The 139353-nt window shown below is 39.9% G+C and overlaps 14 protein-coding genes across 27 annotated transcripts; 7 read left to right on the forward strand and 7 right to left on the reverse strand.

Annotated features, from left to right (window-relative positions):
• Positions 1–2071: 2071 nt before the first annotated feature.
• tnk2a (tyrosine kinase, non-receptor, 2a) lies at positions 2072–11013 on the forward strand. Its single transcript, XM_053612150.1, has 14 exons — positions 2072–2234; positions 3265–3332; positions 3475–3678; positions 3828–3980; positions 4601–4878; positions 4962–5088; positions 5622–5768; positions 6352–6446; positions 7057–7251; positions 7964–8055; positions 8317–8361; positions 8794–10142; positions 10226–10321; positions 10615–11013. The coding sequence occupies exons 1-14, from the start codon at positions 2072–2074 to the stop codon at positions 10747–10749; spliced, it is 3147 nt and encodes a 1048-aa protein (XP_053468125.1). The 3' UTR covers positions 10750–11013.
• A 9034-nt stretch (positions 11014–20047) lies between these two features.
• On the forward strand, positions 20048–29830 carry tmtopsb (teleost multiple tissue opsin b). Its single transcript, XM_053610936.1, has 4 exons — positions 20048–20421; positions 22759–23087; positions 25217–25450; positions 29573–29830. Exons 1-4 carry the CDS (start codon positions 20058–20060, stop codon positions 29828–29830), a joined length of 1185 nt encoding a protein of 394 aa, XP_053466911.1. The 5' UTR covers positions 20048–20057.
• Positions 29831–34648: 4818 nt separating this feature from the next.
• On the reverse strand, positions 34649–42716 carry and1 (actinodin1). 2 transcript variants are annotated; one of them, XM_053611599.1, is made up of 5 exons: positions 41697–42716; positions 40753–40842; positions 39187–39231; positions 38967–39097; positions 34649–37098 (listed from the first exon to the last, which is right to left on the reverse strand). In XM_053611599.1, exons 2-5 carry the CDS (start codon positions 40823–40825, stop codon positions 35611–35613), a joined length of 1737 nt encoding a protein of 578 aa, XP_053467574.1. In that variant the 5' UTR covers positions 40826–40842; positions 41697–42716; the 3' UTR covers positions 34649–35610. The 2 variants fall into 2 exon arrangements, with proteins under 2 accessions (XP_053467574.1, XP_053467575.1); XM_053611600.1 differs by lacking the exons at positions 40753–40842; positions 41697–42716 and adding an exon at positions 39591–40144.
• A 1277-nt stretch (positions 42717–43993) lies between these two features.
• On the reverse strand, positions 43994–47017 carry cops9 (COP9 signalosome subunit 9). Of its 2 annotated transcripts, none has more exons than XM_053611607.1 (3): positions 46873–47017; positions 45707–45779; positions 43994–44148 (listed from the first exon to the last, which is right to left on the reverse strand). In XM_053611607.1, exons 1-3 carry the CDS (start codon positions 46933–46935, stop codon positions 44111–44113), a joined length of 174 nt encoding a protein of 57 aa, XP_053467582.1. In that variant the 5' UTR covers positions 46936–47017; the 3' UTR covers positions 43994–44110. The 2 variants fall into 2 exon arrangements, with proteins under 2 accessions (XP_053467582.1, XP_053467581.1); XM_053611606.1 differs by lacking the exon at positions 43994–44148 and adding an exon at positions 44161–44380.
• Positions 47018–47504: 487 nt separating this feature from the next.
• On the reverse strand, positions 47505–49016 carry otos (otospiralin). Of its 2 annotated transcripts, XM_053611608.1 has the most exons (4): positions 48832–49016; positions 48636–48702; positions 48290–48313; positions 47505–47733 (listed from the first exon to the last, which is right to left on the reverse strand). In XM_053611608.1, the coding sequence occupies exons 2-4, from the start codon at positions 48694–48696 to the stop codon at positions 47546–47548; spliced, it is 273 nt and encodes a 90-aa protein (XP_053467583.1). In that variant the 5' UTR covers positions 48697–48702; positions 48832–49016; the 3' UTR covers positions 47505–47545. The 2 variants fall into 2 exon arrangements, with proteins under 2 accessions (XP_053467583.1, XP_053467584.1); XM_053611609.1 differs by lacking the exon at positions 48832–49016 and having other exon boundaries at positions 48636–48803.
• A 14-nt stretch (positions 49017–49030) lies between these two features.
• On the reverse strand, positions 49031–54906 carry apodb (apolipoprotein Db). Of its 2 annotated transcripts, none has more exons than XM_053611605.1 (6): positions 54588–54906; positions 52364–52504; positions 51475–51614; positions 51264–51385; positions 51105–51190; positions 49031–50128 (listed from the first exon to the last, which is right to left on the reverse strand). In XM_053611605.1, the coding sequence occupies exons 3-6, from the start codon at positions 51592–51594 to the stop codon at positions 49893–49895; spliced, it is 564 nt and encodes a 187-aa protein (XP_053467580.1). In that variant the 5' UTR covers positions 51595–51614; positions 52364–52504; positions 54588–54906; the 3' UTR covers positions 49031–49892. The 2 variants fall into 2 exon arrangements, with proteins under 2 accessions (XP_053467580.1, XP_053467579.1); XM_053611604.1 differs by having other exon boundaries at positions 52379–52504; positions 54588–54728.
• On the forward strand, positions 53596–58945 carry LOC128599703 (interaptin-like). Of its 3 annotated transcripts, none has more exons than XM_053611603.1 (12): positions 53596–53657; positions 54339–54418; positions 54515–54670; positions 55277–55421; positions 55501–55551; positions 55644–55721; positions 56164–56220; positions 56951–57010; positions 57099–57151; positions 57246–57348; positions 57685–57767; positions 57926–58945. In XM_053611603.1, exons 2-12 carry the CDS (start codon positions 54363–54365, stop codon positions 58041–58043), a joined length of 960 nt encoding a protein of 319 aa, XP_053467578.1. In that variant the 5' UTR covers positions 53596–53657; positions 54339–54362; the 3' UTR covers positions 58044–58945. The 3 variants fall into 3 exon arrangements, with proteins under 3 accessions (XP_053467578.1, XP_053467576.1, XP_053467577.1); XM_053611601.1 differs by having other exon boundaries at positions 57860–58942; XM_053611602.1 differs by having other exon boundaries at positions 55277–55394; positions 57860–58942.
• A 21-nt stretch (positions 58946–58966) lies between these two features.
• mynn (myoneurin) lies at positions 58967–66173 on the forward strand. Its single transcript, XM_053611597.1, has 8 exons — positions 58967–59278; positions 60428–60723; positions 61465–62810; positions 62910–63069; positions 64013–64191; positions 64288–64371; positions 64461–64547; positions 64638–66173. The coding sequence occupies exons 2-8, from the start codon at positions 60452–60454 to the stop codon at positions 65378–65380; spliced, it is 2871 nt and encodes a 956-aa protein (XP_053467572.1). The 5' UTR covers positions 58967–59278; positions 60428–60451; the 3' UTR covers positions 65381–66173.
• A 1348-nt stretch (positions 66174–67521) lies between these two features.
• Positions 67522–72806, forward strand: lrrc34 (leucine rich repeat containing 34). Of its 2 annotated transcripts, XM_053611975.1 has the most exons (10): positions 67536–67899; positions 67994–68106; positions 68966–69030; positions 69110–69193; positions 69637–69765; positions 70094–70189; positions 70676–70830; positions 71464–71619; positions 71706–71832; positions 72538–72806. In XM_053611975.1, the coding sequence occupies exons 1-10, from the start codon at positions 67736–67738 to the stop codon at positions 72745–72747; spliced, it is 1299 nt and encodes a 432-aa protein (XP_053467950.1). In that variant the 5' UTR covers positions 67536–67735; the 3' UTR covers positions 72748–72806. The 2 variants fall into 2 exon arrangements, with proteins under 2 accessions (XP_053467951.1, XP_053467950.1); XM_053611976.1 differs by lacking the exon at positions 70094–70189 and having other exon boundaries at positions 67522–67899.
• On the reverse strand, positions 72792–79597 carry lrrc31 (leucine rich repeat containing 31). 3 transcript variants are annotated; one of them, XM_053611974.1, is made up of 11 exons: positions 79394–79597; positions 79124–79146; positions 78266–78481; positions 77978–78121; positions 77721–77888; positions 76693–76863; positions 76407–76574; positions 75567–75734; positions 75091–75255; positions 74462–74629; positions 72792–73352 (listed from the first exon to the last, which is right to left on the reverse strand). In XM_053611974.1, the coding sequence occupies exons 2-11, from the start codon at positions 79131–79133 to the stop codon at positions 73009–73011; spliced, it is 1722 nt and encodes a 573-aa protein (XP_053467949.1). In that variant the 5' UTR covers positions 79134–79146; positions 79394–79597; the 3' UTR covers positions 72792–73008. The 3 variants fall into 3 exon arrangements, with proteins under 3 accessions (XP_053467949.1, XP_053467946.1, XP_053467948.1); XM_053611971.1 differs by having other exon boundaries at positions 78266–78484; XM_053611973.1 differs by having other exon boundaries at positions 79124–79597.
• Positions 79598–80490: 893 nt separating this feature from the next.
• Positions 80491–93663, reverse strand: skilb (SKI-like proto-oncogene b). Of its 2 annotated transcripts, none has more exons than XM_053611719.1 (8): positions 93497–93663; positions 89316–90570; positions 86167–86244; positions 85973–86061; positions 84423–84583; positions 84125–84330; positions 83564–83749; positions 80491–82031 (listed from the first exon to the last, which is right to left on the reverse strand). In XM_053611719.1, the coding sequence occupies exons 2-8, from the start codon at positions 90435–90437 to the stop codon at positions 81825–81827; spliced, it is 2049 nt and encodes a 682-aa protein (XP_053467694.1). In that variant the 5' UTR covers positions 90438–90570; positions 93497–93663; the 3' UTR covers positions 80491–81824. The 2 variants fall into 2 exon arrangements, with proteins under 2 accessions (XP_053467694.1, XP_053467695.1); XM_053611720.1 differs by having other exon boundaries at positions 84444–84583; positions 93497–93662.
• An 8043-nt stretch (positions 93664–101706) lies between these two features.
• Positions 101707–116293, forward strand: si:ch211-230g15.5 (polyhomeotic-like protein 3). Of its 4 annotated transcripts, none has more exons than XM_053611895.1 (15): positions 102050–102582; positions 102906–103069; positions 103768–104007; positions 104874–104945; positions 106047–106199; positions 108183–108281; positions 108840–109095; positions 110106–110944; positions 111539–111668; positions 111840–112072; positions 112682–112820; positions 113122–113236; positions 113875–113986; positions 114454–114715; positions 115024–116293. In XM_053611895.1, exons 3-15 carry the CDS (start codon positions 103795–103797, stop codon positions 115182–115184), a joined length of 2784 nt encoding a protein of 927 aa, XP_053467870.1. In that variant the 5' UTR covers positions 102050–102582; positions 102906–103069; positions 103768–103794; the 3' UTR covers positions 115185–116293. The 4 variants fall into 4 exon arrangements, with proteins under 4 accessions (XP_053467868.1, XP_053467870.1, XP_053467871.1 ...); XM_053611896.1 differs by having other exon boundaries at positions 102050–102210; XM_053611893.1 differs by lacking the exons at positions 102050–102582; positions 102906–103069 and adding an exon at positions 101707–102030 and having other exon boundaries at positions 115024–116289.
• Positions 116294–116955: 662 nt separating this feature from the next.
• Positions 116956–120511, forward strand: cldn11b (claudin 11b). Its single transcript, XM_053611907.1, has 3 exons — positions 116956–117628; positions 118239–118403; positions 120159–120511. Exons 1-3 carry the CDS (start codon positions 117403–117405, stop codon positions 120419–120421), a joined length of 654 nt encoding a protein of 217 aa, XP_053467882.1. The 5' UTR covers positions 116956–117402; the 3' UTR covers positions 120422–120511.
• Positions 120512–122821: 2310 nt separating this feature from the next.
• Positions 122822–135086, reverse strand: slc7a14b (solute carrier family 7 member 14b). The gene is made up of 8 exons (XM_053611905.1): positions 135018–135086; positions 129164–129630; positions 128359–128595; positions 127793–128010; positions 126908–127054; positions 125516–125724; positions 123766–124628; positions 122822–123199 (listed from the first exon to the last, which is right to left on the reverse strand). The coding sequence occupies exons 2-8, from the start codon at positions 129465–129467 to the stop codon at positions 122922–122924; spliced, it is 2256 nt and encodes a 751-aa protein (XP_053467880.1). The 5' UTR covers positions 129468–129630; positions 135018–135086; the 3' UTR covers positions 122822–122921.
• Positions 135087–139353: the final 4267 nt, after the last annotated feature.

A 139353-nucleotide genomic window follows, 5' to 3' on the forward strand; every position in this document is an offset into this window, starting at 1 on the left:
GACGCAGGAATGAGGGAAGAAACAGAGGAACAGAAGGATTGAGAGGATGGATGATGATTTATGGATGAGGATTTTGAGGGAAGATGCGGCGTTGCCATGGGAACAGCTATGTCTTTAAGTCTCTGTGGCATGTTTTGGAGTGGGCATGTTCTCGCTGGTTTACTGTGAAACCAGGACGTGTCTTATGGGGGATGAATTTGGAGCACACGGTTTATTTTTCGCTGCATTGAATGAAAGAGGGATCGAGTCTCAGATTACCGTCTGCGTGAGAGAGAAGCAGAAGGCTTGAATTTGTCTGCAGGCTGAAATATTATTAAACATCTTTCATCTTTTTATCTGATGTTTAAACGATTAAACTCCACCCAGATGCTGATTCTGATTCTATAGCTGTAAGTGTTTGTGTCAAATTGATTAAATGAATTCATTTAAACCAGGCTTTTTAACTATTTCTAAATATAGCAGTTTGGGGGCGGGGCTACCTATGAACTCAGCTTGTGATGTCATAAAATTAATTCCACATAAACTTTGCATATCCATGTTTATTTCTAAATTATGACATTTGCCATGATCGTAAAGGTGTAGAGATGCTGTTTTTATCTTTATAAATGATTAAGTCTTAAAATAATCCATAAAATAATCAATCTTTTGGTCACCAACATGAAATGTGTGAATCTGTGAATCAAAGAAAGCCAAATAAAAGTTTATATAATTTTATGTTCTTTAATAGACCTTATGTTGATTGTTTCCTATACAATTTAATTTAATGTAATTATTGTTATTCATAAATAATTATTAATAAAATGAATGTCAACTTTATTTTAAAATAAGAGTAACAGAAATTATAAATATTATAAATAATTATTATAAATTATTGGCACCCGATGAATTCATATGAGAAAAATATATTTGTAAGTAAAAAAAATATATATTTGATAAAAAGTATATTCCCATTGATATTTTACATTTTTTTAATACACCTGGGTGACTAGGAACAGGAAGTTGTCAACCATGACTTCCTGTTTCACAGGGACATAAATATGAGGTAACACACAGGCCAAATTCCCTTAGTCATTCATAACAATGGGTAAGAGCGAGGAATATAGCTGTAATGTGTGGCAAAAGGTTGTTGAGCTTCACAAAATGGGAAGTGGCTATAAGAAAATAGCACAAGCACTGAAAAAATAAACTTTAAGAAGAATTAAGAAGTTCCATTCAACTGAAAATGTTATGAATAAACCTGAAATTGGACTTGTGTCTATATCGTCTCAACACACTGTGAAGAGAACGGTTCGAGTGGACAAAAAATCTCCAAGGATCTGGAGAATTGCAGCTGAAAGTTAGTCGTGTCTTGGGGTCAGAAAGTCTCCAAAACTACAATCCGAAGTCACCTACATCACCACAAGCTGTTTGGAAGGATTTCAAGAAAAAAGCCTCTACTCTCATCTAACTCAAGCATCTTCAGTTTGCCAGACACTACTGGAACTTCAAATGGGGTTGGGTTCTATGGTCAGATGAAACCGAAATAGAGCTTTTTGGCAATAAACACCAGAGGTGGTTTTGGTGCACACAGAGAGGTGGCCATATGGAAAAGTACCTCATCCCCACGGTTAAATATGGTGGTGGATATTTAATGTTTTGGGACTGTTTTTCTGCCAGAGGATCTGGACATTTTGTTAGGATACATGGCATCATGGACTCTATGAAATATCAACAGATATTAAATGAAAACCTGACTGCCTGTGCCAGAACGCTTCAAATGGGCCGTGGTTGGATCTTCCAGTAGGACAATGATCCAAAACATACATCAAAATCAACACAAAAATGGTTTACTGACCATAAAATCAAGGTCCTGCCATGACCATCCCAGTCCCCTGACCTGAACCCCAGAGAAAACCTGTGGAGTGAACTGATAAAATATATTATATTATAAACAAAGTTTTATTTAGTGGAGCATCTGTTACTAGTGTACATAACTAGTAATGCATTAAACATGAGGTGTGTCATGGATTGACAGTGTGAGTCGTGAGGACAGTATACCAAGTGTGTGTGTGTGTGTGTGTTTAGAGCAGACATGCAGTCAGACGAGGGGACGGAGTGGCTCATGGAGCTGCTCACAGACGTGCAGCTGCAGCAGTATTTCCTGCGAATCCGAGACGAGCTTAACGTCACTCGGCTCTCTCACTTTGACTACGTGAAGACCGAAGACCTGGAGAAGATCGGCATGGGGCGGCCAGGTGGGCACGTGGGTGGGCGCACGTCACACGCACGTCAAACGCATGTCAAACACACGCCACATGCTTCCTACTCACAGGTGCTCAGCCTTTAACAGCATCAGATGTGAATCAGAGGGAATCAGATTCTGTAATGATTCATTTCAGTGTAACTGTTTACTTGTGAGGGCGCACGGTGGCTTAGTGGTTAGCACGTTCGCCTCACGCCACCAGGGTTGGGGTTCGATTCCCGCGGCTCTGTGTGTGCGGAGTTTGCATGTTCTCCCTGTGCTGCGGAGGTTTCCTCCCCCAGTCCAAAGACATGCATGGTAGGTTGATTGGCGTGTCTAAAGTGTCCGTAGTATATGAATGTGTGTGTGATTGTGTGCCCTGCAATGGACTGGCACCCTGTCCAGGGTGTACCCCTTGTGCCCGATGCTCCCTGGGATAGGCTCCAGGTTCCCCTGCGACCCTGAAAAGGAGTGAGTGGTTGAAGATGGATGGATGGATAGATGTTTACTTGTGTTCAGATTTGTTTTACAAAACGATTCATTTTACATTCTTATATATTCAGTGTATTGACCTGTCCTCATCAGTCAACGTTCGCCTCACACCACCAGGGTTGGGGGTTCGATTCCCGCCGCGGCCCTGTGTGTGTGGGCGGAGTTTGCATTTATATATTTTCAACCTTCTAAGCTGGAAAGCTGGAAAGCTGGCTCTGACCTGACCTTCATATCACAGTTAGAGATGTTTAGAATTTTAGAAATTTCAAATTAACTGTCTTAAAAGATCCTGAAAGATTCCTCGATCCATCAGCATAATTTGTTTGCAAATGAGGTTTTGTGTGATATGAAAACATATAATCACAAAAATAACAAGAAACTCGTTTATGTTGACGTTAAGAAATAAAATAATATGAAGTGATAAATATGAGTAGGATGTAAACATGAAGAGAACAGTGGTGCTGTAAGTGTCTGAAAATAAAAGAAAAGAAGGTTCAAGAGGATTCTCTCTCTCTCTCTCTCTCTCGCTCTCTCTCTGTGGTGTTGTGAAGGTCAGCGGCGTCTGTGGGAAGCTGTGAAGAGACGGAGAGCGATGTGTAAACGCAAGTCGTGGATGAAGGTACGCCGCTCTCACGTCTCACGTCAGAGACGCGTCGTCGTCATCACAGAAAAATACACACAGCTGCGTGCAAAAGTTTATATTTGGATGAGATAAAAAATAAAGGTGGGTGGCGTCTCAGCTGTAGTCTCCGCTCCTGCAGGTGTTTACAGGTAAGAGACCGGAGACGGAGACTCAGATAGATTCGTCGACCTGCAGCATTTCGGCTGAAGCTCACGGTGAATCCCAGTCGGCGGCTCTGACCTGTCTGATCAGTGAGAGAGACCTGACGCTGCTGGAGAAACTCGGAGACGGATCGTTCGGCGTGGTGAAGAGAGGGGAATGGCAGGCTCCGTCTGGACGAGTGGTGAGGGGAGACACACACGCACACACACACACACATAGAAATATTCTTTGTGTGCACACCTTATTGCAGGCACGAGAGCCTTTATCAAGGTCATGAGATTGTAATGTGTGTGTGTGTGTGTGTGTGTGGGCGTGTGTGTGTGATCGCAGCTGAATGTTGCTGTGAAGTGCCTGAAGACGGATTTGCTGGATCAGACAGAAGGTCTGGACAATTTCATACAGGAAGTGAACGCCATGCACTCCCTGGATCATCAGAACCTCATCCGGCTGTACGGCGTCATCCTCACACACCCCATGAAGATGGTGAGGCTCGAAGACCAAACTCTGACCTCTGACGTGTTTATTATAGTGTTAAGTGTTCTAATTGCAACACTATCGAATTAACGCTCTATCTGTTGCAGGACTGTATGCAGTGGGCTGGGTTTAAAGTGCTGTTTAAACGTTATTTACATTTAATTTGAAAGTAAAATCTTAACACTGTCGATCATATTAAATCATATTAACGACTTGAAAGAAAGTAATTCCAAAACGAATCCATAAAATAACACAAATAAGACTAGCTGTATAATGAGAACAAAAGTAATGGCACCTTATAAAAGGAGGAGGAGTTAGTGTGTGTCTATGGCTGAAGCACTGCAGTGGCTGAGCTACATTACTGGAAGATTTAGTGCACACCGCCATTAGGAGGCGCTCTTTCACAGTTAAGTCATCATTTTTCAGCGTTCAGCTCTCCATGAGATTTGAGTTTTGTGGGTGTGGTTAATGTAAATATGCCATGAATGTGCTTAGTAAATTACAGCTGATTGGTGTTTATCAAATATGCATGAATTTTTAGTTTGCTATGGCCACAAAACGTGCATAAAAGTGTGTTTGTTTGTTTTCTGTGTGTGTGTGTGTGTGTGTGTGTGTGTGTTTATGTGTAGGTGACGGAGTTGGCTCCACTTGGTTCTCTGTTGGACAGGTTGAGAAAGCGGCAGGGTCACATCCTGATCTCGGTGCTGTGCCGCTACACCGTGCAGATCGCGTGTGGTATGGCGTACCTCGAGTCACGCCGCTTCATCCACCGAGACTTGGCCGCTCGCAACATCCTGCTGGCCTCCAACGACCTCGTCAAGATCGGAGACTTCGGCCTGATGCGTGCGCTGCCCAAGAACGACGACCATTACGTGATGCAGGAGCACCACAAGGTTCCATTTGCCTGGTGAGAAGTTTTGTAGCGACGAGTTTCTTTTCCACTTTTCTCTCTCTTCTTGCTTGTCTCACACGCATTCTGTGCTTGATCAGGTGTGCACCAGAGAGCCTGAAGACCAGAACCTTCTCACATGCCAGTGATACCTGGATGTTTGGTGTGACGCTGTGGGAGATGTTCAGTCACGGCCAGGAGCCATGGCTCGGCCTCAATGGCAGCCAGGTACACACTTTACACATGCGACAAAATGTAAATAACTAGTAAACACGTGTGTGTTGATTTTATTATAAAATACTAAAGTGGAGTTACTGTTAGCACCCTGAAGTTGATTAGTTTCCTACAACTGCGTGTCCCTAAGTGTTTTGTTCCTCTTATACCACAGCAACTTACCAACAATTACAAATTTTATAGTTTATAGTGACGTTTATTGTTGTGAAACATCCATGTAAAAGTGAATTCCCATTTTCACTTAAAGTTTCAGCTTTACCTCTGACTGGTTAGAAAGCACTGACACTGGAGACTCCTTCCATAAGTGTTAATTAAACATCTCCTTACTTCAAGAAATCTTGAACCATGTGAACGATTTTTTAAAATCCGTTTAGTATTAGTGGAGCTGTTGCTATAGAAACTATAACGTATTAGAACGAGTGAAGTGATATAAACCTGTGATTTGTAGCTGCACTAATGTCAGAGCTGCTGTTATAGAAAATCTACTGAAGCTATTACATCATCATGCTGTTAATTTTGTTCCTCAGATCCTCCATAAGATCGATAAGGAGGGCGAGAGGCTGGTTAAACCCGAGGACTGTCCTCAGGATATCTACAACGTTATGCTGCAGAGCTGGTCTCCAAAACCCGAGGACAGACCGACGTTCGTGTCTCTGAGAGACTTCCTCGTGGAGGTGAGAGTCGATCGATTGCCATTCATGTTCAGATTTAGATTATGATTAATGTTCATTAATGTTCAGAAATGTTTACGATCCGATTTTGGCTCTGATTTCATCGGCTCATCGAGAGCTCCAGTTCCAGTTCCAATAACAAGGATATTTTATTTCAGATAAACCTGCGTTGTGTTTGATATCCATGAGAGCAGAGTATTTTTGTGAATTTTTTGAACAAGATATCACAGCCTTCTTTGCTCATATTTAGCAAGGGTGCCAATATTAGTGGATGGCGCCGGATATTTATTTGAGGTCTAACAAAACGTATTTGAAAGGCAAAATGAATCTGTAAATTTGTTTAGATAGTTTTATATGCAGTTAATATGTTCTGTTTGCACCCATGAGATGTAAACATGTCAGAAAGCTGTCAAATAAACAGTATATTAACAATAATTATAATTATATAATAAAAATAATCATCCCATAAATCCAGAAAATCCAGTTTAGTATGACGATATCATGGTTTACATGAGCACTTGCATGATTTGGATTATTGGTGTGCGTGTAAAGATATTTTATACACACTGATGTTTTGCCTCTGCAGACGATGCCTACAGACATGAGAGCGCTGCAGGACTTTGATGAACCAGATAAGTTGAAGATCCACGCCAACGACGTCATCACTATCATCGAGGGCAGGTCACGTGATCACGTGAAGTTTTACTGTAGTCAAAATCATCGAGTTGACTTTTTTTTTGAAAAACAAAAAAAAAATCTATTCATGATGAGGTTCAGTTATTTTACTGAACACGAAGCGAAAGCAAAGTACACGTTACTGACATTAATTATAACTTATTTAATAAATAAATCATTAAACATTATTATTTATTATTACCTTAGTTGGCTAATACTTGTGATATGATCTGATCTAATATCCATAGTGTATTACAATGCACTTTATTATCCTAAAAAGTCTCATCTTTTATAGCATTAATTAACACAGCTGATTTTATCTGTTTTCAAACCAATTGTTACATTTTTACTTGTTGAATAATTATGCAGATAATTACTTGTATAATATTTATGCAGATGTTAACCTCACTAGGCTGAATTTATTTTCTTGATACAAAAATGTATGCAAAAAAAAGTCAATAACTTTATACTTCAACATTACGTAGAAAATTAAACAAAGTGCACTAACGTGAAAACTTACCATTAGTCAAAAGAGTCCTATTTCTATAATCTGATTAGTGGAATTTCTCTTAAACAAACTTTTCTAGATTTTGAATTTGGTCTAAAATCTGTTTAGAGCGGAGAACTACTGGTGGCGAGGTCAGAACCGACAAACTCTGAAGGTGGGTCAGTTCCCCAGGAACGTGGTGACTTCTGTAGCTGGACTTTCTGCCCATGATATCAGCAGGCCTCTTAAACACAGCTTCATCCACACGGGCCACGGAGACACCGACCCTCACCGCAGCTGGGGCGCTCCTGATAAAATCGATGAGTAAGAAACCCGGGCTTCTGATTATTCTGACGCTGGAGATTCTTCATTCTCAGGTTTGGGGAGTAACGGACTGCATGTAACGGCGTTACGTAATCAGGATACAAAAAAATGGTAGCTGTAAAAAACAAAACAAAACAAAGATTACAGGTACATTTTGTAAAAAAAAAAAATGTGAATACTATCAGGATTACATTTTTAAAAATCTTTTGACATAACACAATATAGACAGTTGCTTGATCATAGTTCTGGTTCTCTCTCACCAGTCATGGCTCACACGAGCAACAAATTTATTTATTTATAATATTTATTTTATTAAAACAAATCCAAACACTGAATATGTTTTTAAGCTCTACAATAAGCTATAGATAAAAGTATTTTCGATCATATTGTTTATCTCTTGACTTTTTTACATATGTGACCTTGAAGTAATCTAAACATAATCAGATTACCTTTACATTACTTTCATATCGTGATACTTGGATTAAGTTACTAATGACATTTTTTATGAAGTAATTTGTAACTATAAGGGAATACATTTTTTAAAGTAACTTTCCAAACCCTGTTTATTCTATATATACTGTATATTTGTACATAATGTTTTGTTTGTCACCACCAGAGGGCAGTGTAGCATTGTATTTCTAGTTCCATATTTACAACTTTGTTAAAAAAATAAACGTTAGTAAATCTCTCTGTTTTTACTTTCTGAATGTAGTATATACCTGGGGAACCCCATGGACCCCCCTGATGTTCTTGGGATGGATCCGAATGCTGACCGGCCAACTAAATTACCAAACCGCGCCAAAAGTGAGACACCAAAACAAAGTTAGAGAGTCTAGCTGCTATACTTTGATTAAAAATGTAATGTTACCCTTGAACATTGTCTTCCTTCTTGATCTGTTCCATCTCTGATAAAGCATTTGTTAACTACTTTCTAATTAATAATTAATTCAAAATGTCTAATCAGTTAGAAATGAATGAAATAGTGAATGAATTGATAGTTAATGAATAGTTTGATGATTAATTTATTTTCTGTATGATCATTTTTTCTCCACCGTGGTTCCTCAGAGCAACCCCCACCTCGTCCTCCTCAGCCGGCCATTCTTCTCAAGAGTAAGAACCATCTCCGTTCTCTTCTTCTTTCACTGTGGATTATATACAACACGGGAGATTAATTTGACATTTTCTAAGCCGCCCTGAGATCCACATGATCATCTGCCATCTCTGTCTTTATGCAGAAGTTTTTCTTTTTATCTCATTCCCTAACACACGACTTCCTGTTCACTTTATATGCGCATTATATAGGGTATAGTGTATACACAAGAGTCGTTTAGCCAAAAGATTTGGACGTATTTTTTGATAGGTTTGAATGGTACATTTTGGTATCTTGCCTCTGGGATTATTATTACTGTAGAACTGGGGATTTTTTTAACATTGTGGATTTCTTTCCTTCGTAGATATATAAACTATGAACACTTGAATTTTTTCAGCTGTAAATTTGTTCCTCCATTGCTGATCAGCTCTGGTTTGCTTTTACACTCTCAGAGCCTTTCTATGACTCTGTGATTGACGATGATGATGATGACAATGATCTGATAGTCACTGGATTGAAGAAGCTCTCTCTGAAAGCACCGTCATACCTTGGGCTACGCCTTCGTCCATGGGAGAACTCGGACCCGGATGATCACCTCAGCGAGGTCTCGCTCATCGACTTTGGAGACGATAGTTTCAGCTCCACCTCGCCTTCCCCCATTACGGAGATTCCCGCCTCCAACTCCGCTCCGTCTGGAGCCTCCATATTGGATTATGGTCCTCCACAGAGCCCATACCGCAGTTTGCCGAACCCTCTGCACCCAACCCCCGTGGTGGACTGGGACACCCGGCCGCTGCCTTCTCTCCCTGCATACGATGAGGTAGCTTTAGAGTCTGAGGAGCAGGAGGACGTGGAGGTCAGCTCCATAAACACTGCGAAGACTGACAATCCAGACCAGCAGAATTATGACAGTGTTGATGGAGATTTAGATCCCAAGTGCAAAGTGGAAGACAATCTGTTCCTTCCATCCAAACTCGCTGTGGAGAACCGATCTACCTCGCAGTCGGCTGACATCTTCAAGGAGTTACAGAGGGAGGTCATGGCGAAGTTGCATGTACCAGCGACGGTGCAATCGATGCCCTCGTCACCTCTCTTACCACACCGCAAAATCATCCTGCCCTCCTGCGAGGACAAGCCCCAGGTCCCACCCAGGATCCCTATCCCGCCAACACGGCCTTCCAGACGGACGTGCGCCAGGCTTTCTGTCTCTTTGTGTGATGACGACGAGAGACCTCAGCCTCCTAAGATCCCTCCCCGAGACCACGCCATGTCCCAGCCCAGCTCGCGATCCCCCAGTCCCATGATCTCCACTCAGCAGAGACCAATTTTGTGCTGTGTCGGTTCTCTGGGGTCCTGCCTCTCCCCTTCATCGTACTCCTATGCTCCATCCACTACCCCTCCAAAGCTCACGCTCAGCCCCAGTAGAATCAACTACAATCCCACGAATGCCACTTCCTGCACCAATATAGACCAGACTCGAGCCAAGAGCCCCTGCAACCTGCCCATCATGAGCGGGAGCACCAAGGCCAGCAGCACTCAGTACTACCTGCTACCTGAGAGGCCGACGTATCTCGAGAGATACGAGAAGTTTGTGAAAGATTCCGAGCAAAACAAAGAGCGACGGACCAACATGGCGACTGTTAGACCCATGGTGCAGCAGCAGTTCATCAAGCCCAGTATCTCCTCCAACCCCAGCAGCAGCAGCTCTCAGAGCTCAGCAGAGTTCAACACTTACAGCAGTGTGAAACAGGTACATTCAGAGCATCCTGGCTTTCCAGAACATATTCCGATATGTGTGTGTGTGTGTGTGTGTGTGTGTGTGTGTGTGTGTGTGTGTGTGTGTGAGGTATAAGGAAGCTGATGCGTTGGTACCTATGTCTGCAGGTAGAGGAGGCGGTCCATGGAGTGACAGTAGAGGAGTGTCAGACAGCGCTCGAGAGTCACGGCTGGAACATTCAGAAGGCTATTGAGTACCTGAAGGTAGCCTGGAGTATGGCTGCTGTTGTTACGGCTTACTACCAATCTGCATTTTGATTAGAATTACTTAGAAAAGGTGCCGTGACTTTGTCGCTAGATTGTCCTGCACTCGATACGCCATTATTCCATCTCACATCACAGCTGCTTGTACACTCGATATACCATTATGATGACCAGATGACCAGTCACTAATCACCATTCTTCCTGACTATCAATCACTAATCACCGTTATTCACAACGATCAATCGCTGATCATCAGTCACATCATTGTGTGTGTGTGTGTGTGTGTTGGACAGGTGGAACAGCTGTTCCGTCTAGGTCTGAAGACTCGGCCCGAGTGTGTGGAAATTCTGCAGAGGTGCAGCTGGAACCTGGAGCAGGCGAGCACCCAGATGATAGACTCATATGGTTCCTCCAGACAAAGGTACTGAGAAACTGTGGCACATCTTCTGGTCTACTAGGAACCCTTTCTACTTTAAAGGTTCTCCCAGGGGACCTCTATTTTAAGAGTGTAGTTGTGATGAAGGGCTTATTCAGGTGTTATGTACTGTAGCTTGCTGTACATTAGCATTAAGCGAAGAGGTTTTTATTTTTGTCTTGTCACAGATACTAAACCCAGCGTTGAGGATGAGCACAGTGTCCCCTTCTGTCCACTGAGAATCGCATAATATTCATCTAAACCCGATCCTGCTCGAGACGTCTGTGCATTACTCCTGCGTTCTTTTTTGACTGTTGCAGGACTCTGAATAGTTCATAACTGCATCTGTCTGGACTAAAGCTAAATGTGCTGATGTTTAAAAATATATAGTTTTTATTTTTTGAGAATGTGGAGAATATTTTGTGGTTGTTGCTGTTGAGCTTTGTTTGGAACTCGCTGTGTTTAAATCAGATACTGTACTAAATCTGTCTATTTAAGACATTCATGTGTTATTATTTAAGTTTTGTTTTATATTTATTGATGTATGAAGCAAAGATGTGTATGCAGATGACTGTTGCTGTATTGTTTATATTTATTTGCTTTGAATATGTGAAATATTTATGATATATTAATTCTGAGGAGTTTATTTATTTATTGGGATTGATGAAACAGGGACCTCGTGAAGAATGTCTAAATATTATTCATTTATGCAGTACTGGAATACTTAGTAGTTTTGCTTTAACATTCCTTCATCAGACTTTCATTTTATTTTATGCGCCACAGATGGTGTAAAAATATAAATACGGTGCCTTCCATTAATATTGGCACCCTCGGTAAATATGAGCAAAGAAGGCTGTGAAAAAATGTCTTCATTGTTTAAACTTTTGATCTTTTGTTCAAAACATTTACAAAAATACTCTTCTCTTATGGATATCAAACAATTTCAGGTTTAACACAGGTTTTTTAAAAAAAATCTTTGTTAAATATAGGTGTGCAACAATTATTGACACCCTTTTAGTCAATACTTTGTGCTACCTCGCTTTGCCGAGATAACAGCTCTGAGTCTTCTCCTATAATGCCTGATGAGGTTGGAGAATACATGGCGAGGGATCTGAGACCGTTCCTCCATAATCTCTCCAGATCCTTCACATTTCGAGGTCCACGCTGGTGGACTCTCCTCTTCAGTTCACTCCACAGGTTTTCTATGGGGTTCAGGTCAGGGGACTGGGATGGTCATGGCAGGACCTTGATTTTGTGGTCAGTAAACCATTTTTGTGTTGATTTTGATGTATGTTTTGGATCATCGTCCTGCTGGAAGATCCAACCACGGCCCATTTGAAGCTTTCTGGCACAGGCCGTCAGGTTTTCATTTAATATCTGTTGATATTTGATAGTCCATGATGCCATGTATCCTAACAAAATGTCCAGGTCCTCTGGCAGATAAACAGCCCCAAAACATTAAATATCCACCACCATATTTAACTGTGGGGATGAGGTACTTTTCCATATGGCCACCTCTGTGTGTGCACCAAAACCACCTCTGGTGTTTATTACCAAAAAGCTCTATTTTGGTTTCATCTGACCATAGAACCCAACCCCATTTGAAGTTCCAGTAGAGTCTGGTGAACTGAAGACGCTCGAATTTGTTTTTGGATGAGAGTAGAGGCTTTTTTCTTGAAACCCTTCCAAACAACTTGTGGTGATGTAGGTGACTTTGGATTGTAGTTTTGGAGACTTTCTAACCCCAAGACACAACGAACTTCTGCAGTTCTCCAGCTGTGATCCTTGGAGATTTTTTGGCTGCTCTAACCGTCCTCTTCACAGTGCGTTGAGACGATATAGACACATGTCCAATTCCAGGTTGATTCATAACATTTCCAGTTGACTGGAACTTCTTAATTATTGCCCTGATGGTGGAAATGGGCATTTTCAATGCTTGTGCTATTTTCTTATAGGCACTTCCCATTTTGCGAAGCTCAACAACCTTTTGCCACACATCACAGCTATATTCCTTGGTCTTACCCATTGTTATGAATGACTAAGAGAATTTGGCCTGTGTGTTACCTCATATTTATACCCCTGTGAAACAGGAAGTCATGGTTGAACAATTTCCTGTTCTTAGTCACCCAGGTGTACTAAAAAAAAAAGTAAAATATCAATGGGCATATATTTTTCTCATATGAATTCCTGGGGGTGACAATAATTGTTGCACAGCTATATTTAACAAATGTTTGTGTTTTTTTTTTTTTGATAAACCTGTGTTTGTGATTGTTTGACATCCATGAGAGCAGAGTATTTTTGTGAATGTTTTGAACGAAAGATCAAAAGGTTAAACAATAAAGACAATTTTTCACAGCCTTCTTTGCTCATATTTACCAAGGGTGCCAAAATTAGTGGAGGGCACTATACCTGTTATTCGTTCCTTAATTTATTCATTCATTTCTTCAGAAAAGGAAGGAAAAGTTCACACACCACAGCTCCAAAAATACAAAATGATTTATTAATTATTTTATCACATGAGAACAAGTAATAAGTGATTTTCTATTTTTGGAGCTGTGGTCTGGAGTTTGGTTTACATTGTGCATTTATATGCTGGTTACTCAAAAAATTTCCACTTCAGCTCTGTTTCTGTGCACACGACCCTGTTTAATATCAACACATTACTGCATTACTCCATCATTCCTTCTTCCCATCACGACTGCTGAAGTTTCACGTTGAAGCAGTTTCCTGTGACGCTGTGAAAAGTGCACACTGGATCAGAATTAAAAGCATTTTCATGTACCTGTATTTTTATATAGAAATAAACACAGAGAAGGAAAATAAAAGTGGGTTTGTTCGACCCAGCCACAAATAAGAAGATATAGAAATCTCTTCTGTCAGAACTGGAGTCACACTTGTTGCTAAAGATAATAAAGTATGTTGTACTTGAAAATAAAGTCTTCTGTGTGGTCAAGGAACCTCTGTGTGTGTGTGTGTGTGTGTGTGTGTGTGTGTGTGTGTGTGTGAGAGAGAGAGAGAGAGAGAGAGAGAGAGAGTGAAAGTGATTACATGGCATTGGAAGAAAAACAGTGCGGTGAAGTGAAAATGGCTGAACATAGAGTCTTGTTCTATAAATATATATAATGATAGAATGTGCAACAGCTCAATATTTTAATATTTTAAAAATGAAGAACTATAGGAAATATAAGAGTATCTCAGAGATTGATGAGTCAGAGGCGTCAGTGATCAGAGACGAGGTCAGAAGTCAACACCAAGTCAGTTCCATTGCCTTCATCAGAGCCGGAGGAGGTTACCACAGCCCTTCATTTGTCCTACAGAAGTAAAGGAGAGTCTTCAGGATGCTATTTGTCTGGATACTGGTCACAACCCCACAGGTCTCAGAGAATAGAAATAGAATTTGTTGGTGTAAGAGCTCAGAGGAATGACACTGAGTGACTCCCAAGACCATGAGGTTTAAATAATTTATTACAAAAATCAATTCCTGTGTTGCTGTATTCAGGTGGAGATATGGCAATGCTGTCTGTATGCTGAGGTTTAGGGGTTTATTTCCACTGATCAACATCTGATAAATCTGAAACTGAATCTGAACAAGACTGAGGAGTTTCAGGCATGATGATCTCTGTGTCTCAGTTCTGAAGGTCTCTAGTTTGTGTCACGATGTACTGAAACTTATTGTTTTGTGTTCTTGGTATGTGTTGTTTTGAGCATTCCTAATTACCCCGCCTTCTGTCCCCCCCCCCCCCTCTCTCTCTCGGTTCTTCTTCTCTTATTATCTGGTAGACTAGACGTCTTGTAGTTCTTATGTCACTCAAACCTGCGTAGTAGATGTTTTGATTTTATCTGTGACTTGTTCCAATTGACATTTATCATTCTTTATCAATAATTCTGTGTGCATACACTATTCTTCCTGTATCATTAAATTAAGAAGCTTTCACTGAATGATGGTATCTGTGTGATTTCTTCCCTGGGCCCAGATGAGAGGAAATCAGCCAGAGTAGGGTCCAAATTCTGGTTCTGTGACTGGTATCGGACAAAGAACTTAACAAAGACCCTCTATCTCCAACATCCAGTCTAGCACTGAGCGTTTTTACACTTAAAACTCCTCAAATTCCAACAAGCCTCATGTTTGTGTCATTAAATTCATTTAAAAAAATGAATGATGGGTTCTGGATTGTGATTGGTCAGAAGGTGTTGATTAGTTTTCTATAACAGCGGCTCTGACAGGAGCGCAGCTGCACATCACAGGTTTATATTAATGCACTGGTTCTAATTCACTATAGTTTCTATAGCAACAGCTCGTTCACAGGGACTCATGCCACAGAAGCTCTACTAATAATAAACAGATTAAATAAATCATTGATACGGTCACGTTTTCTGTAAGGAGAAATGTGTTTATGTAACGTGTATGGAAGGAGTCTCCAGTGTCAGCGCTGTGTAACAGTCAGACGTAAAGCTGTAACTTTAATTTTTCTGAAATCTTCAGGACAGAAGAGTTTACGCTTCTTTACTGTTTCTCACTAACATGACAAGAAACAATATAAAGAGAGGCTAGTTTATAGCTGCTATAACATAAGTGAGAACTTGTCTCATGGATATTCCACAACATTAAATACAACTATAAATGGATACAAAGTATGACGTGTCGTTCTTTAATTAGTTTAAATTGCTGGTAAATTTCTGTGGTTTAAGAGGAATATAACACTTCTGGAGAGTATTTTACTATAACACACACACACACACACACACACACAGAGAGAGAGAGAGAGAGAGAGAGAGAGAGAGAGAGAGAGAGAGAGAGTTTATTAGTTATATAAATCATCCATAAATATCCTTTGTGTTTGTAGCTTCTGTTACAATTTGATTTCTATGTAACTGAATGAATTTACTCTGATTCGTCATAATATCTATAAATTGTAAATAAGGGTGAATAATTGATAAAGGTCATTTATGATTCATGATATAACGTCATTAAACAAATGAGTTAACTAAGTGAAAGCCATGTGACAGGACTGGCACAGAGCAAAAAAACAAACCCCTCTGAGATAAAGATGGAGACGGGAGTGACATTTGACTTTAACCTTCATGTCCCCTTTAATTAACTGGGGAGGCGACAGGTTTTCTGCAACACAGCGGCAGGATGTCAGAACATCCTCCATGCTACAGGTGGCTCTTCTCAAGATAAGAACACAGCTCCTGGTTTGAAGGCATGCTCACCTATCAGTGTTCATTTACACACAGAAACCGATAAGTGAATGTCACCAAGACGCTCTTTCTCTCTGCCGCTCGTTCAGAGGAAGATAAAAAGCATTCGGGACGCCCGTTTACTCTGAAAGCTCTTATTAAAGTAATATCCAATGTCAGATCTGAAATTAATTAAGCAGTAAACTGGACCCTAATAGGAAACGTTCATCCATTCACACCGTCACTGTTTCTGTTATTCCACGCCGAGGCTGAGGAACTGGTTCTGTGTATGTCATGGCCCAGGAGTGCTTCTGAAAGTGCTTCTCTTTCCACCATGGAACATAATCTGGGGGTTTTTTTTCGGTAAGTGTGAGACAAGCCATTGTAAGTGTGAAAAGGTTTCAGTCGTCTCCTCAGACAGATTCATTGTTCACGCATGATGCCTTTTAGACCAGTCTCATGCCATTGCGTGCGTTTTATTACGGATCATTGATGAATGTAGGCACTTGGAACATAAATGCAGCAGAATGATGCAGAATCACCAGTCTTTGTGATAACCAAAACCTGAGAAAGAAAAAAAACAGACAATGTGTATTATTTTGACTTTAAATGTACAGAGAGACCTTGAGATGATTTTGGATATTTGAAACTCCTGTATATTTTCAGGTTTGTGCACCTGGACGTCATCTTCAGTTTTCATCAGGGTTCAAATCTGAAGAATGAGACTTTTTTTTGCAAGAATCATTTTGTGTCTTGCAACAAAGTTTGTACAGAAAGTTCGGTCTAGACCAATTTTTAACCTCCTTGCAGAGGCAACCAGCTTTTGAGCTAAAATCTCCTGTTATTCAGCAGAATTCATGATGCCATCAATGTTCACAAGAACCTCAAAACATCACTAAGACGCAGTGAGACACAGTGAGGCACAAGGAGGAAATGTAGGAACTCTGGTGGTGGGAACCCTGAGCAGTGAGACACATGCCTTTAATGGGCTGTAAATCCATTATATTTGACTCCCCCCACTATTTTACTTTGACTTTTAGGGAGAAGCTATGGATCCTGGTAGGAATTCGGGTTTGTCCTTTCTCAGGTTTAATTAAGGATTATTATTAATAAATCAGGGCCTAACAGTACTAGTATGTTTCTTATTTCTTATTAGAATCACAGATTTATTTTATTTGATGTCTCTCCCGTACAGAACCCACTCTCCGTAACGACACTCAGCTTTTATCTCCTCGTGTTATTCTTGGTCAGGGATCATCTTGGGACATTTTATTGTAGTTAATAACGATGCGGTGGTGCACAGTGGGAGCACTGAACACGAGTGGCTCAGGATGAAAAGACAGCATTGATGAAAATGTGAACTGACAGATACATGGAGGAGAAGAAAAGAGCTTCTGTTGTTTCTGAAATATTAGAAATGAGACTTTACTGGAAACACAAGATGTCTGTCTTTAAGAAACAGCAGTTTGAACATACAAATTAAATCAGAGATGCTTTGACTGTTCAGAAAGGCTTTGTTAGAGCGATTGAAATGGGGGCATTTTCATTTTTTTCATTTTTTCATCCTTAGTCAAGGTTAGATAACTTTTTTTTTTTTCTACTGCTTTTAGGAGGAAAAAAAACACAGAATTGAGATGGTTCCGTATCGTGATTAAACATTAACCCATTTCTTCATGAAAATTGTCTAATGGTTTCCACTCACTCTTAATTCAGATTATTCTCAGTGTCTTATATCAAATTGTTGTATTTTAACGAATCTATAGAACCGTGAATGCTGTGTATCAGTGTGTGGCTATTATTTACTTGATTGACGATGCAGAGCATGACAGAAGTCATTGAAAATAAATCAATAAACTATAAAGGTTAATATCGGAGCCCAGACTCCTGCTGGACCTCCAGCAGTTCATTAGGAAAGACAGATAATGGATTTTCATGGTAATTGGCGTAATGGTTTCCATCAGGGATTTTCTGGTTATTTCTGATTATAGAATCCAAAAGGGCATTCTGTCATGAATACCATCAGAAACACATTAGAACCAATTAGGAACCATTATACATCTCTAGATGTTTCTAATGATTTTTTTCAGCAGGGAATTCAGTCATCACGTAAAGTTCATGTTCTTTCTCCTTTTGTACTATTTATGGTGGCAGAGATTTACAGAGTGAAGAGTCGTTTATTTTCACGTTTTCCAGACGTCATTTTCTCACATGAAGAACTCTTTTTCACACATGATCAGATATTCTTCATATAATGAACAGATAAGACAAATGAAAATGTTTAGCTGTGTCTTGCTCTCTTTGAGTGTCAGTAAAATATAATGTATTGTTTAAAACTATACAATTTTGATGTTCTCTTTCTTTTGTTTTTATTCTTTTTCTTATAATGAAAGTTCTTTTATTACAATTAAATGTTAGATTTCTCTCATATTATCAGTATAAGGTTACGTTTATTAACCACAGAGGCATTATTTCCATAACCTTTTCCCATCCATTAAAGAAACAATTTTGAGAAATTATGTGACTGTTATTGTAGACAAGTCATTCACTTGAAATCAGCCATGTACAATCTGATCCTTAGACAAATATAGGAGAAAATATGAAAAAAGTAATGACACCCTTTAACTTTAACTGCATTTCTGTGAAATTTAATGCCGCTGCGTGATACAAATGAAGGCGCCCCCCATAAAAGAGACAGAGCGAGAGAGACGGAGTCTCGATCCAATTCATGCCATGATAGTGAAACTGGCAGTAGGAGTTAATAATTGAAACGCAAATGTTCCTCCATACTGTACACACCATGCCATAATAGTACAATAAAGCTCTAACAAAGAGTTAAAAACATACATACAAGAGAGAATATATCAGCTGTCATATTGATTAAAAGACATATGGACATACGCCTCTGAAAATACAATCCAGTCTTCAATTTACCGAAATATTTCTAAGTTCCTGTTCTCACTTCCGTTATAGCAGCTATAAACACTCATTCCCTCACCATCCCTCTCTTTATTCTCTTTCTCTATTCTCTCTCTCTCATTATTCTCTCTCTTTATTCTCTCTCTTTATTTACTCTCTATTCTCTCTCTCTCTTTATTCTCTCTCTTTATTCTCTCTCTTTATTCTCTCTCTTTATTATCTCTCTCTATTCTCTCTCTCTTTATTCTCTCTCTTTATTCTCTCTCTTTATTCTCTCTCTATTCTCTCTTTATTATCTCTATCTTCAAGTTAATAAGACAAAAAAAGAAACCCCGGCTTGTCGTCTTACATAGAAACCACAAAGAAGCCTAAACTCCGTCCTGAAGATGTCGGGAGAAACTCACAGCTTTTCCTCTGACTGACATTTTAAGCACAACTTTTCTCACACTGACGGATTCTTTGTCGTTGGACGTTTTTTGTAACTGTGGCACTAAATTATGTGTTTTTACCAACGCATGAGAGTTTTTATCTGAGGCCACAATATTGTGAACAATCTCAAGTCCAATGTAAAGCTGGCTCAACTTCTCCTAAACTAATGTCTCACTAAATAAATCTACTAAATCAGACTTAAGTAGGCACTTAGAAGGAGGCGTTAATATAAACCTGTGATTTTCAGCTGCGCTGTCAGGGCTGGACTGCTATTACAGAAAATTAATTAACACTTTCTGACCACTGGACGATGAAAAGATATATTATCTCCTGCAGTCTGTAACCCTGACTGTGTGTAATTAACTGTAACTTCCGGTGATGATGGATGAACAGATGAACATCTACAGTGTGTAGAAGTGACTCAGTGACCTCTCACCGTGTCCAAATAAATCAGTGTTAATTACATCGATATCTATCTTTAAAAAGGTGTGATTTAACGAGAGCCTGAGTGTGTGTGTGCGTGTGTGTGTGTGTGTCGCCGTCCTTGAGCGCGCGCACATGTCAGGTGGGCGGGTGCTCGTTGGGGTCAATAAAATCCCTTTAGATCCGACAAATGGGGCATAAAGAGACTGAGCACCATCATTAACTCCTTCCTGCATATTTAATGCGCGCGGAGATCAAATAAACGTATGTGCAGTGTAGTGAGTCACGCGCAACTCCACAGGTACTGCTTTTGGAGTAATTCGTTTGTTTTTATTTATTAATTCGGTCATGTAGTGGTCTCCTTGATGGATCATGGATTACTCGAGTGTAATGATCGCGTCCAATTTGAGCCGAAGCTGCGCCTCGTGCTCCCACTCCAGCGGGACTCACGCGCCCCTGGAACGCGATCTGAGTCCCGCCGGTCATGTGGTGGTCACCGTGTGTCTCGGCTTCATCGGCACGTTCGGCTTCCTGAACAACGCGCTCGTGCTGCTGCTGTTCTGCTGTCACAAGCCGCTGCGCTCACCAATCAACTGCATGCTCGTGAGCATCTCGGTGAGCGACCTGCTCGTCTGCGTGCTCGGGACGCCGTTCAGCTTCGCCGCGAGCGCGCGGGGACGGTGGCTGATCGGTGCGCGCGGCTGCGTGTGGTACGGCTTCATCAACTCCTTCCTCGGTAAGATCTCACCTGAGCATCAGGAGCTTCCTGATCATCCTGATCTCACCTGTCTCTCACCCTGTCTTCTCGTTTATCCTGCATCAACCTGCGGTGTGTGCGGAGGTCCCCTCGAGGGTGCCAAAACTTTAGAACCCAACTGGACGAACTCCGGTTGAACTATTTACGATCAAGAAATACCATCTTTCTAACTGCAGTGTAAGTGTTAAAATGCTAAAAACCCTTTTACATATCCAAAGAACCCTTGAAGAAACTTCTTTTTTCTAAGAATATCTGGAACCGGTCAGATTGAACACACCTACAAAAATATAGAAACCTCTAGGGTTCTTTAGTTGTCCATCAGAAAGGCTTACAAGGAGAACCCTTTTAGAAGGCTAAGAACGTTTTATTATCCAGTAATTCCTTAGAGAACCAGTGAAGAACTTTTTATGGAACCTTTTTATTTCTAAGATGGTACCAAAGCTAAATGTTAAACGCCAGTCAGGTTCTAGGTACTAAGAAGAAAATATTAAACAATAATTAGAAGTTTTGAACTTCACAAGTACCCCTACTGATTGGAAAACACTCAGCTGTAGGGTTCTAGAGCCATCCTTTAAGGGTTCCCCCAGAAGGACAGCAGAACTGTGAATGCTTCTAAAGTGTTATGAAGGGCTTATGTAGCTGTCATGTAGCTTTATGAACATGAGTGAAGAGTGGTGTTGCAGTGTTGAGGATGAAAACAGGAGCCCAGCCCGGTGCTGTTTACTGTGAACTTCGGTAATTATTGTACTGTAAATGTACTAAAAGTGAAGTGTTGTTTCTGTGGACACACAAGGTTTCCAGAGAACCCACATGCTGTGTCAATGAAGAATGTGTCAGTGTGTCGTATTCAGAGTTACACATGCAGTGCGGACTTCATTTAACACAGTTCTGAATTCACATCAGTATTCAGACTTCAGACATAACTTCAGAAGTTGTGTGAGCGTTACACACAGGGGGCAGAGTTTGTCTTAAACATTCGCATGTCTCAGTTACACTTGATTCTCACCTTGAACTTATTTTTCTCCAGCAAGGAACAGCTGTGATTAACGGGATATTTACGATTAGCTCTATCCGAGCAGTAATATAATGGTGATGTACAGGACTCCTATTTCGGTTTAGGGTTCATTATCGTCTCATTCATATGTCATCATATTAGTCTTTTTATTGTTTTAAATTACATTTGACACTGAAGAATAAAACAAATGTCTTTCTTCAGTCCGTATTTTCTATCCCTGATTGAGAAATTTGTGTTCTAGATATTATTGAAAAACTCTGACTCTGACGCTTCTAGTGAAGAAAACCCCATCAGCCCCGGAGGTGTGAGCTACACGCAGGTGATTTTCATCCTCTGAATGTGAAGCTCAGAAACTCCACTAAAGCAGCTGCGTAACTTGACTCTGAATACGAGGAACTTTCCCTGCGTTAATACTGATGTACACATTGGACACTGAATATGTCTCAGTACGAGCAGCTGTGGATGGAGATGTTTCATAACCTGTTGTAATCAGTGAGATGTTAATGAGCATTAACGAGCGATGGTAGTGAGAGTGGCACTTCACAGTGTTTCACTGATTAACTCATCTTAATGCACGATAACAAGTCTGAAAAGGTTTTCTCAAGAGTTTAGACACTTCACACTCAAGTACAACCGTACACTAATTTCACTCTTAAAGTTTCTGAACAACAATAGCTGAATTAAGGTGAATGCTAATGTTTTCAACTCTTTACTCTTGTGTTTCTGAACAGAGGGTTGGTTTTGTTTTCACGGCTGCAGATGTGTTTCTCGGGTTGTGATTTGAGTCATGAACCAAATTAGGCAAATCTGAGCGCATCAAACACACTCACACACTCTTGAAGAACTTCATATAGGCAATTATTTTCAATCAGGCAATCATCTTCTGAAGTTTCATGTTAACATGTATAAAACGTGTGATGTGGGGTGTTAGGAAGCTCTTATCTGTCTACTCACACCCTGTCCAGTTCTCACATCTCACATCTTCTCACTTCTGGATCCGTTTCTCCTTCATTTGGAAATGAACTTCTTGCATGTGGCCCAATGTCACTTTCAGGACATGAACTTCAGATACATAACTACAAATAGGAGAAAATAGAAAAATATATAATAAATTACACAATTTTAGTGCAACAATGAGCTCTTTTCCAACCTTCCAAGTCATTTTGCCACAAAATTTAGAAAATGATTCAGTAAATGTATTTTATGAACTGTACAGCAAAGATATAAAGGACTGTTCTGGAGGTGTATGCTGATGACATCATGACCTTCTCTCTCTCTGTCTCGCTCTCTTGTTGCTGTAGGTATCGTGTCTCTGATATCGATGGCTTCTCTGTCATATGAACGTTACTGCACCATGATGAGGGCCACGCAGGTCAACATCACCAGCTACAGGAAGGTCTTCATGGGCATTGCCTTCTCCTGGATCTATTCACTGATGTGGGCTGTGCCTCCGCTGTTCGGGTGGAGCCGCTATGGTCCCGAGGGTCCCGGTACTACCTGTAGTGTCAACTGGACCACCAGAACAGCAAACAATATGTCCTACATAGTCTGCCTTTTCTTTTTCTGCCTCATCCTTCCGTTTGTAGTGATTGTGTACAGCTACGGAAAACTGCTGCAGGCCATCAAGAAGGTGAGATTTCTGAGCTTCTATGAAATTATGTTTAGAGAAACTAGAAACTTTGATGACTCTTTAGCATTAAAGACTCATTAATATGCAAATACTTTTTTAAAAATGTTTAGCTTATAGAAAATCAGAAATGTTTGGTACAGATGGAAAAAAAAGATGCAAATTTAGAACACTTAAGTGTAAGGTGCAGGACACCAGGCTCCACCCCACCACCAGATGGAGACAGAGATCTCCCTCTCGGTAATTAGTGCTAACTGACTCCACCTGTGACTGGCTTGTTTAAGGGCTGCTTACAGGTTATTCAACACTCAGTCTTGAGCTCTTTCCGTGAGGACGAGGTTAAGATGGTGTTGCTATTTTGAAAACCAGTCTGTATTCCAGACTGTTTTTGTTTTCTGGTTAGATTTCTATCACAGGCAGTCAGAGGTTTCTCCCCTGCAATCCTAAATCATGATGTCACTAAGTCTGGGTTTCTTTGTTGTGGTTTGCTATAGGGTGAATGTCAGGTCTCATCACTCTTAAGCTCTATAACCAACACAGAGTGGGTTGGCCTGAGATTATTATTTATTTCCCTTTTTGGAGGTTTCTCTTCATCCTCCGTATCTGCTCTGCATTTGGGTTCTAGCTCTCGAGTGTTGGTTGTGACTCAGTCAGTTTAAGACTGGGTTTGAGTCCGGTCTGGGCTGAGTCACCATGTTAAATTAAGGTTTCTTCTGTTGTTTCTCTGGGGTTGATCTCCTGAAGAAGTCCTGGAGGGACTGATTCTCATGCTTCATGCTTATTCTGTGTTAAAATCTCTCACCAACTGATGTGCTAGCAGTATTTTAAAAAAGTATTTATAAATACAGAGAACTTGTTATTCCCCCAAAAGCTTCGTTGTGTTCTGTAACTCTATTTATTACTTATTTATTTCCTGCCCTGATTTTATTATTCCATTTGCTGGTTCAGTTTGCTTTGCTGTTTGTGATCTACGGTTATAGCCTCAGCGTTTAGAGACACAAACTCGAGTCTCAGTAAGAAATTTGATTCGTTTTATGATTCAAGCAGTTTTCTAATAGTGTCATGTCTTTGAAAGATTAATACAGTGATGTATACAAAGCTTGCATCATCTCTCAATCCACACAACTCTGTCAGCTCTTTATCTTTCCCCATAAAGATTCCTCTCATCCCTCAGAACTGAAGTTTTCACATGATGCCTGTAACCTTCATCCTTTTGGCTCAGTCGCTTTTCCGCCTCCATAAGAGCTCTCACCCTTAATTGTAAGAGCAGTCACAGCTGAGCCACAGGCACAAGCTTTTTCCTGATGTTCACGTCCTCCTCATCTCACTGCAGTTTCATGCCACCTGCACCCCGCCTCGAGTCTCTCAGCACCCCGTGTGAGCTTTGATTTTAACTTTAAACCCAAACAAGAAGAGAACAGACTGAAGGGTTCAAAATGGTCCAGAACAACAGGGTGCCAATTAATCCCATGTCCATCAAGACAACGCAGTGTTAAGTCTCAAATTGTCAAATAGCAGTGTTACTCTGGAGGTGAAGGCTTTACAGTGCCGAAGGAGAGAGAGACAGGGAGAGAGAGAGAGAGAGAGAGAGAGAGAGAAAGAAAATCACATGGGAATTAAAAAATCTTTTGCCAGTGCACATTTTAGACTTTATGTACCCAAGTTGTACTTCGTTCCAAAAAATGTCTGAGACCTTCACATGTCAGAACGGTACATCAGAGAAGAGGAAGGAGTGAAGGACCATTAAAACTGTACAGACTACACTGAAAAAAACTAAACTAGTCTTTATAAATGCTTAAAACAGTCTCATGTTCTTTATGAAACTTTATAAACTCTGACGCTACTCGGTTGATGAAATTGTTTATCCTACAGCGCTGTTGAGTTCTGGATTGTGACTGGTCAGAACGTGTGGATTCATTTTTAATTAATCACATAAACAGATTACAATTTTTTTTTTGATACGGTAACATTTTCTATAAGGAGATGTTTAAGAACTCCTTATTGAGTCTTCAGTGTCAGCTTTTGGTTTTTTTGGTTTGGTGGAATTGAAGAAAACTAGCGATGAAACCCACGAGGAGCAGCTCATCCTATGTGATCCTGTTTCTTGTTTATTATCTGTCCTGGTGATGAAGGTGATGAGGATCAACACGGCGTTGAGTCGTAAGTGTGAACAGCGGGTTCTCCTCCTGGTGGTCACCATGGTGGTGTGTTATCTGCTGTGCTGGCTGCCGTACGGTATCATGGCGCTCGTAGCGACGTTCGGAGAACCCGGACTGGTCACACCCGAGGCCAGCATCGTGCCGTCTCTGTTAGCCAAAATGAGCACAGTGATCAACCCCGTCATCTACATCTTCATGAACAAACAGGTGAGGACCATCACCAAAACCTTCTACATCAATGTTTCTGAATCACGGAGTTCAAGCCATCTTTATAGAAACTAATCCTAGACCTTTCCTTTTCCAGTCCTCATGAAACACACCTCCTCTTACATAAAGCTGATTATAATCTTCAAATAAAAAACTCATTGTGACACAAAAACACGTATCAGTTCATACTGCACGAGCTTCTGCGCTTCCAACCTCTGTCACTTTTGTGTTCATATTTTTCTAATCCTGTCCTGTATTTATTAACCTCTTAAAATATTAATAACAGATCTTTTAACGAGTATATGCACCAGACATGTAAAAAACAGAGCTCAGATACAGAATGTCTTCTTTCTCAGGTTGAAGAAACCTTCTTCATGTGACCGCTTATATAAAATCCTTCACACGAAAATGCATATGAAATAACAGCCGTCAGAATTTAATGCATCACTCACATGTGGCTAAAAACACATCAGCAACTCTTTGAGAGCTTGATTACTGGATTTGAATGTATTTTAAACGTACCTTTACCTTTGATTTTCTTATTCTAAAATTTTATAAAATGTTTCTTCAATCTGAAGTTGTAAAATTGTGACTATGAATATGTACTGAGGTGTTTTTTTTTTTCTTTTTCCTCCTCTGTACTTTAAAATTTCACATGAATATTTACACCTATATCCATTGAAATCAGTTCCATCATACAAGCAAGAACATTTTTTCCTCTGTGGTGGAAGCATGTGCATCATCCTGTGCTATCGCTCTACCGAGGACGAACTACTGTAAGACTTTTGTCTGGAGTCTTCGTGGAAGACGTCAAGTCAAGTCCACTGTATGTCATTTTCAGTCTTCAATTCCTCCCAGCCCGTAACCTTAATAACTGTGAGTTGAGGCGAGTTGAAGACTTAAAGTGCTGTACAGATTCGAGTATCAGCTTTCTCTGCATCAGAGAAAAATGACAGATTTGCCCCTCTGTAGGAATGAGCTGGTGAGTAAACCTGGTTCCTGGAGCCGTCGTGGTGTCAATAATCACACCGATTATATTTTTCCATTTACCAACATTGAGAGACAAACTTTCAGACAAAATAACTTATTAACAGAAAACTTATTTAAATTATATTTAAAATGGGGGGGGGGGGCCTTAAAGGAGTTTTAATAGTGCAGGACTTTCCATTTCCTGTGTCCGTTTCTCATTGCATAACAGTACGTGAAAAGTATGAGGATATTCTCTGACCTCAAATGATTAATAGAAAAAAAACATGCATATACTCTATCCTATCAAAGTTCAAATGTGTCTCTGAAATAATGATCATATCATGAGACATGGTAAGTGTTTTAAAGGCAGCGAGCGACCCTAAAAGGGTGCAAATATTTAAATCAAGACAAAAATGTCGTTCTAACTGTCATTTACACTTTGTGCCATTTTTGCTTCTCATCGTGATGACGCAACATCAGAAACACCAAACGAATGTCTTGTTGGTTAAACCTTTGAGATGTAAGGGTGCACAAACTTTTGCACTGTATGTAAGCACTTTCGAATAAAGCCACCAGAGCAGTTATATAGAATGTGTAGATGTGTTTAGTGTTCCTCCATGTACAGAAATAACCATAATTACTTCCTTGCAGGTGTAAATACTCTGTGTTGTTAGAATGTGTTCAGTAAATGTGTGATTGGTGATAAGTTGTTAACTTAATCAAGTGCTTTTTCAATTGATTCCTTTGATTTACTTGCTATTTGGTTTGGTTTCAGACTGCACAATAATTACACGAATCAAAAAGCAATGAAACACTGTGTGTGTGTGTGTGTGTGTGTGTGTGTGTGTGTGTGTGTGTGTGTGTGTGTGTGTGTGTGTGTGTAGAGCTGAAAAGGTTCTCGTAAAGCTCTTTCATTCGTTACTCAGTTTTACAGAGCGTATGTAGAAATCGCAAAAATCACCTGAGCACGGAGAACACTGAGCCGATGCTCAATAAATGATTCAATAATTATATAAAAAAAAGTCTTCAGCATTTATCTTTTTAAAAAATAATTATTATTTTTCCAAATCCCCAAATCAGGTGGTATTTCTGCAGTGTTACAGCTCTGTCTTTTGGCCAGGATGCGTCTCAGGACTCAGTTCAGCAGAAAATACAATAAAATTAAAAAATGGTAAAATTCAAATAAAAAACACTGTAGGATAAATCTGTTAGATGCAGTGTTCATGTCCATTAGAGCTAATTAAATCCTTATAAGATCCAAATGCAGGACTCCCTATGGATAGATTGTGTGTTTCACATGACAGAAATAACACTTCTTGTACCGTGTTGTGTGTTTTATAGGTTTACTTATATATTAATCTTAATAAATGAAGAAATAATAAATGTGGAACAGAGACTGTGTGTAAATTAATACGACTGAAGGGCAAGTAATAAAATTGTTGAAGCTTGCTGCAGAACCAACCTGGTTTTCTAACACAAAACAGCATGTTAGAAAAACTTTCGTCTTTTCCAAAGAAAAAAAACTACAGCAACACCATGTTCACTTAAAACGTATATAAACACGTACATATCAGAGATGCAATTCACTTTCTTCACTTTCTTTTCTGATAAATCACTTTCTTTTCTGATAGTGATACCAATAACCTTGTGTATCAGCCCATTCCCATCTGATATTTCTTTAAAATGATATTTTCTTTTATATTTTTTTGTAATGTATATCACTTTAAAAAAAATTAGGAAAAATACTTTGCTTAAAAACTCGACTTACACAGAACCACAGCTTTTTTATTCAGTTAAACTTGTTGACTTACAGTATATAGCTAATATAATAAAATCAATCCTAACAAAAAATTACAATCAAGACCCTTTATACACTCTTTATTTCCAGTTCCAGATTTATTTATTTATTTTCAAATCCAATAAACCTTTTTCACATGACGTCACGCAGCTTCCGTTCTGCCTCGAAGCCGTGTACGGTTACTTCCCCCAGCATAGTGGACTTATCGAGTTTCCCCAGTCTCTTCTACACCTGGCAGAAATACGTTACATGATGTACAGCGACTTGTCATTTTCACTTACACACGTTCTAAACTTGATAAAGGATAGAAATTCTTCACCGAGCAGTGAAGCAGTACCTGTTTGATTATGAAGGTAAGCATTTTTGTATTGTCCAGCACAGATTACGTTAGCGGAGGAGGATAGCGGAGGATAACGGTGGATGTTTTAGCTTTTCTCTTCTGCAAATAGAAAGTCTTTAAGTCCTTATTCTTGATTAATTTACTGTAATACAGACCGCAAACTCTTGTTGCAATCGTGTTTCCATATTACTGATGTTCACTATAGATTGTGTATTGTCAGATAAAAGTTAGTAACGTATTAGCTTAGCTTAGCTTAGGATCTTAGTGGGTTTAAAGCAAAAAAAATAGATAAATTGATTAAATAAATACTAATGAAACACTCATTTTTTGTTTTGATCGAGCAACATCCCAGTGTAGCTCCTGTCATGGGTGAAGTGTCCGGCTTCAGCACATGGACACTTCACCGAGGACACACACACACACACACACACAGACAGACAGAGAGGGAATATTTGCGGTTTGGTGTCTCTTGAGAAAATGTAGTTGGCTATACGTATACATGGCTCTAGGGAGTATACTAAGTTCACTACATTTTCACACGGGATTTTAATATCATACATTTATTCATTTGTGGTTTGTTTGTTTTTTCTTCTCATGTGAATCGTTATAGAAAATTCTTTATGTAAAAACCTGATGTTAATCTGCATCACAACATCTCCAACATGATCCTACTTAGAACTTTAAAGGGATCCTCCAAAGGGTTAAACTGAAGAACAGTAAAAAAAAAAAAATGTAAAGAGTATAATGATTATTTGATTAGAGGATCTTCTACTTGAATACTGAGCTGCACGTGTTCATGTGTTAATTATGTCATGTTGAAATTATTTATTTTTTTTACCTTCAAGGTGTTTCTGGAAAGTTTTGACCATTTTATATGGAGGTTCTGACTTCTATTCTACATAAACAAATAATAATAATAATAATAATAATAATAACAGAGCTCATGAACCACCTCTGCACTATAATTCCTCGTTACTTTCACTCTTTTCTTCCTCATTTGTTTGTTTTCTGTCAGTTCTACAGGTGCTTCAGAAATCTGCTCACATGCATGTCTTCAGATCTAGGATCAAACTACCAAAACTCCTCCAAGGTCATCAAGTCTCTCAGGATATTTAGGCGAGCCAACGTTCCCAGTGCAACTCCACGCCAATACGTCGCCTGCAATCCAGACAGAGACAAGCCGAAGAGCGGCTCCAAGCCTGAGACCCGTTCTCCTGCGGCTCCTGGAACCGTGAAGCCCGTCGTCTCTCTGGTGGTCTACTACAACGGATGAGCAGACAGACAGAGAGCGGGTTCTCGACTCTACTATGCTGCTGCACACAAGAGAAAAATAAATAAATAAATAAATAAATAAATAAATAAACAAACCATTACAGTCTAATATTCTTGTGTCTTACTTTTTAAAGCTTCTACAGTAGACTTTTGGAGAGAACCTTCATAACCTTGTCTTCGTCTCATTGTCAAATTAAACTAAACTGCACACAAATAAAATAAATCATTCTCAATTCATATAGAACTCATAATATTTCATTACAATAAATGTATGTAATTGCAAACTAACGTGATAATCCCAACTAGGGCTTTTTATTACAATAGTCCTCATTATGTTCACAACATCTTCTATTATTAGATGCTTATTTGAATTCTTTTCATTTGTATATCAAACTGTATTGTTAACAAATAAAATCTCCTGCCCTGAGAATTTGATTACAACAATCCAAAGGTTCCACCAGGAAATGAAGCACCATGAAGCAAGTCGACAAGAATGGTGTTTAAGGCGTAGCTAAGAATGTGTGGGTTAATCTGTAATCTCTGAGATATAAAACCTTGTGACTTTACACTTTTAGCCTAAAATTTTTACTACAAGGCTACAGAAGATTATAATTTTTATTATTATAATACTGAACACCGCGTGTCAGAAATTTGTCATCACGCTTTCTTTTGCTGCTACGGACAAATTATTTTTGCAGTCAATTTTTTAAAACAGATTAAATGATAGAAAAATATCTCACGATGCATTTTTCTTCTCTATCTTCAGAGATGAAGGACTTTTAAAGCTGAACATAAACACACATTCCTGTTTCTACCTGTCCTAGGATAAGTTTCGTTTTATTGGAACAGAAAAATCCACTTTACATCAGAATTCCAGATTAAATTTCAGATCTTTTGGATCAGACCACTGATGAAGGAATAATGTATTCATGGAGGAACATAAGTGTGGAAGAAGAGAAGGATTTTGATCTGAAGGACGCAGAAATACAGGAGCATAAATACACATCTGTGTACAGGACTCACAGGGACACATCTCTCACATCTCATCGTTTCTCTCATTAATCCAACTCATCTTCAGGAAAACACACACACACACACATGCACACACACACACACACACACACACACACGCACACACACACACACACACATACACTTTTTGTCCTCGGATGTGAAGGAACTTAATGTATATTTATCACAATTCAGAATTTCTTAACCCGGTTCTGCTTTAGTGAACTGACACTGATGTGCTTTGGATTATAATTCATAATTGTAGGCTGCTGAGGTCAACAACATGTTTGCATAAAAGTCCAAAAATATTGGCACCCTTCAAAAGAATGTGCAAAGTTTATTCAAATCTTACAACCAGGAAGCAGGAGAAACTGCAGAACTTTTCTCTAACAAAAAAACAAAATCACACAAAAACTTTTCTTTTAAACCCTTTTTTTTAAGTCACGTTGTTAATTGAAAGTTTATGACATCCCGGAAGAATATTTAAAATAAATGCAAATTTTCATCCTTTAATTTTTTCAGTCTCAATAAAATAGTGCTACCATTGAGACTTTATATTCATATCAATTTTGGGGTGTCAATACTTATGAATCCAGTGTTTTGTGGGCAAATAATTCACTTGTTACTAAATGTAAGAAAAAGGTGATTGAGAGGTTTTGAGCAACTGCACAGGAAGTGAATTCATCACATTGGTGCGATTAGGGAGATTGGTTTTAGAAGGTTTTTGTGTACTGCGTTAATTACAACTTCTATATAGAATTAATTTCAGCACAAAGTCGGAGCCTGTCGTCATGGCAACTAGCAGGATAGTATAGCATGAACATCCATCCAGGACAATTATCAGTAGCTGAAAAATCATTACGGTGATGGTGATTACGTGCTGTTAGTCTGAATAGCGTTCTCTCTCCGTCAATGTTAAATACTGTGAACAATAAATTACTGCACGTTATTTTACACAGAGGTTCAGAAAACCTGAAAAGTTTTCAGATGAAGCTGAAGCAGGGACCAATCAGGTTCCTGCGGAATGTATGAGTGCTGAACTTTTCTGATACAAATAAATAAATAAATGATTTGAGGATCAGGGTCACGCCGATCGATGACGTAAACAGCGGCATACGCAGTAATGCTCTGTAATTAACTGCAGGTCTGTCGTTAGAGGATCTTCATGGTATAATCTGACGTGGAGACACATGCTATCACACAGTCTGTTACACAATTCACAACAGAGTTTATCAGGATCTCATACAGTGTGACGAGGAATCGTCTTAAAACACAGCGCTGATACACACAGAGTAAAACCCGGGTTAGTTTCGGTGTGTAACTCAAACTACCGGTACTGTATACTGTGAGTACTGATCCACTTTTCTCTCCACACGTTCACTTACACAACTCGGTAGAGTCTGAACTTCCTCAGTCAGTGTTAATGAATCCAACCTGAGAGATTCATTAATCCCGAAATGAATCCCGTAACTTTATAACTGTATAAAGAACCTTGGAAGTTCATTCGAACGTATTATGTAATTAAATAATAGGCTAGTTGTGGTGAAAATCACCTCTTGTGTAAGATAAATGACGGCACACAAAACAGATTAATGAGATAAACACCAAACCGGTTCAAGGCTGAAAGTGAAGTAAGAATCATCCATCATGTAACGGCTGTGGGACAACAGAGAGGTCCAGAGCTGTTAGGATGCAAAAATGACAAAACAGCACAAGACAGACCCTCAGAAGCATTTACACCGAGTGAGTTTTAGATACTAAAAAGTTTGAAAAAGAATTAAAAAGGTGAAAGCAAACTGTATTTGATCAAAGTGATTTCCACAGTAACTTCCTGCTTCGAATTCTCTTCATTTCTGCTGTTTCACTTCTGTGAAACAGAATGATGTTTCGAACGATGAGAACGATGAGAACGATGAGAACGATGAGACTCCATCCTCTGCCTCCATCCTCTGCCTCCGTCCTCTGCCTCAATCCTCTGCCTCCCTCCATCCTCTGCCTCCAACCTCTGCCTCCATCCTCTGCCTTCATCCTCTGCCTCCCTCCATCCTCTGCCTCCAACCTCTGCCTCAATCCTCTGCCTCCATCCTCTGCCTTCATCCTCTGCCTCCAACCTCTGCCTCCATCCTCTGCCTTCATCCTCTGCCTCCCTCCATCCTCTGCCTCCATCCTCTGCCTCCGTCCTCTGCCTCAATCCTCTGCCTCCCTCCATCCTCTGCCTCCAACCTCTGCCTCCATCCTCTGCCTTCATCCTCTGCCTCCCTCCATCCTCTGCCTCCAACCTCTGCCTCAATTCTCTGCCTTCATCCTCTGCCTCCAACCTCTGCCTCCATCCAACACCACCTGAGACGAAGAGTTTGACAGTGTTGGGAAAGATTTTCGAGGCTGTTTTTCCTCTGAAAAAACCAGAGCAGCTCAATTAAGCACACACACACACACACACACACACACACACACACACACACACACACAAACGAATTGAGGATTAGTGAGGTGAATAGCTGAGAATTCCCTTGTGTAAAATTCATTTATAACAGTTTTGAATAAGTGAATAAAGTGATTTAAACTTGACAGCATCATAAATCCGTGTATAAAATCACAGGCACTCTTCGATAGTTATATGATTTGATCATCTCATTATACTACATGTAAATAAACTCAGGAGTGAAACATAGATGAATGTTTTTCCAAATGAACCGGATCACTTTTCTTCATATCCAGTTTGATAAATGAGGTCTAGTGTTTAAATAAATATGAAATAACAATGTTTTTTATCCCTCTGTTGCATGGTAAAACCCTTCACCCAACAAAATACTCATCTCTGGCTTCAGGTCACAAACAGCACAACACTAACATCTGTAGACATTCTTCACTTTTCGACATTTACAGCCGGACGTTTTATTAGAAGTCCTTCACATGCTAAATCAGATCTTTACTAAAAGCTGAACAGCAGTAACAATCATTGCTGGGTTTTTTTTTTCATCTTTCTAATCCATTTGCACCCAGATGACCGAGACAGACGACTCTCACATATAGGATTTCTTTTGCTTTGTACATCAAACATGATTTTATTTCCCCGAGCCAATTTCCTGTCTTTATGGCGAGGGAATATAAAGCACGTCTATAATGCATCACAGCCCCTGAGACAGAAACACGTTGTCCCTCAGATAAAAGAATGCATATTTAAATGGCCGCTGCAAGTGACATCCATAATCTTTTTCTTTGTGCATGGTGATAAATTATATTATATTTTATATTAGATTATATTTATAAAGGATGCCCCTTTATGGCTCTTCATTCTTTATCTATTTTGGATAAAAGATTTTTTGTCTCTGTCAGTGCTGTGTTTGGGGTTTTTTTAGTTTGTTAAAGTTACCATTATGTTGTCCCTGTGGTGACGACAAAGAAAAGAAGAAAACTGACATCACACCAGAGCCTGAAAATCTCTGACAGTGATGAATACAGTGAAAGAGAGAGAGAGAGGGGTTATTTCATCTGCTTAGACATCATAGGGTTTCATGTTTAAATGAAATATATTATACACAGAGATAAAATTATAAAGGCTAGAGTAGAGTCATACACTGCTAAATTCACAACATTATTATTATGCAGCACTGTAAGTTCCCAGTAAAGATCCCAGTAAAGCTGTGGAGTTTAGTTTATTATATATTTTGTACACATATATATTTCAACACATTCCAGGTCTCATTTCTATACACTTTGTATATAATTTTTGCCACTAGAGGGAGACTCTGAATTGTCTAACTTTATTTTTACTATATATATTATTATTATTATTACTTGTATTTCTACTTACTTTACTTTAAAATTCCTCCAGGTTCCAGATTGCTGGTTCTGCAGGACTCAGAGTCAGTTCTCCTGTTCATATCCACATCTACAGTTTCAACAGTCCATTTATAGTACTGCTTTCATGCATTAATTATTAATAATCCTACTGATGCACAGGGAAAAAATACAAAGCGTCACTAAATGGACAAAATACAGGCCTATTAGGAAAAAAAGAGTTTTCTCTTTAAACATAAGATAGCATAAGTACATAAGTGCTGAAGCATTATACATTATATATGACGTTATCAGAACATTCAGTAATTCTTGGGCTCTGAGAAGGTTTGGATGTTTCATTTGTGCAGAAAGGTTTTCTTTATTTTTGTCCATACACTCATTCTGTGGGACATTTTATTTTGTATTGGTTTTAGTTTTTATTGACCAGACATGTCACCAATTTAAGATTTTATTTAAAAGCATTTTATTCCAGACATTCAAAGAAAAATGTTTTCATACAAACACATTAAAAAACATTAAATGAGAGAAAAAGCATTTTTCAAGGAAAAAGGAGAAAAAAAAGAAATAGGACACAAAAAAGCTTGCTGTATATTCAGATACTTTTTGAATTCTACCACCTCTTGAAAATTTACTACTCATCATATTTAATTTATATATCAGGTGATATCAAAAGACTTCAGACGATCCATTAGTCAACAAGTTGCACCAGGAATCTTCTCTAAACCATCTAAATCAATTAAACTGATCATTAACATGAGAGCAAGTTAAACCGATAAAATAGAAGTGTAACCTAAAGAAATGAAATCCTATATAGGTGCTGTCACACTACTGCGCTTTGCACCATTGGAGCTGAAGATCTGTTTCTCTGTAATTTTAATATTTTTACACCTGATGTGAATAACATCATTCACAGCCCACACACTGTCCCATTTCCCTAATCATCATTCGTTACGCTGCGTTTTTCAGCTTTTACTTCTTCTTGTAGTCTCCTGTGAAGGCACGATGGTGCTCCTGGTTTGGAAAGCGGTTTGCATACACCTTCAGGATGTCCTGGAAGTTGATGGGACCTTGATTTGGCTGATCGTAAGAGGCATAGGGATCCTCCTGGCCACTCATGTAGCGGTCATACTGCTGCTGGTCATAGCCCTGGTTGTTCATGTCTGGCTGCTGTTCAGGGAAGACCTCCTCCCTCTGATTCTCATGGCGAACAGGTTCCTCCCTGTGTTCCAGATACTCACGTTCCTCCTTGGGGGAAGACTGCATCTCTGGTTCCTCAGCCTCAGGCTCGTAGCGACGCAGACGGCAATTTCTGTCATACTCGGGGTCACAGTGAGGATCGGGTTCAATCACGCCCTTTCTAGTGCCATCTGCGTTTACGTGGGGCTCATAGGTGCCCACTGAATGCGGAACCTGCCTTTGTGGGACTATTTTGGGGACATTCTGGGTTCCAACTGGGTAGCATTCTTCATCGTATCCAATAAAGCAATCATAGCCTTCCTTGGTCTTCCCGGGAGGTCCAAATGATGGAGAGTTCTCCTCCATGGTGGGTGGCTGAGGGTGTTGTGGAATTTGGCGTGAACCAGACGGAAACCTGCGCATGGTGGAAGACGCAGCATCCTGGAACATGGCATAGGGATCGTAATGGGAGTTTTGCTGCTCCTGGATAGTGCCTGCAGCCAAAGCTGGATCATCTTTGGGATTTTCTGATTGAGCGGCAAACCTGGTACCCGTCAGTGGGTTGCAGTTGTCTTCATATAGTGGGTTGCAGAACCTCTCGAGGGCAGCTAAAGAAGATGGTGCCTCTGATTTCTGAGAAGCCGCTACAGCAGCGTAGGCACAATACGGGTTGACGCGGGGATCACAGTTGGGATAGTTAAAGTACAAGCTGGCTGGGGCTTTCTGCACCTTCTGTGAGGGGGGGCCTAGATGGGTGTAGGATGGAGCTGGGACTCCGGCGGGTTTGTAGCCATAAGCACCACGGAAGTGGTACTGCAGGCACTCAACATCCTCAGCACCGCAAATACGCAACAGCTCGGCTTTCTGCTCAGCAGACAGGAAGGACTGTGCCGCAGGGGCATAATAGTACTGACCAGAACTTGGGTCCTTCACCACAGGGGTTCGGATGTAGGCCGGGGTTTTAACTGGAGCAGGAGCAGGAGGAGGAGACGGAGCTGGTGCCTTTGCAGAGGCTGCATACGGATAAGCAGAGTATCCCCGAGCATAGAGACATTGGGGATCCCGGAAAGGATCACAGGACTTAACCGGTGCCGGTGTCTGCGGCTCAGCCTTGGCCTTGGGCCTGCTGAGGTATGAGGCAACACAATTTGGGTCGTCAGACTCGGAGCATGACTTGTAGATCTCACCCAGATGCTGCAGATAGATCTTGTAGGAGCGCTGGGCTTCAGCACGGTTCTTGTTCTGCAGGTAGGCCAGATACACACGGTCCAGTTCTGCAACCTGAGAGGCAGCCGAGAGCAAGAACATATATTCAGAAATGTAAGATTACATCTTTGACTACACTGCTTTGAATACTTTGGCTAGTTAAGTGTTAAAAGTTTCCCTCAGTCCATCTCTCCCACGCTTCAGTCCATCTCTCCCACGCTACTACCTGCACTCACACACATCTTTAACACATCCCTCTCCACCGGCACATTCCCTACATCAGTTAAACAGGCCCGGGTTATCCCACTACTTAAAAAACCTACACTTAACCCTGCTGTTGTTGACAACTACAGACCTGTCTCCCTCCTCCCTTTTCTGTCCAAAACCCTTGAAAGAGCTGTTTTTAATCAACTCTCCACTTTTCTCACACATAACAATCTCCTGGACACCAAGCAGTCTGGCTTCAAAGGCAGTCACTCCATGGAGACCACTCTGCTTTCCGTCACTGAAGCCTTACGACTTGCAAGATCAACCTCAATATCATCTGTCCTCATCCTACTCGACCTCTCTGCTACCTTTAACACTGTGAATCATCAGATCCTCATCAGTCAACTCTCTCCAGTCTAGACATAACCAGAACGGCTCTGCGCTGGGTGGAATCATATCTCTCAGACAGATCCTTCAAGGTATTGTGGAGGGGAGGGGTTTCTGAGTCTCAGCAACTCACAACTCGGGTTCCCCAGGGGTCAGTTCTGGGTCCACTGCTCTTTTCTATTTATACTACATCTCTGGGGTCTGTGATTGAGTCTCATGGCTTCTCATATCACTCCTTTACAGACCACATTTCAACAACTGCATGATCCTGTAGGTTCATTCTGTACAACATCAAGAAACTCAGACCCTATCTCACTGATCAGGCTCTTGTTATCTCAAAGCTGGACTACTGCACCGCACTACTCTCGGGTCTCCCAGCAGCTCCATCAAACCCCTTCAGATGATTCAGAATGCAGCAGCACACCTTGTTTTCAACCAACCCAAAAGAACCCATGTCACACCCCTCTTCAACTCCTCCACTGGCTTTGTGTAGCCATCTGCATCAAATTCAAGGTCTTGATGCTCACGTACAAGACCTTGTCTGGAACAGCACCCTCCTACCTCAACTCTCTCCTTGAGGTTTATGTTCCCTCATGCAACCTGCGATCAGTTAACGACCAACGCCCGGTAGTGCCTACACAGCGAGGCTGAGGTCCCTTTACAGAACCTTCAGTGGGGGAATGAACTTCCAAACCCAAACGGCTAAAGACCCACCTCTTCTGTGAACATTTAACTAACCCGTAACCCCCCCCACACACACACACACACACACACGCACACCACCAACACTTCGTTTTTTAAATAAATAAACAAACAAACAAACAAATAACTAAATAAATACACAAACATTCTGCACTTACATTGGCTCTTATACCTCGACTCTGCACACTTTGCTTCACTAGAACTAAAAATCTTGCATAGTAGCACTACTGTATTGTTCTCCACGTGATACATCGCTTGTATTTCCTCATTTGTAAGTCGCTTTGGATAAAAGCCTCTGCTAAATGAATAAATGTAAATGTAAATTAAACAAAGAGATCTTCAGGGTGCTAGATTGAACTGAAGAGTAAACATATTACAGACCAAATTAGATCGGATCCCGTTGGAGCCCTGAAGCCACACCCTTGGTTACTAAAGGGGTCTTTGGATACTTAAGGGTTGTTTGCTTGCTAAAGGTTTTAACTAGAACTCACTAACAGGAAAACCTTCTGTTATAAGGTTCTACAAAGGAATGAGGTGAAGAACCTTCAGGGGTTTTGTTCTGAATGAATGTAAGAACAGGTTGGTGATAAAAACAGGTTCTTCTCTGGATTGTGTTCTCGTTTTTTACACAGAACAGCGGTACTCACTCCCTGCTGGTTGCCCGAGTCGGTGAAAAACTTGTACCAGTTCCAGAAGTCAGAGTGTTGTTTGTACCAGCTGATGTTCCTCCGGTTGCGGATGAGTCTCTTGGAAGACCGCTCAGCATTGATCTCAGTACCTGCATTGGATGGGAGAACTTGAAGTTTAAAAACAGCACTCTTCTGTACAGTAGGACTTTCAGAAATCTGACAAAGCTGGAGAAGTTACCGTGTTCCATGGAGGGCTGGGTCAGTGGGAGAGCCAGGAGGAACTCTGTAAAAGAGGAGGAGGAAGAAAAGGAGAAGAACCAGATGTTGCATGTGTCAAAGGTAAAGCAGAAAACGCTGAGGTAAGCGGAGATGTAATAGCTGACGGTGAAGCAGTCTGTGATTTTATGGTTTCAGGGAGGAGGTGGTGGTTAATGTACAGCTGCCACTGTATGAGATTAATGTTCAAGCGGAACACATCAGCACTTTTAACGTGGATCAGCAGGACGTGGTGCTTTAGTGGGTCTTTTAGAGCAAAAGCTATAAAATCTACAAAGAACAGGAGCTGGCCACAGGCGGCTCTCATTATCTCTGGAAAAAATACAGAGTGTGTTTTCTGGCTTTTATTTTAGTGAGGAACGTTACCCTTCATGACCTTTATCTCTGCTGGTGCCATCCCAGTTCATCTACAAACACTAGAGCTAGGACACAGCAATATCTCACTGCCTTGGAAAAATGCATTAAAACACAACAATTGGGCAAAAATTCATTTTTATTATTCACATTCATTACAAAAGAACCCAAAACTCCGCACCCTCCAGGTTTTCGGGAGTTTTTCAGACACAGTGCTGATGAAGCATGTCTGTGGTAGTGCATATGTAATAGTTTTAATGATAAAATTACTAATACATAATTATAAGATATTCAATCCTCTTTCTAAACATTTTTACCCATTTTAAGCTTGAAATTGTCTCGATCTTTTGGTAGATATGATAACTGTGCATTCATTTATAGAAATGAAATGAGACAATTTGACGCTAAAGATTCGTCTTATGCTGAGATCATCTTTTTCTTCAGGATAATGACCTTATTTTAGTGTTTCTATGACCAAAAAGCATTAAAACTCATACATCTGCAAAATCATCTGAACAGTATTACACTGTTTTACTAACAAATGGGTTCTTAACAGGAGAGCAAGAGCATGTTTAATGAAAATAAACAGCAAAATGTGTCTCTAATAAATAAATACACCCAAAAAAAAATCTTGTACACATTTAAATAACGTGCTGAACATCATGAATATTATACATTATGAACATGATATAATTATGTACATAAAATACTGTTAATTTACTGTGCAAAAAGTTTGAAAAACCCATATTTATACTGACGGAACAGGAAACTGGAATTGTTTTAAAAAGCAGATTATAGATTCATATAGAGTCATCGATCTATTTTCTATACTGTTGTACGTCTGGTATTAATCATGTCCAAGATTTGCATGTGTTTATTGCCGTTTCAGTGTTAGGAACTGAATTATACTAAAAATTTGTCTATAAATTTATAAATTATAAAATGACGTCAGTCTGCACATCAACTTCTGCTGCAACTGGGAACGCTTCCACTGTCATTCTGATTGGTTATTGTTGACATTTATTTTTTAGTCTTTATTAGTCTGAATTTGCGTGTTTTATTCTGATTCCTTAAAATTCTGAATTATATCTACCCGCCTCATATTGTGATATATCAGCTGAGAATAATTCTGTAATAGTTCTATAATCCTACAGGTCCAGAGCGGTGATCTCACCTGCGAATATGGCTGTAGTCAGCACAAATCCTGTGAAGATGTGAGAGAAGGATGATCTTCTCAGACGAGCCATTCTTCAGCTCTTGATTCCTACAGATGAATTTTCGGGTTAATCAGTTACTTGGAGCTTAATTAGAACAATTTAACAGAACTCAAATACAAATTCATATTTTATATCTCTTTAATGCATTAAGTGTATTTATGTTTTCTGAAATAAAATGTGAATTATTGATATAACCGTTTGAAATAATGTCACAAAATCACACGAATTGCAGTTTCAAAGACTCCAAAAACTGAAATAAACTTTAAACTCATGAGTATTAAATGTATCATGAAGGATTTAACGTCATATATAAGCAGTTTTTCCATAAAGATCCTAAAATAGTCTCATCATGTTATATATACATATATAGAATGGCTATGACTATGAATAAATTATAATTTAATAGGTTTATACAGTAAAACAGTGAGTATTTTTACTTCATACACATTTACAGTACTGCAGTTACAGAACATTATTTATATTGATGCATAATTTTACCTGTTTAGCAACAAAACATACATAATGAGCCATGCATTTACTGTTTACATTAAAAATAATCATTTTTTCAACCTTTACTTGACTTCTTTGGCTTGATCAAAATCTATATCCGGATTTCTTATTGTTGAAAGTGATTATACAAATAAACAACTGAATTGTATTGAATCAAAGATGATAATATTACTAAGATAATTTATGCAAATCAAAAGAAATTCATGAAATAGACAAATCTGGCAACCCTGGATTCTGCTGTCTTGTTTAGGATATCTATCATTGGTTCTGATGACTCTCATAATGAAGAATAAAACCCGGTAAAGTTTGGGGTTTGAGACAGATTAGTGAGAATGGTGATATAAGTTTTAAACTGAATGGAGATGATGCAGGAAGGTGAGACTCGTCTTACCTGCGAAAGGTGTGGAAGAACTTGGGCCTCTGGACAGAGGCTGTACATGAAGACCTGGCTCTGCGGTTCTGCAGCAGTTCTGCAGAGGCTCCGGTGCTGTTTGTGCCCCCGGTGAAGGTTCAGGCACGTTTTAAACACCACCTTGATCATTAAAAACAAAATGCAGCGTCCTGAACAGACTGCAGGAGACACAGTGATTGGTTTCCTTTCATCTCACCAGCCGACCAATCAGATCTCAGAATTACAGACATGGCAGGAGAAAGGAGGAGAGAGGAGAAAGAAAAGAAGGAGCTCGGGTCTGTGCAACACCATATATCTATTTAACATAGGGTTGTTTTTTTTATTAAACCCAGATCATCTAGGTTTGTCAATCAAGAAATGGACAACAATAACCATAAACCTCTGTTGGTTAAATCACCTAATGATAATCATATAATGTGTTGAGTATGTGTTTGTCATATAAACTGTATTTATCTTTCACCTTGGATCCAGGACAAACGTTATTTCATCTCACTGTGTGCTGCACCCTGTATGATCATAAATATCTACTTTACTTCATTCTACAGACTTTTTTTATACAGTATAAGAATAATGCAACACAAATGAACTGTTTATGTCACTGAAGTAAAAATTCATATTTCACAGAGCATTTATATGTTCACACTTTCATAAGCATTCTGTAAATATTTTATAAAGCATATCTTATATTTTATATCGAAGCCTGTGAGGAGATTTTAGAGGTTTTCTGTCTTTATATAAAACAGTGAAGAGAAAACAAGACCCAGTTATTACGATTTGTAAAGCGCTCAATCTTACGGTCATTTTAAATCCTTATCTTACACGCTGCTGGTTTGTTTAAAGAATAAAGAGAGAATAAAGAGAGAGAGAGAATAAAGAGAGAGAATGAAGAGAGAGAATAAAGAGAGAGAGAATAAAGAGAGAGAATGAAGAGAGAGAATGAAGCGAGAGAATGAAGAGAGAGAGAATAGAGAATGAAGCGAGAGAATAAAGAGAGGGAATAGAGAGAGAATAAAGAGAGAGAGAATAAAGAGAGAGAGAATAAAGAGAGGGAATGAAGAGAGAATGAAGAGAGAGAATAGAGAGAGAATAAAGAGAGAGAGAATAAAGAGAGGGAATGAAGAGAGAATGAAGAGAGAGAATAGAGAGAGAATAAAGAGAGAGAATGAAGAGAGAGAATAAAGAGAGATAATGAAGAGAGGGAATGAAGAGAGGGAATGAAGAGAGAATGAAGAGAGAGAATAGAGAGAGAATAAAGGGAGAGAATAAAGAGAGAGAATAAAGTGAGAGAAAATGAAGAGAGAGAATATGAAGAGGGAATAAAGAGAGAGAATGAAGAGAGGGAATAAAGAGAGAGAATAAAAAGAGAGGGAATAAAGAGAGGGAATAAAGAGAGAGAATAAAGAGAGATAAAGAGAGGGAATAAAGAGAGATAAAGAGAGGGAATAAAGAGAGAGAATAAAGAGAGATAAAGAGAGAGAATGAAGAGAGGGAATGAAGAGAGAGAATAAAGAGAGTTCTGGTGAGGGAACGACTTTTATAGCTGCTGTAACGTAAGTGAGAACAGGAAGTAACTTGTTTTTGAATGTTAATATAAATCGATTTTAAAAATTTGACTGTTATTTAATAAATAAAAATTGTAATTGTTGGTCAATTGCTGTGGTGTAAGAGGAATAAAACACTTAGGAGTGTGCTGTTAGAAGAAAATAATCTACTTCATGGTGGAAATCACTCCATTACTCTGTATTTTTTTATTACAGCAACACAAACAGTGTTTATTATTTACATGACAAGAGTTTTACCTAAAAAATATATTTTCTAATCCATTGTAAAATTTTGCACTCAAATAAATGATTGATATTCAAGATGGCTAAGAATTTTTGGGCGACTAACCCACAGCAATACAGTAAAATGAGTTATACACACAGTACTGATGTGTGTGTTGATGGCAGAGACACAGACGTTGTGATGTTTGTCTCTTTTCCCCTCTGTTTCTTTCCTCGGGGGTTTTGAGATGTTGCACGTCTCAACAGAAACATATTTTTCAGCAAACGTGAAGACGTGAGCCGAAGAACATCTGTATCTTTGTGTTAACGCCGGATTGAAGGTGTAATTACACACAGCTACAGGTGTTCAGGAATTTACAAAAACCTGCAATCTGAGCTGGAAACAGATTTCACCAGGAACAGAAAAGAATCAGGATCGTTTCAGCTCACGTAATGGAATGTGTGGGATCTTTAACGTTCAGAAACATCTGGAAATTTAAAAGATGTTGTCCGTTTTCATTTTTTCACAAAACGTTTTATTGACAAAAAACCCCCAACATCATAAACTGGACTTTATACAGATAAGGAAAAAGTACAATTTCACACGATTGATTCATTGCCTCATCTTCATCACTGGATGTCATCGTCATCGAACAGGTCTTCAAAATCTGAGACAGAAAAAAAACAACAGAATTAAATTTAGTGAACAGAAAGAAAAAGAAAAAAAAAAAAAAAAAAAACACAACCCGTCACTTCCCAGAGCTTATATACGTGCAGGATTTCTCCTCATTAAAGACGTGTGTGCAGTTGTTTTTTTCTTCTTTTCCCTCCAGCATTGTTCCACTTCGCCTTGCGGATGAAGCTGCTTTCGTGTGACACGTGTTAAGCTCTTTTCAGCCGCTGCAGACGGAAACACGGCTTTAAAACTTGGAGCCGTGCTGTGCTGGAGCCAACGAAGCCCCGTAAAAAAGCCTTTACACATCAGGGTTCTGTTTCTGCTTTACTCTTTAACAGCCTGCATCTCGGACTCGTTCCTGACACCAAGCTAAAGCACATTTACTACCATTGTGTAGCCGTAATTAGATAAAAATCAAATGCATATAATAAGATAGATGGACTGTGGACTGGGTTTGCTTTAATACTCAAGGTGCAATTAAAGCTATTTATTATAAGGGTAATTGGAAGTAACTGCAGAATTTAAAAATAATAATAATAATAATAATAATAATAATAATAATAATAATATTGGCACCCTTTACAAGAGACTAGGCCATATTTTAAAAATAGACAAAATCTTGTTCTTATATAGAAGGTGAACACTGTTTTTAATCCAGTAACTCACCTAAATGATGAATCAAACACCGCTACACATTCACACATTTTTATTCCTGATAAGAAATAATAAAGTTTGATTTTATTTTATGTTAAAATGTGTGTCTGTTGCATCTCTCTCACCGAACACGAGATGCAGCGACCCAAACGAAACTGGGGGGGTGCCAAAACTTTACACCTCTTTAATATTCACTATACATCTCATTGTTACATGGATTTAAACACTGAATGTATTTACTTGGCTGTCCTTTCTTTGCCTCTTAGTCTTAAACTCTATTTATTAACATTCTGCTGTTAAGGAAAAAAAAAAACTTTAAACATGTGTGTGTGTGTGTGTGTGTGTGTGTGTGTGTGTGTGTGTGTGTGTGTGTGTGAGTGAGTGAGTGAGTGAGTGAGTGAGTGAGAGAGAGAGACTTAATTTTAAAAATGAAGTATTAGTTTTTTTATGTGCCCAAATCAGTCATGAAGGAAAGCAGGAATGAGAGAGGAGAGACTGGAAAAGGGGAAGAGAGAAGGAACGACAAAGGAAAGGAGGGAAGACAGAAAGCCAGGGAAGGGAAAAAAGGAAGAAAAAACAAGAGGAAGTGGGGTAGAAAGAAGAAGGAGGGAATGAAAGAAGAGTGGGAAGGAAAGAACAAATGAAAATAAGAAGAGAGGCAGGAAAGATGGAAAGAGAAAGGAAGAATAAATGAGGGGAAAATGGAGGAAAAAAGCAAATAAAGAGAAAGAAAGAATTAATATGTGACAAATAAAGGCTTCTTCTTCTTCTAAAGTCAGGAAAACCAGAACTCTAAACTTTGTGTTTGGACTGAATTCTGGAACTGAGGGAGCGAGGAAGAGGGGAGGATGGAAAGGAAGGAAGGAAGGAAGGAATCTTCCTGTCACGTGTCTCACCGTTGAAGAAGTCGGAGTGCACGGCTTTCTCATTAGCAGCCAAATCCATCAGCAGCCCGGTACTGCCCCCTGCCTGTGGTCACACACACACACACACAGATCATAATGACATATTTACTGAATTACTGGAAAAATCATCACTACTATACAAGAGAAAATAAAACAATAAATCAACAATTCCTCACATAAAAAACCTGATTCATTAAACATGAAATAATCAGTTATTATTTCAAGTTTTTAAAAATATATACATATATATTTAATAATATTAACATTTCAAGCTGTGTGCCACTTTATTTGTCCATGTCTCCTTTTATACAGCAGTGATTCATATTTATTACAGGTTTAATTACATTCATGAAGCTTTGGGAATCTTCTATAAATAAATAAATAAATAAATAAATAAATAAATAAATAAGCTGTGAAAATGTGTAAAATAATATTATGTGTTATAACTGTTATAAATGTGTACGTGGCGGAGGACACTGCATAAACATCAATAACAACAAAATAATGGTGAAAGAATCGTCGAAAGAAAGACGTAAATGAATCAATACATAAATAATATAAAAAATTAGACCACTAATTAATAAAATAAATGTAAAAAATTAATTCATGAATAAATAAAATGTTTTGAGAGTAAATAACTAACAACCAAATATTATTTGTTATAAATGTAAAACTATATGATTTTTAAAGAAAATAATAATAAAGTGAGTTTATGTACTTGATATAAAAGTATCTCGCTAGCTGTATCAATATTAGCTAGCTTTCAGCAAAGGATATCTTTGTTAAAATGTTTTTTATATGTAGCGACTTCCATCTAGTTAAATAACTAATAAATAACTACATTAATTTAACTGTGCGTCCCAATATATATTTTTAAAAGGAAAAATCTGATTAAAAGTGTACACTAACTAGCATTACAGTTGCCATAGTCCCCCGCACTCGTATGTCACACACATACAAATCCCGCCTCCAGAGTTTGACGTATCAACCAATCAAATCGCAATGCAAGGATACTCTAGCCAATCCAAAAGCAGGAGGCGGAATTTAGCGCAATGCGACTGAGGCGGGGGGAAACGCCTGTTTATTGTATCTGAAGTAAACATCGCTAGCATTACTTTCTCAAATAAAGAAAAAAAAATCAGCTCCGCGACACGAACCTCATCCAGATCCACATACGGTCCGGCTCCCTCAGGGAACATTTCATCCACTGCAGGCTTCATGTCTTCGAAATGACTGCTTAAAAAACAGCTAACGAGAGCTTTAAAAGCAGCGGACCAAGCTAGGCTAGTAAAGCAACTTCCGGTGGTGTCACATTTAAATGCAGCCGACTGGAAACCAGGAGCCACTGGCGCTGTTGGAGAACGGGTCTGAACCGTGTAATGCGCACAGCCTCGAATTTTATTTATTTATTTTATTTGTTTCGTTAGCATTTTTTTTCGTTTTTATAATTGTATTTAATTACAAAATGTTTGCAATAATGAATAGATTTTTTTCATAAACAGCGTTGTCTGCAAGCTGATTAACTCCAGAAACAAGAGTTTAATATACTTATGACAAGTATTTAATGTATATGTTTATATGAAGAATAGAGGACTATAGTGTTTAATACAGGACTTGTTACAAGTATAACTGATTACAAAATAATTTGACATTTTATAGATCAAAACGAACACACATCAAAGCCTATCTAATGTTTATAACTTTAAGGTTAAAACTTGAGAATTAACTATTATTGCTATTATTAACTACATTATTAAATATCAACTACAAACTATTCATATCTGTCATTATGCCTTAAATCCTCATGCAGAGAGAAGTCTGACTGCCCGTTTAGCGTTCATGTTGCTCAGCCACTTCATATCCCAAAGTGTCACCAAGATTCTGGTGGGCAAAGAAAGTTCTGGCCATCTCATTGATCTGGTTGTAGGCTCCGATACTGCGAAAGTACTCGATGTAGTTCCAGAAATCAGAGGTTGAGTACGGCCAGTACGGTCTGGCCAGGGGCTCATCATAGGGAACTGAGTATAAAAATACAGAAACATGACAGCAATATTGCACAGATGTGGAGGTTCTTCTGTTAAAAAAAGGAAATGTGTTCATCTTTTCCTTCACTTGTTTAACATTTTCTCTTCACTATTTAATGATTTTAAAAGTTTAAATGTTCCATTGTTTCCTTACAGATTCAGGAAATATTTAATGTGGAGGTAATATCACTGAAATATCCATTATATTTCCATGGAAATACCATTAAAGCACAACTTTTAAACAAGTGACCATCAGAAACCATTACAGTCCTGTAGGACAGGTTAAATACCGTTCTTAACTAAAATAATCAATAATATAGATTTACTGTGTGAGGAAAACCAGATAGAACTGGGTTTTAAGGGAAGCCCTGTTTTTTTTTTTATTGAAATAAATTATATTGTTGTGTTAAACTATTTAGAATTCATGGAAAGGTTTGTGTAGGTGCATAGAAAGAAAATCAAGAAAAAGAAAAAAAAATCTTATGGCTCAAATCAGATACGATAGGTCAAAACTATAACATCAAACCCTCCAGTACAAATAACATCTTACCTCCTTCAGGAATGACTCGAGCCCCTGAGAGAGAGAGAGAGAGAGAGAGAGAGAGATCTCTATTACTAGGCTACACAACTCACAAAGAGTTGATTCACATGTCAGCTCTTCGACTCAGGAAATATGAGGAGTTCTGTGCCAAGTTTTATTTTTAAAGATTTTTTTTGTCTCAAAATATAACACTGAGCTCACAGTCTTAATAAAAACATACAACATGGTGTAAATATGTTAAATTAAAGCTTATTCTTGAATTTTTATTATACTTGTGATTAAAAGACTAAATACATCTAAAGACTAAATAAAATCATTCCTGATTAAAAAATAATAATAAACAAAAGTTACTCACCACTGAGATGATTGGCGACAAAACACATGAAGAAAGCGTAAAACAGAACACACCACTTCATCTTTCCCTAAACACACACACACACAGTGGAATAAAATAAAAGTGCAAAGATTTTTTTTTAAATCAAATTTTATAAAACTTCCAGTTTAATCTTCAGTCTGGTTGTTTTGTACTAGATTTTTTTTTTAATCATTACCTGTTTTAAGGTGTTCTTCTGTTTAATAATCTGCGCTGCTCAAAGCTGCTGGAAATGTTCAGAGTTTCTGAATGGTGTGTGTGTGTGTGTGTGTGTGTGTGTGTGTGTGTGTGTGTGTGCCTCCTCCCCAAAATCTCCTCCATCCCCAAAATCAACCTCATACACATTTTGTGCATAGTTATTTATTTATTTATTTCAGATTTTTAACATCATGCACAGGAAGTATTTATGTAGGACAAACTGACATAACTTAAAATGTTATGATCATGTGTTAAGCTCAAGCACATTAATATATCTAACGTTCATTCTAATTATAAACATTCAGCAGATAGAACTGAAAGTTGGAATGGAATAGAGGATAAAAATGAAAATACATGCAAAATATAAAGTGTTTGGTCGATAGGGGGCGCTGTTTGGATGTGATTCAGAACTACAGCAGCCAAATAAAACAAACTTTGATAAAATATTTATTCCATCAAGAGGAACCATGATATGACAAAAACATTTAGAACAGAAGGAAAAAGTGCCGAAAAAATTATTTGTGTTAAAATCTTAATTAAAAGCAGAAATCAATATTATGCTACTAAGTTAAACACGTGTGCACATTAAAACATATTCAAGTTTACATTTTAATTAAATGGTTTTGGGTCAAATTTCAACACAAAACAACTAACAATTCCCATGAATTAATTTGCATAAAAATTTGCAATGGTCAGGGTTGGGGACGGGGTTAAAGGCGGGGTTAAGAGCGGGGCTAGCGTTTAAAACTTTTGATTCAGATAAAAATCTGTTAAATAACCATAAATTCAGCATCACTCATCTGAATTCACACTTTTTTCATGGAATTGAGTTATTTTTTATGTAATTTAATAATAATAATAATTTCTCCATATGACTATTTACTGCATGTAAAAGTAAAATGCACACAAATATAACTGATATTATGAGAAAAAAAAGTCATTGTAAGCACTTTTTCCACCTCCGCTTATTAAAGCGTTTATGCTAAGAGATTCATCTGTCATATTTGTATATGTAAATTTATGGACATGGTGGTGGTAGTTTTAAGCCCCGCCCTCACAGCCGTGCTGATCGGTAGGAACCATTCGACTGACATCGATGTTGTCCCGAGAGAAGACCTCCTTGGCGTGGTAGATGGTCTCCGGTGGGAGAGAACGGCTGCGGGACAGAATCCAGGCGTAGTCCACGTGGAACAGCCGGAGAACATCGGTGCAGGAGTAAAGCAGTGCCACGGAGTCGTAATCGGTGGATAAAACCCAGTGCGGGCTGTATGGAGTGACTAACACAGAGAGAAAGAGAGAGACTGTTTAATGGACTGAGTGAATATATAAAAACAGTGGATATCGTGATTATGATCTCAGTTTTAAATCTCATTCCTTTCACAGTAGAAAAAAAATGTGAGCACTCACCCTCACCACACGTAAATTATTACTCTAAATTACACTCAAATTTCTAGCTATACATGCAGATGCACTCACAAAGAGACAGAGAAAGCAGGAAAGTAGTCAGTTCTGATCAATAATTCTGATTGGTGCATAGGTAGCATCACTTCTATGGAATGTAGCTCCGCCCACCTCGAATCAGCCAGAAGAAAATGGCAGTGAAAACGGAAATTCTCTCAAAAATCAGCTTGTTCTTTCTTTCTTTTGCGGTAGAAAGTAAATTCACCACCAAATTTAGGAAGATTATTATAGAAATAAGTTTTAACAAAAAAAAAAATCTGTAAGTCTCAAAATCTAATAACTGCAACAACAAAAGAAATGATTTGGGCAATAATTTACATGTATTTAAGTAATCCTGTTAAAACGAACAGGAATGCTCCATCTCTACATGAGTCACTCAATAATCAGATTACTTTAGTAGCACCAAGTACAGTTCATATTAGATTAAAGTTTCATTAAGCACTTTAATTTTATCAGCTGATTAGCAAATTCACGCTGATAAACACAACATTGTTTAGTATCATAATCAGTCTCTTATTTGAGCTGAGTGGATTGTTCTCACTGACTCACTGATAGAGTTCCTGTTGTGTCTGTATCAAACGGCTGACAGGAGGCGTATCCAAACACAAACAAGCCTTCCGGACCAGAAAACAGTTTTCCAAGCAGGTTTTCTCAGCGACTTAATATACACTTTTGCTTAGATAATGGCTTAGTGCATTTTCTTTTTTTAATGAGATTCTACAGATCTTCCAGGTTATTTGTACCAGCAAGGAATAATAAAAAAAATCAACTATTGCACCTTTAAATACTCACAGTAGGAGAAACTGACTCCGAGTTTAGCCGGTTCTCTCTGGTTCTGTACGATGGCTGTTCCCTCAGCGGTCCTCACTTTTCCCTTACTGTAAACAGCACAATATAACATGTATTTATAATGGAATTAACTCTCATCTCATTTCAGTATAAATCACTGACCGTGTCCGGACATAAACAACTCTGATGGTCTTGTCAGGTCTGAGAGAGTAGTTGGTTTCGATGCATGTGCCTTTCTCATAGGTTGCTGGGAGTTTCTCGATTTCGTACCACTTTCCCAGGTACTGCAATAAAAATACAGCAGAAAAGGTGAATCCATTTACAGTACCTGAGTGAGATCTGAGAAATAAAGGGCAGGAAAATTTCTCCAAACCCTGTTCAGTTCAAAGTTCGGCTGGACCATCGGCGTCGGACACGGACCCCAGTGGAAGATCTGAGATGACACTGAGATGACCAGCGTCAGCGAAAACATCCACACAACGACGCGCTTCATGGTGGAGACAGTGCGACTGTCTGTGAGGTGGCGAGACGGTAATGAGCACATCATTAGCAGTTATAATGCATGAGTCGTCATGTGGTCACATAGTGGTATAAAGCTTCCTATTGTGCTGTCTAACAATAACTATTGTGCTCTGATGATTTGGGGAATTTTAATTCAATTTAATGACATTTATTGTTAAGCAGGAAAGTCCTACTGAAACTCATGTCCCATTTTGAAAAGTCAAAATTCTAATTAATTCTAATAAATGCCAAATGAGCATCACAAGCACTGGAAAATAAAACTCATAAAACCCAAATCAAGGCCTATTAGGCCTACATATTGCAGAAATAACTCAAATATAATTACACAAGCTCATATAAAACCAACATCTGATCAATAGTTTTAATTTTGTTCTCAGCTTTTCCCAGAGACCTACATTTGAAAAGAACAAACCCTAATATTTCTATATTTATATTAGGAAACCTGTTCCAGTTAAAATATATCAAGAACTCAGAAAAATAAAGTATTAGCAGCACAATAATAACACACATTGTACATTGTACTTGGTATAATTTTGTAATATGTAATATTGCAAGATTATATAATTAGCTAAGGCTGAATCTATTATTTATCTGATTTATCTAAAAACTGATTTGTTGCATAAAACTGCGAGCTGTGTAACATTAAAACAACACAATATAATGTCTCTTAATAAAGCAAAATAATAAACACTTTAAAGGCTTTAAATGAACAAAAAAAACTTCTGAGAAATAATTCCTACCTGCCTGGAACTCACCTTCTCGCAGATCAGAGTCAGTGACACAGATGAGGTTTCAGGAAGTCGCTGGGAACTGAAGGACTGAATGTATGAATTTGTGTCGTCAGTGCAGGACTCTTAACCAGGAGCAGATGATGAGGCAAACTGGTCATGAGACAAATATAAGAAAAAAATGTAAAGATCAAAACAAAGCGTGATTGTTTTTTCGGCTTGCGCGCGCGCGCGCGCGCGCGCGTGTGTGTGTGTGTGTGTGTGTGTGTGTGTGTGTACAATTTGTAGCATGTTAGGATACTGAATAAAAGATTACTAAACCTGTGTTAAAATAAAGTTTTTGATATGACAAATCCAAAGTACATATTTCTAGAAAAAGCGTGCAAATGTCCATCACAAACATCCCAGCATTTTATTTACATGCTTTAAAAGATCATGATTTGAAGTTTGATCTATAATGTTCATTTTACAAATCTCAGTAATAATAGGTTTGTGTTGAAATTTATGATTTTGCTTGGTGCTAATATAAACACACCATGTTGGTACAGTGCATATGAATGATGCTATAAGAGTCATTTTACACATGTGATCATTATAAAATCATTATTTCCTCGTTACCAAATACATTAGTTACCTTGTGGGGGAAATATTTAGGTACATAGCTTACTAATGCCATTGTACTGACACCTAATTTTGAAATATTGTAACGTATTACTTAGGGCTACTTAACGTAAAAAGAGATTTCATGTACTTTGTAGACGTTCCCTAAACCCTTCATCGCCTTTGCATGTCCCTAATACAAATAAACGTATTCCCGGAATGTTAAAAAGGATTCATATCTAAAGAAGAAGAAGTTATAACTAATTGTATGGGATCATGCAAACATCTTCTATTGTAGGAAATAATCTGAAAACGTGAAGTTTAAACTATACATAAAGTGTATATTAGGTGTGAGATATGATCGATATTAAATTCATCACAGGCGATCGTGGTGTTTTTGAGTCATGTGGAAAATGATTCATTTTGTCATTCGACTCATTTAGTTCAAGACACCAATTCACTGATTTCTACAGGCTTACGTGGAGTGGTATAATATATTATGTATATATTATGTATTTATCTGCTTGTTAACTATTAAAATATGTTATTTATTTATTTTTAAAAGAGTTAACGATAGCGACAAATGAATCATTAAGAGTGGTGATTCTGTAGAGTCGGTACACTTAAAAGACTCGTTCGAAAAGATTCACTGCGCGAGCTTTTCAGAGTAGCATTTATCCGTTAGCGTCAGTAAATAAATAAGATGGTAAGGCTTGAGAGAGAAAAAAAACTTACTAGCTGAATGTTTGATTAGAAAAGACCTTAAAATTACTGTAGTTATATGTTTCTTTCATATTTAATATTTTAGAAATACTTTATGAAATGTGCTTTATACCAGTCTGTCCTCGAGAGCGTTAGCGTTAGCTCTCAAGCTATGTGACTAGCTAGCTAATTTAAACTAGCCTTCTTTAATTAGTCAAGAAAAGTGTGTACACATAACTATGATGTATTTTAAGAATTTCACTTCAGTAGTTTGTTCAATTTATTATTTAGTACACTTTAGTATTTTACAGCATGTCAGTATTACATACAGTTTAATATTCAGTACATTTCGATGTTCACCTTATTGTTATTTTTCATGTAGTATTCTGTTAATTGTTCCTTACCCTTGACCTTTTCATGCTAAGTAAACAGTAAATTAATGAATTGCACTTCTTTATAAAGTATTGTATACACAGAAGTGTGTGGAATACTGAAGTTCAATTCAGTTTTAGTTGTATAGCACTTTTAATAGTGGACATTGTCCCAAAACAGCTTTACAGAAATATATAAATTCAGAATATAGATTTTAAATATATGAATTTAACTCTAATGAGCAGCCAGAGGCTTGTGCGGAATACTGAAGCGTGCGAAATACTTTTACATATGGTTGTATTATTGTGTTAAGATGATGTTCTGGTGTTAGAAGAAGATGCAGTTTATGGAAGAGTATGACTTTCTCCACATTCCAGAGGAACAGCGGGATGAGTGAGTGTTTAAAATGTTGTGATTCAGTTATACAGACACTAAAGGAAACAGAATCCTCTGTCACATAATGCATTGTTCTCTGTTTGTGCTGCACAGGAATTCAGACAAGGGCACGGATAAAGCTGAGCTTCTGCACTCCAACAGCTGCCTGAGGACGTTAAACACTGACCTGCAAAAAGCCGCTGAGATGGCAGAGGACAGCAATGTGCTTCTCAGGTCCGAGAACAGCGAGCTGAAGAACCAAATCAAAAGGTATCAGACGTCACAGATGTAGATGTAGCCTATAGGAACACACTATTATTCACATCATCTCACCTGGATGACTTAAAGTTACAGCTTTACCTCTGACTGCTACAAAGCACTGACACTGGAGACTCCTTCCATAAATGATAAATAAATATCTCCTTACAGAAAACTTCATCATAACAACGGTTTTTCAAATCTTTTTATTATCAGTGGAGCATCTGCCGTACAAATCCCTGTGAACGAGCTGTTACTATAGAAACCATAACGTATCTGAGCGAGCGCATTAATATAAACCTGCGCTACTGTCAGAGCTGCTGTTATAGAAAATTAATCAACACCTGACGGCCAATCACAATCCAAAATAAAAAGGTTCAGGTGTAAAGATGTTCAGGTTTTTTTTTTTTTTTTTTTTTTTTTTTTTTTTTTTTTTTTTTTTTTTTTTTAAGTTCCACTGTTGTGTGATTTAACACTCAGGGAACCAGATGTTCTTAAAATGGCTGCCAGGATAAACTTTAGCTGCTCAACTTAAAATGGCTGCCGGGATAAAATAATAACAAATTTGATTCAGACACCTTCTGCTAGTTATTAATATGCGTATGTGTGTTTGTGCAGCTTGAAGCAGTCGATTCAGAATGTTCAGCCTCTTGTGAATGAACTGGAGGAGATTCGAGCTGCAAAGACAGAGAAAGATGAGATCTGTGAGGCGATCGAGGCGAACCGCAAAGAACTCGTGCGTACAGAGGACAGAACTGAATATGTAAATATCTCACTCAGCATTTTGCTTAGTGATCCATGTGTTCAACAAATCATGGTTTATTGTTGTGAACTTGTGACAGGCAAAGGACAATCAAACACTCAGACAGCAGGTAGAAGCACTTTCTAGTGAGGTATGTGCAGGTCAGAGCGGTTCGTCTTCTCTCTTCTCAGCTTAATTTAATTTACTTGGTTAATTTATTGTGATTATGATCTTTCCTTACAGATGTCGAGTTTTCTCCTGGAAAAAGAGCAGCAGGAGAAGGAGATCACCAAGCTCAGCTGTGCCCTAAAAGCTTTACAGGTGATAGATTTTTGGTTTTAAAGAAATATTTCACTGCTTATGCCACAGCAGTGTTCGGTTCTGGATTCTGATTAGTCAGAAGGTTTAATTGTTTGGCTAGTTTATTTAACTTCTTATTCACGGAAGGAGTCTCCAGTGTAAAGCTGTAACTTCATCTTCAGGACAGAGGAGTTTACGCTTTCATGGTTTCTCTGTAACATGACAACCTGTTTTGAGGTCGATTCTTTCATTCTTAAATTCTTAAATTTCTTTAAAAATTTCAAGAGTTCTTATTCTTAAATTCTTTCATTCTTAAAAAAACATTATTTCATTCTTAAAAAGAAAATTAGTCATTCTTTCATTCTTAAAAAAAATGTTATCGTTAGAAAATTGCTGTATAAGAGGAATAAAACACACACACATTATTACATGTTTAATCAAATAAATTCACATTATGTTTTAGCAACAACTAGCAGAGAACAGGCTTCATCTGGAACAAAAAGATGAACTCATAAATCAGGTAACTTTAATTCATTCACAGCACAATCTTTATTAAAGTTAAACTCTTTCTACTGAAAGCGTAGAACAGGAAAAACTCGTTTTTCTGCACTGAGAGAACAAAACCTGGGTACTTTAACAAAATCCCTGATAATAGAAATATAAAAGCAGCTGTTGTGTCATTAAAGGTTTAAAATACGTGACTATAAAGCACAAATTCAACCCTATAACAATAAAATGTGAGGATGAGATAGACGTGAGAGAAAAATCTTCCCAGAGCTGTTCTTATGGGCTTTTAGCAAACTATCCAACACTGGAGTGATGCAGTAAAAAAAATAAAAGTAGTCCCGGTTCCTCTACACAAGCTTTTGTGGTATCAGTACGCCATCAGAGATACAAGTCCCAAGTTCTTCCCTCTGAGAAAGTAGTTCTATCTCTGAAAGGCTTCAATCCATTTAACACACACTTTAACTGAAGACTTCATAGCAGTGTTTGATTTAAAATAACGGTGTTTAAGAGCTGAGCTTAGACTTTTATTCTGAGAAAGTTTGAAGTAAACAGGCTTCGTGTTCATGGACAGAGATTAGCATAAAATATTGTATGGTAGCACTACTTGTATTGTTCTCTGCTTGATATATCGCTTTGCTTGTATTTTCTCATTTGTAAGTCGCTTTGGATAAAAGCTAAATGAATAAATGTAAATGTAAATATAATGTTTAAATTGTAGAATAATCCTTATGCTTTTCTCTCAGAGGGATTTTGCCATCGAGCAGCTCAAAGACTCGGTGTCCGAATACATCACCATTAAACAGGTACACCTGCTGATCTCGTTCACCACGTTAGGATTGGGGTTTTTATTTAAATATTTAAAAATATTTAAATGGGTGTTTTATTATCCAGGACATGAAGGAGAAGCTAAATGATTTGGAAGACCAGTTGGCATTGGCTTTAGTGTACGTCTGTTCTCTATACTTTTGAGTTATTCTGTCATTACACGCAAGATACCTGAGTAAATCCACATGTTTGTATATTTATTGTATTTAACAGAAGGGGTGAAGGAAGCTTCATGAACGTGGATACGATGCTGCCACTCACTACTGAGCAGTCCGTTTCACTCGGGGAAGAGCTTGGAATTCTGTCTAAGGATCCGGTAGATTTTTTTCCCTCTTATTATAACTTGACAGAATAAAGAGAGGCTGGTGATGGAACGACTGCTTATAGCTGCTATACCTTGTTTCATGGGCGTTCCTGAACAATAAATGTAACTATAAGTGGATAAAAAATACAACTTGTTCATTAGCAACTCACTGTAGTATAAGAGGAGTAAACCCATATTTAAAAAAAAATATAAAAACAATAAACTTCAATGTGGTAACTGTAAGTCTACTTCACACAACACCACCGGCATGGCATGTTGATTATTTTCCTGTAACAGCACCACACGCCAGTGGTTTATTCCTTACGTAATATTCTGCTGATGAACTAGATGAACCCTGAGGAAGAGCAGAAAGAGGAGGAAGAAGATGCAGAGACTCTGGAGGAACAACAAGCACTTCATGTGTCAGAAAAGTGAGATATATATATATTGATATATATTAATAACTTTTTTTAATTCACAGTCTGTGCTCACTAACTCCATTCTGCTGTTTATTTATTAAAAGAGTGACACACAGCTATAAGAGAAATATAAAGAAAAGAGCCTGTGCTGCTTTCGCACTCTGCTTCAGCTTGCTGGGGGTGTTCGGAGTGCTGACCCCCACCGTGTACACAGATATTTTGGACACCGTCCGTCACTTGATGAGACCCTACTGCCGAATATATCACACCGGCCTTCCTCCTTTATAAATACAAAATCTGCTCCACTGTCCAGCAACTGTATTTAATGGTATGGTTAATATATTACACGAGTGATGTTGAAGAAGTAAAAAATAAAAATAAGATGTGTCTCTGGAGTTGATGTTACAGCTGAGTGTTCAGTAGTCTGAAAATGTGATTTTAGATGTCCCTATAATGATGTACATAATAATATGTAATAATAATTATATATATTTCTGAATGTTTTATAATAAATCTGAACTTTTATCTCACTTTTTATAAATAAACTGAATATTATTTTTTTCTTGTATAACTTTTTTTTCTGGACGATTAATTGTCGCGGATGCACTTTCAGACACCGAGTGCTGTATAAACAGTGAATAATACACACAGCTGCTCATAAATCGGGATGATAGCAGGTGCTGGTGGTCATGTGACCGCGATGCAATGCTGCAGTGGCTGCTGGGAATTGGAGTCCATAGTCCATCTGGAGATTGATAACATTAGTGAAGTTCCCCTTAAACACTAATATTATTAATTTCCTCCACCTTTGTGAAATTTATGGTGCATGTTTTCCTCATGGCTGAGTCTTTAACTACTCGAACTGCTTGAGAGTTGTTTGAAAGTGTTTAAACTTTTTAATGTCTTATATAAGACTTAATGAAGCGAACATTTAAGACATCAGACACCTTAATTAGAAACGTTTAAAAATAAATAATAATCGGGCTTAGTTGCTGTGTTTTAAGGCAAGACACTACAGGTGAATAAGACGCATTAAAAAGAAAAAAGATATCCACTGATTGTTGTTAAGTTTTTATTGATCTTGGAATGTATTTAAAACATTTATTTATACAAACAAGGATTTTTGTCATTAAATGCATACTTATTAATAAGAACAAAAACATTGTTTTGATGTTAGAATTAAAAATGCTATGGAAATGAAAAATGTTTATGGCGAGGTTTGTTGGAGGGTCTTTGTTTAATCAAGAAAACATGCGTTGTTAATTTTATATATTTTTTTCTGTAATGTCTTGCTTTAAATAATTTTTTGCAGCTAATATGTAAAATATGGGGCGTGAAAACTTTTGCATATCCTGTAGCAGCTGTATCAAACGCCCTCGGTCTCTCTGGCGCCACCTGCAGGACGTATCGAGAACCAAAGTCAGGAGAGACAAACCGGATATTACGTCATGTCTCCGAGCCTACTGGACTAGCCTAAAAATGGCCGACCATCGCGAATGGTTTTAATCTACGCTTGCATTAATGTAAGGTCTCAATATTTAATATCAGAATATTTTAAATATAATTACATTTTTTCTAGAGTGTTTTATATATTTATTATATGGTTTAATCTGCCTTGAGTGTTTTGATGTAAAATCCGCGAGCCGCTGCTGCTCGAACTGCACCGGATTGAGCCGTTTTCGAAATAAGAGCCCTTTGTTTTGAATGTCAAAACTTGTATCACTCTTTCCTAGGATAATATAGAAATAGCGGGAGGGTTTTGTATAAAGAACACAATTTAAAAATAGATTTATGGAAAATATTTGAATCTCACTTGAGGCCTAGTCGGTGGCTAATCCTCGCGCGTTAGCAAAGAAGTTAACGTTAGCTAGCAACTTTTAAACGGCGGGAACTTTTATTTTTATTCAGAGTCGCTCTGATGTCAGATCTGTGAAAGTTCGTTAGCTAGCTAATTATTTATTACTTCATGTGAACGTAAAGACATTATATCCTGTAAATATTGTGTATTAAACTGGGTTTAAGTGTTCACCTTTGTGACGTTTAGGCAGTTTTTAACACACAGTACCGAGTCCTTGTAAGAATCGTTTGTAGAGGTTCATTTTAATGAAAAATAATGTTATAATACGGTTATATTATATTTAAGGTAATAAATTGAACACGTTAAAGAGTTATAACATCTCAGTGTTGAATTTAAATCTGATATAGACTATACATCAGTGTTTTGGCTTTATATCGTATCATAGCAAAGACATTTTGCCTTCAACTCTACACTGATTTACAAGGTGATTCATTATGATTCGTTCATATGATTCTTATGATTCATTCGTTCTGTATGAACAGCAAAGGAGGAGAAATCTGTCTGAGGATTTCAGGTGAATTTCAGGTCATCAATAATGTGTAACAGGATGAACTTGGTGCTGATGTACCTCACAAATAGTTACTGAAATTTGGAGAGGAAATGTAGCAGGAAAACCTGAATTTTGCATAATAACCGCAGTCCTGGTGGCCCAGAAGCTTACAAAAATGATACTGAAATAATCCTTAACATCTACATTCGCATTAATATAAGGTTTGGGGTTTGTATGTAATTACATTTTACATTTTGAGAATCGTTTCTAATGAATTGCTTCTCTCATATTCACTGGCTGTTTTGATTTTCCTGGTTTCTCTAGTGAAGATCCGTCGTGTTCCACGTCATGGCCCGTGTCCCTCACGGCGAGTTCCTCCTAGAGCAGCTGAGGAAGCAGAGGGAGCGAGGTTTCCTGTGTGACTGCACCGTGATCATCGGCGAGACTCGCTACGAAGCTCACCGTAACGTCCTGGCGGCCTTCAGCGAGTATTTCTCCACGCAGTGCGTCGATGCAGGAAAAGATGACTCCACCATTAAACTGGACCCCGAGTGGGTTAACGGCACCGTGTTCGAGAAACTGCTGGACTACATGTACACGGGAAACTTACACATAGACGGGTGAGGACAAGAGTCCGAGTCTGTGAAGTTTGGGGCTTAGAGATTAAACCGAGAGAGTGTTTTCGGTTGTACAAAAGGGTTCCTGCACATCCTGGAAATGTATATACCTGGTATCTAGTCATGGAAAATTGATTTAAGTTGCAGAACTATCAGTGATTTTCTGGAAAACTGTAATGTTGAATATTTTAATTTGATAATTGATTTTTGGAGAACGTGAACATAAAACATTTCGATTTTATACTATACAGATCGGTCAGTCAGGCATGAAATGAAAGTACAGAAAACGAGGTCAGATTTTGAGGTCACATGACACTTGTACATCAGAGTTGTTGTTTTGTGTGTGTGTGTGTGTGTATGTTCCCTTTCTCACACTATAACACAAAAATTGAGTCTATAGATTTATGTGATCTGGAGTTTGTGACTTTGAAAACATGAATAGTGATTATGGTGGTAAAAATATATTTATTTATTTATTTTTGTGAGTGAAAAAGTTACGTAGCACACATTTGGGTTGAAAAAATTATTATTAAAAAATACATTCATATCTGACAATTTACTACTGAAAAAAAAACAGATTCTAGAGACCATTAATCAAAACATTCTCCAAGAATGAAAGGTTCTCCAAAAAAAAAAAAAAAACTGCAAACCTGGAGCTGGTGGGAGGGGGAAAAAGTTTAGTGTGCACTAGGGTCTCTTATAATCTTTTGTTAGGTAATATAAGGTTCCTTGTGTGTTCTGCAGGGATGAGTTTCCAAACTTTCAAAACGCGGCATCTTACCTTGGGATACAGGAAATCCTGGCTCTCTGTTCCTCGAGTTCTGCCAAAGAAAGCCCTGTCGCTGTGAGGGACACACTCTTCGCAGATCCTCGTTCTCCGCTCAGCCCGGACGACTATGAACCACTGGAGCCACTTGAGGAAGTGGAGGAAAGAGAGATGCTGAGGAAGGAGGAAGAGAAGAAATCGGCAGTTTTTCCAGTAAAAGCAGCTCCAGTTGACCATTCCCAGTCGTCTGGAGAACAAATTCCACAAGGTGCTGAGAAGAGGATCCGAAAGCCCAGGACTCGGCTTTATGAAGAGGACGACGTTACGAGGAAGGAAAGCACACTTTCGCAGAGAGGACGAGGCAGAGGAAGGGGCAGGCCGAGAGGCCGGCCTCGGACGAGACCTTTGGATTCTGACAAAGCGGACGCTTCGGTGATTGATAAGAGCCCGATTCCGGAGAACACTGTAGTGAGGAGAGGAACCGGAAGACCAAGAGGGCGTCCACGTACCAGACCATTGTCTTCTGAAGCAGTAGACTCAACCAGCGCTGAAGAAAACACCATAGTGGTGAACGATGAAGAAACAGAGCCCGGGACGGTGCAGTCGGAACCGTCCGAGTCTGCGAATCCACAAGGAGACGCAGAGGAGGTAAACGCAAACAATGAGGAAGTCGTAAACAAAACGACGTCAGACGTTGAGAATCCTAAAGAGGCTACAGTCGCGAAACAAGGAAGGGGGAGGGGCCGACCGCGAACCAAGTCTCTGCCATCTGAGACCGCCGAAATCCCGAACCCCGAGGAGATGTTCACACAGACGTTACAGAAAGAAGGAGGAGTGCGTAAGAGAGGCAGGCCACGTTCCAAACCCCCGCCGCCTGAAATGCCCGAATCCGACATCACAGAAGGAGGAACGGAACAGGACGAAGGACCGGATCAGGAGAATAACCAGCCAAAAGCGTCCTCCTCCGACCCCCTCGATGGCAAACAGGAAACTCCGGAAAACGCCAAGAAGGTCTGGACGAGCACCAGGAAGAGGAAGCTGAGCCGAAAGCTGAGAGAGAGCCAAGCCAGCAACGATGAAAACGAACAGGACGAAGCAGTGGAAGAGGAAGGCAGTGAAGAGTGGGAGGAAGAAGGTGACGTCAAGGTGTCGCAAATCAAGCTGCGGCCCATCTGCAACGTCTGCGGGAACCTGTTCTCTGAAATGAGCAGCCTGCGCAGACACATGCGTATACACAAGGGTCTTAAACCTTATCAGTGCCAGCTGTGTGGACGCTGCTTCAGGCAGGGAAACCAGCTCAAGACACACCTGCGGATTCACACAGGTAATAACTTCACTGCGCCGACAATTCTCTGAAGGTTTCTCTTTTTTTTCCTTCTCTTTCTTTAAACTTTATTAACGTTTGCGTTTCCTGTGCACGTAGGTGAAAAGCCGTTCTCGTGCAGCCGCTGCGATGCCTCCTTCGCGCAGAAATGCCAGTTGGTGTATCACTGCCGCATGCATCATGGAGAGGAAAAGCCTCACAAGTGTGATGTGTGTCCTGCAGCTTTCGCTACGTCCAGCAATCTTAAAATCCACATGAGGTGTGTTTACTTCAGTCCCTCGGTTCTACACGGCACAGCAAGTAAGAAATAAAACACTCCGATGACTTGAACCAGGTCGGAGATAAAGCAGAGTTACCGTTACTGCCTGGAAGTTAACGGCATGTTCCCGAGTGTTTTATTTCTCTTACACCTCAGCAATGACTGCAGTTCTTAATTATTTCATGAACAACAAAACTTAAACATCTCTGTCCTGAAGATGTCGGAAAACTTTATTTTTTCATTGTAATGTCTTTATAGTACAATAACGTTTTAGTGCCTTGTAAGAAAAAAAAAAGTCGTAATATTTTGAGAATAAAGTTGGTTTTATATTGGGACATTCGCAGATTCGAGATTCGCTCTTCTATTCCTCAATAAATAAACACAGAAAAGGACAAAATGTGGATTAAAAATATATTCAGTTGTACTTTTTCTAACCATTTCAGAGCAAGAAAATACACATTTTTTTCATTTTTGTGTTTATTTCTTGAGAAACAGAAGAGTGAATCTCCAATCTGCGAAGGTCCAAATATAAAACCAAAATTACTGCTGTGTAATATTGACTTTATTCTCAAAATATTTTAAAATATTATTATTCTCGTAACCTTAATTTTTTTTTTTATGTGGCGCTAAAACGCCGTCGTACTACACACATTTAACGAGAGGTCGTATACGATTCCTTTTTCGCATCAAACATTAAATGCAAACTAAGTGCACCCTAATTTACATAAAATTGAGAAAATCTCGATTCCAGTGTCTCTCGTGGCTGAAATTGCAGCTTCCTGTCATGCCCACGCAGTCAAAATAGACAATCTGTGGAAGGTTTGGTGACGGTACAGACAAAACCTGTACGTTAGGAGGAATTACATACTACCCACTTCTCCAGTTTATTTACTCATCTTTCTATGAGGTACGATGTATAATGCAGTTTCATCTCTCCACACAGGACACACAGCGGGGAAAAGCCGTACGAATGTGGTGAATGTGGGAAGCGTTTCACTCAGGCGAGCACGCTGATGTACCACAAGCGCCGGCACACGGGTGAGAAACCCTACGTCTGCGACACATGTGGCATGGCCTTTGCTGTCTCCAGTTCCCTCATCTCACACACCAGGAAGCACACAGGTGAGACAACAATCCTGCAAACCACAAGATAAAAACTTATCAGCCGGAGCAAATATACACGTTTCTATGCCATTTTACACGTTTTTGTAATTGCAGGAGTGACGCCTTACATCTGCCTGGACTGTGGGAAACCCTGCTTAACATCTGGGGAGCTCAGGAAGCACATGGACATCCATAATGGTGAATCGGAGCTAAATATTAAATTAGATTTCCTGAAGATGATGATGTGAAAGTATTTGGTGGGCTAATTGATCTGTTCTTTACCTCAGGTTCAAGAAGAGTGATCTGTAATATATGTGGAAATACCCTCTCTGATGTTTATAGCCTAAAGAAGCACCGAGCTCTGAAACACAGCGGTACGTATGGAATTTTAACATCAACAGCATTGTTCGGGAACGTTTTTAACTTTGCTTCTAACTTCTTCCTAACCATTTTTAACCATTCAGCTACTCCAGAACAAGACGAAGAACCTACAAAATCCGAATCCGTCGAATGTCCGATTAACATCCCGATTGACCACCAAGGTCTGATAGCCCGAGTGCGCTCTGTTCTATCAGAATCCCCAGAGCCAAGCTTCCCAGATGAATCCCCTCTCACTTCTGAGGCCTCCATGGTCATCCATCAGCCAGAAAACCAGATGTTCATTGAACATTCTGAAGCTACAGGAGCACCGATGATCATTCAGCATTCGGAAGCGTCGGGAACCCAAATGATCTCCGGATCCCCTGTGATCATCCAACACGCCGAGTCCTCCGAGGCTCCGATGATCATCCAGCACTCGGAAGCTGGAGGAACACCGATGATCTTCCAGCATTCAGAAGCAGGAGGAACTCCGATGATCTTCCAGCATTCGGAAGCAGGAGGAACTCCGATGATCATCCAGCATTCGGAAGGTTCAGGAACGCCAATGATCATCCAGCACGCCGACTCCTCAGGAGCACAAATGATCTCAGGATCGCAGATGATTTTCCAACATGCAGATTCCTCAGAGACCCCCATGATCTTCCAGCATTCAGAAGCTACAGGATCACCAATGATCATCCAACATGACGAATCCTCAGAAACCCCAGTGCTCATCCAGCACGGAGATTCCGGGGAGCAAGTGAGTTATGTTGTGGAGCAGTATGAAATTCCCGGTTCCTCAGACATTGAGCACGCTCAGATCGTCATTGTGCAGACTATCGACTAAGACAGCAGACGTCTGGAGAACATCTGGTGGTTCCACGGCGTATCTGTCTCAGTACAGAGTAGTTTTAGAGTAGTTCTTGTCTTTGTAAGATGGAGACAATCTTCAGTGAGTTTCAGAGACTGCTGAACCAGGAGGCCATTTTTATGTAGGTTTTTTATTTATGCTTTTCAGTATTGAAAGGAAAAAAAAAAAGATTAAAAAAAAGAAAGATCTCCTGATGACCATGTCCACAACGCTGTTCTTCTGCTGAGTGTGATTTTATAATTGTATGGATTAAACAGTTGCTTTATATGTAAAAGCAACTGATAACCACAAAAAAGGGGGAAATGCTTAAGCTAATATTTTGCTCTTATCATGATATTGTGTGATTTATTGCTACTAAATAGAATTATACTATTTTTTTGTTTGTTTGTTTTTTGTTTTGGGAGAAAAACATGACAAATGTCACCAATCAGTTGTCTGGCTTGGTGTTGTTTTTCATTATGTAATTTTGTTGATTTTTAAAAATAACATTGACCCTTAAAAACAAAACCTACATTCTCAGCATATTAAATTAGATAGATAGATAGATTTGTTAATAATATCTGACGTTTATTTTTTATTATGAACGATTTCTTCCTTATTACAGCTAAAGAAAATTCTAACTCCTCTAGATCAAATCAAAATTTTGTTCATAAATATTGATCTGTTTTTGAGTTGGGTCAGTATATCACCCTACATATCACAGTATTGGCCTTTATTAAAGTTACAATATGCTAATGAACCTCTAAACAATCAATAAATATTCTGTTGTGTGCTATGATAATTACAAACCAGGGTTGTTCAATTTAAAGATTTTCTTACATTAGTTAAAATTATCCAGAGTGACCTTTAACCGTCTCATGCGACGTGTTTGTAATTTTTGTAATGTATCAGGGTTTGTAGCAGTATATTACTTTTTCTGCTAAAAGGTGAAATCAGTTAAAAAATTGAGAAGAACGAGGAAAAAAATCCATGCAACAAAAATTGCACCGTAATTACCAATTATTTTGAAAGAGACGGGGAAATGCGACAGTTCTGGAGATATTCTAAAACCCTTAATGTGGATTAATGTACTACAACAACAAGCAGGCAAACCCATTTTCCTCTCGCATTTCTTTTGTCATGAACACTGTTTACTGCTAAGACAATGGCACCGTAATCCAAGTGGAACAACAATATTTTTACATTAAGCTTTTTCTCCTCCATGGAAAACTGTTATAAAGAAAACGCTTAATGTTGCTTAATAGTGATACTGGAGGAACAAATTTAGTACACACCTTCTTAATAAGACAGGCTCCAAAAGGTGCATCTCAAAAAATTTGATTATCGTGGAAAAGTAAAAATTCTTTCCTTAATATGATTCAAAAAGTGGAACTTTCATATATTCTAGATTCATTACACATAAAGTGAAATATTTCAAGCATTTTTTTTAATCTTGATGATTACAGCTCACGGAAATCAACAATCCAGTATCTCAAAATATCAGAATAAATAATTTATAATACAGAAATATCAACCTGAGAAGACTCTAATCAGCGAATTAACTCAAAACGCTTCTGAAGGTTTCCTGAGGCTTTAATCTCTCAGTCTGGTTCAGTACACATAATCATGGGGAAGATCCATCCATCCATCCATTTTCTATACCGCTTATCCTACCGTGTCACGGGGAACCCAGAGCTTATCCTAGGGAGCACGGGGCAAAAGGTGGGGTACACACTGGACCGGGTGCCAATCCATCACAGGGCACAATCACACACACATTCACACACCCATTCATACACTTTGGACATGCCAATACCATGTATGTCTTTGGACTGGGGGAGGACGCTGGAGAACCCGGAGGAAACCCCCGCAGCACGGGGAGAACATTCAAATCATGGGGAAGATGAAAGTAAATGTTGCATTTAATTTGGAAATCAAGGTCCCAGAGTCTGGAGGAAGAGTGGAGAGGTACAGAATCCAAGTTGCTTGAAATCCCCCCCAACCCCCCATCCCAGGGAGAGTGTAGGACCATAAAGAGGTTATGAAGCCTGAAGAGAGAGGTTCAACTTAGTTTTGCATAATATAGGAAACCCCTTTTTAAAAACTAAGTCGAACCTCTCTCTTCAGGCTTCATAACCTCTTTATGCTCCTACACTCTGCTTGGGGGGGGCAGATGCCCGAATTTCGAGTTTGTTTGTTTGTTTGTTTGTTTGTGCTTTGTGTGCAACCTCGAACAGTTGATGTCGACTGAACGGCCTGAAGTGGAAAAGTTTCGATTGTGAGGGAAGGAAATTACCTTAGGAGTGGACTAGCGCGTCGTTCGAGGAGCTCGCGAGGGGCAGCGCTGTTGCTATGGGAACACACAACCAGAGTTGTGTGTTTTCCCTCAGTCACTTCCGTAGCATCGTTAGCATGGAGAGTCTAAATAATCTTTATTCTTCAATATGCTCTGATCTTCAGCTGTCTCCGAATACTTACATTTCTCAAGAGCTGAAAGAGACGAAAAAATGCGACAGGTTTCTTCATCACACGCGTTTATTTTTCTCATTATAATGGATTATATCAATATATAAGTAGCTAACAGCTATAAACAGTCTCTTTTTCCCTCAGAGATGTTTCTCTCAAACTGAGGGGCAACAACCGACTGAAACAAGTGTTCCGATTAACAGATGAAGACGTTAAAGCCTTGTCTAAAACACTCCGGAATAATTTACATGTGAAAGGTGAGAATTCAGCACTGGAGAATCATTGTAGAATTACCACCCCCCCATCCCCCCCATTTACCATTCAATTGAATTTTATTATTTCTTTTTTTTATTCTATTTTTATATGAAATTTAATTTGTACTTATTTAATTTTCCACATGCTCTATAAATAAAGACTATTATTGTTATTATTATTATTGTTATTATTATTATTATTACTATGAGTAGTAGTAGTTGTTGTTGTAGGGCTGGCTAAATAATATTGATCCTCCGGTTTTATTCGATCTTCAATTTAACGAAACGATATCGATTTGTGAAATCCCCGAATAGAATCTTAGTGAGTTTTACAAGAGAGGAGATGAATATTATCTGTAGTTCACCTCTCGTCCTGAAGATGTCGCCATCTTTCATGTTTTGAATTTTGAAAACGGTTTTATTTCTTAAGCATGTTTCAAGTTGTTAATGAATTTCACTGTTGCACATTTACAATGTTTTTATTTTTATTTATTTTTACAGTAATGTGCTTAACTTGTGTGCATTGTATGCACATATTTATGATTTCTTGTTACTCAAAGTAATTAAACATAATCGTGTGCCCTATTGTTAAAGTAAATGTGTATTTCAGTAATATAGCTAAATAGGAGGGTTTCTGTTACCAGCAGTTATATTAAAATATGGATTCTATGTCTGCAAAACTAACATTTTAAATTAAATATTGATAACTAATCAGTATTGAATCGAATCGAAATCGAATTGCCAATTTGGTCGCAATACCCAGTCCTAATTATTATTATTATTATTAGTAGTAGTAGTAGTAGTAGTAGTAGTAGTAGTATAGCTATTTTCGTACATGTGACTGATTTATCCTCCTGTTCAGCTTTAGATCTCAGATACAACAAGATCTCGGATGAAGGAGCAGTCCATCTTGCGGATCTCATCCAGGTATTTTACATATCTGAATAAAATATTGATAAAACTCCACTGAAACTACTTAGAGCTCTATTGATCTGAACTCTTACAGGAGAACGTGGCTCTGCAGGAGCTCGATCTGATGTGTAACAGCATTGAAGCCGGTGGTGCAGAGCGAATTGCAAAAAGTTTGCATGTAAGTATTTTCTAGTTCATGAAGGTTAAAGGTGCTGTTATTGTTTGTAAACATGTTCGTATTATTCCTGGTGAATGATGAGAAGGTGCGATGAAGTGACATTACTGTTACCACCACTGTTACGAGTTTATTATTTTCCTATATAACACAGCAGTTATATTCCAAAAGTTAACACTTTTGTATTTATTTATGTCTCTGTGAACGAGGTGTTGCTATAGAAACGATAATGTATTAGAGCAAAGACATTAATATAAACCTGCGCTACTGTTAGAGCCTTTGTTATAGAAAACTAATCAACACCTTCTGACCAATCGGAATCCAGAACTCAACAGATGTCAGTATATTGTTGTGTGTTGATATATGACCTTGACCTTCAGTTTTGGTGCTTTATAGAGGTTGATTGATTTCATCAATTGATTAATTGACTGATTTGTTCATTACAGCACAACACAACCCTGAAGAAACTGAGAATGACGGGAAATAAGATTGGGAATAAAGGCGCCATGCACTTCGCCAGCATGTTGCAAATCAACACCGCGTTAGAAGAGCTGGATGTGTCGGACTGTGACCTGGTAATGAGGAGAAACACAAGCCGCAATGCCTGGAATAAAATGTTCATGCAGTCATAAATATGAGAGACATCAGATATAATAATGTATATTCATATATTTTGTACATATTTAACATTTTAAGTACTACTGTAGAATCAGTGTCATGACTGAGCTGTGAGTAGACCTGAGGTGTTAAGATTAGGATAATAATTTAAACTAAAAATAAGGAAGGCTTTGGTGAAAATTGCTCTAATTATCCTGTAATGCGGCCCAGAATACTGTTACACTTGACATGTTTGATCTTTTTGCTTATTAAATGCATTTTTTGTTAATTTTTTTAACGCTACAGGACACACAGAGTTTGATTACATTTGCGATTGTTCTTTCGAGCAACAGAAGCCTCGTCTCCATCGACGTCAGTCGTCCCCTCCTCTTCAGTCTGCAGGTAGCACGTTCACATTGCAGGCTAAAAGTCACCTGGGTGTGCATTTGAGTCACATGACTTGGACACCAGGTCACAAATTTGATGACTTCAGACTTTATTATCTATGATTTGATATGATTATAACTCAAAAGTGAATTGCTGGCATTACAGATTTTAATACATTTGAGCACTTTGTCAAGGCTACAGATTAAAATGAATTAAAGTGTAAAAAGTTGATATATTCCTGCATGTTTTAGTATCAGATATTAGTAGTTATAACCTCTTTGCAAAGTTAGTTGCTGTGAATTGAGACCAGACCTGGGGTAATGTTGTATGTAAAGTGTAAACACGTTACAGCCACCATCAGGGGGCGCATTGTGACGGTCGCATATAGACTACGTTTAAAGTGAAAGGCCTCAGAGAAACCTCAGCCCAGCTATGAGCGCTTGGGTGTGCAGTGTGAACACAGCCACTGATGTTTCTGTGTATTTGTGGTGAATGTGACAGAACGAGACTACAGTCCACACGGCTCACATGCTGGAGGTCAATCGCAGTCTGAAGGAGCTTCACATGGGCAAACACAGCATGACAGACTGTGGAGTTCAGAGACTGTGTGAGGCGTTAATATCCAACCACAGCCTGCGTTACCTGGACCTGCGCTGGTACGTACATGTACATGTACACACACACACAGGGTATTTGTGCTTTACAAGGTGAACCACAAGAACATTGGAAAGATTTTTTTTTACGCCTTGACCCCGCCTCCCAGCCATACCCATGTACGCAAAGCCCCGCCTCCCAGAATTTACAGCCTTAGCAAGCTCACGATCTTTCCATCTTTCTCGTTCTACTCATTCTGTTACGAATAAAGTTTAAAAGACTTAAACATACTGATATGTTAGAAAATTACCTGTATTTACCGGTTTATAATATTAATAATTAATAATTCATCTCATTAGCATTACCTGTCCAGGAGGAAAGGTGCTAAACCAACCTTCAGTGATTTACTAGCTTTATTTATTTTGGTGTCGTTCCACTTTTGCAAGCAAATTGTAAAAATTTTGCACAGCATTATGCTCAGCAATGGTGCGGTTCGTAAAGTTGGAGGCGGAGTCAAGCTCCAATTTGGGGGCGTGTCTATAACATGAGCTGCACAGTTCAGAACAGACCTGTGATTATTCAGGAGCTTCATGTTCTTATTTTTTTTATTATTATAGTAAAAATGTTGAATAATACTAATTATAATAATAATTTATTATAATTATTATTATTATTGAACATTTTTACTTCTACAGTAACAGAATAACGAGGGACGGTGCGAGATGCCTGGCCAGACTCCTGAGAAACAACGACACGATGCAGATTCTGGACCTGTCCTTCAATCGGATCGAGGACGACGGCGCGGTGTACCTGAGTGATGCCATCTCGTTGAAACACACCAAACTCAGAGCGTCGGTGTCACTTCCTGTCTCCAGGTCTTACAGAATTACGTTTGTAATTATTGCATCTTTATATTCACTTCGTCTTCCTCCATCAGACTCTCCATCCAGAGCAACAACGTGTCCACCACCGGCCTGCTGTCCCTCAGAGAGGCCATCAATGCTAATCCTCACCTCACACACATTTACATCTGGGGGAACAGACTGGAGGAGCCGGTGTGTGAGGTGAGTTCATTACCGCTGCTCTCTGAGCTCTCTGACTCACACTCAATCACAAATATCCTGTCATGTAATCCTTTCTGACATTAACTAATAAAGTTGAATCATACCATGACGATTAAAAGTCTATATTAAAAATATATATATATTTTAAAAACTAAAAATGGCCACCTTTAAACATTACAGGTCATGAATATGCATAAATACGCTAATTCGGACACACCGTCGCGATTTACATCCTTGTTTTGTCACTGATTTATTTAGTCTGTTCAAATATATTTCAGCATCACCATGACAACCACCGTCTGCACCATGACAACCACCTAACTTTAGCCGAGGTAGCACACGCGAAACCATGTTTTTCAGTACCACGTCATCATCCATCATCAGTAATTTGAATACAAGATACGATTGGTACAAAACCCTTGAGACTGACATACAGACATGACAGAGCCCCGCCCACAAATCAGTTTTACACAGGAAGTACTGAGGAAAAATGTGCAAGAATTTGTAAACAGATTTCACTCAAATACTTAAATCTATAGAATAACTAACACACACACACACGCTTTGGGTCATGTGGATAAAAAGTACCTTAGTGTCATGCGTTTGCACTGGAATATATATATTTCATGAATATTTATTTATGTACTATATTTTTGTGTTAATAATAAATGCCGTGTCTGTTTATTCTTGTCCTTGGACACTCAGGCTTTCTCACAGCTCATCTCCTCGAGCCGTCTGTCTGAGCAGCACACAGACGTGACTCCGTACACGGCAGACGGGCGTGTCCACCTGGCTGAGGTGTCCAACGGGTTACGCCGGCATTATTACTGGACCCCGTCCTACAGCGAGGACGGAGGTGCTGCCAGTAACGCTGCTCTGACTCTAAACATCACACCAGCTCACACTTCAGCCTAACTGAGCTCAACAACCCGTAAATAAACACACCCCGTGTGTTAGTCTGGGGTTAAATCATATTTTAATAGACTCCGATTACATAGTGTATGAACTATACAAATCCCTGTGATCCAGCTGTTACTATAGAAACAATAATGTTTTAATACAAATACATTCATTTACTGTAGTGTAGATTTCACATCACTAAGCCATAATCATCCGATAGGAAACCAGTCCATGTTGCGTCGGACTCGAGCGTGAGGGCGCGTCAGGGTAAACCGGTTAATCTGCGACGTTCTGCACGTCCACTTCATCCCACTCCAGCAGGACGTTCCTCTTCTTCAGGATCTTCTCCAGGTTCTGTCTCTCCTCCGAGCTGAGAATCCAGCGCTGCATAGACACACGCCGGAGTAACGGCAGCTGAGGAAGAGCCTCCATCGTGGCTGATACCCACGCAGACGCAGACAGACAGGCGTCAGGACGCAGGCTGATGTCCAGCTCCTGCAGCTGCTTCAGCCCTCCTGCTTCTCTGAAGAACGAGACCCAACCGGCGTCTCCGACACGGCTGTTATAGGAAACATCTAAAAGCTTCAGATTCGACAACGCGCCACGTTTACACGCCAATTCTGTAACAACACACGTGCAGAGCAACAAACACTGAACATGTGCAGGACAAACCGCATACCTTTTATACAAGTGCAGGGTCAAAAGCTGTTCACTAGAGGGCAGGTCAGAGCTGAAACATCTATGGGTTTCCATGGCAACATGTAAAAGTTGTAAGGATTTCATGCTACTATTCTGACAGACACACACACAGTTCTCTAAGCTTCTAGGTGCTCTTAAACAGTTTTAAAAAGTCAAACTCTAACTGTACACTCTCAGCAATAATGGTACTAAATAGGACCTTTTCTGTTACTGAGGTGGAACCCTCAAGAGTACCTTTTTTTTTGCATATTTAGTTTTTTATATCAAAAGTGCCACAGAAACGGATTAAAAACTGCATGTAAACGTTGATACGGTGCTGTCATGTGTAAGGAGAAATGTGTTTATGTAACATTTATGGAAGGAGTCTCCAGTGTCAGAGGTGAAGCAGTAATTAAGTTTTCCGACATCTTCAGGACAGAGGAGTTTACACTTCTTTGCGGTTTCTTGTTAACAAAAGTTACGCTGCGTTTTTTTTTTGTCTTATTAACCTGAAGAGAGAGAATAAAGAGAGAGAATAGAGAGAGGGCTGGGGAGGGAACGATTGTTTATAGCTGCTATAACATAAGCAAGAACAGGAACTCACTCTTTTCACAGAACAGTCCACAGCATTTAAAATATAACTCTAAACGGATAAAAAGTATGACGTGTCGCTCTTCAACTGAGAACTGCTGTGATGTAAGAGGAATAGAACACTAATATCAGCTTCAGGTGTAACATTAACACTTTACTCGTTATTTAAGGTATGTGATTGGACGTTAACGATCTGTTTTTATTTTTAATGAGCTCTTAGAGTAAAGTATTAAAGCTACACTACAGACACCTTCACAGGTTCCACTTCAGCAACCAGGAAATTTAATTTAGTTTAGTTTAGTTTAGTTTTAATGCAGTTTAGTCATTATTAATAAAGTGTAATAAAGGACAGAAATAAATGGATGTGTAGAGTCACATGCAGGATGCACAAGACAGCCATTTTGAGTGAGATTAACGCTATGTGTGAACACCAGTGTGAAACGCAGCGTAACGCACGTACGTAAGTGCAGCAGGTCGTTGCTGTTCAGGTTGCAGCTGCTCAGCTTCAGTTCCTCCAGTTTACACTCGCGCTGAAGACACTCCACAAACTGCTGCAGGTTCTCACCAACACTTTTATTCCACGACACACTGAGACTCTGCAGCTGTGAGAGGGACGGCATGATGGTGGCTAACACACACAGTCACAGACACACAGTCACAGACACACAGTCACAGACACACAGTCACAGACACACAGTCACAGAGCTTGTATATTTTGAATCTATACAATAATCCAAGCATCACTAACACTTATATGATTATACACAGAGTAAAAATAAAAAGGTTTGCATTTTCACAGAGTGGAACATTTATCAGTTTCTAAAGTGATATTCCAACTTTTTACTTTTATTTTCACACTTTAAACTGTTTATGCTTTTTTTTAAATTCGGTTTCCATAAATGATAAAAGTCAAGACATTGTCAGTTGGTGTATGTTTTTAGTGTGTTTGGTTTTTGTTGTATTTCTGGCCAGCAGTTTTTACTTTACAGCCAGTTTAAGGTTTAAAATGTGTACGTTTTAAATATAATCTCACAACAATGAGAATGTTGTTTAGTGTAATAAACATCTGGAGCTGGACGATTCTCCTACCTAAAGCGTGACAGGCCTCAGGACTCAGACTGCAGCTACTCAGGTGAAGCGTCTTCATCTTGGAACAGGTAAGAACGGGGAAAAGAGACCCGAGCACGGTGCCAATACTTTTGTTACAAGACAGATCAAGTTCAGAGAGTTCATTCAGGTCAGGAATAACCTGGACTGAAAAACAACAAAATACTCATTAATATTGAGTTTTTTTCCCCACAGCGCTTCTGAGTTCTGGATCCTGATTGGTCATCAGGTGTTGATTAATTTTCTATAATAGCAGCTCTGACAGTAGCGCAGGTTTACATTAACGCGCTCGTAAGGAGACGTTTATTTAACGTTCATGGAAGGAGTCTCCAGTGTCAGCACTATAAACAGATAAATAGTCATTATGTCATTACGGGAAAATAACTGCTTCATCACTCAGTATTTTACTGGAACACACGCAGTGTTTATTACTGCACATGTTTATTCTCGACACTCACCCAGTGTCTGAGCATCCTCCTTAGTGAGACAGCACATGTGCAGATCCAAACATTTCAAGTGTGTGAGGAAAAACAAACCGGACGCCATCGCAGCGAAACCACCTCCACACTCTTTATTACACGACAAATCCAGACGCTCCAGTCCCACCAGGAACTTCATTTTCTCTCCTATTGGTGATGAACAGAGCTGATCAATTACAACACGCTGTCAATCTGACGAGGTTTCACTAAAATTAAAACACAAAACTAACACTGATTATAAAGGAAATGTAAAATAAATAGAATTTCAGATATAATTTGGTTAAAATTTGAGTTAAAAAAAAAAACGACAGAAGAATGAAAAACAAATACAACCATCAGCAGCAAACGCTGGGGTCCAAGCACTCCTTGCTCCACAAGCAGAGCAATTTACTGTCAGTCAGAGAGTTCTTAGTTTTTTGGTTTGTTTACTTACCTGCTGTTTTAAACCGAACCAAATGTATCAGAACCTAAATATCGACTTCACTCTGATTCAGACTCAAACTGGTAAAGGGACTGATCAGTGGGAAAGCGTTCTCAGTCTACAACAAAACATTTACCACCCGGAGGACGGAAAAAAGCTTTTATCGTCATCAAACTTGAGATATTTATTCAGAAAATGGCTGCCATTTTCTGTTTTACCATTTCTTGAAGTAATCTACACTCTATCACGTTAATGAACTGAATGTCTTGACTGACTGTCTAGTTTACGTGGTGAATACTTTTTTAGGCAGTGAAAAGTAGTGCTTGGGGGTCCATGATCGTCGTATAAGGCTGTAAATATTACCTGGTTAAATTATTTAATAAGAAACACAGTCATACCCAGGATAGCGAGACTCTCCTGATTCAGTCCACACCTACTCATCTTCAGAGTCTTCAACTGTGGAGCGGAGCACAGAGAGGAGCCGATGTTCTCCAACGCTCTCACCTGCAGCTTGTTATTGGACAAATCCAAAACCTCCAGACACGGCAACAGTAAAAGCGCCTCCGCTGAAAAAAATCAATCATTTAAGAACCAGAAACATGAAACACGTGTGTAAAGATCGTGCGGCTATAGTTTCAGCGCCATGTTGACGGTTCTCCTCAGTAAGACCAGGTTGGTTCTCACCCAGTGCCACACTGTCCGTCTCTGAGAGCTGGCAGTCGAGAAGATGAAGTTCCCTCAGAGTGCCGGTGGAGTGGAGATGGTCGGTTAGAAAATGAAGATTTCCTCCTCCAATCCCAGCGTTCCAGGACAAATCCAACGTCTCCAACAAGGGAACACAATCCAGAGTCTCTCCTGAAAAAACATTTCGAATAAATGCGCCATGTAAATGTTCATAAGTCACACATCCGTATCCTGTGAGTGAGAATCTTCTGGATGTGAAAAGGTATACGTTGGTCATCTGCCATGTCGATCAATCTTTCTGAAACAGTAGGCAGGTATTCAATGTGACTTTTAACCAGGAGGAGGTGCTAATAATGAGCCTCATTTATCAGGTTTTTTATTAAAGTTGTGTGTAAAACTCCAACTAAAAATTCCCTCCAGATTTACAGGTTTTTCTGATTTTCTTTATACTCATATGCGTAGGTTGATCAATGCCAATCAGCTGTGAATTACCAAGCACATTCATTGCGCTGCTTATTTACATTTAGCCACGCCCACAAAAAATTACAAAATGGTGACAAAAACGTGAAAGAGCGCCTCCTAAGGGCAGATCAGCCATTGCAGCATGTCGGCTAACACGTACATGTGCTAACTCTTCGTCCTTTCAAAAGGCGCCATTACTTTCATCCTAATTTAACAGATAATCATACATGTGTTAAGCTAAAGATTTGTTTTGGAATCACTTTCTTTCAGGTCGTTAATATGAAGCAAATGAGTTTCACAAAATATTCACTGAACTGGTGTGTAAATGAAGTAAAGAAGGGATTAACACTTTACAGTGTAAACCGTATCGAGCTTCACATGAACGTCTCCTTACGTTTTAAATTCTACACAAATTCAGGAGCAGAACGTTGGATACGAACAGTATTCCTGAACACTTCTTGAAGTTCTTGTGTAAACGCTCCTCAGAATGATTTACCGATAAATTCCTTCATAAACCGGAACTGAGACCCGGAGACCAAACAACGTGCTCAGAGCTTCTCTCTCACCCAGAGCGCCGAGATCTTGAGTTGTGAGTCTGCAGCCGCTCAGTTTCAGAACCTTCAGCTTGCCGACGTGCTGCATGTGGACACTCAGAGCGTTCAGAGAACCTCCGAGCAGATCGTTCCAGGAGAGATCCATCACCTCCAGCTGGTTTAGGAATGGCAGCATGGTTCCTGATGGAAGATCAAATCATGGAGTAACGACATGAGGAAGAAACACAAAACGATGACAGTGTGGCTCAGATCAGAGTCTGATCTCTCACCGAGCTCCACGGCATCCGTGGCTGTGAGGTCGCAGTGGCTCAGACTCAGACTCTGGCTGTCTGGAGTTTTCCCAAGCTTCTGGACGAACTGCTTGACGCGACCCCATCCCACCACAGAGGAGATCTCGGAGTCGTCGCTGCTCTCTGAGGAACGTGTGTTTAAAGAAGTTTCAACTAAAAAAAACTCAGTTTCATTATTAAATAGACCGTGCTGTTGAAGATCACATGTTCATCTGGTGGATTTTTCCTTTAAGCATTAGCTCTAAATATAAAATACGAAGTTCTTACCTGCTCCGAGTTTCATGCCGTCTTTCTCCTCACCGCTCTCCGTCTCTTTCGCCTCAGGAATCCCGGCACTCTTTTTGTCCTTGCTCTCAGACGGCCGGAACAGACGTCCCACCGACGTGTTCTTTTTCTCAGTGAAGGAGGTTTTCCTCCGGAACTGGTTCATGATCAGATCCAGTGGAGATCTTTTCTGAGACGCCTCGCGGCCTTTCTGCTGCACTGCTGAGAGAAACACGGAGCTGCACGTAAGAACGTGCGTCGTTTACGTGTTGATACTGTGACACTGACATGTTAGTGTGATGATGCGCTGACGTTTACACGCACGTGTTTATCACATATACTGTAATTAACTTGTGTATACGTCTCCACTCTTATAAACATGGAATTATTATATCCAGCTCACGTGAAGGATTTGTATAAACGTGTCAGTTTCGTTCACTGATCACGTGTGCAGTTTTTCAGGCTCCTGACTTCTTTACTGCTTCTTCAAGGGTTCTTTCATAGTTTAGGGTTCTGGGTTTAGCAAAGAGTTCCACCAAACACTGTTTATAAACCAACACCACACACCTGAGGGACAAACTTTTCTTCTGTTTGTTGGGAAAGAAATTTCTAACAATTTCCAAAGTTTTACTCATTTTCTTTTTCTGTGCAAATTGTTACCCAAATCTTTTTATTTTTTGCCCTCACAGCAAATGTTTTGTTTATTACAGTAAATGCTTTTCTTTTCTTATTTTACAGTAAACTTTGTTTGTTTTTTTCCAGTAGACATCAGACTGAACGGAGGATTCATTTAGTTTCTTGCGAAAAAGTAAGTGCACCTGCCTATAAAAACCATTCAAATGTGTAAAAGTTTAACTTTACCTGAGTCCATGGACACCCGCGCGCTGAAAGGGTGAAAAAAGAAAGAAAGAGTCTCTTAAAAACAAAAATAAGATTCTCAAATAAGATTCTGTTCCAGAGACAATAAAACCTTTATCACAAAAAAGTCAAACATGAACACTTATCATTTACTAATCTAATCTCTGAAGTTGATGTGAACCGGATATCCGGTTAGGGCGCGTCATTAACACTCGCGCGTGAACCTGTGCGCTATATTACAAATGAAATTTTATTTATTTTGTATTTATCTACTTTTAACTCTTGCAGCTGTAATCTGACGCCGTTAGAAGAAATTCAGAACAGATCCGCGCTGTGAAGTTCACCTGCGATCCCGGAAGTGAGGGATCGACTTGATCACGGGACCACAACACCGGCATCACGCGCCCAGGTGAAATAATTCCAGCAATAAAGCTTTCCTCAGATATTATTCTACAATCTTTACATCTTTATACATCAAAACAGCAGAACAAAAAAATAAAGAATCATTTGTAAATCCCAGTGTATAATTAAATACTGAAGATACTGAAGCTTATGATATTAATAAATCTATAAATTTATTATTCAGGAGCAATTTTAGATTGATGCTAAAAAAATACGATTTTAAAAAATATAACAGTGTGAATATTATACACATTATACTATTAAATTAATCTGCTTTAATACATACAAATAAATAAAATCACAAACTTTTATTTGTGTGTGTGTGCGTGTGTGTGTGTTCATGTCCTTGTCTCTAAACGAATATTCGGTGAAAAAATAAAAATAAGATTTGTTTACGCTTCGCTGCTCTTTTTAAAAAACTGCATTCATTATTTCATTTCATACAGAAAGTCTTCACATGTGCCTTTACTTTTGCACATGATCATGTATGAAAACAAACCAGTAAACAAACAAAGAAATAAATAGCGAAGAATAAATGCAGTAAATACTCATTTATTTAAAAACAAAATAAGTCAATGAATAAACACATTTAATTAGGTTTTAATGTGTATAATGTTTCTATTTCTTTACATGTCAATAAATAATCTAAAATATACACTAATGTAATATAATAATATGGACTCGTGTGTAAAACATACAGAAAGTCATGTGTATAGATTATTTATGTAATAATGACCTGCTCTGAAATAATAAATCTGTTAAATATAGTATTGTTTATTTTTATTGTTAATCTCAATGATAAATTATAACAGAATCAGTTCTGATCCTCGTGACAGAAAAGTGTGAGAGTGACACAAAGAAACCATCAGCACACATTAGAGAAAGGAAATGAAGAAAAAGAAAGAAAGAAAGAAAGAAAGAAAGAAAGAAAGGATTACTCTGCATATTTATAAGGGGGAAAGAAAATCTGCTTTTCTTTGACCTTAATGTTCAACATGCATCAGTCGACGAGGCGACGTGAAAAAGCCCATAACACTTCTCTCAGAAAGCAGCATAGAAACAGCAAAGAGGTAATTTCAGCGCTCCATCAGTCCACACTGTATGAAAACACAAATACACAACTCATACACCGTTCATCTGAGGTAGGAACAACGCCATCAGCTCAGTCTTTAAGTCTTTCTGGCCCAGAAATCCAACATTCAGTCTGATTGTCGTGGATCACAGAGCACAAGCACTTCCACTCGCTCTCGCAGCACGCTTCTTTCTTTCTTTCTTTCTTTATTTATAATAAACCCTGTTCATCTAAACTGATCACACACAGGCATTAATATCAATTCCTATCATGTGACAATAATAAAGAACCATTTTTTAAATCTTTAATGTTTTTAACTTCAGAAATTTGTTAAAAATTTCAAAAGAAAACAGAAGGTTATACAGAGAGAGAGAGAAAATCAAGAAAGAAACATTTTACAAAACATTTCTATACAGAATTCTTTTTAAAAACATATACGATGCTGTAAACTCAGTTAAGATAATCCGTGTGTATATATATATATATATATATATATATATATATATATATATATATATATATATATATATATAATTTTTTTTCAGCGCACATGCATACATACAGTATCATACATTCAGACATGGCTTAAAGGTGCAGTGAGTAAAATTCAGAATCTGATATGAAGAGAAGAAGAGATTGCTCGGGACATGTGGAATGTCTCTGGAGTTATGCTCAAATTTTAAACGGGGATGACACAAAATTTCTGCTCCTTCTGATCAACATCATGAAATTAAAAGTTAGCGTACCTATACCTATAAGCGTGTCGGGTTTTTTTTTTTTAAATAAAGGTTTTCTCACAATAACATCTAGCAATAAAACAATGTAATAAATACTTTATTTTAATAAACAATAGCACATTACAACTTTTAAAAAAAATCTGAAATCTAGTTGTTGTTTTTTTCTAACAGTAGTCAGCGCACGGGATAATCAACGCTGACAGTTTCATTCTGAAATTCACACACACACACACACATACATACATACTCTCTCTCAGGATTATTACACATGCATGAAAATTTGCATACTCAAAAAAAGTTACATAAAAAAGCAGTTAATGCTCTTTATACCAAAAAAAAATCCAGGATACATATGCTTGTTTGTTTGTTTGTTTTCATTTTAATTTGTCCCCGTGGAATAATGAAGTGCGCTGATGAAAACGTAACGTTCTCGAGGAATTGTCCGTGAACAAAGTAAAAGTGAAATGAAATGATTAGCATTGTGAACGCGAGGTTACGGAGGAGACATGAGGACGTCGCTGGAGGAGTTGGAGAGTGGGCTGTCGAGAGCTGACGGAGGAACAGACTCCTTCATCTGCTGTCTGAGCTCAGAGATGATCCTCTCCAGCTTCTCCCGAGCTTCTCGCTCACGCCTCAGCTCCTCCTGCAGCTCCTCACGGTCCTCCTCAGCGCGGTCCAGCCTCTGGCGCAGCTCCAACAACTACAACAACCACAGAGCAGAGAGAAGAACCACCACATATTCATTATAATAATATCCTGAAAGTGACAGAAATGAGCCAGCAGGAGGCAGTAGTGGGGGGCTGTAGTGTGAGGGGGCAAGTGTGGTGGGGCAGTAGCAGTTACTAGAGGCGGTAGTGGGGGGTGGTAGTGGCGGGGGCAGTAGTGTGGGTGTCAGATGTAGGGCGAAAAACACTAGTTGGGGGCAGTAGAGAAGGCAGTAGTTGGGGGGGGCAGTAGTAGTAGTGGGGGGGCTGTATTGAGGCGCAGTAGTTGGGGGGGCAGTAGTAGTAGTGGGGGGGTTGTATTGAGGTGAAGTAGTCGGGGGTAGTGGCAGTTGTGAGAGGTAGTAGTGAGAAGCAGTAGTGTGGGTGTCAGGTGTAGGGGGGCTGTAGCACTAGTTGGTGGCAGTAGAGAAGGCAGTAGTTGGGGTGGCAGTAGTGAGGGGCAGCAGTCGGGGGCAGTAGCAGTTATGAGAGGCGGTAATGGGGGGTGGTAGTGGCGGGGGCAGTAGTGTGGGTGTCAGATGTAGGGCGAAAAGCACTAGTTGGGGGCAGTAGAGAAGGCAGTAGTTGGGGGGGCAGTAGTAGTAGTGGGGGGGCTGTATTGAGGTGCAGTAGTTGGGGGGGCAGTAGTAGTAGTGGGGGGGTTGTATTGAGGTGAAGTAGTCGGGGGTAGTGGCAGTTGTGAGAGGTAGTATTGAGAAGCAGTAGTGTGGGTGTCAGGTGTAGGGGGGCTGTAGCACTAGTTGGTGGCAGTAGAGAAGGCAGTAGTTGGGGGGGCAGTAGTAGTAGTGGGGGGGCTGTATTGAGGCGCAGTAGTTGGGGGGGCAGTAGTAGTAGTAGTGGGGGGGCTATATTGAGGCGCAGTAGTTTGGGGGGCAGTAGTAGTAGTAGTGGGGGGCTGTATTAAGGTGCAGTAATCGGGGGCCTTAGCAGTTATGAGAGGCAGTAGTGAGAAGCAGTAGTGGGGGGTGGTAGTGGCGGGGGCAGTGGTGTGGGTGTCAGGTGTAGGGGGGAAGTAGAGAAGGGCAGTAGTCAGGGGCAGTAGCAGTAATGGGGGGGCTGTATTGAGGGCAGTAATGTTCCTCATGTACTGCTGAAAGTTTAAATGTATAAAAACACAGGGAAATTAAAGGTGTTTGTACAAAAAGTGGCATACATAAAATGAGAGCTGACTGGAATAGTCACCATGACAACTTTAAAAAAACCATCATCATCATCATCACAGAGCAACTTTCAAAAATGGCAGCTCTGATGTAGTAATGGTGCATCATGTCAATGAAAACACCACAGCTCTGCTGCATTCTGGCTTGTGATTGGTCAGAAGGAATTGATGAAGTCTCTAGAACACATCACTTAGTAATTATACTGTATTTATGAGCTTGTTCTAATACAGTATGGTCTCTATGGTAACCGCTGGTTCTTGATTAAATGGTTGAAGAGATTTTTGAACAGTAGATGACACTGAGGGGAAAAGGACCGGTTAGTGCGTGATCATGTGCTGGTGTTCTACCTGTGCAGAGTAACGGTTCTCCTGCTGCTCTCGGCACCTGCAGCTCTGCTGCTGCTGCTCCACGCTGCACTGAAGCCTCTTCTGCTCCTCCTGCTCCACCTCCTTCTTCTGAGCATGCTCCGTCTGCAGCTGCGTCTGCACCTCCCCCAGCTGGTCTGCGTCGGCCTCACGCAGAGCCTGCAGCTCCTGATCCCCGAGGACGAGAAGCAGAGGAGAAGGTCAGGACAAAGTTTGGTGCATTATAGCAAAGAGGAGGAGGTGTGTGTGACACACACACACACACGCACACACACACACACGATGCAGTTCAGATTTAACCCATTATGTGATGTTTATTTAATTACAGAATAAACAATATTTATATTAATGTAACTACAAAAATCCATTCACATTCTTTAGCATCCTGATGCGTGTGTGTGTGTTTATATTCTGCGCCGCATATTTTAATCATTTTCTTTTCTTCTAATCTCATGTCTAATCTTCTGTATTAAAAACTGCACCATTTCTGAGGTTAGCAGCACGTTGGGTTAAAGACACATGACGCACGTGAAGTGTAAGAACCTTTTCCAGCTGCTGCTGCTTGCGTAGCGTGGACTGCAGCTTCTCCTGCTGAGCGTTGTACATCTGAAGCACCTCCACTACCATGCTGTCCTTGTTCTCCTCCAAAGACTTCTCATCACATGCCGGCGTTTCTATGGAAACCCTGGGCCGCTCATCCGGATCGCTGCGCTGTGATTGGCTGGCTGGGCGACTTGTTTTTTTGCTCCCTGTGGAATCAGAGAACAGCAGCGTTTGAAGAATCAGTCGTGTCGCTCACATGATCATCACTTGTGTTTCAGACAGTGAGGAGGTGACGGACCTGCGGATGCTTTGCCCTCACCTTCCTCTGCTTCCTCACACGCCTTTTTCACAGGTTTCAGCGTCTCTGCTCTCGGAGCGTCGTCGTCTGTATCAGTAGCTTGTGCAGAGTCCAGGGCCATGCCGGAGATGCTCAGCTTATCGTGCATGTAAAGATACCAACTGGAAGGAAAAGGGGGCGCGTTAAACACCGATCACACACGGGACACACACAGGACAGGTCTTTACCACGTTTCACCACTAACACTAACAACTGTACACAAATATTACATCACACTCTTCCTCTCTGATCTCTCGCTTTCTCTATCTATGGTTTAGGAGTTATTTATTTATAGAAAATTACAGTATGATTTATATTATATCATAAAAACTCAAGGACCCTTATATACACCCTGTTTACACCTTCAACCCTGTTTACACCCAAACACACACCACGTACAGGTGTAAGTGAATAAACTGAGCTGACGTGAGAGAGCGAGAGAGAGAGTGAAAAGAGAGAGTAATCGAAGAGAAAGTGAAGAGAACGAGAAGACTGAGAGAGAGAGAGAGAGTAAGTGAGAGAGTGAGTGAGAGAGTGAGTGAGTGAGTGGGTGAGAGAGTGTGAGAGTGAGTGAGTGGGAGAGAGAGTGAATGGGTGAAAGAGTGAGTGGGTGAGAGAGTGAGTGAGTGAGTGAGAGAGTGAGTGGGTGAGACAGTGAGTGTGTGGGTGAGAGAGTGAGTGGGTGAGAGTGTGAGAGAGAGAGTGAGTGTGTGAGAGAGTGAGTGAGTGTGAGGGTGAGAGAGTGAGTGAGTGAGAGAGAGAGTGGGTGGGTGAGAGTGTGAGTGAGAGAGTGAGTGGGTCAGGGAGTGAGTGAGAGTGAGAGAGAGTGCGTGGGTGAGAGAGTGAGTGAGTGAGAGAGAGAATGAGTGGGTGAGAGAGTGAGTGTGTGAGAGAGTTAGTGGGTGAGAGAGAGTGAGTGGGTGAGAGAGAGTGAGTGGGTGAGAGAGTGAGAGAGTGAGTGAGTGCGTGAGAGAGTGAGTGGGTGGGTGAGAGAGTGAGTGAGAGAGTGAGTGAGAGTGAGTGTGTGAGAGAGTGAGTGGGTGGGTGAGAGAGTGAGTGAGAGTGAGTGGGTGAGAGAGCGAGTGTGTGAGAGAGAGTGAGTGGGTGAGAGAGTGAGTGAGAGTGAGTGTGTGAGAGAGTGAGTGGGTGAGAGAGTGAGTGGGTGAGAGTGAGTGAGTGCATGAGAGAGTGAGTGGGTGGGTGAGAGAGTGAGTGGATGGGTGAGAGAGTGAGTGAGAGTGAGTGTGTGAGAGAGTGAGTGGGTGAGAGTGAGTGAGTGCATGAGAGAGTGAGTGGGTGGGTGAGAGAGTGAGTGGGTGGGTGAGAGAGTGAGTGAGAGTGAGTGTGTGAGAGAGTGAGTGGGTGGGTGAGAGAGTGAGTGAGTGAGTGGGTGAGAGAGTGAGTGAGAGAAGAGTGGGTGAGAGAGCGAGTGTGTGAGAGAGAGTGAGTGGGTGAGAGAGTGAGTGAGAGAGTGAACAGAGACTGAATGAGTGTTAATAATGTTCGTGTACCTTTGCCACATGAGGTCGAGGTGTCTGGGATCCTCCTTCAGGTTGGTGAGGAGACACGGGTCGAACACGTACCCCGGGAACGCCCCCACCTGGAGAGGAACGGACATAAAAGGATGCTGGCGTGGCTTCGTGTGTGACAGGAAATGTTGAGATAAACTGAGATAAAACTGATTCCAGGTGAGTGAGTGTTTTACCTTTCCATCTGTACCGCTCTCACACACTTTCTCTTTCCCAGAACACAGATTTAACCCCTCCTCCACCCGGGCAGTCTCCTGGAGAACACACACACACACACACACACACACACACACAGAGAGAGAGAGAGAGAGAGAGAGAGAGAGATCTTATATCAGTATGGAGACAGGATTAACACTCACTCACAGTTCTGAATGCTTCTTTATGGACTACCTCACTCTCTGCCTGTCAACTGAGACAACTGAGAAGGCACTGCTGAAGAAGAAGACTGCTGTCTCTCTCACTTTGTCTCCATTTCACTTTCTCTGTCTCACTCTCTCTTTTTCTCGATCTCTCTGAGGTTGAGAGAGACAGACAGACACAGAAATAGACACTGTCTCTCATGCTTTCTCTCGCTCACTGTCTATGTCTGGCTTTCTCTCTCTCTTTCTCTCTCTCTCTCTATCTTTGTCTATACCTGTCTATATTTATCTCTCCCTCTGTCTGTCTTCCTATCTCTTGTCTCAATCTCAATTTTTCTCTCTGTCTATTTTTGTCTCTCTGTCTGTCTGTCTCTCGTTCTCTCTTTTTTTTCCTCTGTCTGTCTCTATCTTGTCTATCTCTTGTTCTCTCTCTTTCTCTGTGGATGACTGGCTTCCTGGAGGCCCCGCTGGCTCAGTCTAGACATGTCTTACACAATGATAACATCCACTAATTTCTTTTTCCCACACACACACACACACACACATAGATGGATCCTAAAACAAAAAATTCCTGTGAATGAAAACTGCTAAGGTTTTGCTTTTAAGACGGTTTTATCTGACTGTCTGATCTCACAGATACTCAGATTATTATCTTTCACAGACAAACAGGACCATTTACTTTTTATATCCCACAGCCATAACAGGTTTAACATGAAGTCATGCATGAGGGCTCCAGATGACGCTGCATGAACCTGCCCGGGTCCGGGTCTGTGTGTGTGTCTGTGTGTGCGTGTGGGATAGATCACGTGGCCCTCAGCGACATGAAGGCTCCAGACAATTTACAACATCTGACGCAAGCAGTCCAGTCATTCATCAAGCACAAAACACACACAGCCGGGGATTATCACCGACCTCAGACCTGCTCACGGGTCTGATCTGGAACCCAAAAACCCGTCTCACACCAACATTAATGACAGATCCGTGTCTCTAATTCAGTTATCTGATCTAACCTCGTCGAAAATGTTGAAACGCTTTAAACTCCAGACACGTCATCATTATTACTCGTTATTACACTGACGATAAAATCATTAACTCATGAACCCAATAATAAACATCTAACAACTAAAAATATTTACTTCATCCATGATAAATAAGTCTAAAAACACCAACATTAACGAAAGCCTTAACGAACGTATTCGTGTTGCTTCATTCTTACAACTCATACTGCTGGGTACCAATATTTATTCTCCAGCTGGTTATGGATGTTTGCTAGTTATTTAAACAGGCCTTCGTTGTATAGAAGTCCTGTGATGACTGTTACAAAGCTCTGACACTGGAGACTCCTTCCATAAACCAGATAAATAAACGTACGCTTACAGAATATTTCGCCTCAGACACTCTTCACGTGGAGCGTCTGCAGTGCAGCTTCCTGTGAATCAGCCGTTACTATAGAAACAAAATATAAACCTGTACTATAAACCAAAATGTACTACTGTGAATTAATCCACAGCTTCTGGCCAATCAGAATCCAGGTGTATAAAGGTGAACGGTTATGACTAGTCTCACCTCATGTGACATTTTTTAAACAACGTATAAATTATTTACTTTCTTGTTGCGTGTAATAGGACAGAACCTGTTTACAGTCGCGACGGCTTTATCTCTGAGAAACAGACAAACAGGGCTGATAGCGTCGCTTATATCTCACAACATTAATAACATCTCAGACGAAAATAAGCGCTCGGTCCGTCCTTCTACACTGCGGCGACAGGCTGAGTCCAAAGGTCAGCAGTCTGGTCTTTATCGTTCATTACGCTGAGATTTAACTCTGAGGCTGTAAGAAATATCCGCTTTACTCGTCTCTCAGACGTCTGACGTGTCTGTCATGTCTGTGGTGTGTGTGTGTGTGTGTGTGTTTTATGTCTTTTGTCTCTGAAAGAGTCTATCGACTTTCATTTCAGTGGTCGTTTCTTATAAGAGCCGAGGCTGTTTTTCCCAGAACTCCAATCGCCGGACAGTTGTTTAGTCTCCGGATAAGCGTTATATAATGAGTCTAGAATCGACTGGGATCTCTGAAAGCTGATTGGCTGTGAAGGAGGCCGGGGCCGGGGGTCTGTGTTTCTATTGGCTGGAAGTGAAGCTGAATGCAGGGGCCGTGGTGGGGGAAAGCAAAGCAGCAGGCTGGAGACACATGTGACCATCCTCCTCTCTCTCGCTGCCTCTCTCTCTCTCTCTTTGTATGTGTCTCCAGCTCTTTCCTCTTTTTCCCGTCTCTTTTTTCCACCCTCTCTCTCTCTCTCTCTCTCTCTCGCCCACTCTCCTCCCACTCCTCACTCTGTTTCTCTGCCCTGTTGCCGTGGTTCCTGCTGTTTGTGCAGACTCAGTGAGGAAAGCCAGGCGACCCTGACCGAACCGTCAGCGTCCTGCAGCTTCCTCCGGAGAGGGGAAACGCCTGCTCGAGCCCACAACTCACCTCACACTCACTCACTCACTTCACTGTTTACTTCAGTGTTCAAATATTTACAGCGTACCGCAGGGACATGTTGTTCTCCAACACGTCTCCATCGTGCATCTGCTCTAAAACACCATCATTACTCATGATGGATTTATATCGAGCCTCACATGTCACGTAAATACATCTGGGAAACATTCTGTCTGTTTTTTGGGCTTTGTGTAATTCTATACGTTATTCTCTGATGTAAATGGGTTTTTTAAAGTTTGACAGAGCCATAACTACACCTTTAATATTAGTCTCATTGTAATTACTGAATAATAAGCCATGGACTTATGGAGAATAATGTTTTCCTCAGTAAACACTGTTGTTAATAACGACACACAGATAGAAAAGATCCATTTAATTTCTTAAACTCACGCTCCTGACTCTTGCTACTATATTTTTGCCCCAATTAGTTTCACTGTCGTTACTGAATACAGAGCCATTTCCTGAATAAACAGATCGAGACTCTTACCAGATGTGACGTCTTCATGTCCAGACGACTCCCAGTGAACTTCAGTTTCATGGCCTCCAGGAGCTGCTCCAGTTTCCCCTCGTCAGCCGTGCCGTGGTGCCGTCGCCCCAGTTGGAGGTAACACGCCCACTTGGCGGAGTCGAAGCCCCAGTGACACGTCCGCTTGTCCGGTTGCCGGTGCGAGTGCATCACGAAGCGTTCGGGACAGAAAAGCTGTCGACACTGCGAGCATCGGATGCACGGAGCCCCCGGAGCGGCATAGAGACGAGTAAGGAACAGGCCCTGGCACTTCCCCAGGCACTGATGCTCCACCCAGAACCCTCCAGCTTCCTCGGCTTCTTGCTCCTCTTCTTCGGCAAGCCGGTGGTCTTTATGCGGGCCGGCGGGAACGTTGTCTCCCGGGTGGAGCAGGGTGTTGCAGAGCCGCTGGGCGTCGGTGAGCGTGATGAGGCCGCAGGACGGAGCGCCGGCCGGGAGTACGCCCAGCACTTTGAGGACGTGCAGCTGGGAAGCGTTGCAGCGCGAGCAGTAGACGTAGAGCTGATCGCACACAGAGTTGATCTGCTGCAGGGAGAAGTCTCGCAGCACCGTGTTGAGCACTTGAGGCAAACACAGGCGCAGCTCACCACCCACTGAGAAGCAGGAAATAGATTCGCCCTCCAGCGTGCACAACACCAGCTCTGTGGAGCTGTCAGGAGGCACCAGTAAGGGCCCGACTGCCACGCTGGCCTGGCTGAGAGACGGAGCCAGCTTCTCCTGGCTGTACTGACCAGAAAAGGCAGCAGGGCCTCCTAAAGAACACTGACTGCTCAGAGTAAACTGGGCCAGAGTGTGTCTCAAAGCCGGGCTCAGGTCCAGAGCGCCGTCTCGTCCGGCCTGTCCCTTTGGGACGTGTTGATAGTTAAGAAACTCTGAGTCCTTCTCTACATGTTCAGTTTTTATGACAGGAGTCCTTGACGATGACTCCGAAGCCTTTTTGCATGACAAATTAAGTGCCGCCATCACGCGCTTCTTTATGGGCGTTGCTTCTATCTGCCTCTCTCGCATCAGCCTCTTCACCGGTACTCTGAGCAGAGCCAGGTCCTTCTCAGGGTGAGGACGGTTGTTCTGCACCATGGCCATCTTGCCAGGAATGTGATTGCGATTACAACTGATCTTCAGTAACTTCAGGTTGACCAACAGTTACTCAGAGGTGTTTTTATCTTACAGGTGTTATAGAACCATTGTGGTGACTTCTGCTCTATGTCTTGGAAAACTGTAAATAAATGAAGAATAGAATGTACAAAATAAATAAATAAATCATCTACTCCAATAAGAATATACCTTCTAGGACCTGCGTTTTATTGCTCATGGTACTCTTAAATGGCACGTAACAATGACAGGGTGCCAATATTTTACTATCTACAACAGTATACCATCCATGATGTTTTCTATACCTGTATCACTGTGCTGTGATTAAGATTGTCATCAATGCAGTAACTGTACAATTTCTCCAACACATGACCTATGACCTTTACTCTGACACATGCCCAGACAGACCCCCTCCCACACCCTCGGGGGAGGAGTGCAAACCTATTGCCCTTTTGCCCTCAGACTTTACAACTACCCCCTCCACCAGCATGTCTGTAATAACAGTGAGGTGGATTATAAAGTGTAATTAGTCTCACTCCAGAGTCGAAAGGCTTCGCTGCTCGTAAACATTCATGAATATTTCACCGCAACGTTGAATTCTGATTGGTCAGAAGGTGTTGATTAATTTTCTATAATATCAGCTTTGACTGACGCCGTGGAATAAAAGGAATAAAACACATGGGGGGACGGGCTGTTATAGGAAAGTATGATGCACAAAAGCCTGCTATCATCATCATCATTATCATCATCATCACACAGCTGCATTTGGATATAAAAATATATTCAGCCAAACAACAAGATACACAACATGATTCTCTGCAAAACTTTACATTTCAAACTGCTGATTTAAGATCTCCAAAAGATAACGATCTTTTAATCTCTTATTATTGTCCTTTCTAACGATTTGTTACGATTCCAGGAACAGGAATAATAAAACACAACAAGTCGGCACAGCGCAGCTTTATTTTCATTCCCTGTCATTTAGATAAGAGCGATGTTTGGGTGAACTGATGCTAAAATGAAAGTGATGGAATCTTTAAAGCGTGTCTCCCCCCCCCCTTTAAATTTCACGTCCACCAGACCAAAATCTTTCATCATGGGTCCTTTATTCTATTCCTGTAGAACATGGACCTGTAAATGATTTGCATTGTTTTCTGAATATTCAGAATCAGCTCGGACTCACTGCAGATGAATCCGAGGCTAACTGTACTGTACTGTACTGTATAAAGGGCACGGTACAGTGTTTTACACACACCGGGAATTTGTCTCGGTGAGTGTGCAGTGCTGGAATATTTACAGAAATATACTAAAGTCAGAGAAACATATATAAGAATAAATTAACCTACAATGAAATGAATTATGTAAATAAGGTGGCATATAATGAAACATAAGGAATATTAAATATGCATTGTGTGTGTGTGTGTGTATGTATATATATATATACACACACTACCGGTCAAAAGATGTGGACAGCAAATGTTTCCCATGAGCTTAAAAATCTTTTGATCTGAAGGTGTGCGATTAAATGTTTGAAATCAGTGTTGTAGACAAAAATATAATTGTGCCGACATATTCATTTCTTTCATTAGAAAACTAACATTTTATTTACAAAAAAATCTTAAACTGATGACTTGGAGCGAAAAGCAGCCGAAAGAAAAGTGTTCTGCACAGGTGGAAACTCCTTTAATCCTTTAATTCTAGGCAAAAAGGGTGTCTACTTTGAAGATGCTAAAATACTAAATTATTTTGGATTTGTTATTACAACATAATTCCCACAGTTCTATTTGTGTTACTCCAGAGTTTTAATGACTGTATTATTATTTTTCTAAAATGTGGAAGAAAAAATAAAAATAAAGAATGAGTGTGTCTAAACTTTTGACTGGTAGTATATATATATATATATATATATATATATATATATATATATATATATATATATATATATGTGTGTGTGTGTGTGTGTGTGTGTGTGTGTGTGTGGAATAATTGGGAATTGTAAAGGATTATATCTTTGTATTAGAAGCACGTATAAAACGATATAAAATGGTAGTTTAAAGCCCCAGCAGCAGAACGGAAGTCGATTTAACGCCTTAGAGAGCTGATTTAGAGACTTTGAGAAAGGCCGCACCATTAGCGTTTCGGGGGTGAACACGGGGGTGAACACGGAAAACACGCCGCCGTTTCATGTCAATAATCTAGGACCATAAAGGTCAACATGTCTTCTTTCGACATTTTGCACGTGTCTGTTACCTTGAGCGTGTCTACAAACCTTTTCGAATGAGTCACACAGAGAAACGTAGCTGGAAGTGACAGACAGGCCACCCCCGTCCTCCTCCGCCGAGTGGAGCTTACTCACTCCCTCACTCACAGTCAGTAAAGCAGCTCGCTCGCTCGCGCCCCCTCCCCCCTCCCCCTTCCCGCGAATGCCCCCCCCCCTTCTTCTTCCCTTCCTATCCGATCCCAACCCCCTCCCCTTCCTCCCTCCCTCCCCCCTCTCCCCCTCCCCGCGCGCGCTGTTCTGTTCTGTGGTAATGACATTCAGCAGTGAGGCGCGCGCGCTGCGGGACTCCCCCCCGTTTCTGCATTTCACAACAAATCAGGAAAACACCGTCGACTACAATCATTTGTGAGGGAAAAAAACCCTTCCTGGTTCGATAATACAAATAAAGCCATCGATTAGTGTTTTGTCTATGAATGAAGGCTCGTTTTTTCCCCTTCTACTCGTCACTGCAGCGATTAAAACATGACTTGCTGAGGGCAGATAGCGTAATGGCTCCATTAGCGACTCCATTAGCTGTAAATTCTCCAACAAAACTATTTCCACCCCTTTATACCACATTTAAGGACTAAAAAACAAACAAACAGCCTGTATATCTTTGAAACGGTGTCTATTCTCTACCACTGACGTTCGACATTCACCGTAAAAATGGCACATTAAATGCACAGAACGGACAAAACCGGTACACCGTGTTGTCGAATAACGTTTACATTACAGCGATTATAATTAACGTGGGGGGGGGGACAGCTCGAGACCTTTAATAGTGTCTTACCTTTGTTTAAATGAAGCTTTAAACCCGGATCCGGTCTGAGTTCAGTCTAAACCACTGTTCTTCATCCGTGTGTGAAAAATAATCGCTGATTACACGGATTTAATCGCGTAAAATATCATCGGTCACAGGGTGTTTACTGCGCGCGACGCTGTCTGTCTCTCTCTCTCTAATTACCCTGCCTCGAGCTTCATGGTGATAGACCGGTGACGTCACTCCCCACAACCCGACTGCAAACGTCACCGGCGACGACAGCGCGCGCTTCCACCCGACGCGAGACTAGACAGCAGGCTGGATTTTCTTTCTTTCTTTTCTTTTTTTTTGGCTCAGGATTCGTTCGCTTTTCTTCCTCAGCTCCTCACTGCTTCATAATATTTTAATAATATTTATTTACTCACTCAGTTTAGATCTGAAATCGAAGCTTTAAAAAAATAAAATAAAATAAAATAAATAGATTTTATTCTTTTTTTTTTCTTTTTTTCAAAACGCGTAGGCACCTCGCGCTCCACTTTACCGGTCGCCATGTCAACCAACACTCCGAGTCTGAGAAGAGAAGTATGCGAAAAATCCCCGGATGTACCTCCAAAAATCCTCACACACAGATTCCCCACCAGTTTGTGGGGAAATGGGGCGGCGGCACGACAGGAATCTTTTACACACCTGGAAAAGTAAAATAAGTAAATTAATTAATTGAATAAATTAAATAAATAGCAGTTTGCAGATGGTGTGTCTTTACTCTCTGCATTAACACACATTTTAATTTTTCATAATACAGTTAAAAATCAGGGCTGGTAACTAACCCGTAACACAACATCTCTATCTGTATCTGTATCTGCTCATAACCGAAGAAAACAACAACCGAATTGTAATTCCTATTTATAAAGTCAGGAAGTTCTCCTCCTGGAGTTTGTGTCAACATGGCTGCTCACACCATCCACAGTAAATCAAATATCAGGTCAGACCAGTCAACACAGATATGTTAGTTGGTTAAATCTATAATAACACTTTGTGTGTGTGTGTGTGTGTGTGTGTGTGTGTGTGTGTGTGTTTGGAGTTATGGCGTACATGTCTGAGTCTAGGTCGAGCATCAGCGTTGCCGATGGTGACGGAGAGCCATAGGGAGAAATCTGACGCATCAGAGTAGGAGATAACACGATATTACAGACTGATGGAGACAATGATGGAAAGAGTCTGAGGACATTTTGGTAAAACACTCCTCTGAAAAATCAGCCAAACTCTGCCCACTTCCAAATGAGTAAACTCCAAACATTTATTTTCAGTTTTTAAAAGGGAATAGTGTGTGTGAAGATGCACACTATCAACCATGTTTACTGCTTACAAGCTGCTACTGTAGAACAGGACACACCCCCGGGGGTGGGGCATATGCAGTCTAGACAGCATTTAACTGGACTAGAACACTAGTACAGAATGAGTCATCAAAAAATTTAGTTTCTACCAAAAAAAATCCCAAAAACTACCCTTTTTGTAGTTACACTAACATATTGGTGTCTATAACAGATACACGTATAAAAAACAAACAAACTCCACAGACACTGATTTTAATTTCAGCAGCACTTCAATGTGCATTTAGAAAGAATATATCAATTAATATTTATATTTATTAACTCACAGACTTTAGTGTGCTGGTACTTCATTATAGGAAGTGTAAATTAAACTAGTCGCTAAAGACTGGGTGGTGTTTTATAACATGTTTATAAATGTACTTCCTGTAGACTGGCCTACTTTTCCAGTGATAATTTGACTATTTTGATGTGGTTTGACTGCCTCACGTGACTCACCCTGAACTGAAGCTCTTAAGATTTTAAAACTGTTCAGAAGGTTTTGTGCAGATGATGATGTGAGAGGAAACAGAGCTCTGGTTTCCTCCTTCATGCATGAGAATTGTGTATCTGCATGTCTTTTGTCTGTCCTCTCTCTCTCTCTCTCTCTCTCTCTCTCTTTGTCTCTGTCTGTCTCTCCGTGTGTATCAGCCTGCTGAACTCAGACCATTTGCATTCTCTATTGTCTGCTTCTCCTCGTCCTATCTCACTGTTAGCATAGTGCAAATAGCAGCCATTTGCATCAGGCTTTGCATTTCTATGCCGCATGTCTAATAAATGCTTCAGTCGGGACCCGTCTCTGCAGAGTGAGTTAAAGAGGTGCGTGAGGAAACTCCACACCGGTACTACAGGACACTGTACAGGTTTCACAGCCACGAGCAGAGAAACGTGAACATCAGGAGCGAGACGTGGGTTCTTTCCGGGAAGTCACTGTTAAAAAAAAAACCTATTACAATAAAAATCATTTAATTGACGATTAAAAAAAGAACCATCAGAGAAAGTTCTAAGATTCTAAGAGTTTAAGTCTGTATAGATAGAACCCGGAACTATCCAAAACTCCAACTGAAGAACCCTTTGACCCATAAGAGTGTAATGCTTTACTTTTTTTTCGTTTTTTTTTTTTTTTTAGCAAACCCTCTTAAAAAGGTTCAATCTGTTAAATGTTCTTTAGTTGTACCTCTGGGGCAGTCCTTAAAGGCTGAAGTTATCTCTGCTAAAGGATTTCAAGTATTTAGAGAGGAACCGTTAAATATCCAAAGAGCTCTTCAAGAACCCTTGGGTTATTTTTTCTTCTAAACGGGTAGAACAGTCTCGTGCAGATTTGTCTGTATATACAGGCTGACTCTGTTTCATCACAGACATTTAATAAAATACAGTGTTTAAACTATCCAAAGAACCCTTTAAAGAACCCTTTTCTCAAAAAAAGTGCAAGTCTGTATTTGTTGAAAATGCATTAGAATGTGTTTGTGTTAGTGTACACTTTTAAAAAGTGTTTATCTAGAACCCTTCAGTTCTCCCTCTCTGTATCTCAGAGTTCTTTAGTGCTTTTATTTGTCATGATTAGAACTTCCTCGTCTACAGAATTGCAGAATGACAGAACTCGAACAGCGGGGAATGGAAACGGAGAAAAAGTCCAAACCACATGCAGGAAAAATGCAACTGACCATCACACTATGTTCCCTCTGTTTCTCACACACACACACACACACACACACACACACACACACACACTTTCCCTGTCTGTCTGTCCTCCCTCCCTCCCTCCCTCTCTGTCTCTCTCTGTGTCTCTGTCTCGCTCTCTTTCTCTCTCTCTCTCTGTCTGTCTCTCTCTCTCTTTCTCTCTGTCTCCCTGTCTCTGTCTCTCTCTCTCTGTCTCTCTCTCTCTCTCTCTCTCTCTGTCTCTCTGTATTTTTGGAAAGTTGACCGCTCTAAAATACCCACTGAGGACTAAACAAAGCGTTAGACGAAGATGTTGTTGCTAGGAAACGGATGAAACACACAACAGTGTGAGTGAACAGAGTGATATAATGGAATGAATGAAAGTCATGATTGCGCAGTTGTTATAACACAGTAATAACAGCTCTGTCTGTGTGGAGTTCAGTTATATTCCTCCTCCTCCTCCTCCTCCTCCTCCTCGTATTAATCATAATCATGTTGTTTATTTACACATAAACACCACCACATAAACACAACAGTAATGCCATGTTTATTCACTCTTCAGTTGTTCAGTTTGTCCCCAGAGAGGAACCATTAAAGTTTCTACAGTATGTACAACAATATAAAACAAATGTAAGTCTGTGGAATGTGTTTGTGTTAGTATTTACATTTACATTTACGGCCTTATATATTTATCTTATTTATACAACTGAGAAGATGAGGATTAAGGGCCTTGCTCAAGGGTCCAGCAGTGACTGGGATTTGAACTCATGACCTTCTGATCAGAAGTCCAATGTCTTAACATTGTTCACTCTCATCTAGTTATAACTCCATTATTACTTTGCTTTATAATGTCTCATAAGTTACATAAAGAATAAACCAAAACAAAGTGAAGTTTGACAATTTGACAACAATAACATTTTCAATGACACATTGTACTTTTTATCTGTTTATAGTTACAGTTAATGTTGTGGAATGTCGGTGAAACGAGTCAGTTCCAGTTCTCGCTTACGTTACAGCAGCTATAAACACCCGTTCCCTCCCCATCCCTCTCTTTATTCCCTCTCTTTATTCCCTCTTTATTCTCTCTCTTTATTCTGTCTTTTAAAGTTAATAAGACAAAAAAATAAAATTGCAGCTTGTTAAAGAAGTGTAAACTCCTCTGTCCTGAAGATGTGGGAAAACTTCAAGTTACAGCTTTGCCTCTGACTGTTACACAGCACTGACACTGGAGACTCCTTCCATACACGTTAATTAAACATCACTTTATTTCAAGTACGTGTTCAACTACACATCCATGAGAATGAGCCGTTACTATAGGAACGATAACGTATTAGAGCGAGCACATTAATTATAAATAAAGCTGTGATATACAGCTGTGCTACTGTCAGAGCTGCTGTTATAGAAAACTAATCAACACCTCCTGACCAATCAGAATGCAGGATTCTACATGGCTGTCAGAGCTGCTGTTCTGACTGTGAACATAAAGAAACACACAAAAGACATGAAGAAGCTGAAAGCAAATGTAATGAACTGAATTCTTTACTTGTGTTTATTCTAACATTCAGGAGGAGATTTGCATTTCTTTTTCCAGCTGAGGAAATAAATCAGGAAACGTGGCTGAGCTCCGAGTAGCTGAAGTAGGAGTAATAATAATAGAGTCCATCTGGTTCCACCGGTTTTAGTCGTCCTGTAGTCTGTTCATCTCGACTCCCTACTGGAGCAGATCATCATTAAACATTATTAAATATGTAAAATAGGTCATTTCAATGTGATGCTTAATTTTAAACAGTACTCCATTGTATTATTCCAAGTTCCTTTATCAATACCTGCTGCTTCAGTAATTACTAGTTTAAATCTAGAACCTTTACGGCTTCTTGGTTTTTCCCTCCTACAGATAGGTAGAACCCTACAGCAGCGTTTCATGCCAGAGAGAACTATAACTGAGTTTTATTTTAGTTATTAAAAATGTTAGCACAAAAGATTAAGGGTTCTTTGAATGATTGCTGGTTCTAGTATCCTGAAGAGGTTATAAATGGAAAAGGAAATCTTTTTGTTTTAATGTTATACACAGAACATGTAAGGGTTCTCCAAGAGGGAAAAGCCAAGGATCCATTAGGATGTTAGGGTCTACCCCCACTACAGTAAACTCTATACAGGGACACTGTTAGAAGTAGGTCTAGATCTAAATCGAGAACATTTGATTGTTCTTTGTTTTTCGCTCCTAAAGATTCTACACGTTCCTACAGCTGAGTGTTTCCCTGACAGAGACAGTTCCAGCTAGAACTTCTTTATGACACAAAAAACCCTTGAATGTTTTTTTAATTGTTAAATCACACCAAATCTTCTACAAGGGTTCTTTTGATGGTTCTAGTTCTAGTACAGGTTCTAGTTCTTAAAGAGGTTATACTTGGAACCATTTCAGAAAGGGAAACTCTTTATTGTAGTGTTATACGCAGAACCTTCAAGGGTTCTCCAAGAGGAAAAAAGAGTGCTGCTAGAGTGAACTCTAGCCAGGGACACTGTTAGAAGAAAAAGTTACATCTAGAACCTTTAACGATCCATAAAGCATCCATTCAATCTTCCTCATATATGACTATAACATTTTAGAATTTCTTAAATATAAGTAATTAAATGTAATGAGTGATCATTTTCATCTGTCTGAGTTTGAAATAGAACAATATAAATAATATTTCCTTTTTTTTTAAATTAATCTGATGTTTCGAGCTCCTCTACATCTGGAACATCTGTTGGAAAAAACCTACTAGAAGATTCTTAAAGCTCTTGGAGTGTGTTATCATTATTCAATATTAATTTCAGTCTGATTATTGAATAACATGCTTTAAAAATAATCAGAAAGAGCACATAATAACAATAACAATAATAATAATAATAATAATAATAATAATAATAATAATAAAGGAAAGTGAATAGAAATATAATAAAACTAAAAGAAAGAAAGAAAAATAAAAAGAAAACTGTATGTTTATGAAATAAAATAAAAGCAAAATAAAATAAAACTACAGCATTCTTTTGTTTTATCAGTGTTATTTTATGTAAAAAATATTTATTTATTTATTTATTTTTTTACCTTCAAAGCTTTTTGTGTGTGTTTCTGTTGATTTAGTCTGACTTGCTCCAGTGTTGCCCCCCCCAACACACCATCGATGGCCAGTAAAGATCAATCTAAAGTGCATCAGCGCCACCATGTGGACATTACACATCTGCAGTCATCTCTCTCTCTCTCTCTCTCTCTCTCTCTGTGTGTGTGTGTGTGTGTGTGTGTGTGTGTGTGTGTGTCTTACCCACAGGACTGGGTGTAGTGGAGACATAACTCACTGCACGTCTCACACGTCGGAGTAGATATGTTATCAGAGTTCCCTGTAGTACCCTAAAGGGCCCTGTGCCCTTGGGAGAACCCTTTAACTTACTCTACAGCGGAGTGTTTTCTTTCAGAGACAGATTCATGTAGAACCCTTTCAGAAAACTTAGAACTATTAAATATCCAAGATTTTGAGGAAAGTTTTAGAGCAGCTTTAGAGCAAGAAATAAAACGGAGGCACAAAAAATATTAATAAATTAAAGTAAAACAAAATAAAATCACTTTTCAGAATTTCTTTCCTTTTCTCAGGATTTGGAACAAAAACTGTAAAGGCCTTTTTACTGAAAAAAATGAGAAAAAGTGTGCATTGTCTCAGTGAATTAATAGGCTACTATTATTCATAATAATAATAACAATAATAACAACAACAAGAACAATAATAATATTAATATTAATAATAATAATAATAATAATAACAATAATAATAATCTGCTGTATCTGATAGACAGAATATTGTGATATTGTTTTGTACAAATAAAATATTATAAACAGAATTCCACTCATAAATCTCACCTGTGAGGTGAAGCTCCAGTCTGATTGTTTGTCTTTTGCTTTTTTATAGTTTGTGATTTATTTAAAGTCGCAGGCGGATGTTGTTCCTGGGCGCAACCTCGGCTCTCCATCGCAACCGGTTTGCGTGTGTTGTCATGGCAACAGCGGGGACCACTTGCGGCTCTCTTTTTGCCAACGTGTAGCGTGTGTAAAGTTCTCCTTTCGCCCATTCTGATCTTTTCTGATCTTTTCAGCACTCATGTTCACTCGGGTTCGCCGGGTTTATTATTTCTGTCTGCTCACTTCAGTTCCTCAAAGATCATTTTCAATCATTTATTTAACAAACCCTGAATAAACTCTTAACTCTCACATGATATCCCACAAGTTTAATAACTTCTGCACTGGACCGGAAGTGAGAACCGGATCAGATCTCCATGCTGTGTGTGGAACAGCGCGCGCGTTAGACAGGTTTCAGTTCCTTCCCGAAATTGTAGCTGTTTAATGCACGTCTCATCCGGCTGACGCTTCTCGCGCACTGCGCATGCGCGTGACACAGCCGCACATGTCTTCCGAGTCTTTCCTAGTAGAACAATTTACTAATTTAAATACACACAGGCCTACACCCCACTGTTAACAAGGAACTACACACGTACCCTGATCAGTAATACACGCTTTCCTGATCGCGGACACGTCTCCAGTGTGTGTGTTTTACCTGGAAAGGTGTGTAAAGTGGACCTTTATCACATTCATCTCTAAAGAGTTAAAGGTATAAGGTAAGAGGTAGTTAAGCTTCAGGTGTGTAAACACTAATGTAAAGCTTTATTACAGTCACATTACCATGTTATAGAGGCACACTACAGGTATAAGGGTATAAGGGCAGAGAATACTACACCACACAACAGGTACTGTTAGAGAGAGAGAGAGAGAGATCATTGCTATTGAATTTTGTTCCATTATATGAGCTTCCAAATACCTGTTATAAATGACTCATTTTATTTATTACAATGAGATAAAATGATTTTTACATAAACATTTTGTTTTATACCGACATAAAAATTTAAATTCTAAAACATTACATAAGCATTATTTGACAAACTCATTTGTTATTATTATTATTATTATTATTATTATTATTATTATCATCATCATCATCATCATAATTTAGTTTGTTTATTTATAGCCTAGCTATATTTGCAAATTTTTTAATTAATTTTTTTATTACAGAAGCCATTAATCCTTTAAGGCCAGTAATCTTAAAACATTTTATCCTTTCTTTACATTTTGAAATGACGTTATAAAAACTGTCCCAAATATTAAATTCAAATATGTGTGTGTGTGCGTGCGTGTGTGTGTGCGTGTGTGTGTGTGTGTGCATGTGTGTGTGTGTGTGCTTGCGTGTGTGTGTGTGTGTGCGTGCGTGCGTGAGTGTGTGTGTTTGTGTGTGTGTGTGTGAAGCGTTGGTCCTCCTACACTGCATGTGGTGCTGTAACAGAGCGCGCGCTCACTTTTCTTCCCTTCTCCACTTTTACCTTTGACGCATTGGGACATGACGGGATTGTAAGGCTGTCGGAGAAACGCTCAGTGTGTGTGTGTGAGTGTGTGTGTGTGTGAGAGAGAGAGAGAGCGAGAGAGAGAGATGGACGATCTCCGCTGCTGACTCCGGACAGGTATGAGCAGATTAAACGGAGCAGATGAGAGAGTGCGGTGTGTTTTAGAGCCGCTCCGGAGCCAGGGTTAGAGGGAGGAGCGAGTCTGAATTAAAACGCTATAACGCGTCATGCATCTCTTCCGCTTTTCTGTTTTGTGCATTCCGTGCGCAAAGTTGCGGCGATTTGACCTGCGTGATGGTGATGATGATGATGATGATGTTGATGATGGTGATGATGATGATTGTAATGCGCGCTTTCAGGTTTTTGTAGTAAATGATTTGTGTTGTTTCTCTGTGGCGCCGCGAATTGAGGAAGTGCAGCGCGGAGACACACACACACACTCACACACACACACACGCCCATTTTCATTTCGTACACAAAACCCACAAAAAAATAACGATCGCTGTCAGTTTGATGCGCGCACGTGACTTTACAATCATCACACACCCTCGCGCAGACCTGAAGATCACAGCGGAGTTTAATTTCTTTCTTTCTGTAAATAATGTATTCAGAAATGGCGTTCTCCGTGTCAGATATGCAGGGCCTGTGCAGGACTGACCGGTGCACCGCGTGCGTAAACATGTCATACACACACACACACACACGCACGCACGCACACATACACACACGCACACACACAGCTGCGCGCGCGTAACACACTGATCTGTGTGCGTGAGAAATTCGGTGCGTCCTGCTGTCCGTCTCCGTGCACACGTCTCACATCATCACAGCATGCAGCCTGGAGTTAGCATAGAGCTAAGCATGCTAAGCAACAACACTGAGGCAGCTGTGCGCCGTTATAACGCTTTAAACCGCAGCAGAAATCAACCGGAAATCAAATTAATTCATTCCAATGGAATCTTTATTAAACAACCTAGATGTTTATTCCACAGATTTCCCCACAGTCGCTCTGCGCGGAGGTTCTGCATCTTTGGGGGGAAACAACGGGTTCTTCTGGCTTCTCTGTTGTCTGGTTCTTCATTAAAGCTTTAAAGATTCCAGAACAACAAACCAGAGACAAGAGAACACTTTAGAGTGCAGAACAGAACCTCTGCTGGTACATACACAAACCAGCATGTCATAAATGATGTGCATTATTATTATTATTATTATTATTATTATTATTATTATTATTATATAATTAATAGTTACTTAAGAGTTCTTAGCTTATTTGTTCAACATTTTGGTGTAGAACCTTTAATAGTTCTCCCAAATCGAGGACAATCTCTAAAGAAATCTAAAGGGTTCTACGTTTATTTTTGTTAAAGACAGAATTTTTAAAAAATATCATTTTTCCCCTCGAGATGGTATAAAAGCTGCATGTATTGTCTGTGTTGGTTTGTTTTTGTTCTGTTTTACATACATTTCTCTCTTATTGGCGTCTAGCGGTCTGCCCCTTAACTGGAACTTCATTTATGTAAAACATTTCCTTGATTGAGAAGTTATCTGAACTTCTCTTTGTGTCCTGCGTGGAGACAGCTGCGGGAGGGGAGGAGTTCACAGTTTTGCATGTCCACTGCATTAATACGTGTTGTAATATTTGATTACTGTCCCACATGGACGCATTCATACAGACAAATTTAACAGAAAGGAAAATATATATACTACATATGTACAAACGTATACACCCAAAGCCACACCCATGTGTTCTCGTCAAACAGCCGTATAGTGTGTAGATGTTAATACGCATGTAAAAACTAATGAAATTAAACACACACTTTTTCAACGTCTGAAATTTCACTCCTTTATTCGCAGCTTCTTGTAGTCTGACAGCGCGGCGCAATGGACAAAGAGCCCCAAACGAAAGCAGATCAGACGAAAAGTCCAACCACCTCCACGACGACCTCCACCTCCACCCCGACCTCCACGAGCACTGCCACCTCCGCTGTGAGCCCTCCACAGCCTCCCAATGGCACGGCAAAGAGCAGCTCTGCTCTCACGGCGGTCACCACCTTCCACAGCCAGCCTCCACCTTCAGACAGAAAAGTTGCTCAGGTGCAGTAATGCTCTCCACCACTTCATGAGCTTTGTTTACACAACCTTTCACAACGTCGCACCATCTACAACTTAACCCCTGCAACACTCACTGCTTTCCGACTTTTATCTCTTTCCCACATTTTTACTTTTATCACTTTCCCACAACAACAGGATGAAGGTGTAGAACCTGGAAGCAGTTTTTTTAAAAAAACCAAAACAACATAGATGAAGTCATTTCCTTGGGAATTTTTATAATGTGTGTCTCAGGTCAGGTGTCATGGTGGTGCTGTGGCTAGCGTGGTCTCCTCACAGATCCAGGGTTCGACCCTGAGCTTGAGTTACTGTCTATTTGGAGTTTCACATCTTCTCTCTGTTTGGGTGTGGGGTTTTTCCAGGTTCTCTGGTTACGTCCCAAAAACAAGTCAGTAGGCAGATTGGCTAAATTAAATTTCCTCTCAGTGTGTGTGTATGTGTGTGTGTGTATGATGGATCGGTGTCCCTTATAGGGTGTATTCCTGCCTCACACCCAGTGTTCCAGGGATAAACTCCAGATCCACTGTGGTTAAGCTCTTAGTAATGAAAGTACAGCAGCAGAAACATATCAAATAAAATGTGCTGCATTTTTAAAAACTCTTCAGAAGTCTTAAATGAGCACTGTTTAATGTTTAAAGCCCTCTGCTGCCTGAGAAGTGAACTGTAATTCAAGCTGTGTGTGCCTTGACATTTTCTCCATCACACTACTCACCTTCTGGTGCAGGTTATTCTGATCAGCATGTTATTTGACTTTCTGAACTTTTTTGAGTCACCATTTTATTCAGAGCTCTTTAATCAAAGACCACGTTTGCTTGTGTGGATTTGTGATTTTTTTTCTGTCTTCCTGTCAGGTCAATCTGTTTGGGGATAGACTGGCGCCTGCTTTCTCTACCGCTGTTTCGTCCCAGCAGACTCACAAAACAGTATGTAGTCCGCAATTTGTTCCTTTCTCATTTCTTTATTTTAAAGACACCAAACTTTCAGAATTCTCAAGCGAATACAGTTGTGTGGAGTGTTCGGGTTGTGTTTGAGTGTTCGGGTTGTGTTGAGTGTTCGGGTTGTGTTGAGTGTTCGGGTTGTGTTTTAGTGTTCGGGTTGTGTTGAGTGTTCGGGTTGTGTTGAATGTTCGGGTTGTGGGAAGTGTTCGGGTTGTGTTGTGTTTGGGTTGTGTTGAGTGTTCGGGTTGGGCGGAGTGTTCGGGTTGTGTTGAGTGTTCAGGTTGTGCGGAGTGTTCGGGTTGTGTTTGAGCGTTCGGGTTATGTTGAATGTTCGGGTTGTGGGGAGTGTTCGGGTTGTGTTGTGTTCGGGTTGTTTTTGAGTGTTCGGGTTGTGTGGAGTATTCGGGTTGTGTTTGAGTGTTCGGGTTGTGTTTGAGTGTTCGGGTTGTGCTTGAGTGTTCGGGTTGTGTTTGAGTGTTCGGGTTGTAGTTGTGGATCTCCAGCTCCTTTAGACTCCTCCTTGTCCTCTCGGTTGTGTCTGTGACTAATCCCCTCTTTACCTGCTCTTCAGGTGGACTCTCTCCTGCAGGTGGATGAATTCTCATCGCATTCTTTACATTTTTAATAATTTAATGTCACTCTGCAGGAGCTTCAAAGTTTAGGATATTTTTTTTTACAACTAAACCCTGCTTGATATTTTCAATCAGTTTTGATCTCTTCTTGATCTTCACGATGCTGTTTGTTTAGATATGTTCTTTAACAAACTCTCGGTTCTTCCAGAAACATCTGTATTTATCCTGAGATCACGTGACTCAACTCACATAATTATCTCCTTTCTGATGGAAACTGTCTGCACCAGAAATAATTTAATTAGTGAATACTTACACAATCACAACTTTTATGTTGTAACAGTACAATATGTTGAAGGTTCTAGGGGGTGAATACTTATGCAGCACGCTGTAAACTCATATAAGTACAAACATATCACCTGCTTTTATTCCAGCAAGCTGTTCTGTTGCACCTTCACCCAGATATTCACGTTGTCTGTGTTTCCACCTACATCATACTTCTCTTGTGGTTCCTCAGGTGTCAGTTTCCAGCATGCCCGGGACAGCCGCCCTCGTCCGAGCTAGCCAGAGCTCCAACCCCACCAGCGCCAACCACAAGATCTCACCCCAGGCCCTGCTCGTAGGAAAGAGTCCTACCAGCCAGACCCAAATGCTCCTGAGGGCTCAGATGGTAAAAGCACCTGTGTCTGTTCCTCCTCTTCTCTGAGTAATATCCTGTCTTCTGTCCATCTGAAACAACAACACTCACAACTTCAAATCATTTTATCATATTACATTTAAAAAATGTTCTTCTTTACTTTTCTTAGGGATCTTTTTTATTTTACTTCAATACAACTGAAAATAAATTCTTCTGCTGTTGCTTCATCACACGTCCACGAAAAAAACACAACTTTTACCTCGTACATTTTCATGTAGACCTGCAAAAACTACAGGGGGTCCCAGAAGTCTCCATGTACTGTATAGAGAACCTAGGGGACTGTGTCTTCCAGCACCACGTGGGTTGTGTCTTCGTAAGTGGATGTTGGTGGACGTCTACTTCTTCTCAGTAAACGCGAGGTGTGTGAGGTGCTCTTCGTGTGTCCTGTTAAAATCCATCGCAGCCTTGAGACCGCTTCCTGATCCAACCACGAGAACGATTTCAATACCTCCTTCTTTTCTCAAAGGTGTTCTTAAAGGCTATCTGAATATATATATATATATATATATATATATATATATATATATATATATATATATATATAAATATAAATATATATAAATATAAACTAAGTATGAAAAATTTTTGGAAGGCATTTTGATAAACTGTTAATTTCCCCTGAGTACGGAGACTTGTGGAACACCCTGTATTCCAAATCAATAATAATAAAAACACAGATCGTCATGTTAGTGAGAAACTGCAAAGCGTAAACTTCAGGACTGGAAAATGGAAAATACTGTAACTATAGTAACTACCCTTCATTACTGTAGCTGTAAGTACTATTTATACTTCTTCTTCATCGTACTTCTACTGATTTGTACCTCATTGGCATCGGAAAAACCTTGCTCCTTTTTACTCCTTATTCTTCATTTTGACTTCATCCCAAACGCTGTGAGATTAGCTCCTACTTTTTTCTTAGTAAGATGTGTTTTGTTTCTGTTACAGATTTGTATAAGTTTTAAAATTTGCCATCAAATCTCAAAAAGTATGTTAAGTTATCTTTAGGTTTGGTAAATTAGCTAGTTTTATAAAATAGCTTATTAAGTAATTAAGCTAGCTAGTTATTTTTGTTATTCTTTGCTAATATAACTTAGCATTCACTCTAAAACGGTTATTAAACGTTAGCTAAGCAGCGAGACAAATTCTAGCGTTATCTGAGTTACGTGATGATCTTATTGATGACGTGATGATCTTACGTGATGATCTTATTGATGACGTGATGATCGTACGTGATGATCTTATTGATGCTCAGCTCTTTTTGTCAGTTAAAAACATCACATTTTTACTCTTGAATACTCAAGCATGTTTAAACTTCACTACTTTTTAACACTCACGTTAACATTTTCTCGTCTTCACACTTCTACTTCACGGTCATGATTTTGACACTAAGTTTGGTTTCTCAGTACGTTCTCCTCCCTGCTCCTCTGTCCTGACGACTCTCCCATGTGGGAAAGCGTAACCTTACAGCTTCTCCTCTGACTGTTACGGTGTGATACAAAGCTCTATGTTTATTCTCCGTTCTGAATGTTGGACGGAAAGTTCTTTTGGTTTCTCAGGGGAAACTTTCTGAAAGCTCCCTTGCCCCTCCCCCTCTCGCTGCACTTGTTCACAACACATGCCGGTCTCACGTTCGTTCTTGCACATTTCTGAATAAATTGCCTTGTATCTGCAAACTGTGCATGTGGTTTGCAGTTAAAATCTTACTGTTAGTGTATTTAATGGCCGAGAGAAGAGTTTTCTCATTAGGCGGTGTGCAGAAGCTCTGCTCGTGCTGCATGATCACATGGACTGAAGCGGACACGGTTTTCTTCACCACTTCAAAAGCTCGTCACTTTACTGTGAAACTCACCATCACACCCACACTATCAGCTCTTTACCTTCCTCTTCCTCTCTCTCTCTCTTCTTCTCTCTCTCTCTTTCTGTGTCTTTGTCTCTCTCGTGTCTTCATCCCTGTAGCTGATTCTAACGTCCACAGTGCGACCTGATGCCCCTGTCCTCTCCTCCTCTTCCTCCTCCTCTCCCTCTTCCTCTTCACCTCGATTCCCTTCTTCACAGGTGAGATTTTCTTCACTGGTCATGTGTAAATCTCTTCACTGTCCCTGTAAAGCACTGTAATGTTCTCAGTAGATGTTATCTAGGAGATGTCAGTCATTCCATCTACAGTATGTATTATTATGAAGCCGTAAGCCACGAGACGAGTGTGTGTGTTACAGTGATGTTATCCTGGCTGATTTTTTTTTGCTAACGCACAGCCTCAAGTGACATATTGTGACAAAAGCAGTGTAGTAAAATTCATTATTAATAACATTCGCAATAAACAGCCACACAGTGTAATCTGTTAATAGTAGCCTTTGGTTGCTAAGCAACATAACGTCCACCAAACCCAGCTTTCAGAACCTGTGATGTAGGTCACATGGTTACGAATGTGTCTCTTAAGTGCATTAAGAAACAGTAATCATCGCAATTACACTAACTGCTTAATTACCATAATTAAATATAATAAATATAATCTGAGGGTTGAGGGCGTTAGTTATTAACATTGTGCTGTTTGTAAGTTGTTCACAGTGAATCAGGTTTTGTGTGTGTGTGTGTGTGTGTGTGTCTTGATTTCAGCTCCAGAGTTTGACACTCCGCCCACCTCCACCTGGTACACTGACCATCCCACCGAACCTGCCCCTAAAATCCGCCTCCCCCTGCCCACCCCCGGCCCTGACCCGTGCCCGAGTGCCCACCCTGACTCCGAGACCCAGCCCACCACCGTGCAGCCCTGTGAAGGACATGCCCACAAAGACAGAGTGTGACACCTCACCACCACCCTCAGCCCCGCCCAAAGCTCCGCCTGTACGCCATCTTACAGTGCCGCCTCCATGTAAGTCACTGTATTTATTATTAAGTATATATTTATAAATTATTTAAATATTTCTTATTGCTATTTATTATATAAGTGTCTGTTATAGAACTATTATTTCAACAAATTTAGTTATATAGTGATATTTTAGTGATTTTAGCAAATATGTGCCATTAAAATGTATTTATTTGCTGGCGTTATTAATACTTTTTTATTACTGAACGAACGTTTCACTGTTAAACTGATTTATACATGTTTTTAACATATTAAATATTTAATTAAACCAATCAGGCATATCTCTATACTAAATAAATGTTATCTATAGCAACATTTATATTTATAGAGCTGATAGCACCCTAGCACTGTAACGTCATTAAAATGATTTCTGCTTCCTGATGTCTGAATATAACCATGACAACGAGAATAAATGTGGCTCCGTCTGTATCCTTGCTCTGTTTTCATGATGCTTAGCAAACGATAAGAAAAAAAAACATAAACTAAGCGGTATAGAAGATGGATGGATGGAATATTTTGGAAACAGCAGATTTAGCGTTTAAATCCAGACCATGTTAAAGTCTCAGGCATGAAAAACATGAAAAACATCATAAAGTTGAAAATGAACTATGTTTATTTGTTTATCCTGTGCTTATTGTCTGAGCAACAATGAGGGGAAAGCTTCGACTGATATTACTGCTACAATTAAATTATTAGATTGATTTTAATTATGCAGAAATGTAGGGGGATAACTATAGTTCAAATACCTATCACTTATAACATATAAAACTTATAAAAAGCTGTTTTTTCCATCCATCCACCATCCATCTTCTACCGCTTACTCCTTTTCAGGGTCACGGGGGCTGTTTTTTTATTTTTGGTAAAAATCGTTGTGGTGTAAGTGAGGTAAAGTTGGTGTATAATAATGTAATGACAGGTGCTCTGCTGAACCTTGGCGTCAAGAACCACGGCTCTGTCAGTGTCTCGTGTGGTTGTTTTCGACTTTAATTCTGAATTGGTCACCTGTGTGTTTTCAGCTCTTTATGCTCCAGCTCAGTCTCATGCGCTGGCCAAGCAGAAGTTAAGCAGCAGCAGCCTGAAGAGACCTCACAGTCAGATCAGCATTCCGCAGCATCCGTTCCCTTCGAGGCATCCACACCCCAATTCCTCTCCGGTCGTACCAAAGAAACCTCTTCCCGAGCTGAAGCGCTGTCCGTCCACCCAGGCGTCACCGAGTGGCTTGAGCCAGACTTCTGCTGTGCCCATCACCGTGCCCAATCTCAGCCGATCCCACCTGACTCCGCCCACCTTGACCCTACCGTTGACCCCCACCTCCTCCGGAGGCTCCTTACTGGCCACTAAACAGCTCCTGAGGATTGCCCTGTCCTCCGCCTCTGCATCCGCCTCCACCCAGTGCACCAACGGCCAGCCGAAGTCCTCCACCGTGTCCCCGTCTCACGATCTCGTCCAGCCGAAGCCTCAGCTCTCCCCTGCGTCGGCTAAACCAGAGTGTCCAATCCCATCACCACAGAACTCCAACACCTGCCCCCAGCTGGTGCAGCTGTCACCCTCCAGACAGACCTGGACGTCTCCACAAAGAGCTTCTCCTCCATCTCCGGTCCTCCCAGTCGTCTCCACCAGCTCCACCTCCTCCCCCGCGCCTCCACAGTCCCCTCTCACCTCCATCACACACACCACAGACACGACCAAGGAGCTGAAAAGTCTAAAGCCGAAGATGAAGCCGGGAAACAGCACCGAGGAAATTCCGCAGGATCTCAAACTTCCATCATCACAAACAAAAAGTGTGGAAGGAAACCAAACATCCCAGAGCACCAGCGCGGAACCACAGCCTTCAGGAACCGTGGACAAGACTACAGTGAGTTTCTCTGATTATTTATTTGTTTCTTTCTTTCTTTCTTTACAGATGAGTGCAGATGTTAGCATTCTCTAGGATAAAATTTATCATGACATTTAGTGTGTTCAGTTTCACAAAGAGATTAAAATAAAAAATAAATTAGACAATCCTAATAGAAATGACTTTAATTACATTTAAAACCTTTTTTTTTTTTTTTTTTTAACAAATCTCAAGTGTTATATTTGCATAATATCACATTGCCTCTTTACAATTATATCCTGAGCTTTTCTGTCATTCTTAGTGATATCAATTAATATAAAAATGTCAATAATGTTTTCAATTTGCATTATAATTTGTTGTTATTTGCAGGTTACACCCATGTTTGCACCTTCTTTTTCTCTTTTCCTTTTTTTTATTTTTAGATATTTTAGATGAATTGGAAAGCAGAGTTCCTTTTTGCCTTTTCCTTTCAGAAACCATAGGGGATGCAAACTTTCACACAACAATGCACCATGTGACTGCAGTGTTTGCTATACGTATATTTATATGTATTTGTAGCCTATATGTGTGTGTGTTTGTATGAGGTTATATACAGAGGTTTCTGGTGTGTGTCAGGTGTGTAAACGGCCGGCGGTGTGTACAGAAGTGCCGAGGTCTCAGAAGACGCCGTCTGTCTCTGTAGCATCGACTGCTGGACGAGAAGACGTCTGCGAGGAAACGTCCACTCGTGCAGACAGTCACTCAGGTATTCAGGATGTCTCAGAATTTAGTCTCCGTCCAGGTCAGAGTCTCTGTAGAACTTCCAAAGAGAAGCATTTTTAGTTCTTGTAGTTTAATCTACTTTATATATAAATATATGTCAACATTTAACCATGTTTCCTCGTGTAAAGATTTTCCTGTTCTCTCATTACTCCAGCCATCTCCAGCCTGTCCTTGGATCTGTCCCCAGTCCTGTCCTCCATGATACGACCCTCAGTCGTTTCCCCCGCCGGCCGCAACTCTCCCGCCAAGTTCCCGGCTGTTTCAGAGAGAGCACCCGCTCAGCAGCCGTCCTCCAGCCACACGGGACCGACAGAACCCACCAAACCGCTTGTCCTCACTCACCTGGTGGACGGCTTCATCATTCAGGAAGGACTGGAACCATTCCCGGTACTTTACACACACACATTACAGGACTACATACCATGCTGGAACATTCTGAAGTTCACATGACTACGGTTAGCTTCTGAACTGTAAAATGATTCTGTAGACAGCTAATCATTTTTCACTTTTAAAGGGGTTGTGTGTGCTTAGATAGATAGAACCATATCTGATAGGAAAAGAACTGTTGTAGGGTTCTGCATAGAACATCAAAAATGTTTTAAATAAGCTAAGATGTTCATGGAGCTTAAAACAAAAATATATATTTTCACCTAATTTGGGATTTTGTGTAAAACGTCTATAATGGTATAGCGCAGACATGCACTGAAAATACTGTTAAATAATCTGATTTGTGTGTTTATACATTTGATTGAAATATTTTCCTTAAAACAGCTTTAAATTGACGCTCAGGGCATGTGGACGCTGTGCATGAAAGGGTTAATCTTGATAAAAGTTTATTAATACATTACTGACGTGTGTATATCACTACAGCGGCATAAAATCAACAGAATTCAGCAGACGATTCGATTATTATTTGCTGTGGCTTGTATGATGACTGTGATAATCGTGACATGTTGTTAACCTTCTCCACATTCGTGTGTGTTTTCTATCGTGCAGGTGAACAGGTCGTCTCTGATGGTGGGTCCAAACTGTGGTTCGGGATTGAACGGGGCGAATGGACCGGACATCTTTAACGCCACCTCAGAATCCCCCGACAACTCGACCGACTCCGACGACGAGATTTCCATCACAAACAGTGAGCCCCAGCTCTGATCCTGTACAGAAAATCCCAATACTGATTGCTTAGCACACGCTTTAACAATTATGCCTATAGGGTGAAATAAATAAAAGGCAATAATCATCATATTACAAATATCACAAAAGGTGTTAGTGTCAGTACAATACAAATAATAATAAGAGGTTAAAAATAAAGGAATTAATAAAGGGATAAAGAGTTTTGGATGTCTCCCGTGTCCCCAGAATAAGCGATGTGGATTACTGTATGTGTGTGTGTACTCTGTACAGAGTTGTCTTTTGTTCTTCGTGTCTCTGTATAGACGGTGTCGGTGTTGGACACAGACTCGTGCTGCAGTGTCACTTCTGTAAGAGGAAAGGAACAGCACAAACCTTCAACCGCTCCAAACGCTTCTGCTCCAAATCCTGCGCCAAGAGGTACGAAACCTGTATTCATTAATCTTCAGTAAGCATGTCCTGGTCAGGGTGGCGCCGGTTCTGGAGTCTGTCCCGTGAACACTGCGCGTCATCCACACTACCAGTATGTTTTAGGGATGTGAGAGGAAACCGGAGAACCCAGACAGTAACCTGAGACAGTAACCTGAACTCAGGATGAACCTTTATTTATGTTGTGAATCATTAATACATCAAACTTTTATCTTATTTCTTTACACTACACTGAACCATGTTCTCATTTGTTCAGATGAAGTTCCTCATGCAGAAATAATGCACTGTTTTCACACAACTGGCCGCGGTGGTGAAACGTGTCATTGTGGTTTCCTGTGTAGAACTCTTCTTCAAGAACAGTTTTAATGAAGCACGGTGAATGACATACTAGCAAACAGAAAATATAAACTCGCTGTAAGCAGACTTGGATTCCCAGGAAACGAATTATAATCATGCTTTTAAGTCGTTTATCCCATCAACTATGAACACAATTGAAATAAAGATTCATTATCTGTAATATATGCGTGTCAGTGGGGACAGGATGTGGTCAGGGGCAGAACAGCTGAGTTTGATCAGTGAGATTAAATGAAACTTCACCAACAGGCTGGTTTTTTTCCTCCTGACTGTAGATTCAGCTACACTAAACGTTTCCGAGCCCTGAGACGCTGCGTGAGTGAAGGAGGACATCGATCCGAATTTAATGGAGCAGAGGACGAGATCGAGGAGGAAAGTTTCCAACAGGTCTGTTCTCATTGTTAGTCTGGTGCCTCACTTTGTCCGAGTCACTGCCTCTGCAGCACCCCCACTGTCAGGACTGTGGAACTGCAACTGCTGCAGTATTAATTAAATAAAAGTGTAGAATAAAGCAGAACATAAACATGTGTGTGGTTTTTGTATAATGGGCTTTGTTATTGTTATTCTTTTCTGTTTTATTCATATACAGTCATTTTCATGGCACAAATCGACGCAAAGAAATGTGAATACCTCCATTCTGCTTTAAAATCATATCTTTAAAGTCGTACTTTAAAGTCGTCTATCTGTGAGATTCAAAGCTGTTTTGTCTTCACTGTGAATTAATTATTTAATGTTATTTTAGAGGATGATGTTAACACAGACACACACACACACACACACACACAAATACAGATTTATCAAACTGAAATGAGGATAAAAGAACACACCTCATGGTCTTGTTCTGTACGTTGCAGGTGAAACATGGCACCACGGAGCAGTGGAGGATTCTCCAGCGCCCCCCGCAGGAGGGAGAAGACGAGACGGCCGCTCCGATGAAGACGAGGCTGCGCAGGCACACGGAGCAGAACGTGCGAGAGAGAGAAACCAGGACCAGCGAGACCAAAAGCGCTCCGACTTCACCTCTGGATGTGGTTTCACCCACAGACCTTACTTCACACTCCAAACCTGCGCAGTGGACTGTAGACCAAGTGTGGAGCTTCATTTCCAATCTACCAGGTGAGGTCATCGATCATTCAAAGCATGCACTCAAACATCTGAGCAGCTTTTTCACACTTTTACACCTGATCAGTCCAGGGAGCCGATCTCATCAATCTGGGGTTCTCTCAACCCGACTTTACAGTGAATGATTTACAGCTGGGTGTCGCTATCGCAGGGTAAAGTCTCACACGGTCAAAGAATTCTTTAGTGCCAAGTTGAGATCGGTGTGTTGGAGTTTATTCATCTCTCTCTCTCTCTCTGGTGTTCGGTGTTTGCTTTGATATTTTCGATTTTCCTAAATGTCGACCTCTGCATGACCTTCCCAGGGTGTCAGGACATCGCTGAATCGTTTCGAGCGCAGGAGATTGATGGACAGGCCCTGCTGCTGCTCACTGAAGACCACCTGATGAGCGCCATGAATGTCAAACTGGGACCAGCGCTCAAAATCTGCGCCCGAATCAACTCTCTGAAAGAAGGAGGGAGGTAAAGAGACAAAACCAGACAGAGAGAGGGAGAGTGAGAGACAGACAGACAGGTTTGAGACTCATGGACGTTCAGAGCACTTGCCAATAGAATAGAGCCATTCTGTGCACTTTAATCTTTAAAGAGATTCACGCGGTGAAGTCAACGTGTCGAGGTAATGTGTGTATTTTTGCTTGAACTGATTTAGACTAACATTACAGTAGCCTTCCGTAACCTTTAGCCTCTGTCTGAAAGCATGATAGCAATATAATGGTCCCCTTAATTTCCGTGAACATAATATGAGATCTATATTCAGTCCTAGTATGAGGGAAATGTTTGTGTCTGCTTCTTTTTTGTAGCCGATTGGATCGAAATCATAATCAGGGTTTGTCGAGTTTCTATTTTTCACTAAAAGGTGACGCTTCCTGTGTCTGTGAAGGAATTAGAAAAGAATGGAAGTGCTATTATTGTGCGCATGTCCCTCCCCTTCCTGTTGTAGATATTTTCTTATTGTACTGTATATGTGTACATGTATAACGATGCAGTGCTCTGTGTGTATAAATCTATACAAAATGTTTTGTGAAGGATTTGTAATATTTAATATATTTGTCTTCTAAGGCTCTAGGAAATACAAATGCAAGCGATTTGAGATTTTTAAGCATTTTTAAAAAATAAAAAAAACGATGTTTGACATGCTGATAAGATTATGTAGGCTAAATGAAATGAAATGAAATTTTATCAGAGCATCTTCACGCCGGTGGAAGCGTTGAACCCAAACATGTCGCAGTACACAGGTACTTAAACACGCAGTCACGCCTAATTAAGGTACAGAGAAGGTGGTGCCTTTTCCTGACATGGAGACCTTATAAAACTGCTGTAGACATTGTACTATAATCTCGTGTCATCCAAGTGTTGTCTGTCACAGTTACATGACCTTTCTTGTGCCATTTTTGATTATTTAATTAAACAAACTACATTTTGTTACTGAACCCGTGCAGTTATTTTACTGTTTTCGTGTGTTTGTCTCCTTGCAAATGCACAAAACTTTGTTCTAAATGAATCAACTTTCAGGTTTTTTATATTATATTATATTTTAAATTTGCTCCATTACCTTCTCTGGAGTGTTTTTATTTCTAGTTCTCATCTGTGTTCCCTTCCTGCCTTTGTTGCTGCACCACATCACACGCCCACTAGATGGCGCCCAGAATAATCTTTTTTTTTTAAAAAAAAAAATAATAAAAAAAAAAGCTTAAATATATTTTAAATAAAACAGAGAGAATAACTTTGGGAGAATTACTCTGACTCATGATTAGAATGATTTTAAGAAATATCAAAAATACAAAAAATGAAAACTATAGACTTAAAGATAGATTTTTTTTCAATAAATGGTTTATTCGCATATAACAGGTTACAGACGTTACATAAATATAGCACTTATTTTATAGTTTTATTAAATATTTACACTCATCACAATTGATCACATTTCCATTTGCCAAACAAAAATTACTCTAATTAAATATATTACAGGGTAATAGTGAAACATCTGAAAAATAAAATAAGGAAAGTTGTAGTCAATTTTTGATGGTTCTAATAAACATTTTGTAAAATGGAAAATATTATGTTTGTTGATTGATTGATTGACTTAAATGTGACTAAAATCCATTTACAAACAGAACACAAAGTAGCAAAAAAGGGAAAGAAGAAAGGAAAGAAAAACAATTATGTTCAATTCATAAAAGTGTTTACAAAAGCCTTTAAAAGACATTTAAAGATGTTTATGAGTGAGGTAAAGTCTCTTATATTTTGTGATTGTTGTGTAAAAATGTGCACGTGTGTATTTAGTCTCATATTCACGTTTTAAAGTCATGATATTTCGTTTCTTTTCCATGTGGTAAGGAATTTTTGGATGCTGTTTTGTTCCTTTATGGGCATTTCTGTGATTGGCTGAAAGCTTGAAATGGGGCGGGGCTATCGGTGGGTGAGGGCTGACTATAAAAGGGCTGACTCTGTACATCATTATAATATTTTGTATAATTTTTCTGGACTTGGTGCTGAAAGTGTGTTCTGTGTGTGTTCTGACCTGAAGAACCATGACACTTGAATAAATAGAGAAGAAGAAGAAGATCTACTGCGTCACCACTAAAGCTATAGATTCTGTGCTGAAGATCTGAAGAACATCTCAGACTTTCAGGAGTTTTATTTTTCGAAGTGTGTGTGTGTGTGTGTGTGAGATATTCAGCATCATGTCTCAGAGCTGTCGCTTGCTGTGCGGTTTCTTTCTGAGCTGCTCGGGATGGATCTGTCTCATCATTGCCACCTCCACTAACGACTGGGTGATCACCTGCAGCTTCGGCCTGCACACCTGCGTGAAGATGGACGAGCTGGAGTCCAAAGGTTTATGGGCCGAGTGTATGATTTCTACAGCGGCGTATCACTGTGCGGCTCTCAACCAGATCCTCACTTTACCTGGTGAGACTCACACCTTTCACACTCTCTCACCCTTTCTACCACTCCTTTCCTCCTCAAGAGGGGACACCTTTAGTACCTTTTGTACCGTTAGTACCCAGGATTGAGCATGTAGTTTATATCCACATTTCCAGGTGAAAGATATAGAAAATAAAGAAAGGTAAAGTTTATTCTGCTTTTTTTTTAAAGTGTACACTTTAGTGAAATCTGCTATTTCTTCATAAATTTATTCATCAATGATAGAACTTGAGGTCCAGGTGAGGAGGGTTCTACAGGGTTCTACGGGGTTCTACAGGGTTCTACGGTAAACATGCTACTGACAGTTCCTTTATATTAATACAGAAATATGAGATGATTTGGTGAATATATATTTTAGAAATAATATCAAATTAAAATGTTTATGATAAATATATATATATTTATTTATTTACAATGTAACTAGAAAATATTAAAATACTTTACGTATGACATGAGAATTATTTCCTTCCAGTCACAGAATAAATCACATGGTCATGATGTTGATGTAAATCAGAGGTTGAACTTCAGGACTCTGATTTGATGATGTCATGTGATTGATCTTCTCTGTGATGTGTGTTTGATCTTTTCTCTGTAGCATACATCCAGACGTCTCGGGCGCTCATGGTGTCTGCGTCACTCCTCGGCCTCCCGTCGGTGCTGCTGGCGCTCTTGGCCACGCCCTGCGTCAGACTGGGTGACGAGAGCGACGGAACCAAACAGAAACGCGCTCTGTTAGGGGGAATCCTCACTCTGATCATGTGTGAGTGACGGTTTATGTTTATACCTTCCTCACAGCTCCGTCCTGAGCTCAGGTTTCTGTCTGTATAGAGTTTCATATGTTCTTTCTGTGTCCATGTGGGGTTCCTCTGGGTTCTCTGGTTTCCTCCCACCTCCAGAGCTCATACCAGCTCATGCCAGTAGGTGGACTGGCTATGCCAAATTGCTCCTAGATGTGAATCCCAGTTTTCCCAGGATAGACTCCCGATCCATCGTGACCCTGACGGGAATTAAACACTTACTGAAGGTGTATGAACATGTTAAATCTCATGTAGTGAGCATATATAGTGAATGTGGGATCCTGTCCTTAAAGTGGACAGTTTTACACACATCGTGGGTTACAACTGATGTGACGTTTCTCTCAAACCCTGCGGAAAAATCGATTAGGAAAGAGAGATCAAGTTTGTCTGTTAGAAAGATCTCACTAGTAAGAGATGTTATTATAATCAAGACGATTCTGTGATCATTGTTCGGTTTCTTGATACGCTGCAAAAAGGAGAACCAAATTCAGCACAGGTACTAAGTTACAGTACCGTTCTCTCAGAGCGGAACTATACTGTCTCGGTGGAGATTATTTTCTGTACAGGACTCAGGACTACATTGCAGTTTTTATTCAATTCAAACTAAACTCAGGATGTGTGTCAGTTCCCATCTGTGTACCAATCCCATTTCCTCTCCGCAGTTGTCTCTCAATGTGGAACATAAACCACTGTAACACAGCTGCAGATGGATCGGTGGTTCTCCGTCACACACAGAGATTTCCTCCATCCTGTAGGAAGGGTCTGTCAGGGTCAGCTGGTACAGCGTGACGTCTGACACGTGTCTCACTTTTGCCCTTCAGTTCTGGAGTGTCTTTAAACTTTATCTTATGAGTCAGGGTTTCAGGGTTAGATGTAGAATGTTACGGGGTTTTATTGTTTTAAAACAGATATCATGTCTCTTTATATTTATCTTCATTTGGTCTGTCAGAAAAAAGGACTGTACTGGTACATCTCGGTACCTGAAGATACAAACAGCGTAAAAATCACAGAAAACTTTGACGTATGACATTAAGTACGTTCAAGCCTGTACATGTTAAAGCCCCAGTTAGGGGCCAAGCACAAGTGGAACTTTCTATTTGTTTAGAGAAATAGCTCACCATATTGCTTTTGTTTGGGTTTTCTCCTTCTTCTTCTTCTTCTTCTTCTTCTTCTTCAAACGAACAGTATGGTCACCATATGCCATTCAATTCTGGTGGGGCGGAGACTTATATACTTAAAGATTTGTAAATCGTGATTGGTTGCATGGATTATAGATGCTGAAATATATGTTCAAGATTCTGAGCATGTGTGCAAGATTCTGAGGTTGGGGCTTGGTCATCCTTAGGGGGTGGAGTTAAGTTTACATAATTGTTTCTCAGAAAGTGCTAAAATTTAGCTGTAATGCATTGTCATGCTAATCTGAAAGTGTATTGTGATGTATTTATTTATTTTAAAGACAACTGTCAGTAGGCATTTTACAGAGTTAGCATTACCATCACAAACCCTGAACATCTGTACATCTGTGGTCTCTTTATGGTTCTCTGTAACTTGGTAATAACTGGCCTCTGTCAGTGCGGCTTGTGAAGGGTGCTTGGTCCCCGCAGGTTGCAGCTTCTGGCTATATTTTAGTATTTTTTATAATGTTTGTTTACAGTGTCAGAATAAAAATGTCTGAAAATATAAATGAGGTTGTATTAAAGTTTTCTGTCTCTCCGCAGCGGTCTGTGGTTTGGTGTCGACGGTGTGGTTCCCGATCGGAGCACACCATGAAGACGGCCTGCTGTCGTTTGGGTTCTCTCTGTACGCTGGATGGTTGGGTTCTACCCTCTGTTTCCTCGGGGGTTCGGTTCTGACCTGCTGCTCGGGAGGCAACAATTCTCCGGCTCAACGCCCTGAAAAGCGCTTCTACTACTCCAAACAGAGCGGAATCACCGACTCGGTCCAGGCCACAAACAATCACGCCAAGAGCGCTCACGTCTGAGAGCGGAGACCTGAACTGGAACGGACTTCAAACAGAGAGGAATGGTTTATTGCTCTCATTTCTCATTCTCTCTCTCTCTCTCTCTCTCTCTCTCTCTCTCTCTCACACACACACACACACACACACACACTCTGAAGCATGGGGGATTTTCCATTCTGAGATACGAGCAAAGCACAACTTCTACTCAAAACAATTTTTATTCCAGTCTGGATGAGATGTTTTGTCTCAACATGGACCTAGAAATCGAGGCCAAGATAAAAAAAATCTCCCTGTAATCTGTTCTGTTTGTTCTTTTTCTTTTAAGTGGTTTTCAGGAGTGCTGAAAGTTTTCTTTTATTCCTAATTCACCTCAGTCTGTGCTCAATCATCTGCTCTGGTTAGAAAGCATGCGATTTTTTTTTTAAAGAAATAAAATCAGTCCATCTGACACACAGACGGCAGACAGGCAGGAAGCCAGAGGTGCAGTAAGGCCAGGTGTCTTCTCCATGTTTTTTCCTGTAAAGCTCTTCACGCTTTCCTGCTCAGGATCCCTCAGGAAATCTGCAGACTCAAAGCGAGGACACCTTCAATAGTGACAGCCGTTTTTCGTACGTCCTTCTCTCGTGTGGTTCATTAACGATATTTCTGTCATGTTTAACGAACCCTTTCTTTTGCTTTGTTGCTCTCGCAGGGCATTGAATACGTAACACTATTCAGAAAGCAGTTTTAAAAGAAGAATAGAGGTGTGAAACATGACGTATTCACAGGTAGACGTTCTATAAACAGACTCTTATATAAATCCTTTCATCTTTTCTCATCTTTTTATTTGAGATATATCACTCTGGATGGGATTGGGTGTAAGCGGTGTTACTCATACTCTGTGTCTCGAGTCCGTAAATTTTATGCTTAAATATATTCATGAAATAAAAACATATAGCAGAAACACTGAGGAAAACAACAACATACAAGCCAAGTATTCAAAGAAATAACTCGAGATCAACATTGCAGGATATTTTGAAAAGGAATTTTAATGTGTTCAGGAAATAATAATAATAATAATAATAATAATAATAATAATAATATTTCTATACACTGAGATTTTAAAATAAAACACAAACTCGGCAGAACAGTCGTAGTGTCTTTTCACTATACACCATCTACAGTACATTCCTTCTACACACTTAGAACTGAGGGTTCTTCAAGAGTTCTCTAGATAATTCAACCTTTTTTTCTTGGAAACCTTTCTGATGATTTGTATTAGAGTTCTACTTAGTACCTTTAATGATCTTCCCACAAAGACAACCAAGGAATCCTTAAATGTTCTACATTTTGTAAAATAAAATAAGGGAAAACTAAAGTGTGTGTGTGTGTGTGTGTGTGTGTTTGTTCCATGTGGACCCTGATTTTGTCTCTATGGAACAGGTTTGATGAAAGATTCTTTGGAAACTTAAGGGTTCCTACCTTCATAAAGGGGATCAATTCTTCTTGGACCCCTTTCTGATAAGAAAGCACTTTGTTGTAGGTTTCTACATAGAACCTTTATAGGTTTTCCCAGAGGAACAATCGGAGTACCATTAAAGGTTCTACATTTTCTAAGAGTGTATAAAATGGAAGAACTAAAGCGTGTGTGTGTGTGTTTTGTTCCAGGTGGACTCTGATTTTATCACTGTGGAACATAAAGTGAGAACACACACACACACACACACATACACACATACACACAAAGAGGCACTAGTGACACAAACCAAAGAACCTTTAAATGTTCTAGAATGACCTTTTTCTTTAAAGAGTGTGCATGTATCGGACTGAATGTCTGTATAGGGATTTCAATATTATATTATTTCCTGTAAAAATAGTATATTATAATAAATTATTCTTTACTTTAGTCAAAGTTCTGAATCTTTTAAATCCCATAATTCTGTTTCTGTGATTTTCCTTCCCAGAGAATGACATGTATGATGCGGGTTAGAGTCAGGGTCAGGGTTAGTGTCAGGGTCTGGGTCAGGGTTAGGGTTAGGGTCAGGGTTAGTGTTAGGGTCAGGGTTAGTGTCAGGGTCTGGGTCAGGGTTAGTGTCAGGGTCTGGGTCAGGGTCAGGGTTAGGGTCAGGGTTAGGGTCAGGGTTAGTGTCAGGGTCTGGGTCAGGGTTAGGGTCAGGGTCAGGGTTAGTGTCAGGGTCTGGTTTAACACACCACTTAAGAACAATTTTATGTTTAGAAATGTATTGTGTTAAAATAAAAATACACAACATATCCACAAGTCAATCGTTTCATTTATAAATTTTTGCTCATTTCATGAAGGGTGCCAATAATTCTGAAGATTATAAGAATAAACATACACCAAGTTCAAGCAAATAAAAACAAAACAGCACAGAACAGTTTATCAGAATAAAGCAGTAAAGCAGAAGAAACTCAACACTTTCACACACATCGGTGACGAATCCTCATTAACCGGCTCCTCAAAGCCGCTACTGCTCCTGCCTCTGGAGTTTCCTCTGGAGGACGCCCTGTGTTCATTGCACTGCTACTGGTAGTTCTGGTACTGGTTCTGGTATTGGTCCTGGTGCTGGTCCTGGTATTGGTCCTGGTGCTGGTCCTGGTGGTAGCCCTTCTCCTCGGCCGCCCAGCCTTGATACCGTCCTCCTTCTCCGTCCTCCTTCACGTGAAGGTCATCATCCACCGTGAAGCTCTCATCCACTCCAGCATCGTACCTCTGATATGAACTGGCCTGGGCCTCCTCCTCCCGTGTGCTCAGCTCCAGAGAACTGTTCCACATCCCGTAACCAAAATAAATCATCAGACCTACAAAAACAGTGAGAAATTAAAAACTCCAGATCTCAGATCTCAGGAAATCTCAATTAAAAATAACATGATAACAAGATATTAACTGATTTGAACTCACAGTGAACACGATAATATTATTAATATTCCAGATATTATGTTCTTGTTCATATCAATATGACCCTTCATGTAAAAAAGAATAATTTTACAGAAACACTTCTCTATCAGAGACAGTTCATCGTGTTTGAAGTTTGTGAAATTATTTTCTTCTCGGTCATGCTCTCCTTTAATCTCATATTTACACTCACACAAGTGCGTATCTTGTTATTACATGAATCCTGAGTACACGATGAGACCCTGCAGTGTTTGTGTAGAGAAAGAATTTAATCTCGTTTCCTTTTGCTGAGAAAAATAACGAAGATCCTGTGTACTCCGAACTCAACTGTGATAGAATCGCTCACAGTTTCAGTTGAGTTTTAAGACAATTCCTCGTCACACTGTACAAGATCCTGATAAATGACGGTTCTGAAATCTGGAACAGACATATATAACTGAAAACGGTTAAATATTTGGTTAAGTTGCTGTACCTATAGAGCACCACACAACAAAGCGGACCCAGGTAATGCTGGACAGCTTAAGCATCAGGTAGATGTTCACCAGGATGGCGGCTGTGGGCACAAAGGGGACGCAAGGAGCCATGTACGGTAACCTTTTGGGACTCTCAGGCTGCCGTAGAATAACAACAATTAAAAAGGTCATGAAGACGATGATGGTGATGACGAACGGGACGAGAACCCAGCGAGCGCCTGGTGAGGCTCGGTCGAGGCCGTATATGACAACGGCCCACAGCAGAAATGTGAGGACGAAGAAGACGAGGACACAGTAGGTGACGGTGCGTCCTGTAGCAGGTGTGGGCTGAGAGCCCGGTTCGGGAAGTCCGAGTCGCATCCGAAGGGTGTAGTAATTAGCACCGAGTGCTCTCTTCAGCATGGACGTCACAGCGCTGTCCGAATCCTCAAACTCGGGCCCTTTCTCGCCCATGCTGTACCCCGAGGACTCTGACTGGTAGCCACCAGAGTCTGATTTGGTAATCAGCATCTCATCGTCGCCTTGTGACGGAAGGTTCTTGGCCCCGCATGCGTTGCCGTACTCGTCTCCATCGCTGGTGGGGGAGTACAGGTCACACTCACGCTCGCATTCCGCCAGCACGCCCTCTTTAGTCTTCTGAAACTCCTCTGGGAGCACATCGACGAATCCGTCTCCTTCAGGCTGATAGCGGAGCAGCAGCACACACACAGACACGAGCGTGTACGCCAGCAAAGTGCCGATGGACATCATCTCGATCAGATCCCTCAGACTGACCAGCAGAGCCAGGAACCCAGCCAGGAACCCAGACACGGCACTCGCCACCACGGGGGTCTCTGTGTACGGACTCACATGGGACAGGAACCTGGTGTGCGCACACACACACATACACAGAAGATTTTAAATGAATCTAATTTAATGATGGATGTTTAAGATCCATTTAATTGCTCATAAAATGATAAAAAAAAATTGTGTCAAACAAAACAAATGGTGATTCACAGATAATAATACGTTATAATCACTTATCCCACGGCGCTGCTGAGTTCTGGATTCTGATTGGTCAGAAGGTGTTGATTAATTTTCTATAACAGCAGCTCTGACAGTAGCGTAGGTTTATGTTAATGCTCTCATTTTAATACGTTTCTATAGTAACAGCTCGTTCACAGGGACGTGGACAGCGGACACTCCACTGAGAATAAACAGATTAAAATTCCTTGTTTTCTGTAAGGAGATGTTTATGTAAAAATTATGGAAGGAGTCTCCAGTGTCAGAGGTAAAGCTGTAACTTTAAGATTTGCGACATCTTCAGGACAGAGGAGTTTACGCTTCTTTGCGGTTTCTCACTAACACGACAAACTGCAGGGGGGGGGGGGGTTGGTCTTATTAACTTGAAGAGAGAGAATAAAGAGAGAGAATAGGGAGAGAGAATAGAGAGAGAGAATAGAGAGAGGGATGGTGAGGGAACGAGTCTATAGCTGCTATAACGTAAGTGACAAAAGGAACTGACTTGTTTCACCAACGTTCCACATCATTAAATGTAATTATAAACGGATAAAAAGTGTAAATAAAATATTGTAATTGTTGGTAAATTGCTGTGGTGCGAGAGGAAGAAAAAAAACACCGGGGGACGTGCTGTTATAGAGAAATACACCACCCTGGGCATCACACCACCCTGACCTGTTTTATTCCTCAGATATAATTAAAGTTTTTAAAGCAAATTAAAGCAATTTGATCAGAAACTGACGCACTCACCTGAAGAGCAGCCCGTCCCCTGCCATGGCGTAGATGACTCGGGGCATGGGGAAAAGCGAACCCAGCAAACTGACCGTAAGTCCTGCGATGGCTCCGACTGCCACGATGTATTTCCCTGCCATGAAGCCGTGAACAGCGAACATCTCCATCAGAGGAGCGTCTCCATCAATCAGATTATACGGCACCATCAGTGTGAGGATCACGCTCACCTACAACACACACACACACACAGCTATCAGTTACTGCTTCATTTTCAATTGTGGTAAAAAAAAAAAATAACACTGTAGTTGAAGCAAACCTACATAAGACCTTTATAACAGGTTCATAAGCATTGTGCAAACTCCTGGAGAGATTAAAAGACTTATGAGGTGATATTAAATAAAAGAGAGAAAAAACAGAAATAGAAGGTGCTTTATAACACCAACCTGCAGTTCAGGAGCAAAAATAACACCTTGAAAGAGATCAGATTAAAAATGACAGTCGCCTAATTACGATCATTAAAGACCAAGTGATCAACTTTATAAATACTTTTACCTTTATCTCATGGCTTATGACAAACAGCTTACACACAGTAAATCATTCAGTATTGCTTTATAAAATATTTATGCAAGGCTTATGAATGTGTTATGAAGGCCCAGTGTAGGTACTCTTCTAATAAAGTTAATTCATTTAACTTACGCATGGAGTAAGAATAATTTTTACTATAAGCCGATATTCGGTCATTTAATCGTAACTGATCAGTTCGCCTCAACTAAAGTGTTTCCGAATGTGAAAGTGGAAGGTAAATGTAAATTTAAGCCCCAAAGAGAATAACTCACAGCTTATTTAAATGCATGAATACACACAGTAAGTCTTTCGTAGCCGAGCAGCAGAAATAATTCATGAGATGCTTGGCTTTTTTCATCAGTGTGCTGCAGGAAGTCGAGTACAGATTAATATTTTAAAACGCAGAAGGCTCTTCTCTTCTCAGAGCTGTTCCAAGCTATTTACTACTTTAATATTCATTTAACAATAATACAGCAGATATGTCTGTAAATTTCCAGCGTCAATTCGTAATTAAAATTCGTTTTAAAATGCGTTTAAATAAGTGTTTCCAGACACTGTCAATTATTTTCTACTGTAAACTTTTACTGTATTTTTCCAGGAGGTACATTACGTAAAGCCGTGTTTATAAGGCTACACGACAGCTACATAAGCCTTTCAACCTCTCAAACATCTACATAAACTTTTATGAAGGCTTATTCCAACAGACATCTGTCACAGAGACTCTGATGTCAAGTCCAGATGAGTTATAGCATCTTCTGCGTTGACATTCAAATGTTCTAATGTAGAATTATCCTGCAAGGGGACCTGCTGAGAACACGTCTGCGTGTGCGTGTGTGAGATACTAACAGAGACGTATGCTGTTAGACACGTGACAAGTGACGCGGTGATGGCGTAGGGAATGGAGGTGTTCGGACTTTTAGCTTCTTCTCCTGTAGTGGCGATTATATCAAACCCGATGAAGGCGTAGAAACAAGTAGCAGCTCCCTGCATCACCTGTAAAATATAATACATCAGTGTGATCAGCTGATATTTCAGTGGAATTTTCATGGGAAGCATTATTCATAGGATTATACAATTACATTTGTTGTATTTCATAACAATTAGGTATATTCTTGCTAATCAAGCATCAATTAATCATGGTGAAAAAATTACTGGGGAAAAATGAAGAAATACACAGGTATATAAAACTACATATTTGTCTTTTAAATACAATTATTATTGCATTTTTAGATATTAAGAAGATTTTTAATGGTAATTTTAAGGTCAATACTACTAATTAATTAATTATTGTTAAATTAAGGAAAATATTTCAAACAAGTTGCACAGACATTCAATATTGTGGTACTAGTGTCTTCATAAAGTGGAGAATAGTATTGTATAGTACACCGTAAATGGAGAATAGTATTGTATACTACACCGTAAGTGGAGAAGAGTATTGTATAGTACACCGTAAGTGGAGAATAGTATTGTATAGTACACCGTAAGTGGAGAATAGTGTGAGGGGATAAAAAGAACAAAACAGGAAAATTATGTTTGCAAAAATATTTTCCATTTTTCTCTAATCAACGGATCCAGTGATCATCAAGTTTCAGTATGAATTATGAGAAGTTTTAAATTGAGAATGTTTCAGGCTTTAATTGTTAATTATTGATCACCTCAGCATTGAGATGCTTCATCTTTAATATTGATCGTAAACATTTTTAAAATAAAATAAAATGTTTTCCTCCTCACCCCTGACCAGCCATAGGGCAGAAACCTGCCGTCCTCCCAGTTCTCTGCAGACAGGAAGAAGAGTCCGGCGATCACCACAAACACCCATACGATCAGATTCACCACGTTCAGGACGTTATTGAAGCTCACAGAGTTTTTCACTCCAACGGCTATGATCATGGTCACCATGACGGCGATGACCAGCGCAAGCAGGTCGGGATACGATTCCTCTCCTTTACCTGTGCGACGAGGAGAATCGTTTAATATGGACACGTTCTACTGCATCATCCATAAATTATTCACCTGACAGAGAGATGAGTTCTGAGCCATCAGCTAGACTTTCTGTATTTGATGTACTGATGATTAAAAATGACTAATAATTAGAATTAGAAATGATTAAAACATTGAGTAACAACGTAAAGTTACAGCTTTTACCTCTGACTGTTATAAAGTGCTGACACTGGAGACAAACAACTTCATCGTACCAGCGATTGTTTTTAGGATTTTCTTTATCATGATTAACGTAGCACAGGAATAACTCTACGATGTTGTTAACATTCAGCAGAACCTGTGAGATGGTGTCGTACCGAGGCCGTTAAGAGTGCCCAGGTGTGTGATCATGTATCGGCTGATGCTGTGGTTGGCCAGAGAGTCGAACATGCTGCTGAGAGCGCTCGCTCCGGCCGCCGTGCCGATCAGGTACTCCAGAATGAGGTTCCACCCGATGAAGAAGGCCACAAACTCCCCCACCGTCACGTAGCTGTAGGTGTACGCCGAGCCGGAGGTCTTTGGCACTCGCACACCGAACTCAGCATAGCACACGCCTCGATGATAAACAAAATAGCATCTTCTGTATCAGTTTAGACCACACACTGAGATAAAACATGGGTATGACCTGGCAATAAAGTGACACACTGAAGAAATATCACGTAATATTTCTCATTATGAGCTATACTTCTGGAAGAACCCTTAAAACTTCCTGCAGAACCCTACACCAGAGTGTTTCCTGATCAGAAAGGTTTCTTGTAAACTCCTCCGTCCTGAACATGTATGAAACTTAAAGTTAAAGCTTTATCTCTGACTGTTAGACAGAGCTGACTCTGGAGACGATGATGTTAAATAAACATCTCCTCACGCATAGCTTGAAATTATTAAATGTCTAGATAAAGGCTGAAAAATCTCATATTTGCTTTATTGTAAACTTATAATGAGAAAGATTAGACGAGGAAGGTGTAGTAGACATTGGAAATAATGGAGATGATGGAGATGTGATTCAGACTCTTTCAGACACACTGTCCATCTCATATAAGTTGAAGCACCATCTTAATCCAACTTTCAACTCCTGAACATCTTCCTAAATGCCGCGTCTGATCGACACGTGTCTGATCTCACCTGATAGGATCGATGCCACAGCGGCGAAGACAAACGACAAGATCACTCCTGGTCCTGCCATTTCCTTAGCAACCAGCCCAGCGACCACATACATGCCCGTCCCCACGCAGCTGCCCACGCCGAGAGACACTAGGTCCACGGTGGTGAGAACCTGTGCCAGTCTGGTGGTTTCGTGTAGATCTCCAGAACCCTCCTGCATGGAGTGCAGAGGTTTGGTTCTCAGCACGCGAGATTGAAGGCTGTACCATGACGCCTCCCACTCGATCCGCCGGGGGTTCAGCTTTGCGAAAACGGAGCTCATCATCTTCACACAGAGACACGGCCGAAGCTTTTCCTCGTCACTTTAATCTTCAGTTCCTCGTCTCTTTCACGCTCACGTCTCTCTCAGAGAGGTTCCACCAGCATCCACTTCTGCATCGTGACAAACATAAAGCGAAGATACACTGACGACCAGAAGCTCAGAGATCCTGCATGAAGAGCAGAAAGAAGTATTAACACGACGCTGTATACAAAACTCTGGACAGAGTGGAAACAGGTCAGATATAAACGGTGTGTTTCTTGCATCTGAAGGCTGTGTGTAATGAATACATATGAATAATAAACATAATAAACTAAATATTATTTCACTCTTATTTCTCTAATTATTTTTAAGGAACATAGAATTTAGTGCATCTTTTAAAAACAAGTTTATGAAATGCATTACAGAGTAAAAAAACTAGAACATAATTAAAAAAGAAAACAAAACAAAACAATAAATGAAAATATAAAATTATATTAAACATAAAATTATATAAAATTATAAAAATTTGAACATTTTAAAAAATAAATCTATTAAAAAATATATAAAATATAATAAAAATGGAACAATAATAACTTTCATAGGTCTTACAGGCCTACTTTACATATTATATATTAAGGGAAATAAAATGAATAAAAAGTCACTATAAAACCACCAAATATTATATTATATTATATTATATTATATTATATTATATGTTTATCAATTTATTTGTCGCTCTTTTGAGCACTTTGATATAAATAATTCCACACTGAAAATCAGCATTGCACAAAAACAAACCAGAAACAGACCGAATGGAATAAATTTGATTAAAAACTGTAAGTAAAGCACCATTATCAGCTCAGTGGGTCAGGTGACAGGTTGCTATGGCGCTACGTCTAATTTGACTTTTAGATTAGACGACAATAAGACAGCCTTTCTGTGCAACGAGCTTCTGAAACACGAATAACAAGAACAGAGAGCTTTATGACGTCCGAGGAACAGAGTTATCCTACACAAGGAGAATCCCTGATCCGGTTGCCATAGTGACTAAAATCCCACGTGTCCCTGTTCACATCTGTTTCTGCGATAAGAATAATTTGGGAATTCTGTTTGATTTCTGTTTGATGATCCACAGTTTCAGTGTTTAACATCACATCACTGATGAAGGACGGAGCATGATCATGCAGATAAAATAATATTAAACTCATTTCTGAGTTATAAATACTGTACGCAGTGTTTAACTCCAGCAGTGATGAAGCGCCTGGTTCTGAATTCGCAGTAAATAATGATATGTTTTTGTGTATGAGATCAGAGAACATTACGGGACTCCATTATCACAAAAACACGAAGTTGTGATCAGTAATGCTTCTTAACTTCAGATGCTGAGAGTTAAGATTAAAAGTCAGAAAATATATTTTTGTGCTTTTATTTTATTTTTGTTAGAATGTGTGGTTTCTTAAAAACTTTTCTAGGCCTCTAACAATCATAGAAATATAAAGACACTGTAAAAATTTTATTCTGTGAATTGCAATATTGCCATTTAAGATGTATATTTAGAATTGTAAAAGTATAAGAGACAATTAATTAAAATAAAAAAGCCATATATCTTTGCTGTGTCCATATATACACTTTTCAACCATTTTATAAAAATAAGTAAAGACTGAAATACATAATAGAAATCAAAATTTTGTAAAGTATAAACAAATTGTATAACGGCCCAAATGACTATACTTGTACTACTACTACTACTACTACTACTACTAATAATAATAATAATAATATAGAAGAAGACTTTATGTGTAAAATGTTATCTAAAAACAAAGTGAAAATAAAACAAAACATTAATTTCTGTCATAATATGTAGAAAATTAAAATGAAAAAGATATATAAAAAATAAAGATTTTGTAAAGTTTCTACATTTGAGGAAATTAGCCACACCCCTGGTAGGATCAGAGCTGCTCGGCCACGCCCTCTTTCCCAAGTTTGTTATATTGTTTGAATGTAGTGGGCGTGGTCAATTGGGGAAAATGAGACGGGTTGTGAGCCTTTATATTGCAGTTGTAATTCTGTGTGCTGCGGCAGTGGGCGCTAAACATTACATATCACTCCTTTAACTCAAGATTGTGGTATTTAATTTAAATATCATTCAAGTTCTCCTTCAGCTGGAAGTCTGCATCGTCACTTCACCAAGTTCACGTGTGTTTCATCTCTTACACTGATCACAACGCTGATCAGACGGTTATGTCACTGATCAGATACACTCCAATTAAAGCGACAAACAGTCACACGCCCTCTGAAACAGTGGCATGCCCACTGAAACAGAGACACGCCCATTGAAACAGTGACATGCCCTCTGAAACAGTGACACGCCCTCTGAAACAGTGACATGCCCACTGAAACAGTGACACGCCCATTGAAACAGTGACATGCCCTCTGAAACAGTGACACGCCCTCTGAAACAGTGGCATGCCCACTGAAACAGAGACACGCCCATTGAAACAGTGACATGCCCTCTGAAACAGTGACACGCCCTCTGAAACAGTGACATGCCCACTGAAACAGTGACACGCCCATTGAAACAGAGACATGCCCATTGAAACAGTGACACGCCCTCTGAAACAGTGACACGCCCACTGAAACAGAGACATGCCCATTGAAACTGACACGCCCTCTGAAACAGTGACACGCCCACTGAAACAGTGACGCGCCCACTGAAACAGAGACATGCCCACTGAAGCAGTGACACGCCCTCTGAAACAGTGACATGCCCACTGAAACAGAGACACGCCCATTGAAACAGTGACATAACCATCAATATCCTCCTCAGTGTGAGAGAACCCCTCAGAGTCTGAGAACATTTCTGTTACAAAAGAGACTGAGGTTTAGAAGTGAGATCATCAGCGAGACGGAGCGGAAACTGTCTCTCTCTGTCTCTCTCTCTCTTATTTTCTTTTTAAAGATGCAGTAATTACTCTGCTCAGTCTCTGATGTCTGTCTGAACGGCCCACTCATTTCTCCTTGTTGTTGTGTCACACTTTCATTAAACCCTGTAGTTTCACAGTGAATGCACATTTTTCCATGTACAAAGAATAACACTTTGAGGAGAAACTGTTATCGGAAAATAATCCCCAGCATGGTGGTGTGATGCATCCTGACCTAAAGCAGAGTCACCATTACCACCCTTTTCCTGTAACTCTGTTTTATTTCCCTTATACCACAGCGTTTACAATTATTTACTTTTTCTGTTTACAGTTATTTTTAATGATGTGGAACGTCGGTGAATCGAGTCAACTCCTGATGTCACTTACGTTATAGCAGCTATAAACCCTCGATCCCTCACCATCCCTCTCTTTATTCTCTCTCTTTATTCTCTCTCTCTTTATTCTCTCTCTTTATTCTGTCTCTTTATTCTCTCTCTTCAAGTTAATAAGATAATCACAGTGTGTGGTGTTAGTGAGAAACAGTAAAGAAGTGTAAACTCTGTGAGGAAGATGTGGGAAAACAAAGTTACAGCTTTACCTCTGACTGTTACACAGCACTGACACTGGAGACTCCTTCCATACATGTTACATAAACATCTCCTTATAGAAAACTTCACCATAACAACGGTTGTGCACAATTTTTCATGGGTTTATGTGGAGCGTCCATTGTACACATCCCTGTGGATGAGCTGTTTCTATAAAAACAGTAATGTATTAGAACAAGTGCGTTAATATAAACCTGTGATTCGAGACTTCAGCAGTGCTGTGGTTTAAAGTCGAATAAAATAAAAAGAGACTGACCTAAATCAGGAAACTGTACAGAAACATACCCAGGAAAAATCCATCATAAAAACGATATAAATGCTATGATTTAATTGTAAAGATTTATAACATTGCAGTAGATTTGAACTGAAACAGAGATAATGAGGTCTGTGTGTCGGTGCAGATGAGTCATTCAGAGGGATCTTGACTTGACTGATGATGTGCATTTAACTGCATTTCCTTTTTATGTTCAGACAAAACACTGACATCACGAGCAGAGTGCAGTAACAAGGGGCGTTGGGGGCAGACGAGCCATTCTTCACCGCTCTCTAACCACCACCACACCCTGAACACGACATATAGATCCACTATGTAAACACTGCTCAGTGTGTGTGTGTGTGTGTGTGTGTGTGTGTGTGTGTGTGTGTGAAGTCTGTTCACTGTGCCACTAATGAGAGCTGCTATATTTTGAGATTGAAGCCTGACATGCAGCTTTCAGAGCTTGTCAAGTGCAAGGACGGGCAAATATGTACATGAATAAACATGCTGAGAGAGGGAGAGAGAGAGAGAGAGGGAGAGAGAGAGAGGGAGAGGGTTAGAGAGAGGGAGAGAGGGAGAGAGAGAGGTACTGTGTAGTTTCATCACTTAACGTGGGCTTTAGTGAGGAAAGATGGCTCACATCAGAGCAGTGTTCATCCTTGACCTCTCTAACATACTGGAAAATAAGATCACAAGCCTGATGATGATGATGGTGATGATGATGATGGATGATGATTATGGTGATGGTGATGATGAAGATGAAGATGGTGATGATGGTGATGATGATGGATGAAGTGCAGTGTTTATCAGTTACTCCATTAGACACTACTTGATTTGGTGTCAGTGTTAAACTAACAGGTTCTCCCTTGCCCAGTTTGGAGAGCTGATAAAGCTGAGATTAGAGATAACCCCAACACTAACGCAGTCGTCAGTTTAAGTGCTTTTTAAGTGTTGTTTTTATTTTAATCATTATTTCTGACATTTCCATTTTATAGAGAGGAAATGAAGGAGTAATTATAAACACCTCAGCGCTGATGTGAGGGTGAAGCGGAAGCTCTGCTAAATATTTACAAACTCATATGAACAGTTAAACACACACACACACACACACATCTCACTAAATCTGAACTCAGAAAACCTGACCTGTTTGAGATTTTTTCTCTAGCCTAATAATGAACATTTAAAAGAAACAAACGAAACAATAAATCAATACATCTTATAAGTCTTATTCCCACATAAATAGATAAATACACACATCTCCAACAGACAATAAACAGTACACTATCTTCACACACACGTTTACACTTTTCTCTCCTCCACATTTCAGACACATCACTTCAGTCTCAGCCAATCACAACGCCAGAAAAGCGGACGGGTTTCTGTCTTTCTGCGCCATTTATAATATATTTACACAAAAGCTGTATAAAACTCAGTTTTCCAGAAGAAGAGTGTTAGGGTTTATTACACTTACAGCATCAGTCATGTTTATCTGCTGCAGAGAAACTCGGATTTATTTTGTTCCCATAATAAACATTTAGAAGTTCCACCCAGGTCCATCAGGAATCCAGAGGAAACATCAATCAGACAGCTGGCACCTTCTAGCAGATGCGTTAGTTTAGATATTAGCTGTGTTTGATGGAGAAGATAAGCATCACATGACACTTTCAGAGCTCCTCTCAGCAGTTTTCATGATGTTTTAAAGCGCATGGACGCGTTCCCTCCGAGTTAACAGACACAGTCGAGCAGTTGTAAAGCATGAGTAATGAATGGACATTATGGATGAGAAACTCACGGTTGCAGGAGAAGAGCGCTCGGTGTCGTGCTCCATGTCCGTGCTGGAGCTCCACAGCGGGACTCGGAGCGCACAGACGCGCTGAATTATTCACCCACTCCTCCATTAGATCACAGCCGAAAATTAATTATTCATCCCCGTGTGCCCCATTCAACTCCTGCTGCTGACGTCATCACGACTCCTGTGCTCCTGCCAGTGGACTGTCTGTCTTTATTGATTCATAAAGCCATACGATACATCAGCAAAAATACCCGGATGTGGCCTCACTAAATAAGGGACAGGTTTAATTATAGCGCGCGTGCTGCTGCTTAGTGACGTGCTGATAATCGATAACACGATATTGTGGCGATAAATCGCTAGCAACTTTCAAATGTAAATCATGCAAAGAATTATCCGGTGAACTTGATATGAAAATGTTCCGCTGAGAACCCTGTCTGAGGGGAGGAAACGTATAAAAGTTTTCCAGAACATTAAACAAAAAGTTTGATTTTACATGGAATTATGCAGCAATACTTAGGAAAAAGGATTTGAAAAATAAAAATAACATTTTATAGTGTTACTGTGGCACTTTACTGAGTTTTTTTGGTTGGTGATGATGTTAGTGTGGTACATAACAACCCTTATATATATATATATATATATATATATATATATATATATATATATATATATATATATATATATATATATATATATATATATATAAGGGTTGAAAACACAGTTTAGTTTATTTCCAAACTTCTCTAGCCAAAATTTAATACAAGATATTTGGTCTCATATGTAACCATGGTAACACCTTGCTCATATATTTGGGGATGTTCATTTGTTCCAGGATTAAAGAAAGCTTATACAAATTTATTGTAGTAAAATTACTGCAACCATAATGCATCAACATCATGTCGTTAATACACCACACAATAACCAGTGAGTCATCAAACTTTTCTTCATAGTTTAATCAAAATGAAATGTTTAATCAGATTCACTACAATCATGACCAGTGAGATAGTTAAGAGTTCCCAGCTTCCCGCCGGTTCTACTCGAACCCTACCTGATAGTGAAACACTCTGAGGAACCGTTAAGGATTTCTCCAAAGACTGTTGTGTAGTTCACACCAGAATCAAAACACAGAAAGTAAACCGTGTAGGTGCAAAGAAATTGAAATGAACCCATGTTCAGGTCTGTGAGGTGACAGTAATAAAGGCTGACAGAACCCCCTCTCTCAGGACGAGTTACGGTTCTCAGTGTCGTGGTTTATGTTCTTAGGTTAATGTTCTGCCATGGCTGATTACCTTATTGTGTACACCTGTTCTGTGTTTTCACCTTGATTTGTTTGGCTGTATACCCTAGTGTTTCTCCTTCTCATCGCGAAGTCTTGCCAATTGTATTGTGCATTTCTCAGGGTTGTTTATTGTCTGTTGCGTTCCGTTTTTGTTTTTTTTGTCTAGTACCTGAGCTATTGTTTTTATTATTATTATTATTATTGTTATTATTATTATGGATTATGCTGTATTGACATTGCACCCGTGTTGATTATTGCTCTGGATTTTTATAATGATTTCTGAATTTGCTCTAATCAAGCCAACGCTGTTTATGTATGTACAACCTGCCTCATCGTGCAGAACGTTATACAGGTACGTGTTTAGAAAGAAAACATTAACATTAAGAACTCATAAGAGCCCGGTTTCTCAGACACAGTCTCAGTGTTTAAGTCTAGGCTTAAAACGTATTTGTTTACTCAAGCCTACCCTGACTAGATTCTGTTCTACTACTTCGCAGTCATAATAATCTTTTTTCTCCCTCTCTCCTTTCGCCGAGCCCCACATGAATTTATGGAGATACTAGAGATCCAGATCCTTTCTGCCTCTGGATGGAGCTCAAATCTTCTTTAATTCCAGACTGCTGGGACTACGGCTGCTCCTAAGGCCATACAGACTTCATATAAATCCATAATGAACTTTTTCACACTATCTGTTGTTACCCAGATGAGGATGGGTTCCCTTCTGAGTCAGGTTCCTCTCAAGGTTTCTTCCTCTTAAAACATCTTAGGGAGTTTTTCCTTGCCACCGTCGCCACTCAGTGGCTTGCTCAGTTGGGATAAATTCGCACCTTTAATATCTGTATACCATGTTGATATTTCTGTAAAGCTGCTTTGAGACAATGTCTATTGTAAAAAGCGCTATACAAATAAAATTGAATTGAAAAAAAAAATTGCGCTACACTTTTTCGGGTTCTTTTGCTTATGCTCATTATCAGCTGAACTTGTGAAAACATTCAAAATCTGGGATCTAGAACATAAGCTTTTAACTGAGTAAAAGAGCAATCGATTAAAAACTGAGGCAGCATGAGGGTGTGTTTGGTCTGATCAGGAATGTGGCACCTAATTTATTTTTAATTCCCTCTGGAGAATGACTCTCGAGGCTCGAGTGGGTCTCAGGTTCCGCTCGAGACGACCTGTCGCTATGGTGACGGTGTCAGGAGTAAAAACCCGCCGCGCTGCGATAAACAATACACATTCCTTCCTCGTAAACATTAATCATGCTGTAAAAGTTCTGAGTTCTGATGTTTCAGGATTGTTTAAGTTGGAGCAGGATTAAGAAATGATCAGATCTCCTGCATTATGAATCAAGACCTATGATGATGATGGATCATATTGTCTCACTGCCAGTATGAACCACTCTGCTTCTGTTTGTTCTTACAGGGATAAAATGGACACACGAAGCAGGAAGGACGGCATAGTGTGTGTGTGTATTGTGTTTGGGGGGGGGGGGGCGGTGTTTGGGTCAGCTGCTGCCTGAATGAGGCATCAGGAACAGAAATGTGTACATAGAAACAAACACAATAGCCATTAAAGCCATTAAAACTGCCATTGTACCAGCATATTGTTTGGAGAGAGAAGTTTGAAAGCCTATACATGAATGCAGTGTTATAGATATTATCATAAACATAAATATATAGTTATCATAAACACTCACTTCAACAGTTTACAAGAAAAATAAAGCAGAATTAAAAGTTATCCAGCATGGAAAGTTTTTTTCATTCAGTTCGGCTTTTCACACTCGGCCGAATGCTCGAGTTTATACACAAGATCGATTCAGAGCTCGTTCGATAACAAAGTTTGCTTCTACATACACTATACAGCCAAAAGTATGTGCACCCTGACCATCACACTAATATGTGTTGTTGAACTTCCTGTTCCAGATTTATTCCGCATCTGTTTGCTGTTATAATAACCTCCTCCACTCTTTTGAAGGCTTTCCACTAGATTTCGGGGCGTGGCTACAAGAGCATTAGTGAGGTTGAGGTCAGGTACTGATGTTGTGATGTTGATGTGAGGACAGTGTGACTATAATGACAACAGAACTGACGTTAAATGTGACATCATATAAATCACTACAGAGGACTGAACCCAGCGCGAGGGTCAGAGTGAGAGAGCCGGACTGCAGTATTTCAGGATGTTCTGCTCGGTTCCTGTATCTGCTTTGGGTATCTGCCTTGGATGACTCACTGTTGCTATGGTGACACTCTAACTACATCAGCAGTTCACTAAGAGCTTCATAAAAGCACTGTGATGATGATGATGATGATGATGAGTATTGTTATAATAAAGGGTGTGTACATTTTTTTTGCTCTGTGTGTTTACATTCCACTCTTCATCTGATACCGTGTGTGTATCAGAAGGTTCTAGATTCCGTGCCTAAGGTCTGTTCAGTGCGGACAGGAGCGGGGTTTGATTAAGTGCATGCTGTAAAAACTGGGCCAAAGTACAAAACATTCTGATCCCTGGCATGCACACACACACACACTCACACACACACTCACACACACACTGAGCTCTTTTTTAGCAAGAGGTACACAGCCATGTTAAAGGTAAGCCATCAAAGAAACCTTTCTGAGAATCAGACACGTTTTTGTTTGAAGTTTTGTTTGATCAAAACTGTGCAGGACAGAAAATAATTCAATTAAATGAGATACAGAACACAAAGATAATGAACAGAATACTTTAATTCAGTAACAGAGGTCAACAAAAATAATTTCATGCAAAGAAAAAGCGAGAAAGTAACGCAAGCTTTGACGTCCAGGGAATTACGTCTTAAACATTTTGATTACATTTTTTTAAAATTCTGTACCAAAAGCAGGAATTATAATCTGCACATTTCAACAGTTAATAACTTATTGTCTTAATCTCAATTATATGATTTAATTGTATTATGTACCTGGGATGACCAGATCCTGAAACATTTATTCACCACAAATTTAATCAGAATATTCCAAATGAAAACTGCTTCTTGATGTAAAATATCCATCCATCCACCGCTTACTCCTTCTTCAGGGTCGT

This window comes from Ictalurus furcatus, chromosome 23 (genome assembly GCF_023375685.1).
Source record: "Ictalurus furcatus strain D&B chromosome 23, Billie_1.0, whole genome shotgun sequence".
Taxonomy (NCBI): domain Eukaryota; kingdom Metazoa; phylum Chordata; class Actinopteri; order Siluriformes; family Ictaluridae; genus Ictalurus; species Ictalurus furcatus.

What these genes read in the sequence shown, in the direction of transcription:
- cops9 (XM_053611606.1), bottom strand. Translation starts at nt 46,935, where the DNA reads ATGAAGCCTGCAGTGGATGAAATGTTCCCTGAGGGAGCCGGACCGTAT. An exon ending in CGTATGTGGATCTGGATGAG is followed by an intron (nt 45,780 to 46,872) that starts GTTCGTGTCGCG and finishes GTGTGACCACAG; the next exon opens with GCAGGGGGCAGTACCGGGCT. An exon ending in GCACTCCGACTTCTTCAACG is followed by an intron (nt 44,381 to 45,706) that starts GTGAGACACGTG and finishes TTCCGTCTGCAG; the next exon opens with CGGCTGAAAAGAGCTTAACA.
- tmtopsb (XM_053610936.1), top strand. Translation starts at nt 20,058, where the DNA reads ATGGATTACTCGAGTGTAATGATCGCGTCCAATTTGAGCCGAAGCTGC. An exon ending in TGCTGCAGGCCATCAAGAAG is followed by an intron (nt 23,088 to 25,216) that starts GTGAGATTTCTG and finishes CTGGTGATGAAG; the next exon opens with GTGATGAGGATCAACACGGC. An exon ending in ACATCTTCATGAACAAACAG is followed by an intron (nt 25,451 to 29,572) that starts GTGAGGACCATC and finishes GTTTTCTGTCAG; the next exon opens with TTCTACAGGTGCTTCAGAAA.
- mynn (XM_053611597.1), top strand. Translation starts at nt 60,452, where the DNA reads ATGGCCCGTGTCCCTCACGGCGAGTTCCTCCTAGAGCAGCTGAGGAAG. An exon ending in GCACATGGACATCCATAATG is followed by an intron (nt 64,372 to 64,460) that starts GTGAATCGGAGC and finishes TCTTTACCTCAG; the next exon opens with GTTCAAGAAGAGTGATCTGT. An exon ending in CCGAGCTCTGAAACACAGCG is followed by an intron (nt 64,548 to 64,637) that starts GTACGTATGGAA and finishes TTAACCATTCAG; the next exon opens with CTACTCCAGAACAAGACGAA.
- lrrc31 (XM_053611971.1), bottom strand. An exon ending in CACGGATGCCGTGGAGCTCG is followed by an intron (nt 77,889 to 77,977) that starts GTGAGAGATCAG and finishes ATCTTCCATCAG; the next exon opens with GAACCATGCTGCCATTCCTA. An exon ending in TGAGGCCTGTCACGCTTTAG is followed by an intron (nt 74,630 to 75,090) that starts GTAGGAGAATCG and finishes TGTGTGTGTTAG; the next exon opens with CCACCATCATGCCGTCCCTC.
- cldn11b (XM_053611907.1), top strand. Translation starts at nt 117,403, where the DNA reads ATGTCTCAGAGCTGTCGCTTGCTGTGCGGTTTCTTTCTGAGCTGCTCG. An exon ending in CCAGATCCTCACTTTACCTG is followed by an intron (nt 117,629 to 118,238) that starts GTGAGACTCACA and finishes TTTTCTCTGTAG; the next exon opens with CATACATCCAGACGTCTCGG. An exon ending in AATCCTCACTCTGATCATGT is followed by an intron (nt 118,404 to 120,158) that starts GTGAGTGACGGT and finishes GTCTCTCCGCAG; the next exon opens with CGGTCTGTGGTTTGGTGTCG.
- tnk2a (XM_053612150.1), top strand. Translation starts at nt 2,072, where the DNA reads ATGCAGTCAGACGAGGGGACGGAGTGGCTCATGGAGCTGCTCACAGAC. An exon ending in ATCACTATCATCGAGGGCAG is followed by an intron (nt 6,447 to 7,056) that starts GTCACGTGATCA and finishes AAATCTGTTTAG; the next exon opens with AGCGGAGAACTACTGGTGGC. An exon ending in GCCGGCCATTCTTCTCAAGA is followed by an intron (nt 8,362 to 8,793) that starts GTAAGAACCATC and finishes TTACACTCTCAG; the next exon opens with AGCCTTTCTATGACTCTGTG.
- si:ch211-230g15.5 (XM_053611893.1), top strand. Translation starts at nt 103,795, where the DNA reads ATGGACAAAGAGCCCCAAACGAAAGCAGATCAGACGAAAAGTCCAACC. An exon ending in TGCTCCTGAGGGCTCAGATG is followed by an intron (nt 106,200 to 108,182) that starts GTAAAAGCACCT and finishes TCATCCCTGTAG; the next exon opens with CTGATTCTAACGTCCACAGT. An exon ending in TCCAAATCCTGCGCCAAGAG is followed by an intron (nt 113,237 to 113,874) that starts GTACGAAACCTG and finishes TCCTGACTGTAG; the next exon opens with ATTCAGCTACACTAAACGTT.
- otos (XM_053611608.1), bottom strand. Translation starts at nt 48,696, where the DNA reads ATGAAGTGGTGTGTTCTGTTTTACGCTTTCTTCATGTGTTTTGTCGCC. An exon ending in TGTCGCCAATCATCTCAGTG is followed by an intron (nt 48,314 to 48,635) that starts GTGAGTAACTTT and finishes TCTCTCTCTCAG; the next exon opens with GGGCTCGAGTCATTCCTGAA. An exon ending in TCGAGTCATTCCTGAAGGAG is followed by an intron (nt 47,734 to 48,289) that starts GTAAGATGTTAT and finishes TTTTATACTCAG; the next exon opens with TTCCCTATGATGAGCCCCTG.
- LOC128599703 (XM_053611601.1), top strand. Translation starts at nt 54,363, where the DNA reads ATGCAGTTTATGGAAGAGTATGACTTTCTCCACATTCCAGAGGAACAG. An exon ending in CAGAGGACAGAACTGAATAT is followed by an intron (nt 55,422 to 55,500) that starts GTAAATATCTCA and finishes AACTTGTGACAG; the next exon opens with GCAAAGGACAATCAAACACT. An exon ending in AATACATCACCATTAAACAG is followed by an intron (nt 57,011 to 57,098) that starts GTACACCTGCTG and finishes TTTATTATCCAG; the next exon opens with GACATGAAGGAGAAGCTAAA.
- skilb (XM_053611719.1), bottom strand. Translation starts at nt 90,437, where the DNA reads ATGGCCATGGTGCAGAACAACCGTCCTCACCCTGAGAAGGACCTGGCT. An exon ending in CTCGACCTCATGTGGCAAAG is followed by an intron (nt 84,584 to 85,972) that starts GTACACGAACAT and finishes TTTTCCTTCCAG; the next exon opens with TTGGTATCTTTACATGCACG. An exon ending in AGAACCGTTACTCTGCACAG is followed by an intron (nt 82,032 to 83,563) that starts GTAGAACACCAG and finishes TGGTTGTTGTAG; the next exon opens with TTGTTGGAGCTGCGCCAGAG.
- apodb (XM_053611605.1), bottom strand. Translation starts at nt 51,594, where the DNA reads ATGAAGCGCGTCGTTGTGTGGATGTTTTCGCTGACGCTGGTCATCTCA. An exon ending in GTTGTTTATGTCCGGACACG is followed by an intron (nt 51,191 to 51,263) that starts GTCAGTGATTTA and finishes TGCTGTTTACAG; the next exon opens with TAAGGGAAAAGTGAGGACCG. An exon ending in CGGAGTCAGTTTCTCCTACT is followed by an intron (nt 50,129 to 51,104) that starts GTGAGTATTTAA and finishes TCTCTGTGTTAG; the next exon opens with TCACTCCATACAGCCCGCAC.
- and1 (XM_053611599.1), bottom strand. Translation starts at nt 40,825, where the DNA reads ATGGCTCGTCTGAGAAGATCATCCTTCTCTCACATCTTCACAGGATTT. An exon ending in GACTACAGCCATATTCGCAG is followed by an intron (nt 39,232 to 40,752) that starts GTGAGATCACCG and finishes CCTCTTTTACAG; the next exon opens with AGTTCCTCCTGGCTCTCCCA. An exon ending in CCAGCCCTCCATGGAACACG is followed by an intron (nt 39,098 to 39,186) that starts GTAACTTCTCCA and finishes CATCCAATGCAG; the next exon opens with GTACTGAGATCAATGCTGAG.
- lrrc34 (XM_053611975.1), top strand. Translation starts at nt 67,736, where the DNA reads ATGGGAACACACAACCAGAGTTGTGTGTTTTCCCTCAGTCACTTCCGT. An exon ending in ATCTTGCGGATCTCATCCAG is followed by an intron (nt 69,031 to 69,109) that starts GTATTTTACATA and finishes GAACTCTTACAG; the next exon opens with GAGAACGTGGCTCTGCAGGA. An exon ending in TGGAGGAGCCGGTGTGTGAG is followed by an intron (nt 71,833 to 72,537) that starts GTGAGTTCATTA and finishes TTGGACACTCAG; the next exon opens with GCTTTCTCACAGCTCATCTC.
- slc7a14b (XM_053611905.1), bottom strand. Translation starts at nt 129,467, where the DNA reads ATGATGAGCTCCGTTTTCGCAAAGCTGAACCCCCGGCGGATCGAGTGG. An exon ending in TGTGGCATCGATCCTATCAG is followed by an intron (nt 128,596 to 129,163) that starts GTGAGATCAGAC and finishes TTTATCATCGAG; the next exon opens with GCGTGTGCTATGCTGAGTTC. An exon ending in GGGCACTCTTAACGGCCTCG is followed by an intron (nt 128,011 to 128,358) that starts GTACGACACCAT and finishes CTCGTCGCACAG; the next exon opens with GTAAAGGAGAGGAATCGTAT.